Source organism: Mustela putorius, unplaced genomic scaffold (genome assembly GCF_011764305.1).
Source record: "Mustela putorius furo isolate JIRA1106 unplaced genomic scaffold, ASM1176430v1.1 tig00000196_pilon_pilon_pilon, whole genome shotgun sequence".
NCBI lineage: Eukaryota > Metazoa > Chordata > Mammalia > Carnivora > Mustelidae > Mustela > Mustela putorius.
In genome coordinates this window covers 11,373,123-11,479,670 of record NW_025421310.1, presented here as the reverse complement: position 1 = coordinate 11,479,670, position 106,548 = coordinate 11,373,123, and the positions used below count along the sequence as shown (strand labels likewise).

Sequence of the window (106,548 nt, the reverse complement as noted above, 5' to 3'; positions counted from 1 at the left end):
AGCAACAAAGCAGGGGGACGGCAGAGGGAAAGCTGGCTTCCCACCAAGCAGTGAATCCAACGTGGGGCTGGATCCCAGGACACTGGGATTACGACCTGAGCCAAAGGCAAACACCTAATAACTGAGTCACCCAGGCGCCCCTTTTATTTTATTTTTTAAAATATTTTCTTTATTTGAGAGAGAGAGCGGCAGAAGGAGAGGGAGTGGGAGAAGTAGGCTCTCCACATTCTCCTTCACAAGGAACCTAATGCGGATTCAATCCCTTGGTCCTTTGGTCCTTCAATCAAGGACCCTTGGATTGTGAGCTGAGCCAAAGGCAGACACTTAACTGAGCCACCCAGGTGCCCCTTGGAAATCTAATTTTAAATGGCAACCATTTTGTATTTATTCAACCAACCAAATTTTCTCTGGCACATACTAGAGAAATGACAGAAAACATTCTGGGAAGACTCCACCGAACTGTTGATGGTGATTCTCTCCATGGGTAGAGGGAGGCTTACAGAGGTCCTTATTTTCTACCTGGTCGTGACTGTTCGGACATTTTCTTTCCTTTCTTCCATTTTTTTTTTTTTTAAACAAAGTACATATAGGCCTTCTGTTATATAAAAGTAAGTCATAAGAACATTGGACTTTGTGGCCAAGTTCAAAGCCTCTAAGGGGTAAAGACATAGGTGAGCTGGGGTCAGAGGGGCAGAGAACAGGGAGGCGAGGCCATGGATTCTCAGGTACTGGGGTGGATGGAGTACATGGGCAGGAGGCCAGACTCCGGGCAGGACCTGGAGGGCCTTGGGACTGGGGGGCAGGGAGGGAGAGCTCTGGGAAGGACTGGAGGCAGGGAGGCTGAGGTGAGGCTGGGGGGAGGGAGGGAGAGGAGGCCTGAGGGCACAGGCAGGGGGAGGGCATGGGCTGGAGAGTCCCAGCACAGGACAGTGGGGCTGGATACTCACAAGCCTCCAGGAGAGAGAGGAGGGGAGGGGCAAGGTCTGGGGGTGACCCGGGGACCCATGGGGCCATCCCCGAGATGGCAACCAGGCAGGAGGGACGATTCTGGGGAGCCCCTCGGGTCCCGCCCCAGCTGGAGATGGGGTATGTCTGAGTCGCCTGGGAGGGGCCCAGAGGAGATGGTGGGGGCCCTCATGAGGGGCATCCTTCTGGGTAGAGGGGTTCCAGAAGCTCATGGAGAAGAAAGCTGGAGGCGCCATTAGGACCCCTTAGGGGCCTACACACAGTCAGGTCTAGACGTGTCGACCGGGTGAGGGTTATTTACCCCCATTTTTCGGATAGAGAAACTGAGGCTCAAGGGGGCACTGAGCAAGAAGCGCTGGGGATTTGCTGGCCCCTGGATGTGGGGGAGCAGAGAGGAGGGAGGCTCCCAGGTGCCCAGGTCAGGGGTGAGGCCCCCCCAGAGGTGGGAGCCCAGGAGGGGAGCCCGTTGAGCTCTGGAGGGAGAAACTGCAGAGCCCAGAGGCCAGGAGAGCGGGAGACGAGAAGGCTGAGAGGCGGATGCTGGGGCCTTCCTCCAGCTGGCCTGGGCAGCCTGGTGAGCGCCCTCAGCCCCAGAGCCCCAGAGCCCCTGCAGGCTTGTCTTGTCCACATCACACAGCCATCAGAAGTCAAGTCTCTGTGCCCTGGCTCCTGGCCGAGGGAGGGGCAGGCAGGGGAGGGGCCCAAAGGCTACAGCCTGGGCTGGCTGGAGGGGCCCAGAGGGCCAGTGCGGACACCCGCCTGGCAGAGGGGAAGATACTGGGGCAGCGAGGTCACCTAAGCGGCTGGCTGTGTGATCCTGGGCAGCCCGCCTGCCCTCTCTGAGCCTCCACTCGCTCATCTGGAAACGGAGCCTCCGGGAAGGGGTATCACCAAGGCTGCTGAGGACAAGAGGGACCGCAGACCTCGGGGGTCAGACCCATCGGGTTCGGATCCGCTTCAGGCTGCGTGACCCCGGTCACGCAGACACTTTCACTCTCAGCCTCAGTTTCCCCATCCGGAAAGCGGGTGTGATAAAAGCGTCTGACTCATCCCCGGGAACAAAGGGGTCCCGCTCAGGAGGTGGGGAGCACCGTGCCCTAATGTCTCCCATGAGGGCTGCCCGGGGGGGGGGGGCATCCTCCTGTCCTTTAAGCCCCCGGGGGGCCACACAGAGCCTCTGGTTTGGGGACTCAGCTGCGTCCCCACCCCTGCCCTCCCCTGCTCTCCCATCCTCTCCCGAGCCGAGCACGTGGTTCTAACACTGTCCCAGCCCTTAGAGCAGTGCCCGACAGGCCCGAGGCACCCAAGAAATATTTTCTGAATGAATAAATGAATGGATGAATGAATGAACTCTCTGAGAACTTGCACACGGAGACCCCGGGTAGGTGTGCCTGGGGCCGGGAACACAGAAGGTTCCAGTATGGAACTGGAGTGGCCTCCTGGACTCTGCCCCTGGTGGCTGGGGAGATTCCTGGGATGTGTCCATCAGCTCTCCTCCCTCCCCACCCTCGGAGAAGGGTGGCTCCCTCCCAGCCTCTCCCCGCTGTTGGAGGCGTGGGTAGCAGCTGGGAGAACCGGCTGGGTGCTGCCCCTCCCCTTGGGCGGGGAGGTAGGCTCCAGCCGGGCACCTCTGGTGGCAGACGCCACTGCTGCACATACCTGGTCCCCGTGCCGCCTGCTCCCGCGCGTCCTCCCCTCCCTTCCCTCACCGGCCTGCCATGGATGGGCCCTCCGAACCCCGGATCCCGGCCCTGTGGGACACGCATGAAAACAACATCTCCGAACTCAGGTGAGGCCCGGCCCTGGGCACCAGTGGGGAGATCCCCGCCCCCAACCCATTACCCGAACAAGAGCCATGGGCCTTGGCAAGGGGGCCCGGGGACCAGCCCCTGCTGCTTCAATCCTGGCCGAGACCCAGCTGGCTCGTCCCTGCTGGAAGGGAATGAGGCACAGGGCAGTGCTGAGTTACTTGGGGTTCCTGAGCTGTCCCGGACCATTGCGGGGACCTCAGGGTCGCTGTCTTCCAAAAGCCTCTTCCTGACACAGGGCTGATGGGGGCTGAAGTCTGGCTCTCAGTAATTTCTCAGGAAACCTTAGTGCCTATCGTCCCCTTTTCCTCCTGGACACCCAGAGCACCTTCGGATGGGGTTGCTTTCCCTCATGGGGGCTCAGATTGGGACACCTGCTCAGCTCGGGGGAGGATGTGAGAGCAGGGGAGGGCAGGGGTGGGGACGCAGCTGAGTCCCCAAACCAGAGGCTCTGTGTGGCCCCCCGGGGGCTTAAAGGACAGGAGGATGCCCACCCCCCCCCGGGCAGCCCTCATGGGAGACATTAGGGCACGGTGCTCCCCACCTCCTGAGCGGGACCCCTTTGTTCCCGGGGATGAGTCAGACGCTTTTATCACACCCGCTTTCCGGATGGGGAAACTGAGGCTGAGAGTGAAAGTGTCTGCGTGACCGGGGTCACGCAGCCTGAAGCGGATCCGAACCCGATGGGTCTGACCCCCGAGGTCTGCGGTCCCTCTTGTCCTCAGCAGCCTTGGTGATACCCCTTCCCCGAGGCTCCGTTTCCAGATGAGCGAGTGGAGGCTCAGAGAGGGCAGGCGGGCTGCCCAGGATCACACAGCCAGCCGCTTAGGTGACCTCGCTGCCCCAGTATCTTCCCCTCTGCCAGGCGGGTGTCCGCACTGGCCCTCTGGGCCCCTCCAGCCAGCCCAGGCTGTAGCCTTTGGGCCCCTCCCCTGCCTGCCCCTCCCTCGGCCAGGAGCCAGGGCACAGAGACTTGACTTCTGATGGCTGTGTGATGTGGACAAGACAAGCCTGCAGGGGCTCTGGGGCTCTGGGGCTGAGGGCGCTCACCAGGCTGCCCAGGCCAGCTGGAGGAAGGCCCCCAGCATCCGCCTCTCAGCCTTCTCGTCTCCCGCTCTCCTGGCCTCTGGGCTCTGCAGTTTCTCCCTCCAGAGCTCAACGGGCTCCCCTCTCCTGGGCTCCCACCTCTGGGGGGGCCTCACCCCTGACCTGGGCACCTGGGAGCCTCCCTCCTCTCTGCTCCCCCACATCCAGGGGCCAGCAAATCCCCAGCGCTTCTTGCTCAGTGCCCCCTTGAGCCTCAGTTTCTCTATCCGAAAAATGGGGGTAAATAACCCTCACCCGGTCGACACGTCTAGACCTGACTGTGTGTAGGCCCCTAAGGGGTCCTAATGGCGCCTCCAGCTTTCTTCTCCATGAGCTTCTGGAACCCCTCTACCCAGAAGGATGCCCCTCATGAGGGCCCCCACCATCTCCTCTGGGCCCCTCCCAGGCGACTCAGACATACCCCATCTCCAGCTGGGGCGGGACCCGAGGGGCTCCCCAGAATCGTCCCTCCTGCCCGGTTGCCATCTCGGGGATGGCCCCGTGGGTCCCCGGGTCACCCCCAGACCTTGCCCCTCCCCTCCTCTCTCTCCTGGAGGCTTGTGAGTATCCAGCCCCACTGTCCTGTGCTGGGACTCTCCAGCCCATGCCCTCCCCCTGCCTGTGCCCTCAGGCCTCCTCTCCCTCCCTCCCCCCAGCCTCACCTCAGCCTCCCTGCCTCCAGTCCTTCCCAGAGCTCTCCCTCCCTGCCCCCCAGTCCCAAGGCCCTCCAGGTCCTGCCTGGAGTCTGGCCTCCTGCCCATGTACTCCATCCATCCCAGCCCCTGAGATTCCCTGGCCTCACCTCCCTGTTCTCTGCCTCAGTGCCTTTGCATATTCACTTCCTCTGTGGGGATTCCCAGAGAAGTCTTTTTTCTAATCTCCTGAATCCACCTCTGGCCATGCCCAGCTCAAGTTTTTTCTGTGACTCCCTAGCACCCATAGCGATGGCTTCTGAAACCTTTTAAGACACAGATCTCTTTAGAGGAATCTTCTTCTGGAGCAGAAATACATCACAGAGTTCAAGAGGGAGCTGCTCTGGTTTAAAACGGAGGACTAGGGCTGAGGTCCTGCCCCTCACCCTGCTTCTTCTGTGGGAGCTCCTCTCTGTTCCCACAGTCCCCACCTTCCTCAATGCCTGCGCCCCACCTGCTTGCCTCCACTTCCACCCGGGCCTCGATCTCACACCTTTGGGATTTGCATCTGAACATTCCTTCACCTGGGATGACCTCTCTCCCTGTGTGGCAAACTCCCTTCTTACACGGAGTCAGATGCAGCTAGGTTCCCTGACCCCACTTCCAGCTTCAGACTCACCCCACGCATCACACTGTGGCCTGTTCACAGACAGGGTCAGAGCTGGGCCCCCTTGGGGGCCCTAGCAAGTCTCTGAGAATGATGTCAAGGAATGAATGGAGGTTAGGCAAGCCGGCTGGATGAGTCAGGGCCAGAAGGCAGGTGAGCAGGGGCAGGGCAGGGAGGGAGAAGGGAGAGGAGAGGCAGACTGTGAATCTGAGGGGACCAGTGGGACAGTGGAAAATTCCCATGGGGACTATTAGTACCCATAGTCGCGTGAATGGCTCTTAATGACACCACCTGCAACCCGATTCTATTTTTTACAACCCCCCTCTCCCCTGGAAAACCAGAAAAGCTCATATACTGCTTGGAGAACACAGGCACACGCGACAGAACTCCACCACGGAAGAGGATTTCATGGGGGTCGCAGTTGTGGGGAGAAGGAACCCAGAGACACCAGTGGGACCCGGGGCTCGGAACGTTCTCGTTCACAGCCTTTGCCATCAATCACGCTTTATAAGTTCTGTGTTGTTCCCTGCTGCCGGGTAGGGGTCCAGTTTGGGTAGGGGTCCAGTGTACAAAACGGGGATCCCAAGGGCAAAAATCAAAATTTGAAAAGAAAAACCTTGACAGCAGGAGGCAGACAGGACCCTGACTGTTGTGCTCTGCATCCCCTCTGGTCCTTTCTTTCTTATGGGCTTCCCAGCCACTGTCTGGGATTAACAAGCACCAATGACTAGCTCTTGTCTTACTATGGAGGCCCAGAGAGGTTGAATGAGTTGCCCGAGGTCACCCAGCTTGCCAGGTGGGATGTCGCCAGGGTCTGAAGTGAGGCTGCCTGGCCTCTTGCGTGCCGGCTGGCATGGGCGGGCGGGAAAGGAGTCTGGGGATGAGCGAGGGGAGGAGGGGGAGGCAGCTGCTGGCAGGCCCGATGGGAGGCTTGGCGGGCAGTCCCTGCTCTGGCCCGTTTCCTGGGGTGTCGGCATGCTGGGCTGCTCCATGACCAGCCCATTCTGGAGAGAGTCGAGGCCGGAGGAAGCCAAGCTCGCATTTGGACCTGCTGTCGCCACCCCTCCCTCCCTCCCTCTGATCTTGGAGAGCCTGCCGCAAGGCCCTTCCTGATCTCCGCCCGGTTTATGGCTGAGGTCTCTGGCCCTGGTTTTGAAAGTCCTGGCCCCCTCCTTTCCTGGGGAGGGCTGAGCCACTCAAAGATTTTATTGGCTCAATCCCTGCCAGTCACAGAACTGTTTCTCCCAAGGAGAGGGGGCCGCTAATAAAAAGGTTCTAAGCAGTAAACCAATAATAGGACATTGGACCTCGCCGCCTGGGTGGAATTTGGACAGGCCGAGAAGGGTGTGGACTCTGGGCCGCCGCTAGTAAATAGGGTGCTCTGGGAGATGTTCGCAGCCACCCAGCTGCCCGATGATGATGTGGGCTTGGGAGCAAAGGGCGGGATGTGTCTCCGTGTGTGCACGTGCTCTTTCGGGGCTGGGAACGTGGGAACATCGAGGAGCCAGGTGGAAAGGACTGAGCAGCTCGGGTGGCTGGAGGGCAGTGTCTATGGGAAGGAGAGTGGCCTCCCGGCGGCCCCTCTGGAGGCACCGAATGCCAAGGCAAGGAGGGAGATGCTGGTGTTGCTGGGGAAGCCTGGATCAGAGGCCCCGAGAGAGAGAGGTAGGAACCAGGGCTTTGCCACTGTAGACACGAATGCCAGAGCCGTGAAGTTCGTGAGCAGACAGCCCTGAGTTAAGATCCTGCCCAGGTCGCTCGCTGGCGGGGACCCTGGGGCAGACAGGGGCATTGGAGCTCTGCGTCTGTGAAATGGGTACAGTGGGTGATGCCTGGGGGGATGGGCCAGATCCAGCGCTCTCTGCTGAGTCAGGGTTTGAGAGTATTTTTTTTCCTTCCTCCTTCTCCAAACCCCGTGACCCCCTCCTGAGCCAGGAACTCAGGTGCCAGGAAGGGTGGGGCCAGGGTGAAGAATGGTGATAATTAGAACCTTCCTGAGCATTCAGCGTGTGCCAGGCTCCTGGAGGGCTTTGAGTGGATTGAGATCCTTGGGTCCAGGGCCTTGCTCCGAACCTCCCAGAGAAAGGGCTCAGACAGGAGTCCTCAGACTTTGGGAAAGGACTGTCCCTCGGCAGGCATCACCCCCATGAGGGGACCAGTGCCTCTGTGGTCTGTCCACCTGCCAGACTCACGCAGTCCCATAGACGCACAGCGTGAGCCCTCTGAGGCAAACATTTTCTCGCGGCCACATAAAAAAAAGAAAGAAAGAAAGAAGGAAAAAAGAGAGAAAGAAAACAAATGGCAAGAGACACAGGCAAAAATCATTTTAATTCTATATTTTATTTAACCAATATATCTGAAATGCTACCATTTCAACACAGAACCAAGAGAAAAAAATTATCAATGAAATCTTTTACATGCTCGGTACACAAAGCCTTTGGGACCAAGTGGCCTTTTGCTCCAATGAAAGGGCAGCCTTCCATCAGGAGGACATCTGCCTCTGGGCTCATGGCGTTACAGCTCAAGAAAGTCCTTCCCCGGGCCCGAGTCAAAACCAACCTGCCTGAAAAGCTTTCTGATCATTGGAATCAAGTGTCAGGGTGACGGTGAAATCAGTAAATAGCAAATACTGTTGAATGGGCCCCCCTTTTGCTCTGGCCTTGTTTCAAGGGCTCAGTGACCCACACAATATCCAGGGGGGGGAGGCGTGCAGAATTGAGTGTTTCCATCATTCTGGAAAGTTCTGTTGGCCGGCATGGCTCCAGGCTGTGAGTGACCCAAGGGCCAGGAAAGGTACCTAGTAGGAGCTTAATAAATGCATGTTGGAAGGGAAAGAGAGAGAGAGAGAGAGGAAGCATTAGAGAGAAAGGAAAGAAAGAAAAATCACAAAGAGCCTCAGGCTAAAGGCACACACTGAGCTCTGAGGCGTGGTGGAGCATAGAGTATGCAGGGAACTGGGAGAACTTGTGGTGGGAACAGAACAACACTGGCCATGCTGGAGTGGGGCCTCAGAGAGGTGGGGGCCGTGTGAGCCAATGGAGGCACAGTGAGTCTACTGGCCCTTGAGGGACAAAGCCCGGGCTGCAGTACAAAGAACTCTGAGAATTTGAAGAGAGTGATTAATTTCTTTAGCTAGATTTTTCTCCATTACTATTATCTTTAGGAAAGTGATACATCAAAGTGATACATCTCAAAAAAATTTTTTTAAGTTATTTAAAAGTTTGAGTGGATTTGAAATGTGCTAGAGGTGGAGGGAGAGGAAGAAACTGGAGAGGGGATTTTACCCCATCAGGACGAAACCTCATAGTTACAGTAATGCAAATAATATGACCCCCATCCAATGCCTGAGTAATTCCAACTCCTGGTTATTTGTCCAAGGAAATGAGAATGCAGGGCCACCCAAAGACCAGGATGGGGGCAGCACCTTTAATAACTTGATCTGGAAACAGCCTAGAACAGGGAAATGGATAGGCACCCTGTGATTTATTTACATAGTGGAATTCAACTCAGTCACAGAAAGGAAAAAAAACCTCTAATATACACACAAACACCCATGAATGTCAAGGATGTTACACTGAGCCAAAGCAGCCAGACGCTGGAGCACGTTCTGTAAGACGAAAGTTCCAGAACGGCCAAGACCAGACAACTCCATTTCTGAGGAAAACTTGGGACAGAGGTCACCTCTCAGGCAGAGGAGGGGGCAGATTCGGGGGAGGCAGCAGGAAACTTTCCAGGGCGCTGGGCTTTTCTACATCTTGCCAGGAGTTGGGAATCGCAGGAGGATATGCCTCTGTCAAAATTCACTGAAGAGTAATATATTCCTTCAAAAGGAAAATAATTTTAAAAAGGAGGGAAGTGGGATATCTCGCAGCTATTTTTAAACAAAACGAGACAGCTGTCGATTGACCTAAAAAAATAAGCAAGGTGCAGGGTAAGGTGTAAGGTCTGAAACCAATATTTTTTAGAAGGAAGAGAGGAAGAGGGGGAGAGGGGAGGAGGAGGGAGGGGAGAGGAGAAGAGGGAGTAGGACGGGGAGAGCAGGAGGAGGAGGAGGGAAAGAGGGAGAAGAACAGGGAGGAGGAGGAAGAGGAGGAAGAGGGAGGAGGAGGAGGAGGGGGAGGGGTGAAGGGGGAGAAAGAGGAGGGGGAGGGGTGAAGGGGGAGAAGGGGGAGGGGGTAGGGGAAGAGAAGGGAGGGTGAGGAGGAGGGGGAGAAGGAGGTGGAGAAGAAGGAGAGGGGAAGGGGGAGCGAGGGAGGGAATCCCAGCCCTCGCTGTGAATGTTTGCGTTTGCTTCTACGAGCGGTTAAGTTACTCACCAAACTGGTGTTGTGCCCAACTTTTTGCATCCGAGAGACCACCAAGGAGCCAACACCGATGCCATCACACGGGGGTTTATTCGACAAGCTTCAGCTTGGGCCTCAGTATACCCGACACAGCGGAGTAGGGACTTGGACCCCGAGTCTAGTTAAGGCAGGGGTATTTATGTGCGGTTATCAGAGGCTTGAGGTGGGGGGGGGGGGCAGAGAGGGAAGATTCCAGACTTTCCTGCAATGAGCTGATTAGCTGGAGCCGGGCTGTTTACAGGGTTAGGTATAGCGGTTTTTCTTGGAACGAAAGCAGGGTGGGGTTCCCTGGAACTGAAGTAGAGTAGGGGAAAGTTCAGCCCTTGGTCACAGGGGCCTGACTTGGCTGCGGAAGCTACGAGGTCTGTACTCATGCTGACGTTAAACTTGAGCTGGGATGGCCTTCCGTTTTCTCGGCCTCCACACTGGTAGTGCTGGGATCCCCTGAGGCCGGCAGTGGCATTGCCGGGAGAGACCATTAATAAATGCAGATGATCAAAAGCTATAGAGATATGATCCAAGAATTTGTTACTTTCCTAATTAGATTTTCTAAAGAGAGAAAGAAAAAGACGCATGCGCCCTTGGAAGAAAGTCTGGCAGAATTCAACAGCCTCCCACTCACGGTGCTTAAGGCGGTCGCAATTCATTGAGTGAGGGCTCCCATTGCGGCCACAAGTGTTTGGGGTCATGTGGCCACGTGTTTGGTGGGCCAGGGCTCTTCCACCTCTGACTCCCACATTAACCCCACCGCCCAGACGTCTCTGGGCCCACCTGCCACGGGCAAGGGGCCAGCACATAGCTGTCCTGGCCGCTGTGCTCACAGTTCAGAATTCAAGACATAGGGAAGTCATGAAATGGAAAATTCTAGTCTCACGACGACCCCAGACCCATCCCTGGAGTCATCACTGTTAATGCCTGCCTGTCAGAAATGAACCTTCACGCGTTTATCTCTTCTTATTCATTTCTTTTGAAAACAGAATCAAGATACTACTTCATACCATTTAGCCTTTTGTAGTATCTGGGACGTTTTAACAAATAAATACCACTTCCTTACCCCTCCGGTCTTTTAGTGTGAAAATATCCAAACATATTTAAAAAAAAAAAAAAAAAACCTTGTAAGAATTATCCACAAACTTCCTTATACCTCCCAATTTTTATTGGTATTATATGTCTTTTTATTGTATTTTATTTTTATTATATATTTTATTTTTTATATGTCTTGTTTTATTTTATTTTATATTTTATTATATTTGTCTTATATATATGTCTTATCACGTATCTGAGCATCCTTATTTGTGAACTTATTTGTGATACGTTTCTAAAGTAAGCTGTAGACATCAGAACATTGCCTTGTAAGCAATCCCATATTTGCTTATGGGATTTTCTTTTAATAGAGAATATCTAGGGGCGCCTGGGTGGCTCAGTTGGTTAAGCGTCTGCCTTCAGTTCAGGTCATGATCCCAGGGTCCTGGGATCAAGTTCCTCATCAGGCTCCCTGTTCAGAGGAAGAGAGAGAAGCAGACTCCGTTGTGCTTGTGCTTGTGCTCTCTTGCTCTCTCTCTCTCTTTAAAAAAGAGAGAGAAAGAGGATGTATACCTACAGCGTAGTGCACAAATTTGAAGTTTGCTGGGTTTTAAGAAATATACACAGGACCCCTCTCAAGAAATAAACTCCTCATTTTGAATGGCTGGATTCCAATTTTTGTCAGGCCCTGATGGATTTATCCAGCCCTGTGTTGTTTCAAGTCTTGCTCAATGATCTTGCAATGAACATCCTGGTATATATTTAACTGGGCACCCCCTCAAGGCCACCGATCTATTCCATAAATTTCCAGGGGTCACGTCCTTTTGCCCCTCCAACAGATATGATGGGGTAGTGCCCAGAATGTCAGATACTGGTTCTTGGAGGTGGGACACGGTAGGATAATTTCTCCTCCCTCCTAGAGAGCCTGGGAGTGGGGCCGGCTGATCTTAAGAAGTCACTAGCCAAAGAAATTAGTTACTAAGTGTTAAAACGGCTGCAAGCACATTCGCAGGGGGTGTCTCCTGCTTTAGCGGAGGTGGTCTGCATGCCTAAAATGTTGCCAACTGATCTCTCAAAGAGGTTAGTCTAATTGCTCTCCTGCCAATAGCAGGCAAGTGAAAAGAGCCTGTTTCTCTGTACTCTGGCCAAGGCATGAGTCATTCCACTGGGATGGAGGTGCCCAGAGGAGATGCTGATGCTTGCCCAGATGGGCTCCAGGCGGAATTTCAGGAGGTGAGGGAAAGGTACTCCTGCTACGGAGAACAGCCCAGCCTGGGGAACTGCACCGTGTGTCAGGGGAATGGGATGTGCTGAACCTGGCTCAGGCTTGGGGAGGCTTGGCAGTGTTCCCCAGAGAAAGGCAGGTTGACCACAGGTGGCTGCCATGAGTCAGCAGGACAGCTGGCGGGGCTGCTAAGAGATCCTGCGGGCTGGATTGCATTCCACATTCCCGCTGGAAGCGTGGGGCCACTCCCAGGAAGGGGAGCAGCTCCAGCCCCACGCAGAACCCAGAATCCCAGGCCCGGATCCTGTCATCTCCTTTGCACACATGGTCTGCGTCTCTTGATCCGGGGGTTGTGAGTTTGAGCCCTGTGTTGAGTGTAGAGATGACTTAAAAATAAAATCTTTTAAAAACACAGGGCGTACACACACATTAGAACATTTTTCGGTTCATTTTTGTCCATTCAAACACCAACTACAATTGGGTTTTTTGGTCATTTCGCTTCACTTTGGTACCTCCCAGCACAGGGTGCAGAGTAGGTGCTCGGTAAATATTTGTGGGCTGAATGAATCAATTTGCCCCACCTCTGGCAAAAAGGCCTAAAGCTCCAGGGTTGGGAAGCTCTCCTTGGGCATCAGGCTGGAATGTCCCAGGAAAAGAGGTCCCTGATCCCCCTGTCACTGCTCATTCTTTTTTTTTTTTTTTTAAAGATTTATTTATTTATTTATTTGACAAAGAGATACACAGTGAGAGAGGGAATACAAGCCGGAGGAGTGGGAGAGGGAAAAGCAGGTTTCCTGCTGAGCCAGGAGCCTGATGCAGGACCCTGGGATCACAACCGGAGCCAAAGGCAGTTGTTTAACAACTGAGCCACCCAGGCACCCTCCACTGCTCATTCTTCAGATGAGACCAGAGAGGGCTTGTGAGTGGCTTCAGGTCACACAGCAAATCTAAGGCAGGCCTGCAAATGGGCAGGCATTGCTTCTTGGCACATCCCTGGTATATCCAGGAGGGACATTGACCAGCAGGTTGTTCTGTTATCATAGTGGCTAATGGACGCTGAGCATGTATATGAACAAAAGCTCTTTAAAGAAAGTCATACAGAGCAAAGTTGATTTGTGTGTCTGTGTAGGGGGGAGCGTATTGTCCTATGAATTTTAGCACAATTTTAGCTAAGATCTGAGTGGCAGCAGGGCTGCATTCCTTCCAGAGGCTCTTGGGAGAATCTGGTTCTTCTGCGCCTTTCCAGCTTCTAGAACCTCCTAGAAGCCACCTGCATTCCGTGGCTCGTGGGTCCTTGGTCCGTCTCCAAAGCCAGCGGTTCGCTCATATGTGCCCAACTCTGTGCTCTGACCACAGCTTCTGCGATCACAGCTCCTCCCCTCCCTCTCTGAAGGACCCTCGTGATTAAATTTCGGGCCACCTGAGAATCTCCCCATCTCGAAATCCTGACCAGAATCGCAGCCGCGAGACCCCCTTTCCCCGCAGTGTGACTTAGTCACGGGCTCTGGGGATTGGGGTGCACACGTCCGTGGGGACCACCGTCCTCCGGGCGGACCGTACAGACGTGCCTTACTGAATCTGGCTTCCTTCACCCTCCTCGCGCCTTCGAGAGGCATCCACGCTGCTGTGGGTCGCGGCGGTCATCTCCTCTCATTGCCAAGGGCCGTCCCCTGGTGTGGACAGGACGCTGTTGACGTGCTTACCCGCTGGACGGTGTCTGTGTTGTTGCCAGTTTGGAGGGATCATGAACAAGGTGACTGTAAACACATGAATACAAATGTTTGTGTGGACATCAGCATTCGTTGCTCGTGGGTGAACACCCAGGAGGGGGAGAGACTCTGGTTTCAGATCTGCTTATAATAAGATAGTGCAGGGGCGCCTGTGAGACACAGTGCGGGGAGCGCAGCCCTCTTGGTGTCGGCTCAGGTCGGGATCTCCAAGCAGCGAGATCTAGCCCCACGTGGGGCTCCGCACTCTGCACCAAGTCTGCTTGGGATTCTCGCCCTCTCCCTCCGCCCCATCCCCCCTCCCACCACCTCGCTCTCAAATACATAAATAAATCTTTACAAAGTAAGCCGGTTTGGTGAGACTACCGTATATAATATAATATGATAATAATATTCCCCAGGAGTTAAATACTCTGGTAGCCAAGGGGAGGGAGATGGGAGTCCCACTCTGAGAGGTCACGTGAGTTCCCCGGGGGCAAACCTCTATCTCCTTGACTACTGCTCACACCCCTGCCCAGACAGGAGCACATCTGGGGAGCACTGAGCGCAGGGACCCAGAGACCTGCGGGCAACGGCTCCCAGCTGGTTAGGGGTCAAATCGTGGAGCCATGGTGCTTGGGTTACTATCCCGGCTCTGCCTCTCTGTGCTTCCAGCTCACATTTGCAAGGTGGGGAGGGGATGTCAAGGGAGTGCAGGAAGCCAGGCCCATCACATAGCAGGGACGTGCTACGTGCCAGCCATCGCTGTCGGTATTAATATCACTTCCTCAACAAATATCGACTGGAGGGCTGCTCTTGGCAATGAAGACAGACCCATAAATAAATAAATAAATAAAATAATCCCTGGTCTCACGGAGCTTACGTGCAAGCAGAGAAGGACGGCAATCAACAATCAGGGAGACACATAAACCGTGAGAGCGCCTGGGAAGATGCCCAGCGCACTGGTGGTGTGTAGACAAAGCAGGGTGAGGGGCTGGGGTGGGGCTCGAGTGCAAAGAGGGTGTCAGGTGAAGCCTCACCGACAAGGGGCAGCGGGGTGCTGTCTGTCGGAGCAAAGGCAGGAGGCGAGGGTGCCAAGCATGGCGGAAGGCAGAGAGGGCAGTCAGTGCAAAGGCCCTGAGGCAGGCCTCGGCCTGAAGGTTCAGAGGACCAGCAAGGAGATCAGTAAGCGAGGGGTGGAGGTGAAAATTAAGGCGGAAGGGTCAATATAGCTCCTGTGGGGCCTCGTGTTCACGGTCAGGGTGTTGCTTTTTCTTTGAGTTAAGGCGGGTGGGTTCGGAGCAGAGGAGAGACAAGAGCCTACTTAGTTTCTAACAGTGGGGAGAACTGTCGCTGGGGTGCAGGGGTAGAAGTAGGAGACCAGTAAGGCGGCCACTGAAGTCCAGTCGGAGGGAAGAAGCCTTCCTACTCTCCTCATCCTGAGGCCCAGAGAGGGTAAGTCATGTATTCAAGGTCACGGAGCTAGTTGGTAGCAGAGCTTGAGTTCAAATCCAAGTCTACCCACCCTCAACCCATCTTCCTTCCCCACTGCGGACGGGGCTGCCTCTGGAGATGGTGACAAGGCCCTCATCGCCCGGGGATCCTAAGCAGGGATGGATTTGTTTATTGCACACCTACTCTGTGCCAGACCCTGGGGATAAAACACTGACCTTGACCCACACACTGCTCTAGTGGCAGAGGAAGGGGTAGAGGTACACTGACAGGTACTTATTGAGACCACCTAGGAAGACTGCTGTGCGACCTGAGGGAAATATATTAACTTCTCTGGGCCTCCATGTCTTCCAGCAGAAAGTAGTGCTCACCATACCCACCTCATGGGGCTCTGGGAGAAGTCCAATAATGAATGTTTTTGACATGGATTTTCTCTCTGGGCGAATCCCATGTTCTTCCTCCCCTTCTGGGGCCAAAGGCAAGTCAGAACAGGGTCTTTCAGGTCGGAGGAGGCCAGAAGAATGGGCAGGCCTAGGTCACGGAGGACCTTGAGCTGCGGACTGAGGGGACTGCGGCCACATGCGGGGATGGACAGGTGGAAGGGGCTGGAGGCCAAGGGACTGAAGGGCCTGGCTGGAGAGCGAGAGGGCGAGGAGGAGACCGGAGTTGGACGGGCGCAGTGTGGACAGAGAGAAAGAGAGGGCCAGGGCTGGGGTGGGAGGCCGGAGTGTCGATGTGTCAGGCCATTCTTAGTCTCACGTTCTAGGGTCTCTGGAGCAGGGCACACCAGAACCGGCAGCCTCGAGAAGGCTAATAGGCAGGAGCTCAGCCAGCGGCCCATTATGTTGGCCGGCGTGCTCTCTGCTGTTTCTTCTGCGGCCAGACTGATCCAGCTCCATTGTCACCTTCATTCCTTTGCTCCAGTCGAGCGATAACTCCGTGCCAGGCCCCAGACGTGGTGTGGGAACAAAACAGGCTTGTCACCCAGGGAGAGTCAAGTCCCCCTGGGGCCAGATTTGATTTACAAGCTGGGGAGCGAAGGCACACAGCACCTGTCTGAGGACACACAGTGGGATTCAGCCAAGCAGGAAGGGGTGGGGGGCGTTCCCAGCCTGGAACCCTCAAACACAGACAAGGGTGAGGGCGGGCCCAGCATTCCTGGCCAGGGGAGCTGCAGGCACAAAGGCCCGGAGGTGGAAATAGTGCTCAGCGCAGGGAGTAGTTTCGGGGTACCCAGGGAAGGCGGGACTGGGACAGAAACTGCCTGCAGGGCCGAGGTTCAAATCCCAGCTCTGCCTGGAACTTGTCATGTGTGGCCTTGGTCAGATCACTCTCCCTTCCTTCCATTGTCCCGTCTATAGTATCGGCACATGTGAGGAGGCGGCATTTGGGCCTCGATTGTTTATTTAATGAGCAATTGGCTGTTCTGGGCTCTGAGAGCACACTGATAAGGTCTGCACACTGCTGGCCTGCAAGGGGGCCCAGCTGTGGGCATCTTGAAGGGGCCGGGCAGGGGGTTCTGAAGTGCAGGGGGCTGCAAAGGGCTGAGACAGGGGAAAGGACATCACAAAAGCTCTTTGACTTTCTATCACTTTTTTTTTTTTTTAAGATTTAATTCATTTATTTGACAGAGAGAGAGGGAACAGAAGCAGGGGGAGTGGGAGAGAGAGAAGCAGGCTTCCCGCCAAGCAGGGAGCCGGACTTGGGGTTCGATCCCAGGACCCTGGGATCATGAGCTGAGCCGAAGACAGACATTTAACAACTGAGCCACCCAGGGGCCCCATCTCTCTCACTTTCTTCTTGGTCAGTGCCTTTGTTCACTCCCGCGTGCACTGGGTGGGTCAGATACAGGAGAGAACCAGGGACGTGACCCCCTGGGGTGGAGCGAGGACCCTCCCTGCTGGGGGGTGGTGCATGAGGGAGATACCCTCGTATTGATTGATTCATGCCATCCATGAATATTTCAGGGACTCCTGAAGGGCACAGCATCTTTTCCCTGTCAGCATCTCCCTTTTCCTCTCCTGCCAACCGGGGAGGACATCTCTCCGAGAGGCTGTCTGATCAAAGACCCAAACAGTGCTGCCCACCAGAGGGAGTTTCAGCTTTCCCAGTGTTTACCAGGAGCCAGGCGCCTCCGAGATTATCCCTTTTATTTTCATTTTTTAAAGATTTTATTTATTTGACAGAGAGTGGGTGCACACATAAGGAGGGGGAGCAGCAGGCAGAGCGGGAAGCAGGCTCCCCGCTGAGCAGGGAGCCTGATGCGGGAACTCAATCCCAGGACGCTGGGATCATCATGACCCAAGCTGAAGGCAGACGCTCTCAACTGACAGAGCCCCTCAGGTGCCCCTATATTATCCCTTTTAATCCTCAGGTAGGATAAGAACCCTGAGGTAGAGATGAGTGTTATCCTCATGGGACAGATAAGGAAACCGAGGCTCAGGGAGGCGAGATCCGCTGGCCAAGGCACGGAGAGCGCCAAGAGCCAGGCACTGGGCCGCCAATCCGTCTAATGGGAACTGACCGCCTCCAAGCGCCCACTCCCTGGGCTAATCTGCCTAGCAACCAGTGACATCACTAATTCCATGCCCACACCCCCCCACACCCGGGAAGCTGACAGTCATCCGGGAACAGTGAGGTCACTACAACTTTGCCTCTTGGTGGAGCATGCGACTCTTGATCTCCCGGCAGTGAGTTCAAGTACTTTTTACGTGCTCACGACAGCCTTATGAAGTACCGATTATTACTACCCCCATTTTATGGATAAAAAAACAGGTGGCACAGAGAGGTCCATTGATTTACCCGAAGCCACACAGCGGGTGGGACACAGAATTCAAACCCCCATATTCTGGCTTCAGAGTTTAGGCCCTCCATCAAGACACTGCTACTTCTCCCGTCTCCCTTTTGTCGTTGGAGAAAGAGTGTTGAAGTGTTGGGCCTCAGCTCGGCTAGGAAGTGCCAAAGCCATGTCCAGCCCCAAGGCTGTGCTCTTCCTCAGGCCTGTACCACTATAGTTACCCAGGGCCACACCCCCTTCAACCTGTGAGGTGACCAACCCTCCCTCCTCATCTCCACGAGAACAACCCCCAGTCAGGGATAAAGGGCTTTTTGCCAACAGTCCGTAGCCCCTGACACCAGCTTCTCCTGCAGACCTTTCCAGGCCTACCTCGGGACAGGGACACTGTCCCTGGGAGGCCCCAGCCAGCTGAGCCTCCCCTGGGCTCCTAGAGCCCTCCAGCAACCCCAGGCAGAGTACACAGTTCTCAAGCTTCTCTTCTTCCCCTCCAAGCCTTACCCGGTGCCAGGCCTTGGAGAATCTCTCCATCCCTCAATCTCTAAAGCTGGTAAAGGCCTTCAGGAAGGATCCTGGGGGCCCCCTGAGCCAGTCATGGCCTTCAGGGGACCTCCATTAGCTCAACTGTCAATAAGCCAGCTGGGTTTTCAACCTCTTCAGGCCCCACAATCCACTTCCTTTTTACTAGAAATAGTTGTTTTAGTTGGAAGGTCTCCCCCCCCCCCCGCCCTTTAATTACTTATCCATTCATTCACTGAATATTTTGTTAAGGTAAAACTCACAAGAGTGCTGTACACGGGGCTTTGGTCAACAACTCAAGGAATTTTGCACAGTAGGCATGCTGTGTAACCAGCCCCCACATCACAGTCTCCCAAACCCCCAAGGATAACTGCTGTCCTGCCGTCTGGCACCTTCTGGCACCTTCTAGCACCTTCTAGCAACTTCTAGCACCTTCTAGCAACTTCTAGCACATTTCCTGTATTTGAACTTCCCGTAATTGTAATCATGGGGTCCGGACCCTCCTGCGGCCCGTCCTTCACTCAACACTGTGCTTCTGAGTTTCATTTTTGTGGTCCCCAACCCTCTTTATATATAACAGCATATTGGTAATAGCCTCTTTGCCATCCCGAAGTGAAATCCACAGACAACATAACCTACTTACACACATACTGGTTTGTTTTTTGTTTTTTTTTGTTTTTCCCAGTTCAGCGTTGTTCTCAGTGTACTCTAACGAGGCATGAATGGAAACGGCCCAGAGCGGCAGCTCAGGAAGGGCAGATCGGATTCTGCGGGGCTGGAAGTTTGGAAGGTGGCAAGGGGGCTCTCCTTAAGGGAAAGAACCAATGTGTGTGACTCTGGCCATAGGGAGAGGCGGGATGTTTATTTAGAGTAAGAAAGAGAATTAGAGCAACTTGCTTCATTTTGAAAGCTGACAAACCCTCCAAACATTCCAGAAAAATGACACAAACAAGCTTTTGGATTCATACACTTCAGACCTGCGCCTCCTCCTCCACCTCTTGCTTTCCGGGTCAGGTGCCCAAGGACAAGGGGTGCTGTGATGCGAATTCCTGCAGTCAGCGGCCTAGAGGGAATGCGGCCTTGCTAGGACAGGACAGGCATGACTGCAGATCCCAAAAATACCCTGGGGGGGCGAGCTCCCCTTCACCTTAGCGAGGGCCCCCAATACCCACCCCTCTCCCACACGCCAGGGGCAGGAGACCCCAGGGGAGGCTGTCACGGAAAGCTACAGCAGGTTGAATGGATTTTGCCCTTAGAACATCTCATTTTGCGGCTTTGTGGACCCATCATGGGGACTTTGGAAAGGCAGCTCAAGTGAGGGGCTTGAACTTTCGGACTGTTTCAGCTTCGGGGTGCCTGGTGGGCTTAGCCCGTAGAGCAAGAGACAACTCTCGATCTCAGGGTTGTAAGCTCGAGCCCCATGTTGGGTGTAGAGATTACTTTAAAATGTTAAAAGCCAAAAACAAAAACAGAAGTGTTTCAGCTTCATGGTGACCCCTGGGTTGGGTTTGAATGGTGGGCTCTGTGCTCCATAGCCTTGCAAGGAAGGAGCGGGCAGGGCGCATAGCTTCTGTGGCCTCGGTTTCCTTGTTGGTAAAATGGGGTGGTGAGTTAACCTCTTCCTCAAGGGTTGGGGCAAAAGGTGGGGGAGAGAAAAGCACTTAGCCCCGCTTTACAGTTGTGAAGGGCTCCGTGTCCCACCGGCTGTGTGGCTTTGGGAGTCACTCTACCTCTCAGTGCCTTGCTTTCTTCATTCATAAAAGGCAGCTAATAGCCCTCCTGACCTCAGAGTCTCGTTGTGGGGTTTGGGTAAACCATCCCCACCTTGCAGATGAAGAAATGAGGCTCCGGGAACATTTGCTGCCAGGGTTCCCGTGGGGATCCAAGCGCCCCTCACCTGTCTCTTGCTCTCCCTCCCTCCTGCCCTGAGAGTCCTCTGCCCACCACCCACCTCCAACCTCCAGAACTGACGCCTGTCCTCACCTCCTCCCTGCTCCCTGGTGCTCACGGTGTCTCCCCCACACTCCCACAGCCAGAAGTTGTCCGGCGAATATTTCCGGTACAAGGGCGTCCCCTTCCCCGTTGGCATCTACTCGCCGGAGAGCATCCGCATGGTAGAGAACGCAGACGTTAAGGATGACGACATCTTCATCATCACCTACCCCAAGTCAGGTACCTGCCAGGCGCGGGGGGCCGGGGTGGCAGGCGCGGGGGGCCGGGGTGGCGGCCACGGAGCCTGAGAAGGGCGCGCAGAGGGGCTGGGGGTCGGGTAGGGTGGGGTGGGGCTCTGGAACTGCTCCTTACAGGGTTGAACTTGGCCTTTGCCCTGATGAATCCCTCCACCCACCAGGTGTCCCTTCTTCCTCCTGCCAGGTGGGCTCTCGGTCCCCAGGGAAGCCTCCCCTGACCTCCCAGCTAAAGCAGGGTCTCCACCCTGTCCCTCTCCAGCCCCTTAACTAAATCTCCTTTCCTTCAGAGCGCCTGTCACCAGGAGGACCTATATTGTGCTTTTGTTTGTTGACTTATTCTCTGGTTTCCTCCCTGGAACAGGAGCTCTTTGAGGGCAGGTGGTTTAGTGGGTCTGGGCCACTGCTGTAGTCTTTGAGCCTAAAACAGTGCCCGGCACCTAATAAGGATTCGGTAAATATTGGCCGAAGAAAGGAGGCGGGAGGGAGGGAGGGGGAAGGGGATGCTCTTAATTTTCTCCATTCCGTCACTGAAAAGCTGCTTACTAATCATCTGCCCTGTGTGGCGACCCAGCTGTGGGTAGGGAAGACAGCTGTGAATTTGTTGGGAGAGACAGACTTTATTTCAATATGCAATCACCTCTATTACTATGTAATTAGGGTTGGAATGGGTGCCCTCAAGGAAAGGTGCAGGGAGCATTGAATGTAGGTAACAAGAGTTGCTCTGGGGGAGGGCGCCTGGGTGGCTCAGTGGGTTAAGCCTCTGCCTTTGGCTCAGGTCATGATCTCAGGGTCCTGGGATCGAGCCCCCATCGGGCTCTCTGCTCAGCAGGGAGCCCGTTTCCTCTTCTCTCTGCCTCTCTGCAGGCAGGGAGATTGTGATATCTCTGTCAAATAAATAAATAAAATCTTAAAGAGAGAGAGTGCCTGGATTGCTTGGTTGGTTAAGTGACTGCCTTCAGCTCAGGTCATGATCCTGGAGTCCCAGGATTGAGCCCCACATCAATCAGGCTCCCTGCTTGGTGGGAGTCTACTTCTCTCTCTGACCCTGCCCCTTCTCATGCTCACTCGATCTCTCTCTCTCTCTCTCAAATAAATAAAATAAAAAGAGATGGGGACGAGAGCAGCCTTCATGGGGGAGAAGACGTTCATGTCCAGATCTGGAAGCTGAAGAGGGGTTTGAGTGGGAAAGTGTGTCCTACACAGAGAGGAGCACATGCAAAGGCCCTGGGGTCAGAGGCAGCTTAATGAGACTGAAGGAACAAGGGAAGATCAGCAAGGCTGGGGAGAAGACTGGGGCACATGGGTTGATGAAGCATCCCTTTGGAACCAAGGAGAGGTTCTCCGGTGACTTTACTCAAAGTCCCTCGAGGAACTTTTAGTGAGAAAAGGGACAGACTTCAGCTTTTCCTTCTCTAGAACAATGGGAATTGACTCCTTTATTTCTTTTTCAAGACATTTTTGAGATGTCTTTTCAAAATATGACATTTCAAAATATGATATTCACCCTCTTCACCATGGAGTTCCATGAGGGGTATTTTTTGAGATATAATTCATACCTCCTACGATTTGTCCATTTTATTTATTTTCAAAGATTTTATTTGTTTGACAGAGAGAGAGATCACAAGTAGACAGAGAGACAGGTTGGCGGGGGAAGCCCGAAGTGGGGCTTGATCCCAGGACCCCAAGATCATGACCTGAGCTGAAGCAGAGGCTTAACCCACTGAGCCACCAAGGCGCCCCCAATTTGCCCATTTTAAAGTGTACTGTTCTCTGGTAGTAATGTATTCACAAAGCAGAGCAACCTTTATCACTATCCATTCTGGAACATTTTCACCATCCCAACAAGAAACCCTATACCCATTAGCCATCACCCCCAAAACCCCACATCCCCAACCCCAAGCTATGGCCACCATGAGTCAGCTTTCAGACTAGATGGATTTGCGCATTCTGGACATTATATATAAATGGAATCCTATCATGCAGGGTCTTTTATGTCTGGCTTCTTTCACTTAGCACAACGCTTTTGGGGTTCATCCATGCCATAGCACGTGTTAGTGTTTCTTCATTCCCTTTTATGGTGGAATGCCGTCCCATAGTATGCGTTCTATTTTCTGTTTATACATTCACTGGTTGGTAATTTATTGGGCTGTCTGCATGCTTTGTCTCGAGTAATGCTTCTAGAAACATGGGCATCCTGTCTGTGGACGCATGTTTTCATTTCCCTCAGAGTTCCCAGTTTTGAGAGACACATAGTCCTATAACCACCGTCACAACCAAGACACAGAACAGCCCCATCGCCCCCAAATCCCTTCACACTGTTGCGCAGCCAACTCCTCCCTCAGCCGCAGCCCCTGGCAACCACTGCCGTTTGTGGCCCCTAGAGTTTCGCCTTTTCCGGAATGTCACATAGATGGACTCCTACCATCTATGTGCAGCTTTGCACACAAGTGCATGGAAATATTTTTCTTGGGGAATACTCAGACGTGAGATTTCAGAGTCTACGGAAAGTAGGTTGGCTCGACTTTATAAGAAACTGCCAAGCTTTTTTTCCAAAGTGGCTTCATTTTGCGTTCTCACCAGCGACATTGGCGAGCTCGTCAACCAAGCGTCATTCCTTGCCAACACTTGATATTGTTGGGCTTTTCTGTCTGTTTGTTTGGTTTCTAAGCTATTGGAATAGGTGCATATTGCTATCACTGTTTTTTTTTTTTTTAAGATTTTATTTATTTGACAGACAGAGAGAGATCACAAGTAGGCAGAGAGGCAGGCAGAGAGAGAGGGGAAAGCAGGCTCCCTGCTGAGCAGAGAGCCCGATGGGGGGCTCTATCCCAGGACTCTGAGATCATGACCTGAGCCAAAGGCAGAGGCTTAACCCACTGAGCCACCCAGGCGCCCCAACTATCACTGTGGTTTTAATCTGCATATCCTTGGTGTTTAAGGATGTGGCTTACTGGCCAATCACATGTCTTTTTTTTTTTTTTTTTTAAGATTTTGACAGAGAGATCACAAGTAGGCAGAGAGGCAGGCAGAGTGGGAGGGGGAAATAGGCTGCCTGCTGAGCAGAGAGCCTGATGCGGGACTCTGTCCCAGGACCCTAGGATCATGACTTGAGCCGAAGGCAGAGGCTTAACCCACTGAGCCACCCAGGTGCCCCAATCACGTGTCTTCTTTGATAAAATGTCTGTTCAAGCCTTTCCCCCATTTTAAAAAAAGATTTTATTTATTTACTTGACAGAGAGAGACACAGTGAGACAGGGAACACAAGCAGAAGAAGTGGGAGTGGGAGAAGCAGGCTTCCCGCCCAGCAGGGGGCCCAATATGGGGCTCAATCCCAGGACCCTGAGACCATGACCTGAGCCGAAGGCAGACACTTAACGTCTGAGCCATCCAGGCGCCCCTGCTTTCCCCATTTTTTAAATCAAAACCGTTTGTTTTCTGATTATCAAGTTTCAAGAGAATTCTTTTTCTTTTTTAAGATTTTATTTATTTATTTGACAGAGATCATACGTAGGCAGAGAGGTAGAGAGAGAGAGGAGGAAGCAGGCTGCTTGCTGGGCAGAGAGCCGGATATAGGCAGATCCCAGGACCCTGACATCAGTACCTGAGCTGAAGGCAGAGGCTTAACCCACTGAGCCACCCAGGCACCCCCAGCTTCTTTTTTTAATTTGAAATGTATTGATTCTGTTCTTAAGAAGTAATGCATTCAAAAAAGAAGAAGAAGAAGAAGAAGTAGTAGTAGTAGTAGTAATGCAGTCATAGTTCAAAATTTCAAGAGGTACAAAGGGTTTGCCCCAAAAGATCTCTTTCCTTCTGCAATCACCAAGAGCCTCTGTGTATCCTTACAGAATTTGTACGTGCAAACAGAAAGGTGCCTAAATACATTGTCACTCCCCCTGCCCCCACGGTTCACACGCTATTGGTACCATTCTGTACTATGGTTTTGTTTATATTTTTGCTTTCTTTTTCCTTGTATTCGTTTAGGAGGGAGAGAGGCAGAGAGAGAGGGAAGGAATCTTAAGCCCCCAACATGGGGCTTTTTCTGATGTCCCCAAGATCATGACCTGAGCCAAAATCAAGAGTCAGGCGCTTAGCTGACTGAGCCACTCAGGCGCCCCTCTTTTTCCTCGTATCTTGACATCATCCCATCTGACATCTTAAGACTGTGGACCAAGAACTTCCTTGCTCATTTGTTTGTGTACGGTTCCATAGTATTGAGTAACGTTGGATGCACGGGAATTCTTGTTTAAACAGCTCCTGACTGATGAATATTGACTAAGTTTTCAGCCTTTTTGCCTTTATACACAATACACACTTTATAGCCAATGCTGCCTCCCACGCAAATAGCATTTGCACAACCTACGCATATATCTGTAGAAAAAGCTCCTAGATGCGGAATTCCCCGGAAAAGGGTCTGTGGATGTGTGATTCTGATGGCCATCGCCAAATTTCCCTTCCCTGAGCAGCCGGTTTCGACCAAAGCCGCTTTGAGCCGGATGGCGATGGTTTCACAACAATCTGAATCCATTTAACGCCACTGAGCTGGACACTTTAAAAAGGGTGAAATGCGTAAATTTTACGTTAGGCGTTATTTTACTGCACATCCGCAAAATAGAACATGTGAACTAGCGGGGGTGTTTTAAACCCATCAAGGGAATAAGGAGAACCCCAGGGGATACAGGAAGAGCCCAGGGAGGGCTCCGCCAGCCACTCCCCCTGGGCGGAAGCAGAGGGCCCAAGGAAGTCCGCTGGGGGCGCGGGGTCGGGTGGGCGGAAAGTGTCGCGGGGTGTTCAGGGCCCTGCAGGCCGCTCTCCATCACGGAGCCAGCTGGGAAGCGAGCCCCATCCTGCCGCAGGGTTCCTCCGGCGCCCTCTACTGGCAGAGGTTACCATTGCGCGGGTGCCGGAGACATGCTCAAGGGGTCCCGCTCCCATCTCCCGGGAAAGGGCACGGGAGAGTCGACTGGGGGCAAGAGGCAGGGCATCAAGAACCCGCGCTGGGTTAGTGCTAGAATCCAGGGCAATACCGGTGCGCCCGACGGGCTCAGCTGGTGAGCCGCTCGACTCTCCCCATCTCGGCGTCGTGGGTTCGAGCCCCACCTTCGTCGCAGAGACGACTTAAAAGCAGACAAAGGCGCCTGGCTGGCTCAGTCAGCTAAGCGTCCGCCTTGAGCTCAGGTCCGAGTCCCAGGGTGGTAGGATGGAGGCCGCCATCAGCTTCCAGCTCGGCAGGGTGCCCGTTTCTCCCTTTGCCTCTGTCTGTAGCTCCCCCTGCTTGTGCTCTTTCTGTCAAATAAAATCTTGAACAAAACAACAACAAAAACAGAGATCCAGGGTAATATAATACTAATAATAGGTGACTGTTAATATTATTTATTATTATTTCTCATCTTATTTGCCGATAGTCTCTCGGAATCCGGACAAGAGAAGCAGGTCATTGATGAGCTCCCTTTCTGCTATGTAACATTTGTGGGTCCCCCCAGAAATCAAGGGGTTACTCCCGAGAAGGGGTAGTGAAAGCAGCTGAGATTTTAATTTAAGCCCCGACGCCTGGATTGATTTAATTGCAGATTCCCCTATGTACTAGAGGAATGCTTCTGCCTCACATATAAGCCTCAGACTCCCAGCCACGGAACCTACTAGAAGCTTGTCATTCCTTTAAACTCCGCGCAGGGCAGAATGCGTGGAGGAAAGTGGGGGGGGACTCCATGCACCCTCGGCATTCTGGCTCTTTCCATCTCATGGCTGTGCCATCCCCGGGAGCCCCAGTTTCCAGGGGCGTCCCCACAACCAGCCGGCAGAGAGGGAAGGGGGAGGGGCCGTGTAGGAGGTGTTTATGGGCCAGGCCTGGAAAAGGCTGCTTGTCACTGCCACCTGCACTCACTTGGCCAGAACTCGGTCACATGGCCCCACACGCAGCTGCAGGGGAGGCGAGGGGAATGCGGTGCCGTCCTAGTCCTGGTGGGGAGATGAAATGGGGCTGGGTGGACAGCGAGCCAGTCTTTGCCCTGCGTGCCGCTTCCTGGCTTCGCCACCTTGGCCACCAGCGACTTTGTTTCTTTGAGCCTTGAGGTCCTGCTCTGAAAATCATAATAAGCAGCAGCCCCAGCTTCCCCGCTGGCTGGCCAGGAGGCATCTGAGAAATCCGATTCTGTTTCTTTCTGCCCCCCGCCCCCACCCCCCGCCACCCCATCTTCAATTAATTTGCCCGATATCTCCTGACAGGCACCAATTGGATGATTGAGATTCTCAGCTTAATCCTGAAGGATGGGGACCCATCCTGGATCCGCTCGGTGCCCATCTGGAAGCGGGCACCCTGGTGTGAGACCATCATGGGGGCCTTCAGCCTCTCGGACCAGCCCAGCCCCCGCCTCATGAGTTCCCACCTCCCCATCCAGCTCTTCACCAAAGCCTTCTTCAACTCCAAGGCCAAGGTGCGACAGCCGGGGGTGCGGGGTGCTGTTGGGGTGGGGTAGAACATAACTGACTGATGGATTCAGCACGTGTTTGTTGAACACCTCCTAGGTCCCTGGACCGGATCTAGAACCGTGGTCAATAAGCACACAGCCATGTAAGCCCGCATTCTAAGGAGTAACAGGCAGAGAATAGATAAGGAAGCTCTTTAAGATGCCAAGGTGATAAACTCACATCAGAATGGAGCAGGGTGTGGGGGCATCTGGGGGAAGAGCATTCCAGGCATAGGGGAGAGTAGGTGCAAAGGCCTGGGGGCCGGTGTGGCATGCCTGAGGCTCCAAGGAAGCCTGTGTGGCCAGAACCAACTGAATGAGGGGGAAAGGAGTAGGGATAAGGTCAGGGAGGTTACAGGGTCCCAACTGTGCAGGGCTGCCTGAGCTGTGGTGGCAACTTCGTTTGTCCTCTGAGGGACAAGAACCAGGGCAGGGTTCTGAGCTGCAGAATGGGAGCCCACTTGGGTTTTCACAGGCGCCCTCTGGAGGCAAGGTGGAGAACAGACCATGGGGGCGACTGCAGGGAGTCCAGGTCGGGGGCCTTGGTGACAGAGACCAGGGTGGTGGCCGAGGAGGTGAAGGAAGCGGGCTGGGTTTGGGGTGTATTTTGGAAGTGGAACCAGGAGTCGGATTTGCTGACAGATGGGGTGTGGGTGTCAGGCAGATGAGTCAAGGGTGACTCCGTGGTGTTTGGCTTAAGCAGCTGGGAGGATGAGGCTGTCGTCACCTGGGATGGAGGGCGGCGGGAGGGGAGACTCAGGGGAAGGTGGAAGCTCTGTCGTCGGCCCTGGGCGGCTGGGTGAGGGTTGCCAGTGGGCAAGGAGATAACTGAATCAGGATGTGATAGGACAGATCTAGGCTGGACACACGTATCTGTTATTTGCTGGTCCACACAGAGATGGATCGAGTAATTACACCCAGGAGACTGGTGGGATTACCAAGGAAGTGAGTGCCTGACTGTGGTCTCGGGGAAGGAGACAGTTGCCCGGGAAGGACATATCTGATGGGGCTGGAGGGAGCTTGGTTGTGGCATATGAAGCAGGTAAACAGAGTAAGGCCAGGTCATGGGGGCCTTAAATGCCAGGCTCAGGGGTTGGGACTCTTCCCTGGGGTGCTGGAGAGTCGAGGAGGGCAGGGTCAGCTCTGGGTATAGAAAGACCTTCTGGGGCCATGTAGAGGCTGGGAGGCTGGGAAAGAGGCTGAGGTCAGGGACCAGGCAAGAATGGATGAGCTAGGGCCTTGGCTATGGGAGTAGGAAGGAGGGTCAACACCTCTCACCCTGATCTCCCCCATCCTGAGCCCCATGGCTTCCTCCTCCAGTCTTGATTCCCTGAAGCCAAACTGTCACTCTGTCTGGTCCAGGAACGGTCCTTCTCTCCTCCTAGAATGTGGTTGCTGGGAACTCTCCCCATCCTCTGGGATGTGGCGAACTGATCTAATCTTAGCAGGACAATCCCCTGAGAAATCTACCCCAAGTCGTTCCAGCTGTAGGATAAGAAGAAGGAAGGCTTGGAGACATGCAGTCTTTGGGGCTGGGGTCCTGCCTGTGTCTGACAGCTTCTCATCTCTCCCCAACATCCACACCCAGGTGATCTACATGGGCCGGAACCCCCGGGACGTGGTGGTCTCCCTCTACCATTACTCCAAGATCGCTGGGCAATTGAAGGACCCTGGCACGCCGGACCAGTTCCTGCAGAACTTTCTCAAAGGCGAAGGTGAGGACTGGGGCAAAGTGAGGTGAGGGGGTGCCCCTCAGTCACCCGGACAGGAAGGGGGTGGAGAGGGGTATGAAGGAGAGGGAGGCAGAGATCCCAGGCGTTAGGGCGAAGGAGACAGGGGAACAGAGAGAAGGATATAGACAGACACATAGATACAGAGAGGAGAGAAACAAAGAGACAGAGATGCAGAAAAGGGACAGAAACAGAGAGATGGGGAGACAGGGGTTTTCAGGGGGCCAGATGTGGGGGGTTTGGGGGAGGCATCCAGCTCTGAGGCGCCATGTCTGGGGCCACGTGGGGCCAGCACACCCCCTGCCCCAGCCCCAAGCCCTGGTTGGTGTGGTCTTGCTGCCCAGCCCTGATCCACCCATCCCTCCGCCCGCAGTGCAGTTTGGCTCCTGGTTCGACCATATTAAGGGCTGGATTCGGATGCAGGGCAAAGAGAACTTCCTGTTTATCACCTACGAGGAGCTGCAGCAGGTGAGCCCCCCGCCCCACCCCAGCCCAGCACCCCCCACTCCTCCCCTCCTCGTGCCCACTTCCCTTCCCTTCCCTTTCGGCAAGGCCCACCCTTCCATGCGACGCACCAGGTACTGGGGGCACAATGGTGAACAGAACAGGGTCCTGAGCTCCTATGCCACAGAGAGGGCATGGATAAATAAGATAAATGGTAGCCAGAGAGCAGAGCGAAGGAGCAAAGGCAAGCCGAAAATGAGTAGGGGAAAAGGAATGTGTGGGGGCACAGTTTTTTGTTTTGTTTTGTTTTGTTTTGTTTTGTTTTGTTTTGTTTGGCTCAGTTTTAAATACGGTGGTCAGGGAGGCCTGTGCTGGGGACGGGGGCAGAGGGAAATGACACTTAAGCAAAGATCTGAAGGAGAAGAAGGAGCCCTGGAGCTATCTGGAGGGAAATTGTCTCAGGCAGAGGGAACCACACAGCAGTGCAAAGGCCCTGAGGTGAGAGAATGCTTGATGTGTTCCTAGGAGAGCAAAGAAGCCCATGTGGCCAGAGTGAGTTGGGATGGGGGGTGGGAAATGTGGGCAGAGGGGAGACAGGAGGCCCAGAGAGACCTTGGCTTGTCTCTGAATAGGTGGAAGCCAGTGGTCAGCCCTGAGAAGGGGAGGCCATGCAGAACTGGGGCATGTGGGAAGTGAGCTTCAGGGATGGCTGTGACCTGAAAGGCAGAGGGGACTGGTGGAAGGAAACAGCCTTTGGAGTTACATGGGAATCCTGTCTGGACTCCATCAAACACCCCTGGAGCAGGCACCTGGGAGAGGAGAATGCCTTCTGGCTGGAGCATTCAGGGAGAGCTTCCCAGAAGAAGGTGCCATGAAGAATGCCCACTGCTTTGCTGGGCTGCGAGGAGGATGCTGGGCTTCTACAGGAACAGTCCACAGTGAACACAGCCAACCATTCTAGATTCTTTTTTTTTTTTTTTTTTAAGATTGTATTTATTTGAGACAGAGCGAGCATGAGGTGGGGGCAGGGGCAGAGGGAGAAGCAGACTATCCACTGAGCAGGGAGCCCGATGCGGGGCTCGATCCCAGGACCCCGGGATCATGACCTGAGCCGAAGGCAGACACTTAATGATGGGGTCCCAGGTACCTCCAGGCGCCCCATTCTAGATTCTTGACAAAGATGTTCCCAGAGGGGCACCTGGGTGGCTCAGTTGGTTGGACGACTGCCTTCAGCTCAGGTCATGATCCTGGAGTCCTGGGATCGAGTCCCATATCGGGCTCCCAGCTCCATAGGGAGTCTGCTTCTCCCTCTGACCTCCTCGCTCATGTTCTCTCTCACTGTCTCTCTCTCAAATAAATAAATAAAATCTTAAAAAAAAAAAAAAAAAAAAGATGTTCCCAGAGGCTGGGTACCTGAGCAGCCCCCGTTACATGCCCCCTCACTAAGCTCCCGGGACAGGTTCCCTTCTTGCATGCGCATTTCAGGTGTGTGTTGTATTCTTTCTGTCAGTACTTTTTGGAGTGGGAAACACCTGCATTTTTTATGTCCAATAAAGCAGTTAAAATCCCCTAAAATGTTGGGGAGCCTGGGTGGCTCAGTTAGTCGGGCATCCAACTCTTGATCTCAGCTCAGGTCTTGATCTCAGGGTCATGAATTCGAGCCCTGCACTGGGCTCCATGCTGGGCATGGAGCTTACTTAAAAAACAAACAAACAAACAAACAAACTTAAATCCCTCAGATCCTAAGACATATCATCCTTAAAATGGGTGAGAAAGGGGGCGCCTGGGGGCCTCAGTCTGTTGGGCTTCTGCCTTCGGCTCAGGTCATGATGCAGCCCCTCCTTGGGCTCCCTGCCCTGTAGAGAGTCTGCTTCTCCTTCTCCTTCTGCCCCTCCCCCCTGCTCATATTCTCTCTCAAATAAATAAATAAATAAATACATGTTTTTTAAAAATTGGTGGGAAGAGGCGCCTGGGTGGCTCAGTGGGTTAGGCCACTGCCTTTGGCTCAGGTCATGATCTCAGGGTCCTGGGATTGAGACCCGTATCAGGCTCTCTCTGCTCAGCAGGGAGCCTGCTTCCCTTTCTCTCTCTCTGCCTGCCTGTCTACTTGTGATCGCTGTCAAATAAATAAATAAGATCTTTAAAAATTAAAAAAAAAAATGGTGGGAAGGGGTGCCTGGGTGGCTCAGGGGCCTAAATGTCTGCCTTCAGCTTGGGTCATGATTTCAGGGTGCTGGGATTGAGCCCTGCTGCATTAGGCTTTCTGCTCAGCAGGGAGCCTGCTTCTCCCTGTCCTTCCCACTTGTGCTCTCTGTCACTATCTCTGTGTCTCTCTCTCAAATAAGTAAATAAAATCTTTTTAAAAAATGGTGGGAAAATGCAGGCTCTCGGGGCTGCTGTGAGAACCACAGCGGTGGGCACTGGCATATTACTGCATAACAAGGTACTGCACGGTGTGAATATAGTTTGTAAAGTAAAAGAGCAAGGGTAGCGGCCAGTGTCCACTGAAGGTGACCGAGGCCACCGGTCAGATACCACGTGTGGTTTTATCACATTTAATCCTCGCCAAGTATGGACAGGTGAGTTATCTATTAGAGCAAACCACACAAAGTTGCCAATATTTGGCCACATTTTATATGGTTCCCCCCAATATTATTAATACCCCTGTTTTATAGAGGAGTAGCCTGGGGGTTTGGATACTAGAGAGAGTTGACAACTTACCTGAGTTTTTTTTTTTTCCCCACCCTGGTAAATCTCTTCACGTTGGAAGATCCAGAGAAGATTTCGGCATTACCAACCCCGCCCCCCACAACCACTTTTTTTCTCATCTAACTTTATTCTCCAAACCTAAAACTGGGCCATGCAGCCTGACAGAGCTTCTGGGCTGTGCCCCTGGGTGTGAGGAACTGCCAACATGTTAGAATTTCTGGGACACGCCAGTGGTTCAAGACAAGAAAGGGATGGAGGGTTATGAAACTAGGAATGACCTGGAAAATCAGAGCCATGGGGCTGGTGGAGCTGACCAGAAGGCTGGCTGCATTTCAGGGAAGGCAACAAGATAGAGGGGGGCAGGGAGGCAGCAGCTTTGGACCCTTAAATTTGAGCTTCTCCCTAGCTGTGTGACCTTGGACAAGTGTCTTCCCCTCTCTGAGCCTCCATTTACCAATTGGAGTAAGGACCGCTCTCTGCAGGGCTACTGGCACACTTGGCACAAATACACACGAGAGGCTTGGACCAGAGCTTGGTACCCAGGAGATGTTCAGTCCCCAGTGACTTGAGCTGTCAGGAGGGCGTGGATATTTGAGCTGGGTCTGGGTGGGGAGGTTTGCAGGGTGGAGGGGTGGTGGCACGGGGCATTCTTGGGAGTGCATTGCCGAGGCTGCAGGGAGCAAAGTGCAGGGAATGGTAAGGTCTGGAAAGAGAGGATGGGGGAGGACAGACCACTTCTGTCCTTGAAAGTCAGGCTTGGGGGGCTGGGACTCCTGTCCCAGGGCACTAGGGAGCCATAGGAGGGCTGGGAGCAGGGAAGAGGCTGGGGCAAGGAGTCCATAGGGAGAGGACCCCACCTGACCAGGGCTAGGGCTGAGGGCCCAGAGGAGGGGAGGGGCAGAGCTAGACTGCCAGGGGTGCGGGAGCAGGGGAGACAGAGGGATGGGAGGCTGGCCTGGGACTGGCTCAAGACCACTGTTCCAGGATGGGGACCTGGCAGGGAGTGCAAATATGGGGTACAGACAGGCTGACTCTCACTTCTAACTAAAGTGAAGGTGATTTGGCGTAAGGTGTCCGACTGACCTCTGCACCCTGCTGTGACCTCCATCCCACCCCCGCCCCTCCCTCCTGCCCACAGAACCCTCCAAAACCTTTTAACTGTGAAAACTCTCAGAAGCCAGAGCCCAGTCCCTCAGCTTGGAGATGGGGAAACTGAGGCAAAGCATCAGAGTCCCACAGACAGCTCTGGGTTGAGACTCAGATGCCCAGATTCAGAGTCTGATTGATGCCCTTCCTTGCCCTTCCTCCCACCTCCCTCCGCCCGGCCCCCCACCCCACCCCTCTCCCCTACCTGCAGGATCTCCACGGCTCCGTGCAGCGCATCTGCCAATTCCTGGGGCGGCCGCTGGGTGAGGAGGCGCTGGGCTCCGTGGTGGCACACTCAGCTTTCGGAGCGATGAAGGCCAACGCCATGTCCAACTTCACACTTCTGCCCCCCAGCCTGCTGGACCAGCGCCATGGTGCCTTCCTCCGGAAAGGTGCGGGGGCGAGGGGTTCTGGGGTGCCACTACCTGGCTGTGTGGCCTGGGCGAGTCACGTAACCTCTCTGGGCCTCAGTTTTCCCCGCTGAAACTTGGGGTTGCTCCAAACAGAATGACCTTCACAGCATCACTGTGGATGCAGGATTGACGCCACCCCGGCCCCAGGCTAAGCACTCACACTCTTTGAGGCTATCCAGAGTCTTTGTGAGTTCTGACTGGGAGCCTCTCACCTGGAGGCTAAATGGGGGCTCCCTAGATGACCCAGGATCCCCCCCCCCAACCTCCAGGTCTTTAACAATGACACCTGCAAACTTCCTTTTGCTATGCAAGGTCACATAGGCACGGGTTCCAAAGACTAGGACAGGTCAACATCTGGGGGGGTGATTATTCAGCTCCACAGTGAGCCCCCCTAGACCTCATGAGGGGCCTCGTGTAGTATGTGGGGTGTACACTTGCTAAGATTCAAAATACCACAATCCGAATGACATTGGCCCCTGGATTCCAGGTTAAAGCCCCATGACGAAGTGAGAAACGTGAGGGTCAGAGGGATCCCCGCACCTGTCTGGGCACATGGAAGGGGCAGAGTTCCCACCCCTTGCCTGCTCGGCTGTTGCGAGTGTTAAGGATTGAACCCCATGAACCCAGGGCAGCCCTTCAGCCGGTGCCCTGGCACCAAGTGTGGGAAAGCTTTCATTCCCACTGTCAGAGCCACAATGGAGGTAGCGTAGGGGTTGCAGGAGCCCTGGGGTGAGAAAGCCCTGTTCTAGACAGGGAGGTGAGGGATGGGTCATAGCCACACAGTCACACAGGTGACACTGGGGCAGGAATGCTGGGTGGGGAGGCAGATGATGTTCTGGGCGGAGAGCTTTAAGGGGTCAGGGAAAACAGGAAGGCAACAGGCCTACCGGAGGGACAAGTAGGATGGGAGGAGCTGAGGGAGGGAGGGCGCAAGAAGGGTGCCCAGGGGTCTGGCCAGGTGACTGGGGACTGAGGCGGCCACCGTAGGAGGTAACGGGGCAACGTGGAGATGAAGGGGGTGGGGAGGTGCTTCTGGCAAAGGCCCGGAGGTGGGGAAGGGGGTGCTGGCATGTCGGGGGCGGGGAAGGTTCCCACGTTCCTCACCTCGCCCTCCTTCCCTCCCCCACAACCTCCAGGGGTTTGCGGCGACTGGAAAAACCACTTCACGGTGGCGCAGAGCGAAGCCTTCGACCGTGTCTACCGCGAGCAGATGCGGGGACTGCCCACCTTCCCCTGGGACGTGCCCGACGACGCCAGCCCGGACCCCGATCCCAGCCCCAGCACCCCCGAAGCCTCCGAGCCCCCCAACCCGTGACTCTGAGAATAAACGCGGCGCTCCAGCCCCCGGCTCTCGCTGCGCTCTAGAGGGGACTTGCCGCGGTCGGCCGGCAGGGGGCGCGCGAGGGAGGCGGCGGCTGGGGGTGGGGACGCACCGTGCAGCTAGGGCCTCCGGGGAGGATGAGGTCTTCTCCCCGACCCCGCACGCCAGTGGGGTCGGTGACTCGGAAGCCCCTGCCGGAGGCAAAGGTGCTGCGGGGAGGCAAACGCTGGGCACCTGCCTCCCCCAAGGCCGGGGCGCTGCGGCGGGGACGCCTGGGGGGTGTGAGGGAGGAGGGGACCAGCACCGCATTCCTGGGTCTTCAGCTAGGCTGTGCAAATGCAACATTCTGTCATCACGCAGTTTTATTCTGAGCAGAGGGAAAGGGAGCCCCCAGCAACTCAGTCCTTAGCACCGGCAAAACAGCCCCAGGGCCCCTGGCCCTGGCCCATCCCCCGGCAGCTGTGTCCCCACCAATTTCCAGGCCGTCATTATTCAGCCCTGCTCCCTGGGTTGGATTCTGTCCTTTCCCCTGCCAAGCTGTTTACCCAGAGCTCCTGAGCACGGTTTGTGCCCGAAGCTCCCCTACTTTGTCCCAGGGGCTCCCCACCTTCACCCCACACAATTCAAAGCACGGGGTAGGGGGTGGGGGGAGGGGGTGTCACTCAGCCAGGCCCCTACCTCCATAGGGAAGTTCTGGCTGGGCCAAAGTGGGACATGCACTGTTCTAGGATCTTAGCTCCTCGAGACTTTCTGCCCATTTCCTAAACTGTGACACTGGCCTCTAGGGTGAGCACTGGGCTTGCCCAGGTTCTAGAACAAAGAGAAAAAAAAAAAAAATCCCTTCTGCTGCTTTCCGGACAGACACCCACGCCAGAAGCCTTGTCCCAGGCACCAACCGGAGGCAGGGGGCTTGGAGCTGCGGGTGGGGCTGACCCCATGTGGCTTTGGCTCTATCATGGTTGCCCCCTGAGTCCTGCCTGGGCAGCCCGAACTGGCTGCTGGCTGCCTTGGCGTTCCAGGAGTTTGGAGGCAGTATCCGCACCAAACCTCCTTCGGGTCGGCGACAGATAGCGGAGGCGTAGTGCAGGATGGAGGGGCAGGGTGCCACCCCAGGGCTGGGACTGGCTCAGAGGATGGGGCTCTGTCTCACCCCTGGGGGCCCCGCCAGTGCCCCGCTGCCTCATCAGGGCCTTGGCTGGGGTGTCCTTAGAGCCCCAGGACGTCTTGAACTGTGGAGGGAAAGAGAGGGAAGTGAGAGAAGGCTCCAGGGACTGAGTCCGTGTGTGTGTGTGTGTGTGTGTGTGTCTCTCTCTCTCTCTCTCTCTCTCTCGGCAGATGAGAAGGCGGGGAAGGGAAGTGAGCCAAGAGGCCAGGGGCTCCCAGACCCTCAGAGGGCCAGCTGCTGTGTTCCCCCTGCAGCTTCAGGGTGGGGAGGAACAGGAAGCTGCCAGCAGCTGCCCCCAGGAGAACAAATATTTGCCAAGGGAGGTGATGGTGGGGGAGGGCGCCTCAAGACCTGGTGGCAGCGAGGACCTTGCCCGGGCCCTGCCTATCCCCCTCCTCCCCTGGGCTGGAACAGAGGGAGGCAATTCCTGGGACATTTCTCCCTCACCCTTGGAAAAGGTCTTCACTATTTCCCACGTAGCAGATGGGGAAACTGAGCCCGAGAGGGGCACAGCTCCCAGAGCAACGGGACCACGGGTCTGTGGGTATCCAGGGCGAGGATGCCGCTTGTCCCTCATCACTCTGCTCTGACCCTCTCAACAGCCCACTGCACAGCCAAGGCCACCGAGGCTCTGCCCAGGGTCCCAGAGAATTAGGCAGGCTCGGTGGGAAGCCAGCTGAGAGGAGGGGCGCAGGGACCTGTCACCACATGCCGCCTCAGAGGGTCGTGGCAAAGATCCAATTCAGCCACCCCTGTGGCATGTGGCACGGTGCCCACGACAGATGATCATTTTGACCTTGGCCAAGTTACTTGACCCTTCTGAGTCTCAGCTTTCCCGTCTGTAACCAGGAGCATGAGAAGGGAATTACCTCACTGACCTGGGAAGAGGACCTCGTGAAAGAAATAACAAATAAATTCCACCATGGGGATGCATCGTAATGCTTAGTGTTCTCATTCGTCCTCCCCTCACTGACTCCTCCTTCCCACCAAACCGCGACTGGGGACAGTGGCTGCGCCCTTTGCCAGATGAGAACACAGAGGGTTCCGAGAAGGCAGATCTCTGCTCAGCTCCCCCCATTAGTGGGTCATGCCACGATTTGCACCTAGAGTGCCTCTCTCTTGGGGTCCCTGCCCGAAATCACCCAGCACTCCCCTACCCAGGGCGTAGTAGGGCCATAGGGAATGGTCGCCCGGATCAGGAACTCGGGTGGGTGTTGCCCTTCCCCCACCCCCAGCCCCGGCGTGGGGCCCGGCACATAGTAGACCCTCAGCTGCCCCATCCCCTTCCTCTTGTTTATCAGAGGCCCACCACCAGTTCTCACCTCGCTGTCCCCGTCGCTGGAGCTGGACAGCTGGGACAGGCGGCTCAGGTCCCACAGGGAACGGCTGGGCCGGGCTGGGGGGCCGCTGGGGGTCCGGGCGTGCTGGACACTCCTCAGGACATCGCTCAGCGCTGGCCCTGGGGCAGCTGGGGTCTCCTGCCTGTCCCCCTCAAACACCCGGCAGGCGGCCAAACGTTGGGCCAGCAGACCGTCGTGTGGCAGCGGTAACATGGGGGCCACAGAGCGGCGGTGGGCCACGCGGTGGGGGCTGTGAGCCAGCCGCAGCCCCCCCACGGTGCTGACAAAGGGGTGCTGGGTGGGCGCAGCCGGGAGCGGCGAGGAGGCCGCATACAGTGTCCGGAACTCTCGGCTGAAGGCATCAGCAATGTCGCCGGTCAGCAGGGTCACCAGGCCACGGTGCAGACGAGAGTCACTCCATGTGAAGCTGGGAGGCATGAAGTGAGGGGTCAGGATCTCCAGGTCACCCCCCGGGAGGCCCGGCCTGGACCCCATTACTGGTCCCCACCCAGTCCCGGGGCAGGCTGTGTGACCTTGGGCATGTGCTGCAACCTCTCTGGCTTCCACATCCCCCTCTGTAGAATGAGAACCCCCCAGGTACGAACCTAGAGGGCTGATGTGACAACAAGGGTTAAGATACCTTAATGATCATCTGGAAGCCAGCCTGAGCTTAAACGGGGACGCTGCCCCATCCCCAGCAAAGGAGACCATCAGTGCCTCAGTTTCCCTCTCTGAGAAGAGGTGGGATTAGTCTTCTGACTAAATGGCCGCAAGGCCCATCTTCAGACTCGGCTGCTTCTTACATAATGACAGCCACTATTAAACACTTGCCATAAGGCAGGCTCCGGAGGTGCGGGCTCCGTGCCTCAGTTTGCATCTGAGATACAGAGCGAAGATGTAGGAAGATTGGAAAGAAAGAACAAGGGGTTGAGCTGCCTGTCTGGCGCCTAGCCCATGCCCAGCTGGCTATGGTGGGCAGGTCCCCTACTGTCCCTGTGGTCACAGTGCTGGTATTTAAAGCACCTGGCTTTAAGGTCTGGGCACACAGCAGGTGCCTTTGGGAATTAAATGCACCTGGGCTCTAATCTTGCTTCCGGGGACCTTGGCCACATTCCCTTCATTTCCCAAGCTTTGGTTTGCGCATCAGAAAAATGGGCTCACCATAGGTCGTGTGCCCCAGTGGGCCCAGTGCCCGGAGAACGGATGTGTCAGTCACCGGGATGGCGAGGGTTGGTCCAAGCATCCTTACCTTGGCGGAGTGGCCGTGTCCTTGCTCCCTGGCAGGTCAGCAGGCCCATCTGCCTGCAGATTATGACACCCTTCCCCCCACCTGTGACCTCACCCCTGGAGGGGCCAGTGGGAGCCTGGAGGGGTCTGTGAGGTCACCCCATTCCGCTCCACAAAGAGTGCCGTCAGGTAGCAGCCGCTGGCTTGTCTCTGTCCCGGGGAATCTTCTGAGACCCAAGGACTCGTGAGCCGCAGTCACGACGGAGACCCTGAGAGGGACACAGAGCGCTGGGAAACGAGGACCCTCCGTGCGCTGACCCTGGGAGGCCCAGACCAGGGGCAAAAGTCTCGCAGGCCTCGGGAGCATCATCCAGCAGTTCCGGGAGGCCCAGGAAGCCCACGGCCTGGCTTGGGCACTGTCACCGCCGCCAGGGCACCATGGTCCTCGGCTGGCTGCTGCTTCTGGTAATGGCTCTGCCCCCGGGCACCACAGGCGCCAAGGACTGTGTGTTCTGTGAGCTGACTGACTCCAAGCAGTGTCCCGGCATCCACATGCGCTGTGGCGACGATGAGGAATGCTTCACAGGCATCGGGGTGGCCCCGGGCCTCGGCCCCATCATCAACAAAGGCTGCATAGTGTCCACGTCCTGCGGTCACGAGGAGCCGGTCACCTATATGGGCGTCACCTACACGCTCACCTCCACCTGCTGCTACGGCCACATGTGTAACAGGGCCCCCAATCCCGCAGGCGGCCGGACGGAAGGGGTCGCCGCCGGCCTGGCGCTGGGCGTGCTGCTGCTGCTCCCACATTTGCTTTGACCAACCCGAAGGGCAGGGCCTGGGACTGGTCTCCCGGCTCCGCTGCTCCCCGAGCCCCCCGCCTCCACCCCTTCCCCCCCATTAAATGGCCAGAGGCCCTGGACAACCTCGTGTGGCCCCGGCTTCATCCATTACCAGGGCTGTCCGCCCGGAGCCCGGGGCGAAGCATCCTCAGGCCACCGAACACGGCCCGAAGGGTTTGGCTGGACCCCTCTACTGTATTTCATGGGTTCTAAGACGTGTAGCTTTTCCCATGTCGATCGGGATGCTTCTTTTTGTCGGGGGCACCTTAGAGTCGATGAAATATGGTTCAAATGAACAACGACAATAAACAACCGCTAACGTTCACGGAGCGCTGCTTCTGTTACATGCCAGGGCACCTTGATCTCGCTTGAACCCCCGGACAAAGCCGGGAGGGAAGGCAGGTGCTTTCCGAGACGGCCCCAGTCGCCAGGGTAGCGGTTCCCCCGAGGGTGGTCCCCAGAGCGGCAGCACCGGGGTTGGGCAGGGATCTCGCGGGAAATGCCCATTCCCAGGGGGTAGGGCTGCAAAGGCGCCCCAGATCTGTGTTTTTAGGGGGGAGTCTGGGTGATCCCGACACAGGCAGGCCCAAGATTGAAAACCACCAGTGGAGAGCACTGGTCATCCGCTGGACACATCAGCACTCCCCGCAGGGGACAGCTGGCAATGTCTGGAGACACTTTTGGTGGTCTTAATAGGGGAGCAGGGTGCTCCCGACATCTACAGGGTGGAGGCTGGAAATTCATTGCAGACCCCCACGATGCCCAAGGACGTACCCCCAACACAGAATTATCTGGCCCCAAATGTGAGGGAACCCTGTTCTAGAGGGACTAACCGTATCATCCCGATCTATAGAAGGGGAAGGGAGGCACAGAGAGGTGAGGTCAGTTGCCCAAAATCACACAGCCAGGAGCTGGCAGAGCCCCAGTTTGAAGCCAGGCTACCCGACCTGAGGGTCCACGCACCCCGTTCCCTGCCACAAGACCACCCTATGGGGCAGTTGCTGTTATTAATTCACACTTTCCAGATGGGGAAATGGTACAGAGTAGGGGGAGGCACCGAGCCGGTCTGTCACAGAGCTAAGAAGGCAAGGAGCCAGGAGCTAGACCCTGAACACAGGGGAAGAGGGACACAAGCCAGGATGAGGGTCGGGTCCCTTGCTTACCAATTCTTATTTTTGTTACAGATGCTTAGAGAGATGGAGTTACCCCAAGGCAGAGCTAGAACTCCCATCCAGGTCGTCCTGGTTTTGAAACCCACACACAAACTATGGGCCCTGTTTTCCAGATGAGGAGACACAGTGTCGAAGAGATGACCCCCCCCCCCCGCTTCTCCCCAGCCCTGGCCCTGTCACTAAGCTGGCCAGCAGGAGGAGCCACAGCCAGACCCCCACCCCCTGCTACGCTGGGGCAGGTCTGTTTCGACCCCAAGTGGGTTCTGCCCCTTGGTATGCCCATCCTCTACCAGTGAGGGTGCTTAGACCCATTTCACAGACCAGGAAAGTGAGGCTGGTGGAAAGGGGCACCTACTACTCTGAGAGTTGGGGACAGGACACCACCAGGTGGTGGTTTTGGTTGGGGGGGCAGCCGCACCTGTAGGATCCGGAGATGACCCTGTGGCCGTCCAGCAGCACAAACTTCTCCCGCACATTGCCGCTCACCTGCCGTCGCCAGCGGCTCTGGAAACTGCAGCCCCACGCGACACGGATATCTAGGTTCTGGAGTAGAGGAAGTACACCCTCACTCAGGCCAACCCCGTACACCCCTACTCACTGCCTAGGGCTCAGGGCAGGGGGGGATCCCTCCAGGCTGGCTAGGACCTGGGTGGCCCATGGCTCTATAGAAAGGTCTGTCCCAGCTTTTCCAGAGTTACCAATATTGAGCTTCGGGGATCTCTTGGAGATACCCCTAACTCAGAGGGATCCCATGGGAAGACTCGCCTCTAATTCCCCCAGTGCCATGGGTGGGCATCGGAACTCTCAGCGGGCATCCATCTCGATGAGCAGGACGCCTTGGAAGGGTCTGCCTCCCCCCTTGGCTGGCCCTAGTGCCAGGAGAATGGGGACTCAGGTCTCTCCTGCCAGGCTCCTACCTCGGTGCCCCAGGGGTTCACCCCCAGCTGCTGGGCCAGTGTCAGGAAGGCAGGCAGCCGCTGGTGGTCCAGAAGCAGGTAGACAGGCACCCAGCGACGTGTGGCGGCGTCTACCAGGTCCAGAAGCAGGTCTGGGTCAGTGAAGATGTCCATGACCACAGCCACTAGCTGGGGAGTGGGGAGAGGGGCTGTGGATGGAGCCTGGAGCTCTGGGGATGTTCAGGGGGTGGGGGAGGACCCTGGGGACTGAGGCTTCCTGGGCATGGGAGTTTAAATGCCTGGCCTCGACAAGACGTTCAGGGGAGCTGTGGGAGAGACCCCCCACTGTGCATACAGCACCCACATGGGAATGAGGAAAAGACCGTCCTTCCCGAAAACCGAGGTCTCTACTTCTGGAAAATTCATCATAATCGTGTCTGCAGTGGCACACGGTGCCCCGTGTGCTGTAACACTGGATGGTGGCCCTGCTCCAGGTCTCAGTGGGCTGGGTCCTTGGGGGTGCCCTGAATGGGGAGGAGGGATAATCTGCTTGGCCACCCAGGGGATCTCTGGGGACCAGGGCAGGGGGCACTGAGGGCCTGGATCTTGCAGGCAGAAACATGTAGCAGAAATGACTCCTGACCCATGGGCCAGACAGCCTTGGTTCAAATCCCCACTTGGCCACTTACCGGTGAGAGACTTAACCTTCTGTGCCTCAGTTTCCCCATCTCTCCTCACTTGGGATAATAAGTCCCAACCTCCAGGACCCTCCTGGTGATTATAAATGTTAACCCACGTAAGGCACTTAGCGTGGGATCTGGCCGGCACAAGCTGTTAGATAAAGAAGAGGCTCTCCGGGGGGCTGTAGGGGAGACACCTAGGCCCTCTGTGGGAGGAAGGATGGACACCTATCCTAAGGGTGGGGCGGGGTGCAGTGGGGTAGGTGACTGAAACCAAGAGGTCATAATTAGGTCCAAGGGGCATGAATGCTCTGGGGGACCCAGGCCTTGGAGAGAGAGTAAGGAGGAGGTCTGGGGAATGTGGACACTTGGGTCCTGGGGGATGCAAGGCGTGGACTCATGAGTCCCAGGAGGGCAAGGGTGAGACGCCCAGGGCTCGAGGGGATGCGCCACTCCCAGGTCCGGGAGCTGGCATGTGAGGATGTCCGGGTCTGGGGAGTGGACACCAGGCCCTCTGAGACCCCCACCTTGCAGGCAGCCTGGATTTCCCGGCGCACCAGCTCCTTGAGGGGGGGGTGGCCCTCTTCGGGGGGCTGAGTGTACAGCTGAGCCCGGGTGATTCCCTTCCAGGCCAGATCCTCTGGCCAGCCCAGGCGCAGTGTGGGCACCAGCTCCTCTGAATGTCCTGGCCAGTAAGTCAGGCTGCCGGAGTCCCGATCGGTGGCAGGGGCTCCCTCTGCTGCCCTGCCGGGCGGCTGCTTGGATGCAGTCCAGTCCTCAGCTGCCGCCACCAGGCTCTGGAGCTCTTCCCCGCTCAGGAAGGGCCGTAGCCCCTCACGCTGCATGCAGGCCTCGAATGCCTCCACGCCCTTGCTCAGCAGAGCCTCCAGCGCCAGCCGCTGGCCCTCAGAATACAGGAAGCCGGGGCTGGCCTCCGTCAAGGGCAGTCCCCCGGCCCCTGACTCCTCTCCTTCCAGCGCCGCCAACTGGGAGGCTGCCATTGGGCTGCTCGTGAGGGACGACCGTGAGGCTGGCGTTATGTGGCTGGCTGAGGCTTCCAGGGTCGCTCCGTGAAGTCCCCTGTGTCCCCGGCTCCCCGTCCTGACAATCACACTGCCCAGGCCATGCGCTGCTCAGATCAGACCAGCTAGTCGCCTGCCTCCAGCCGCCACAGTGACAGGCTGGCCATCTGGACTTCCTACTAGCTGTCTTGGGGTCTAGCGGTCCCAACGGACCCGTTTGCTGGATCAGTCTCCGTCAGGCTGAAGGGCCAACTGGCCTGACCAGAGGTCCGGCTGACTAGACAACCATCTCCAGGCAACAGCCACAGGCTGCCCGCCTGTCTCTAGCACCCAACCATCCCTGACTGAAGGTGAAATGGGCTGCCTCTCTGCCCTTGACCGATAGATACCACATGTAACTGACCCTGTCCAGCTGGTCTTTTTGATTATTTGGCAAACATTGACTGCTTTCCACTAGTAGTGCTGGTACCTAGCCGCCTGGTGGAGCACCCTGCAGTGTCCAGAGGAATGTCTTTCCTGACGACAGGTGGCTGGCTCACTGGTTCTCACTGACTGACCATCCCAGGCACCTCCCCTTTGGACCTGCTCTCTCGGTTTGGGAGGAACGGGCTCTAGCCCTAAGTCTGGGCCCCCTTCACCAGAGGGGAAAGGAGGTCTTAGTCTCTGTCGCTTGGGGACTCTGCCCCTGAGGCATCACCCCTACTTGGGCTGCTCCGGTGGAGGATACACTCAATGGGGGCTTGCAGCACCAGGGGACCTGCCCATGACCTCAGCGGTCCTTCTAGCTGGAGGGCCTGACTTGCCACTGTTCCTTGGACTGGCCACCCCCCCCTCAGTCTCCCAGCCAGAATTGTCTTGGGTTGTCCCCTGATCTATGCTGATCCCTGGCCGAGCTGAGCTGTCTGGGTTTCTGCCTGAATCCCACAATCTCCTGCTGACCATCCACCTGTTCCTGGCCAAGGACCACCCTTGGAGGTTCCTGACCCAACCTCTGGCCTGTGGACCCGATCCCCTCAAACCGGCAGCCCCTCCTTCCAATCGCACACCCAGGCGGCTTCCTTCCTCCACACCACAGTGAAAAGGCCTACAAAGAGAAGAGGAATAAAAGCAGGACTCCCTCTCACCCCATCCAGCTCCAACATGTTCAGTCCCCCATCCCCTTTCCCTTGTCTTGCCTTTTCAGAGGTCGGAATGCGGGGGTCTGGAAACCTCTTGCTCTTATTTCTGTTGTTCTTCCTGCGTCTGGCCTCATTCATCAGGTTTTAGCCTGGGATCCGGGGAACCCAGCCCCTTGTGTAAACAGAGGAGGGCCCACACAGCAGGTCCCTGGGAAAGGCCTCCTGTGCGGGTACCGGAAGGCCCTAATGCAAGGAACACACTCGTCAGGTTACTGGCCCAGGGCCCAGTGGCCCGCCAGACTCAAGGGGGAAAAAGGGGAGCAACTCACCTGTTCCCATGTACCCCTCCCCCACCAGTCCCAACCCCTCTGTACTTCCCGGCCTATGCCCCACCCACCATCCCTTGCCCATAGCAGCAGGTGTGACTAATCCGGGCAAAGTAACATGTTCGGAAACACCTGTCACCTAGCTTATTAAGGGGGCGGGACTTTGGCCATAGGGAGGCCAGAGTGTCCAAAAGTGCAAGATCGACAAGCAGGCATCATAGCCACTAGAGGGCGTCTGCAGGGAGAGCAGGACTCTGCCCAGCAGATGGAAGGGCTTCTCCTTGGCTGGTTGGTCTCCATGGAGATGGGCACCCACTCGGTCCACCTCGAAGGCTCCAATTCACTCCAATCCCCTCCCGTCCCCCCCCCCCAGAAACACACAGAGGACCATCAGAATTCAAAATCTTTAATAACAACGCAGGATCTGGGGTTAATTTTTGTAGCCTCGGCTGGCCCTCCGGCCTCTGGCGCGCTCAAACTTCCGGCCCTTGGATCTCACGTAGGGTCTGTGGGGAGGGAAAAGAGGGTTAGAGTGTGGCCCCGCTGGGGTGGAATGCTGAGGAAGCCCTGAGCAGGGCGTGGCTCGCTCTCACAGAGCAGCACAGGGACATCAGAAGGGGCGGGGAAGGGACACTGAGTAGGTTGCTGGAAAAGCTGAGCAGGGCAAGAGGGAGGTGGGAGATGCAGCCTGGCAGCGATCTCAGCAACGGGGAGTAAACAGCTTGAGGACAAAGCGGGGAAATCGAGGTGGGGGAGTTCCAGGGAAGGCTGCGGCTGGACTAGAGTGCGAAACAGAAGGGACCGGAAGCATGGCAAGGCCCAGACAGCAGGACTGGGTGTACTCACTTGGTGTGGCTATGTGGGGTTCCGGGAGCCTTGCCAAAATGCCTGTACACCTCTCGGCCCTTGCGTGGCCCTAGGGAGGGAAAGATGGGATCAGCCAGGGACCCAATTCCAGTAAGTCGCCATGGGAGCCACTGAACATCACTCACCAGACAGCAAGACGGTGCCACAGCCCTTGGGGGAGTCCAGGGCCAACTGGTCAAAGGTGAGGATCTTGCCTCCAGCTTTGAGGATGCGGCTCCGGGCACGGCTGCTCACACGCAGCGCGCATACCTGGGGGACACATGGGACGGGCACGGTCAGAACCCCCACCCCGTAGAGCCACCCAGGGACTGCAGGGCCTTCCTCTCCTTGGCTCTGGCCCAGCAGAGGCATTTAGATGCTTGCAGAGCCCAGTAAGACTGCCACTAGGGAAAGCTTCCCTGAGTGCCAATAGCAGTTCTTAACAGTTTATGTCCAAAACCTCCCTTAAGACCACAACCTGAACTTATTACGGATAAGGAAACGGAGGAATTAAAAAAGACCCAGGACTCTGTCCACAGGCCACTGAGTGGCCAAGAAATCTAGATGTGAAGCCAGGCTGTAAGGCTCAAGAACCAGCAAGCACCGCCATTAGGGAGGGACCCAGAAGGCTCTTGCCTGGGGACACCCACCATGCCTAATGCCAAGGACAATCCCCCTTCCATCCTAAAAGCCACCCAGACCAGGAGGTGTGACACCTACCTCACCCAGAGAAGAGAGGGGACTGGGAAGGCATCACAAGCCTCATGGCACTGGTGACAGAGATCATCAGGAGAGCGAGGACACGAGCCAGGTCGGGGCGCCAGCCCACCCACCATGACCCTGTGCCCGCTCCATACATACTCACCTTCAGTTTGGGCACCTCCTGGACCCGCACGTCATCGGTTATGGTCCCTACAACCACAGCGGTTTTGTTTTCCCGGCCGGGCAGCTTCATCTTCCGGATCTTTGGTGGGGAGGACAAACGCACACTAAGGAAGCTCCTTCTGGCGTTTAAATCCAACCCCACTGGTCACGCATCCCCAGGACAGACTGTTGGGCCCTGAAGGGGATAAAGCCACCCACGCCTCGCCTCTCAGCCAGCAGAGGCCTGACCTCAAGTCCAGCCAGGGAAAAACCCTGGAGACACAATGCAAGCACAGAGCCTTCAACAGAGCTCTCCTTCGGGAGCACTTAGGACATGTAAGACTTGACCCACAAGACAAAGCCACCGCAGCCAACCCTCACGTCACAATGAGAGGAGTCCAAGCCACTCAAAAGACCCACCGCTGTTCAGCTACAACCCCAAGGGTGTGCCCACCACGGGGTGAAGTCAACCAGCTGATGGCCAGGCCCCCAGGCCCCCAAACCCCCCACCCCAGCTCTAAGACACAATTCGGTTGTTCCCCAAATCAGCCCCTCACCATCCGGGAGAGGGACAGAGGTGGCCGGTTGGTGCGACTCATGAACAACCTCTTCAACACGACTTGGTTAAAGGTAGAGTTGGTTCGTCTGGCCAGAAATCTGTACAACTGGAGGAGAGAGAAAAGAAGGATGGAAACCCAGGGTGGCTCACATACCCCCCAACCTTCAGCTGAAAGACAAAACAGCATGGCTTGGCCTGACGAGGTTTTTATGGCTTTCCTCCACCCCACTGAGCCCAAGGGAGCCCCCAAATCCCCTCCCCAGAGGCTGAAAACGCTGAACCCCAGAAGCCTTGGGCAGAACCATGGATGTGCGCCTGCCCCACAGGGCCCCGGAATGGCCTGGGGCCCAGAATGCCGGTTCTGGAAGCTGCAGTTTTGGACAGCCCGGCCTAAGGCTCTCAGGCCTCAGCCTCACCTTGACCAACAGCCTCAGGTAGATGTCCTGGCTCTTGGGCTCCTTGCGCCGAACCTTTCGGTCCTTGTTGTGCCGGATGTCGACTCCCTGCAGAGTTGAGGAGAGACTATGGACCCAAACCTGACCTAGCAGATCACTCACCCCCACAAAACGACTGCATTACCCATCCCCGAGGACGTGCTAGGGCCCCGGTCTCTGAAGAGACAACAAACAAGAATGCTACAAAGCCTTCAGCACAAGGCACACAGCACCCTGAAAAGCCTTAACAGAGCAGACGCGTCGACTCAGAAATTTTCACTTTTTAGAAGGGGTGTTTTCCGATTATATAGGCCAAGGACAGGCCCTCCCTAAAAATACAGCAAAGAGCCTTTATTTGCAACTTACTCCATGTAGAACTACGACCAGAACCTTCGCGCACAACCTGCCTGACTCCAGCAGCCTTATGAAGCCGTTTCCCACTTGAGCTGAGAAAACCGAAGGAAGCCACGGTTTCCCCCAGACCCCGGCTGCTGTCCTGAGGGTCTCTAACAGGCCGTGCCAGGAACTGTAAAGAACTACAGAATGATTCCTAGCTCCCTTTTCTCCAACACCTCATGCACGCAGTAACCTCTGATGCGTGCTTCCTACGACTTCCCAAACGCACATCGGTGACGCGGGACAGACCAAGTTACTGGGGTCACAGCCAAGAAAAGCAAGATCACAGACTTGGCAGGGACCACGGCTGCAAAACCGGGGCACTGGACGGTGGCGAGCTCCCCCCTCCCCGGCCCCCCGCCCAGAACCCAACGTTCCAGGCCAGGAGAGCGACAGGTCCGGGTGGAGAAGACAAAAAAGACAAGAGGGCAAGCATGGATGTGGGTCCTACGCCAGGGTCCGAATGTCGGCTCTGCCACTTCCTGGCATTGCGACCCCGGTCACATCACTTAACCTCCTTGCGCCTCCATTTGGTCATCTACTCAATTGGAGCTTTAATAATAAGTGAGGACGGAAGGGACTGGAGGCCGGTAAGTCTGACCCATCCCTGGTCTTCGAGCTCCCAAAATAACTCCCCCCCCCACACCGCGGGAGTCTTCCCCTTCGAACAGCCCTGACATCTCTGCACCCCTCCTGGACTCCCCCAGCCCAAGACCGCGACGGATGGCGGCGGATAGTCGAGCCGGGAGCATCTCAAAGCACACTCACCATGATGGCGCCTCCTGCTTAGCCAGGTCCGGAAAGAGAGAACACTGTCAGGGTGGGCGGGGAAAGCCTTCAGCAAGAGGCGCCTACGTGACGTCACAGACGCGACGCGGCGCTCTACTCGAGTCGGGCCTCTCTATGGCGAATCACAGAGCGACCGAATGGGCGATTCCGGAATAAGTGGAAGGACAACCCACCGGGAACAAGCGCTACGTCAAGGGCGGCGGGGCAGGGGAGGTTGGGGGAGGGGCCTCTCTGGCCCTACCCAACCCCTGCTCTCGATAGTCTTCCGGAAGAAAGGGTTCTGGGAGCTAGAGAGATGTCGCGCGGCGCTGGGAGGTCGCGTTTCACGGTGACGCTCTGGCCCGATGCGGACGGCCTCTCTGTGGCTCCTGGAGGACCCGGCCAGCCGCGTATTGGAGGTGAGGAGGCGGAGCTGGCGGGGCCTGTCAGGACCTCGGGAAACCTCTGACCCCACGCTTCAGGCATTTCCTTATCAGGCTCACCTCTCTTATCTCCTGCTGCGCTTCCGAGGCTCAGCCGCTGCTCGGGAAGTCCTACCTGAGATCTAACCCGAAATCTTCTTGCTGCATCCCAGTCTCGAGTATCTCCTATTTCCAAGTTTTATATTCGTCTTTTACCCCTGCCCCTTCTCTGACCCCTCCCCAGCCTCTACCACTTTGGGGCTGCTTTTCCCGGCCGGAGAGATTCGAGTGGTCCAACAGACTCTGTGTGAGGGTTTTGCACGGTATTGGAATGCGAAGGAGGCGCACTGAAGCCCCAGGCTTGGGGTGTGGGGTGGAGAGGGATTGGGTGAAATCCTGAAAGAAGGAGATAAAGATTCAGAGGGGAGGAGGATTGGAGGCCCTGAGGGGGATTGGACAGAGACTCAGAGTGAGGGAAATGGAGACTTGGGGGTTGACAGGGAGACCTAGAAAGTAAGGGAAGATGGAGATTTGGGGAGAAGCACTAACATAGACGGTGAGATGGGGTCTTGTCTGCTGTAACCAAATTCAAATTCTGGCCATGCTAAGTACTAACAATAGTGTGACCTTGGGCAAGTCACTTAACCTCTCTGTGCCTTACTTCTCTTATCCGCAAAAAGGGGATAATAGACTTGGCACATAGGGTATTTTCCAGCTTTACATAAGTTAGTATAAATGCTTAGGACAATGCTTTGCATGTAAGTGCTCAATACAAATTAGCCTCCACTCCTTATTGTTAGCCCTTCTTGGGTAGGACCAGATGGACTGGCTGGAGCAGTAGCGAGGCTGACCTGTCCCCTCTTTTTTTCTTTCCTCAGGGAAGCCCTGCCCCTTTGGCCTCCCAGCACATCCAGCCCAGCCCACAGTCTGCCCCTGATGCTCCTACTTATTCACCTGTCCTCCACAGAACCAAAGGCCAGGCCTGGACCGTGAGGCCTCACTCCTTGCCAATACCACCCTCCCATGGCCTGCCGCCCAGGACCAGGGTCTTCCTGATGTGGTAACACAGCAAGGGCCAGCAGATGAATGGAAACCTTGAAGCAGAGGAGCAGCGGGACCAGGTAAGGGGTCCCTCTGAAAGTTAAGATCACCACACCATGGGACACAATTTCCTCCTCATCTCTGTTCCTTTGCCTTAGTGACTTGGTCCCTGTCTTTGAGTCCCAGCCTCTTTGTCGGTCTGATGGTGTGCCTGCTTTTCTTTCTCCCAAACTAAGATGTGCGTTTCCCTGTCTCTCCTTCTTCCTGGGTTTCTGTCCCCATCCCACCCACCCCCGCCTTTCTGGGTATTTCTTTGGCATATATTATCAGGTACTGTTGCTACTCTGGGTTAAACAAGGTGTGTTGTTTGACAATAAAAGAAAGTCCTCCATTCATCACTTTCTAGCAAACTCTGTCCCTGTCTCTTTCTGCATGTGTCTTTCTACAATTCTGATTCTTGGTTTCCTGATACTATTCTCGCCTTGCTTTCTTTCCGCTTTCACTCTGTCTTTCCCTCTCTATGTCTTTCTGTCAACATTCTTGCTTTCTGTCTCCTAGGCTCCCTTCCTCTCAGGCTCTGGTCCTCCAGCATCGTCTTCCTCCCTCACTCCTAACCTAGAAGTCTCTCTCAGATATTCTTCCTCCCCATCTCTCTCCTTGTGTCTCTGTCTTGCCATGTTACTGGGTCATTCGCTGGGCAGAAGTCCATGTCATGCTGCCTCCACTCTGGTTTGAGTCCAAGGTAAAGAACTGGTGAATAATGAGCCTGTCCTCCCGGATTTTCATTCCAGGAGTATCAGTCTCCATCTCTCTGTCCATCATTTTCTGGGTTTTCTTGTGTCCTTAACTTTGCATAGTCTCAATTCTATTGTCTTTGTCTCTTTGTATAGATCTCTGACTTCCTGTAACTATCTAAAAAACAGGCAGCACTCTCTAAGTCTCTTAGTGCCTCTAAATCTGCTTTTCTGGGTCTCTTTTACTAACTCCATCTGCATAGCTCTGGGTCTTGGTTACCTGTGTTAGGGTCAGTCCGTAACTGCAGCTGAAGCTCTCCTCCCTCCTGCCTCTTTTCTTTCAAAAAACTCAATGGATGGGGCAAGGCTACCACTTGCCCTCTACAAAAATGGCGTCAGCGGCCCTGACTGTAGGATCGTGACGCCGCTTCTGCTGCGTGTGTGCCCTCACTTTCTATGGCAGCCGATCTCGCGAAGCGCGATACCCCGCCCAGTTCTCAAGCCGTCCCTCGGCTGGTCGCCTGCGCCAAGCTCGCGAGCTGGCCGGCCCCGCCCCTCGCGCGCCCTCACTGGCGCGGCTCAGGCCGGCCGCGCGCCCATTGGCTGAGCGGATGCACACCCTCCCCCCACCCCTGGGTCTGATGGGGGCGGTTGGTGCTGACTTGAGGGGCCGCCTGGAGGAGGACTCGGTGTGTGAGGAGGGTGTGGGGGTAGGGTCAGGGACCCGAGTCTGGGGGACCGCGGGACCAAGAGGAACCGAGACGCAGGCCGGGACTGGGGTACCAGGGGTGTGGGATGGAGATGGAGAACCAAAACCGGGACTGAGAGATCCAGGAATGGAAACCTAGGTCTGGGACTGGGTTCTGGAAATGGGCTGGGGATGCAGAACCCAGACCGGAGGAACCGGAAACAGAGACTCAGGATAATGGATTGGGGGTGGGGGGACCTTTGGATGGAGACCCAGGCCCAGGTCTGGGGGACCAGGGTGGGTAGAGAGAATGGAGACCAGGCCAGAGACTTGAGGACCTAGGGACAGGCTCAGGCCCAGTACTGGAGGAAATCTAGGACTCTATCTAAGCCTGATTTGAGCTCAGGGATGGGGGCGCTGTTCAGTGCAAATTTAGGGGCGGGGCTGAGGGAGCTGCCCGGGGCAGGGGGCAGAGGTGACTCCTGAGGGTGAGTCTACAGATCGGGTGCGTCTGGTGCAGTACTGGGCCGGGGAAGGTGAGGGACAGGACTGGCAGCTGGCTGGGTGGGCGGGGTGGTGGGGAACAAAGGTGAGCAGGAAGGAGGCAGAAGCTGGGCAGAGGGCAGGGGGAAGGCCTCCGGGGAGGGGACCTCAGGCCCAGCTCCCACCCTTTCCCTGGAGAGCAGGCGGCCAGACACCCAGGTCAGTGCTTGGGATCCAGCTCTTGGCCCCTGTCCCTTGCAGGTGCCTGCGTGTGACTCCTGTAACTCTATTTCCTCCATGTCACATCCCTTTCTTGATCTCTCCTGCTGTCTACACCCCTCCATCCTGCCCCTCCTATCTGCTCTTTCTGTCCTTTGTCTTTCTGACCCTCAGAGGACCTCCTGGAGTCCCTGAACTGTGACTCTCCTAAGTTTATCTCTCCTCATCCTGGGTTTCATCTCATCAAAGCTGGTTGTTCTCTTGGAGTTCCTCTGGCCCTTAGACTTCATCCCTCTGTCTGTGTCCGAATGTCTGTTTTGTGTAACTTTTTCCATCTGGAGATAACTGTATGTGTGTGTGTTGTGTACTCTGTCTCTGCATATCTCCACTATCCAGCTCTCTCTCCTCTGCCTTCTATTTCTCCAAAGCCTTTATTATCCAACACACTCTTTGACTGCTTTCTCTTTTCTGTCTTCCGGTGAGAATATGAACCCACAGAGGCAGGGATTTTTGTCTGCTTTGTTCCCTGCTGTGTTTGCTGGGCCTAGCACTGTGATTGGCACATAGAGGGTAGTGAGTAATTATTTGGGGGATAAATGAATGTACATTTGCATGCCTGGCTGTCCACCCTCCAGGATGCCAGCCTTCCTGTATAATGGGCTTCTGCCCTGTGTCCTCAGGGTCTCCCCGCACTTGTCTGAGCCTGTCTGTCTCTGATGCTCCCATCTTGCCTGTCCCCGCCCCTTGTTGTCTCCTGTCCACAGGCCCTCCCCCAGCTTCTCTCTACCTGCCACAGGGGTCTTGGACTCTGACTCCTGCCCTCCTCCCTCCCCACAGAGGCCAGACCAGGAGCTGACCTGGAGCTGGGGCCACAGGCCTAGAAGCGCCCTGGACAGGGCCGAGGCCATGGCCCCTCCACCGCCACTGCCATTGGCCGCAAGCACCCCGCTCCTGCATGGCGAGTTTGGCTCCTACCCGGCCCGGGGCTCCCGCCTGGCCCTCACTCTCACCCCACAGGCCCTGCACATACAGCGGCTGCGCCCGAAGCCCGAAGCCCGGCCCCGGGGTGGCCTGGTCCCCCTGGCCGAGGTGTCAGGCTGCTGCACCCTGCGGAGCCGCAGCCCCACAGACCAGGCGGCCTACTTCTGCGTCTACACCTACCCGCAGGGCCGGCACGGGGGCCGCCTCGGGGGCCAGCGGAGAGCCGCCCGCACCTTTCGGGCCGACGGGGCAGTCACCTACGAGGAGAACCGCGCTGAGGCCCAGCGCTGGGCCATTGCGCTCATGTGTCTGCTCCGTGGACTGCCACTGCCAGGGGACAGGGGTGAGGCACTATGCAGCCGCTCTCCCCTAGGGCCACCCTGGCATCTGTGTGGATTTCCCTGTGTGGACACCTCTGTCTCTTCTCTCCTGTGTGTCTGTCTGTGGCTTGTCTCTCTCAGTCCATATTGAAAGAGTGGTAGATGCACAGGGATGGGCTACAGAAGGAAGAGAAACCACAGGCAGAGAAGAATGATTGGTGTGGGCTGTTCTCCTAGATTTTTCACTCTGTCCCCTCCCCCGCTTCCATGGGCCCTGACCACACAGATGAGTCAGAGGCTCCCCGTCTGGTGAGAGCAGCCGACTGAGACACGATTAGTCACCACCCAGGGTGACAGGCCCCCACAGAAGTCCCCTAGGACGTCCCAGGAGCCCCGAGGCGGCATCTAATCCGGCCTGTGGTGCCGGGACAGGTAGTCAGAGAAGGCTCTTGCCGGAGGCCCCACCCAGGTTCCTCAGTTGGCCCAGGAAGGTAAAGGTTCAAGGGTCCACATCTGGGGAGGCTTCCTTGGTCTTCCAGGATCCCGCTGGCTGGGTGGAGGCCCCACTGGTGAGAGTGAGGGAGCCTTGCACAGGGGGTAACCTGATCCTGGGTTCCAGGTGTTTGAGGATAAAGAAAGTTGAACCCACAGCTTTCCTCCCTCCTGCCACCTGTGGGTTCAAAGGGCACTGGGATTAGCCTCCCAAGTCCTGCCTTTGTCTGGGCCCCTGGGAGAGGGGGGCGGGGCTGCACACTCGGAAGCCCAGTAGAAAAACAGTTCCCAGCAGGCAGTTCCCAGCAGGCGGCTGTGCCAGCCCTCCACTGGGGGCTGTTTGCATTTCCGCCTTCTGAGGTGAGGGGCCTGGGTCTGTGGCTTCTGTAGACTCCTTCGCCTCTCTTTGCAGAAATCACCCCTGAGCTGCTGCCTAAGCCACCCCGATTGCTCCTATTGGTCAATCCCTTTGGGGGGCGGGGTCTGGCCTGGCAGTGGTGTAAGAACCACGTGCTGCCCATGATTTCTGAAGCCGGGCTGTCCTTCAACCTCATCCGGACAGGTAAGGGCCATGGCAGGCTGGAAGTAGGGGCTCTGAGGGGGCTAGGGTCGTGGTGGGGGGGCGGAGTGGAACAGCCTGACTCACCTCCTGGTTCCCCACATCAGAACGGCAGAACCACGCCCGGGAGCTGGTGCAGGGACTGAGCCTGAGTGAGTGGGATGGCATCGTCACAGTCTCGGGAGACGGGCTGCTGTTCGAGGTAGGGCAGGGGTACCCTGCCTTAGCACTGGGGGACTCTGGAGCCTGGCCCTGGGACCAGGACCCAAGTGGCCGCTGTCCCACCCTGTAGGTGCTGAACGGACTCCTAGACCGCCCTGACTGGGAAGAAGCTGTGAAGACACCCGTGGGCATCCTCCCCTGTGGCTCGGGCAACGCCCTGGCTGGAGCTGTGAACCAGCATGGGGGGTAGGTGGGGTCCTGCCTCCGCCAGCCCAGCACTGCAAGGGGAGGGGTGAGCCCTCCTGCAACCTGGCACGTCTGTCCCTACATCTCCCCCAGGTGCTCTGTGGTCAGTCAGGTTGATCAGTCCTGGCTGGGATGCTCCCCATACTGCGCCCCTGCCCCAGACATGTCTGCCTGTCTGTTCCTGGCTGTGTCCCTTGTGCCCAGAACGGTGGCGGACACACACAGGGGCACTGAGCGAATGCTTAACAGATGAGAGAGCAGACAGGGATCCCAGCTCAGAAGAGTCCATCCAGAGGCAGCCACATGGTCCCCCTGCTGTTTGCGTGCCCACTTTCCGCGTCTTTCTCCTGCCACCCTGTGCTCTGGGTCTCTCATGCCACCCCCTTTACTCTTTTCCCCGCCGGTGTTCGCCCGTCTCTGGCTGTGAAGGTTTGAACCTGCCCTGGGTGTCGACCTGCTGCTCAACTGCTCACTGTTGCTGTGCCGGGGCGGCAGCCGCCCATTGGACCTGCTCTCTGTGACGCTGGCCTCAGGCTCCCGCTGTTTCTCCTTCCTGGCCGTTGCCTGGGGCTTCGTGTCCGACGTGGACATCCAGAGCGAGCGCTTCAGGGCCCTGGGAAGCGCACGCTTCACACTGGGCACGGTGCTGGGCCTTGCCACCCTGCACACCTACCGCGGACGCCTCTCCTACCTCCCCGCTGCTGTAGAGCCTGCCTCTCCCGCCCCTGCCCGAGGCCTACCCCGTGCCAAGTCAGAGTTGACCCTGGCCCCTGCCCCGGCCCCAGCGCCGGCACCGGCCCCGCCTGTGGCGCACTCACCCCTGCATCGCTCGGTGTCTGACCTGCCTCTGCCCCTGCCCCAGCCTGCACTGACCTCGCCAGGCTCACCTGAGCCCCTGCCCATCCTGTCCCTCAATGGCGGGGGCCCAGAGTTGGCTGGGGACTGGGGTGGGGCTGGAGATGCCCCACTGTCCCCAGACCCGCTGCTGCCCTCACCACCTAGCTCCCCTAAGGCTTTACTGTCACCCATCACCGAGGGGGTCCCAGAAACCACAGCCTCCTCTGGGCTCGCACCTCCCTCCCCTGATGTCCCGGGAGCTGCCCCGGGAGCTGCCCCAGGAGCCACCTCTGCCAGGGGCCCACCTGACCACCTGCTCCCTCCTCTGGGCACCCCACTGCCCCCGGGCTGGGTGACGCTGGAGGGCGACTTTGTGCTCATGTTGGCCATCTCACCCAGCCACCTGGGGGCTGACCTGGTGGCAGCCCCCCATGCGCGCTTTGACGATGGCCTGGTGCACCTGTGCTGGGTGCGTGCTGGCATCTCGCGCGCGGCGCTACTGCGCCTTTTTCTGGCCATGGAGCGGGGCAGCCACTTCAGCCTGGGCTGTCCGCAGCTGGGCTATGCTGCGGCCCGTGCCTTCCGCCTCGAGCCTCTCACGCCTCGCGGCGTGCTCACTGTGGACGGAGAGCAGGTGGAGTATGGGCCGCTGCAGGCGCAGGTGCACCCAGGCCTCGGTACGCTGCTCACCGGGCCTCCCGGCCACCGCCGCAGTCGGGAGTCCTGAACCTAATGAAGCTTGCAACCCGCCAGGGGCGGGGCCGACATTCCGAGGAGGTGGAGCCTGGTCTAGGGGCATGGCCTAGCTGCTAGAGGTAGGGTGCAGGCCCCATACGCAGGAATCCCTGCCCCGTCTCAGGATTGCGCGCCCCCGGGGGACTAGAGGTAATGTTGGACGGAGTGTGGCTCTAACTCCAGGGGGTCGGTGTCATCCCGGTCACCGACTAACGGGCAGGCCCCGAGGGTAGTGCCTGACCAATGAGGGCAGGGCGCGGTCCAGAGCCTCGCTTCCGGCTCGTGGGAGGCCAGGTCCGCTGAGGGCGGAGACTGTCTTATGCGTTGTCCAATGACGGGACCTGGCACGTATGGGCTGGGGAGGCCCGGGTCTCGCCCTATCCACTCCGGTGCCTCCACTTAACTGGCCAATCCGCCCAAGAGGGGCAGGTTCCCCGGGGCGGAGCTCGGATTTGCACTAATGTACCTCCCAGCGCCCCCCTCCCCCGCCGGTGGGGGCGGGGAAACTCCTTTCTCCAGTCTTCAGTCCTTGTGTGTCCCCTGACCCTCATCCTCAAAGCAATTGAAAAGGTCTATGCAATAAAGGCAGTCGCTTCATTCCTCTCAGACCGTCGCCCCTTCTGCATCCGGCAGCCCGTGGGGGGATCCAATTCTAGGCGCTTCCAGTAGCTCCTGCCTTCTATGGACCGAAGCCCAGACCTGCCCACAGACTGCGGCCAGTGTGACCCAATGGCCTTGAACTGGGGCCAGGAAGCTGCCTCCTCCCCCACAACAGCTGGCTCTGGGGTTCTCAAGATTTATTCAGGATGTGTTACCGGAGGTGGTGGGAGGATGGGGTCCCCGAAGTGGCAGGGGCACACACAGAGGACCCTCCCCGCCCCCGCGAGGGAGGGGGGGGGAGGCTCGCTTTTTCTTAAAAATATAAATGTATTTATCTGCATCATCACGTCCCTGGGCACCCAGCTGGCCGGCGGGTGGGCCACAGGGCGGGGAGAGAAGAGGACGTCAGGGCGCAAGTCTGAGCGAGGCCGCCGGGCAGGGGTGGGGGACAGCCTCACAGGGCTCCGTGCTGGGCCTGGTAGCGGGACAGCACGGCGCGGTAGTGGGACAGCTCCTGGCGCACAGCCACCACTTCCTGCCGCAGCAGGGCGTTCTCCTTCTCCAGGAAGGCCGCCCGTACTGATATCTGGTTCTCTTTGAGCCGCCGGGCGTCTCGGGACCTCTTGGCTGCCTCGTTATTCTTGTACCGCCGGCTCCAATACTTCTCATCCTGAGGGTGGGGTTTGAGAAGGCACTAAGGGCCAGGGGGAGCAGCTTTCCTTGTGCCTTCAAGGACCAGAAGACAGCTAAGAGACCCTCTGGGATGCTTCACGCCAGCAAGTGGGATGCAAAGGATAGCAGGGCTCTCCGAGGATGAGTACCCAAGGGTCTGGTTGCTAAGGGCAGCAGGCCCCTAGCAACAACTAAGGTGTGAGCTAGTTCTCCCCACTCCAAGCCACTGGGCTCCATGTTTCCACTGTGCGAAGCAGACCCCACCACTCGGCTTGACAAAGGCCCTACAGTTAGCCCCTGGTTGCTAAGGATGCTTGTTCCTTGGCAACGGGGCCTTCAGGGTCTGAGGGCTTCTTCCAGTAAAAAGCACTGCTTTATGTACCACCTTCTCAGATCCTGGTTGCTAAGGAAAGCCTAGGCTCCCTAGCAATGGGGTTTTGTGTCCCATAAATCCCAGAGCTGGAGCCTTTTGACCTCATTGTCAAGGCAACCCCATCCTTCCCCAGCAATCTGAGTGGTTCCAGTAACTGTGGCTGTCTCGGACCCTCTGGCCTTGGATAGAGGCCAGAGAGCTGCCTTCTTCCCCATGGGTCCCAACTGCTAGAAGAGCTGTCCCTCAGCAAAGAAGCCTCCCCACACCATTACACTTAGAGTTCTCCAGTCCTAGAATCTGGCTGCGGAGGAGGACCACTCCTTAGGAACGAGGACCACACAGAGGTCCACAAGATGCTCTCCTCCCACCCCCCATGTCATTAAAGCCTAGTTCCCACTTACTAGGGCAAATCCAGTCCAGGCCCTGTGACAGGTCTAGACCACTGGTCTAGACTGCGTTTACAGGTCAGTCCTCAGTGTTTCAGGTAGTTATGGTGAAGTCCAGTGAGAGGAGCCCAGGAACCCCTTACTGGCAAAGCAGCAAGAAAAAAAAAAAAAAAAAATTCACTGCCCAGATCAGAATGTGTCTCTGGCTGCTAATGGGAACTCAAGGCCTCTCATCAATGAGTAGCCAAGGCCCAGAAAACAAGGCCCAGGGCTGGCAAAGTCTGCATCCCAGGCAGATGGAAGCACCCTGCAGAATGCCCCAAAGCAGAGGTCAAAGGACCAGACCCAGCCCAGGTAGTGGCTCAGAAGAAACAGACTGATGCTACTGCTAAGAGATGCTGTCCTTAGCAACAGGGCCTGGTCAAAGCTCCAAGCCTGTAGGAGTGGTTCCAGCAGGGCTAGCTGAGTCTGCGTCCCACAATGATACCATCTTCGTAAATCTCAAGCTGAAACTTTGGTCTCCTTTGTGCCCCATGGCTGTGGACGACTGATGCTTGGCTGCAGGTTAAGAGAACCTGAGAGCTAACCGCAGTGAAAAGCCCAGGCCTGTCTGTGAGGAAAGGGCCATCCCTGGCTGTGGGACCTGTAGGGGCCATGCCTGCAGCCTACATCCGGCAGGGCTCACCTTCTGCTCCTCTGGCACCTGGATCTTCCGAGCCTTCTTCATGATGGGCTGGGGTTTCAGCTCCTCCTCTGAGAAGCGATGTCTCCGAGGGTCAAAGGTCTCATGGCCGGGAATGCTTGACAGGGCTAAATCAGCTGGGTCAGGTTCAAATGTCATCAGCACCTCCACCGTGTCTGGGTCCACCGGGCTGGGTGTGTCCCGGGAGGTCAGGCCTTGGGGAAACAGAATGTGCTTCCTGAGTGTGTATTTACTTGGGGGGGGAGGTTCAAAGTACCCCCTGCTCAGGTATATCTTTGACCACAAGGAAGGCCCTAATGAGATCCACCACAAGGCCCTCCAGAGATTAACCTCTCTAATGTAAAACAGGAAGGTTCCCGAAGCTACAAAGGTGCTTAGACATCATGGAACCAATTCCACTTTCACAAACAGGGAAACAGGCCCAATGACAACTGACACGCCCTAAGTAACACACGAGCCTGTTCTATTGCTTCTGAAACCCCAGGCCTTCAAATTTGCAGCGTTAGCTCCTTTCCCATTATCTAGCCTGAATCCTGCCTACTGAATCCCTGACCAAAGCCTAGACCCCAAGGCTGTTCAGAAGAAAGAAATCCAGTGCACTGAAAAGACTTCAGGTGCGCCGCTTAACAGCTAACTGGCCCAAACGGGTAAGGAAGAAAAGCAGAAATGAATGAGGTTTGGGGAAGGCTGGTTCAAGGGAGGGGGTACGGCCGGACTGTGCCTTTAAGAGCGAGCATGCCGGGGTCAGCTGAGGATACAGGCTCAGGGCCAGTCACGTGTGGGCGCCAGCTTTCCCGTCCCGCCCCCCCCCGGCCCCCCCGCCACGGGCGCCCTCTAGTTCCCCAGGCCCCGCCCCCCCCTCTGTGTGACCGCGCCTGCGCGAAGTGAGGAGCAGGGAGGAGGGAGGAGAGGACTCACGTGGCGCGGGAATGTGCGGCAGGGAAAGAGGGGGCCCCGGTTCTGCCTAGAGGTCCGGCCAGGGGCAGGTGTGTCCAGGAATTCCCAACCTGCAGTCTGCCCGTGGAGACCCCAAGTGCCCGAGGAAACACACTTTTCCTTTTGCCCCCTGGGGTCTCTCAGCTCAAACCTCTCAAGCTCCAAAGATCCAGGCCCTCCTGGTGTCTGGGGAACATGGGCACAAACGGAACCCTGGACCTTCTCCCTCGCCACTGGGATCACATGATTCTGGGATTCCCAAGCCCCTCCTCTCCCAGGAACATAGGAAGCTCTCGGTCCTCGCTGCAACAGAAGACCCAGAATGAAGATCTTTTTTCCCCTCTAGACGACTCCGGGACCCCGGGCCCTAGCTCCTCTCCACGGGAGGATCCAGCAGCTAGGGGTGCCAGTCTTTTATGTCCTGGTAAAATAGAAGTCTGTACCCAGACCTTGCTTTCTCTCCTATAGAGGGCCTAGGAGTAGCAGTCCTTCCCCAACTCCACTGACTCCGCGCCCAGATTCCAGAGTGCACTTCACTCCCCAGCAAATAATTCCGGTGTTCTGGGATCCCAATCCCGGCTCCTCGAGTATCCGGACCTTCTCTCACCACGTCCCAAAGAAAAGTCCTCACTACCGCCCCACAGGAAAGGCTTCCTAGAATTTGAGATCCCAAGTCCTTCATCTCCAATGGATCCAGGAGACCCAGTCTCTGATGCATTACGGGACAAAGAATCCGGCCTCCTCTCCCAACATCTCGCTACTGCGTGGACCCAGAATTTGGGCGCACAACCCCAGCCCCAAGGTCCCCGGCCAAGTGCGGCACAGCCCTGCCCCTGAAGCCCAAGCCCCGCCCCTCCAGGGTCCTGCCCCGCCCCCGCCGTCGCACCTGCGCGGTGGCCGCCCGCGGCCCCGAGGGCAGCCCGGGTGGGGGCGTGCCCCGGGGAGGAACGAGGGGAAGCTGAGCCGCAGGAACCCGGCCCCGGGGAGGGTGCGGGCGTGCGCACGGGGGAGGGCGTCGGTGAAGGGCCGCCGGGGGGCGGCGGGCTGGGCGGGAGCCCGTGCTCCAGCAAGAAGGCGTCCAGGTCCACGTACTCCACGTCGCCGAACGGCAGCGTCCGCTCCCACAGCAGCGGCGCCAACAAACCCGGGCCAGGTGCGGCCCCCGGGCGCCCCCGCGGGGACCCGCCGCCCAGCACTGCCCCAGCTGGGGCATCCGCCGGGCTCGCCGTCTCCAGGCCGGGCCCGGGGACCGTGGCTGCAGGCGGAGCCGCCTTGCGCTCCTTTTCCTTCAGGAGACCTGCAGGCCAGGGAATGAGCGGGCGAGAAGAAAGAGATGGACAAGAGACCCCAGGACAGAAATACACGAAGAAAGGGGAGATAGAGACCCACAGGGCGGAGATCCAAAGAGGGAACAGGCGGGGAAGAGGAACAGACAGGAGAGAAGGCAAGGACCCAAAGAGAAGAGACCCAGAGAGAGAAGGCACAGACGTGGGCGGCACAGACAGAGGGGGACAGAAACCGAGAGAGGGACAGAGACTCAGAAAGAGGGGAGGATAGGGACCCAGAGAGGGGTAGGACACAGACCAGGGAAGGGATAGATACACAGAAGGGGGACGGAAGTTCAGACAGAGGTAGATGGAGGGTTGGGCAGGTGAGAGGGGAAAAAAATGACAGTTCTGTAATTTCTCTGTAGCCTACCCCTGCTCACTGTGGCCTCTTCTCCCCACCCCCACACTATGTAAGGGGCAGGAAGGGGCTCTATTCCTGGGGCACATTCCTCATCCCTAGACTCCATGTGACCCCAGGAGGCCCCGCCCAAGCCCGTGTCACTACCGTGTGAGCATCAGACACACCCCCTCCCTCCTCCCTGGACCCCAGGGGTCCAGACGTTCAGGACCAAAGAATGCGGGGGGGGGGGGGGCTTAGGCCCAGACTCTCAGGTCCTCGGAGAGGAGGACTCTGGGGGACTCCTGGGTCCTCCTCTTGGACGGGCTTGAGCGCAGGTACTTTTGGATCCTGGGTGCTGAGAGATCTAGGGGCCTAAACACCTTAGTAACTGGGCAGATGACGGTTGGAAGATGGACTCTCGACACGTAAGAGGAGCCCCCCGTCCCAGCACTTGAATCCCTGAGGGAGTAGGGTGTCCGGGTTAGGATAGAGGGGGGCTAGAACTCACAGCTGGCTGGGTCTTTGGGTTTGCTGGTCCCCTGCAGAAGGCTCCGCAGCCCAAGCAGCGCTCCCCCGCCAGGGGGGGCCCCGGCTGGGCCGCCCAGCAGCAGGGGGGCCGGGGTCCTGTCGCTCACGGGCCGCGCCATCACCGGGCACCTGCCCGCAGGCTCAGGGGCTCATGGAGAGGCGAAGAGCCGGCCTGCCAGTTAGAGGCACACTCCAGTGGTTCGGGCGAGTGCCTGCCCAGGGGCGGGCGAGCGTAGCTTGCGAGCCTCCAGTATCCAGAACACTGCAAATCCTAGGAGTGACGGGGATTTGCAGTCCTCGGTGCAGAAACGTGCAACTCAAGAGGGTCCCTGGAGACCATGCAGTCTGAGTGAGGGGTTGATCAAATCAGGCAGCGGGTTCTTTGCAGTCCAGAGTTCAAGGGGACACAAGGCGCTCCTTCTACACGGTGGGCGAGCCTTGCTCTTGCAAAATCTGCAGCTCTCTCAGCGGAAGGCGCTCTGCAATCTGCACCAAGAGGTGTGCGCGGAGGGGCGGGGGAGGGGGCAAGAGGAGGCGGCCTCCTTGAGGCGTGGCCAACGCAAACTTCTTTCGCGGAAAAAAAAAAAAAAAAGCCAAACCAAAACACTCGACGCCACAGCGCGCACCCCTCCTATTAGCCCCCGCTAGCTGCTTGGGCCGAGGACCCCAGCCGCGTGCCGCCCTCCGGCTGAAAGAGCGGGCCAATCGCGTCTTGACCCCTCGAGACGCACGGCCAATGGGACCCCCGGATCCGCCGAGGCCCGGGAGGGCGCGTGAAGGGTTCCGTGCGAGAAGTTGCAGTGCCTTTAGGTGGGAGGCGGGACCCTGACCTACATTTGCCCAATGGGAGACGGCACTGGGGGCGGGACCGTGACCCATTTCGGGCCAATGAGGCAGGCGGGAGGGGGAAGCACATGGCTCTGCGCGTGCTGCCCGATGGGGAGGGTGAGTTGGGGGGGTAGTGAAAGAGCCGCGGCTTAAAGGAGCCGCCAGTCTAAATGACGGTTTTGGGAAACCGGAAGCAAAAAAAAAAAAAAAACAAAACCGAGCAGTGCGGTTTAGGAAGACGGAGATTGGTTTCTAGAAGGCTGCTGTTTTTCACGACCCAAATGTTTCCCCGCCGCGCCCAGAATCAGACCACTAAGAAACAGGAAGTATTCTGTCCCTTTAATAGCTTTGTTTTGGGGGTGACTCCCCTCCCCGTGTGGGGAGGCTTGGAAAGGACAGGCACAATCCTCGATGGGGAGTCTCAGCGACCATGGGGGGCACCATCCACTGTAAGACAGACGACAGCGGTGGGGGAGCATTAGTTTACGGCACGAGAGGTTGGATCCTGCAAGAGGGTTTGCAGGAGTCGGGGGCTGGGCCGCGGAGGGCTCTACCACGGAGGCTGCGAAAGGGGAAGCCGGGATGTACCAGGTCGAGAAACTGGGGGAAACGGTCAGATTCTGGACCGGCACTGGGTTTAACCAGCAGGAGGCAGCAGGAGGGTGGACTAGGAGGGTTGACGTCCAGCTTCAGCATCAGACTGAACTACACGAAGGTATTCATGGGGTGGGGGTAGGAGGGTCTGGGCCATACCACGTTGAGAAGCTAGCTGAGTGGCTGTAAGATCACAGGGTCGAAGCTCGGGGAGACAGTAGGAAGGGGAGGAGGCTGTACCATGTTGATTTTCAGGAAGGGGTGTGTGTCAGATTACGGAACAGCCTGAGATTTGTACCACACCGAAACAGGGAAGGGATCCGGGCTGTACCATTTTGGAAAGCCGTCGTAATAAAAAACCACGGCCCAGTGGGAAGCCAGGGAGCTCGGGTTATATATCAAGTTGCAAGTTTCAAGCAGTGGAGAGGAAAGACAAATCACGGACCAGCAATGGTCTCTGGCGTGGAAGTGGACTGTACCATGTTGACACATAGAAGGGAGAAAAGAGCGAGTGCGAGCTCAGGAGGCTGGACCGTACAGAAACGTCAAAGGGGTGGGTAGGACTATATCATGTTGAGAAAAGAAGGGGAGACACATAGGCGGGTTAGACCAAGACGTGCGGGGAGGGGTGCAGACCGGACCATACCATGCAGGCGGTAGTTGGGGCCTCGGCAGCGCCTCTCGGGGTGCCGGGGGTCCCTGTTGCCCCTCAAGGCCCTGTGGGCCAAGGGCTGCAGGGGCCGGCCGTTACCGCTGAGGCTCTGGAAGATCTGGGACGGAGGATTCTGGCTCAGGAGTCTCAGGGAGTGCATCTGCGGCGGAAGCGGGTGGGAAACTGTGAGTGAACGGTGAGCGGTCTTGGTGAAGGGCCACAGAGGAAAGCCCCGCCCCTGGGGCAGATGGGCGGGGTCTCACTCGGCCCAGGAGAAAAGTAAGGCGGAAGGAGGGTAGAAGAGGCCAAGAGCGATGCCCAGGCCACGGAACGGGTTAGCCAGGCTGGAGGGGGCAGACAGAAGTCACCTGGAGGGAGGTGATATTGAGGGCCCGGTCAATGAGGATCCAGGTGACAGTCTCTGAGCAGGGCGGGGTGCTGAGGGAGCCCTGATAAGTGATGAAGCCGAAGGATTCGGGGAACAGGAGCTCCAGGCTCAGGTCTTGAAGAAAGTAGGCATCATCTGCAGCAATACCGGGCTAGAGTGAGGAGCAGGACCCCTCTTGAACTCCCCTCCTGTGCACACACAGCTCCCCATCCCCTCCCCCCAATGCACCAAGGACTTACTCTTGTAGGAGATGCGGGTGATGGTGTCCCGGTTAAGGAGGCGGCTGAGGAAGGGGTTCGAGCTGCCAGCCACCTGTGTGGGGGTACAAGGTGAGGAGGTAGGAATCCAAAAGTCCCAAGTCTAAGCTCCCAATCCTCCCTCCCCCAGGACCCAGGAATCTGGGCCACCCAGACTCCCTCTTCCCCAGACCAGATTCCAGAATTCCCCTTCATCCTTTGGGATCTCGCCTGGGCTCACATTGATGAAGAGGCTGAGAATGGCCAGGCCATTGGGGCCCCGGGAGGCGGCGCTGAGGTTCCCGTAGAGTTCTTGGTTGAAATGGATGAGCTGCACCTGGGAGGGGAGCACAGAGTGGGGTTCCCCCAGTAGAAGGGGAGGAGAGAATGGGTGCAGCTCTGGGCCCTCAGGGTCCCAAGGCAGGTTAAAGATTAGTGCTTGGGTGGGGGGCAGTGGTTCTGGAAAGGAGGGTGGGGTGAGGCATTAAGAGAAAGGTGAGGTGGGAGGAATTGGGTCAGCTCTGGGTGAAGGTCAAGGGTCAGAGGTCAGTGGCCACCACCTCAGCAGAGAAGCCCTGGTGGTTGATCTGGTGTTCAGAGCCAGCTCCATCACGTGCTCCAAAGAGCAGTCGCAGTTCACTGAGTCGGTGGCTGTAGAGGAGGGGACCCCCAGACACATTGACCACGGGCCGTGGCGCAGGCAGGAAGGAGACATGGCGGCCAGTGTTGTACAACGTTCCCCGAAGCTGTAGGAGAGGAGGAAGCTGTCACAGGGACAAAGAGGGAAGGTCTTTTCCCTCCTGTGTTCCACTCCTACATTTCCTGCTTCCACCAAGCATTTAATCATTCAGCACAGCTGGAACATCAGTTACTTCCCAGGGTCTGTTCTAGCCCCATGATAGGTGCTCAATATCGGTGCATTTATTCAACTCACAGATATTTATTGAGCTGCTACTATGTGCCATGGATGCCAGGAAGAGAGCAAGGAACAAGTAGGCAAAAACCCTGGGCTCATGGAACTTGTGTCCTCATGGAGCCGAGGCAGACAATAAATAACAAATTACGTAAGTAACTGCTTAATTAATTACATCTTAAGCTTAAGCGGGGAAGAACTGAGAGCTCTGAGAAGGTAACATGGGAAACCCAGCCTAGACTGGGGTGGGGGGTGGGGAGATGAGGAAAGGCCTTCATGAGAAAGTGACATTTGAATGGAGACCCAAAAGATAAGTAGGAATTTGTTGCAAAGGAGAGAAGGGTATTCCTGGAAGAGGAAACAGCAAGTGCAAAGGCCCTGAGGTAGCCTCTTTCAGTGCTAGTGCAGGGGCTTGTGGGACTAGTGCCTGGTGAACGGAGAGGTGATAGGAGCCAGATGGTACAGGGCCTTGTGGACAATGATGGAATATTTTGTATTTTTATTTAAATAATTAAAAATAAATACATCTATATGTATATGTGTATATATAAATATATATTTTATATATATATATAAAATTTATATATATCTAAAATCTCACACCTGGCACAGTGCCTGGAACATGGTATTTGCTGTTTAAATCTGTTAGTATTACTTCTCCCGTTAGGAATATTTTGAGAGGAGAGTGGAATGCTCTGCTTTGTGTTTTTAAACATCCCTCTAGCTGTGGGATGGAGAATGGAGGGCAGAAGGCAGAGAACCAGGCTAGCTAGCACCCTGTGGCACTAGTCCAGGGGCAAGTTGATGGTGGGGGAGTTGGAGGAGACACACAGTGACAGGATCCAAATGATATTGAGCAGGGAGATGAAAAAGGACCCAGAATGGACAGGGGAATGAAGGCAAGAATGGGTTGGGAATAGCCCCGGGCTTCTGGCAGGGGCAGGTGAGTGAAGAGGGGTGCCAACTCTTACAAGAAATGGAATTGCAAAGTGTGCAAGAGCCTAGATGCTAGGACCACACTACCTGGGTCTGAATCCCAGTGCTGACCCTCTAGCTGTGTGACCTCAGACAAGTAACTCAATCTCTCTGTGCCTCAGTTTCTGCATCCTTAAAATGAGGAGAACAATAGCCTCTATCTCATGGGGTGGTTGGGAGGATTAGCAGGCTGATCAGGCTTTTTAAAACCATGCTTGGCCCAGGGAACAGTCTGTGTTAACATTGCTTTTACAGACACGGAAAACCTAGGGAGCCATGTTTGGATAAAGAAGAACAGGTGATTCATATTAGAGTGTAAGGAGCCTCCTTTCTACCCACTGTCTATGGCTCCTTAACCCAGGGGGGGCCTTCCACCTCCGCACCCCACCCCCACTCGTGCCCACCCCCAGGGGATTTGGTGAACCCTCCCACCAGGCCCCTTACCTTCTCTCCCCCAGTGCTGAGTCTCAGTGGGGGCAGAAAGGGGTCATAAAGGACCCTCTTCAGCTCCACATCCACAGGGCTCTGCCGCTTCCCCACAGCACACAGACTCCAGGCTGCATTCACTAAGCCCCAGAAGGGAGGCCCTGGAGGCAGGGGTGGGGCAGGGAGGAAAGGGAGTCAAAGATAGGACTGGATCCCAAAGCTGGGATCTGCTGAGAAGGCTGTGTTTTGGACTCCTGGATCCCAGGACAGGAAGGGTAGGGGATGGGGACTCCTGGGTCTGAGGGAGGAAGGGGCTGGGAATCCAGAATCTTGGGTCCTAGAAGAATCTTGGAGGAGTTTCCAAAGATCATCTAGCCGCCTCCTTAACCAAATCTACCTTCAATTAAGTCATTGGGGGAAGGAACTACAACTCCCAGCAGGCCTGAGTGCTGCCAGCCTACCATCCACGGCATGTCTGCCCCAGAGCCCATGGGAGTTGTAGTTCTTTCACTCTCCCTTGTCCCACAGCTGGATAATGAATGTACCGGGGGAGAGGAGTTGCAGGGGCTGGTCAAGGCAGGGGATGCGACCAATGAGCCTCTGGTTCCCAGCACAAGCCAGACCTACCTGCCTCTTTCCCTGCAACCCCCCCCCACTCTCTTTTGCACCCCCACACTCCTTCCTTCCACTCACTCCCACTCACTACTTGAAATGCGCATATATAATGTCCCGTGGTGAGCTGCTGGGGTTCAGAGGCTGGGGCCGACTCTAGAGGGAGGAAGGGAGGGAGAGGGAAGGAAGGGGCTGGGACTCCGGGGTCCTGCGAGGAGGACAGGGCTCCTGGGTCTGAGGAAGGAGGCACCCTGCAGCCCCGAGTCCTGGGTCCCCGCCCTGGCTCCACCTGGCACGAAGTTTCCCTGGAGATTATCCTTGTAGCTCCACCAGTCCTCGGGGTCAGGTGCAGGTCCAATGTGAGCTGGGGAAAGAGCAGCCTGAACCCCTCCCCTTGGTACCCCACCCCCACCTCTCCCTCAGGGGCTCCCGCCCCAACCCCCGGCCTTACCTGCCGCCCCCAGTGCGGCCCAGAGTACCAGCGCCCTAGGAACGCTCAGACGAGCAGCAACCCCCATCCCTGGGAGGCCTCTGAGCAACCCCCTCCCAGCGTCCTGGCCCCTCTCTCAGCTCCTCCTTCCCTGCTCTGTGGGACCCTGTCCCTCCAGGACTTCCAGCCTGCCTCTCCTCCCTACAGGGAGTCCAGTTCCCCAAACACCGAGGCAGCAGGGAACTGAGACCCCCCAAATACACTCCTCCCTGCTCTCCCAGCTCTCTGTGCCTCTCCTTCCTTTTCTCTTTTCCCCAACCCTCCAGCCTCCCTCTACCTCCCGACCTTCCTACCCCTTTCTCTGCCTCCTGCTTCTCCCCGGGGTTACCTCCTGGTTTCTAATCCACACCCCCTCTTTGCTCTCTTTTCTTCAGCTCCCCGGAGCCACCTAACCCCATGTCTCCATCCTGCTTCTCTCTCCTCCTCCCGGTCTCCCTCCTCTCCTGCTTCTTTCTCGCCCAGTCTCCCCACCTCCTCCTCTTCTGCCTCTCCTGTTTCGCCGTCTCTCTCTTCCCTCATCCTCGCTCCCTCCTCCCCCTCCCTCTCTGATCTCTCTCTGGGTGTTATTTAATTTTTTTGCCGTTGTTGTTGGCGGGGGGGGGGGGGGGGGGGGGGGGGGGGGGGGGGGGGCGAGTGATCTCACAGCAGCAAACAGTCCTGGGACTGGTGTGGGGAGAGACCAAGGGGCAGGATGGAGGGGTCATTGGGGGCTAATATCCAGCTTCCAGCTGTGCCGGGGGAGGGGGACGGAGGGGTGGGGGGGGTGGCCTGGACACCTGGGGCCCGGAGCTGGCAGTTCCCAGCCTCCGCAGAAGGGAGAAGGGGGGGCGCTTAAGGTGGAGCTGAGGGAGTCCTCCGAGGTCTCCGTGCTCCAGGCCGCTGGTGCCGGAGGATCCGGGGTACCCCGGCTGGTGCGGACCCGGGTTGGAGCCTTAGTGGCGCCTGCAGCCCCCGCCCAGTGCTCCAGTCGGCCTCGGCTGGGGGCCGCCTTAACGGGGCTGAGGGATCCCCTGGGAGACCGGGGTGCGGTGCGGGCAGCTGACCAGGAGGGGGAGGCAGAGACTTGGAGAGGGACCGAGCGCCGGGAGGAGGAGCCGGGAAGGCCGAGCGGAGGCAGCCGAGGGGAGGCAGCCGAGGTGAGGTCGAAGGACTGCAGAGGCTTAGGAGGGGAAGGGGAGCCCGAGGTAGATGCGGGGAGACATGGCGGAGGGAGACCTGCGTGCTGGAAATAGGGGAACGGGGAGGCGGGGGAGTGGGGGGGGGGGAGAGAGACAGAGACACACAGTCAGAGACAGAGTGTGAGAGAGAGAACGGGAGATACTGGTGGAGGCAGAGAGAGACGTACAGAGACACACATTGAGAGACAGAGTGAGAGAGAAGGAGAGAAGGGGAGATACTGGTGGAGGCAGAGAGAGACGTACAGAGACACACACTTGGCCATAGGAACAGAAACGCCCATCCCACCGGTCAGAGAAGGGAGAAGAAGCTGCCAGGCCAAGGGGGTGGGGGTGGGGAGAAACAGAAACTGAGAAGAGATTCAAAGACAGAGAGACAACAGCCAAACTCAAAGAGAGAGACACAGAAACATAGAGAAAGAGACACACACATACACAAACACACACACACACCCCTCTGAGTAGAGAGCCTCATGCAGAGAAAGAGCTCACCAGAGAGGAAGAGATGGCAGAGACCCAGAGAGAGGGAGAGAGACCCAGAAACAGACCAAGGGACATCAAAGGACAGCGTGGAGTCAGAAAGACAGGCATTCAGATAAAGAATTTGGAACAGACAGTCAAGGCACAGACAGCCAAAGAGAGTCAGAAATGGAGAGAAAAGAAAACGCAGGAAAGAAAGGTATGTATTGCTTATCCATGGCCGCATAAGGAATCACCCCCAAACTTGGTGGCTTCAACCAACAAGCATTTACTGTCCCACCGAGTCTGAGGGTTTGGAGTTTGGGAATGGCTTAACCGGGGCGGGGCGGGGGTCCACAAGGTCCAGTTAGGACCTTGACCAGGGTGCAGCCCCCTGGAGGTTCGACTGGGGCTGAACAGCACTTCCAAGTTCCTCATCACTGTGCCTCTCTTGAGGGCTATAGGGGTGCTGGTTTCCAGATCGACTGATGAGAGAGAGAGAGGAGAGAGCACAAGCAGGGGGAGCAGCAGAGGGAAAAGGAGAAACAGGCTCCCTGCTGAGCAGGGAGCCCTGATGCTGGGATGCTGGGATGCTGCGGGTGATGTGGTGATCGCAGGACCCCAGGATCATGACCTGAACAGAAGGCAGACACTTAACAACTGAGCCACCCAGGAGCTGTGTTGGCCCATTTTACAGATGGGGAAGCCAAGCATCAGAGGGTGCAGGTGACTTGCCCAGAGTTATACAAATAGGAAGCGGTGGAGCAGGGGAGGAAAATAGAGCAAAGGGGGACGAAGAAAACACGATGGAGGCATTGTGCCGAGAAGCGAGGAATCTGTCAGGAAGCTTGGCAGGGAGTTGGGGGTTGGAGAACCCAGGTCTGTTGGAGAAATAAATCAGGAAGAAATGGCAGCCATCCTGACCAGTTTCCTTGATGCTGGGCCGTGCCATGCTCTCTGTTGGCTTTGTTTTAACCCTCAAAGCAGCCCCAGGGAGTGGAGGGGTTAGGATTAGCCCCATTATACAGATAGAACACTGAGGCTGGTCTGAGAGGGAAGGGGCTCTCCCAAGATGGCATGGGTTGAATGGTACCCCCAAACCCACACACCAAAAAGTGCACCCAGAGTGGAACCTAATTTGCCAAAAAGGTCTTTGCTAATGTAACTAAGTCAGTGACCGTGCGACCGGATCATCCTGCATTATCTGGCTAGACTCAAAATCCAAGGGCAACTGTCCTTATGAGAGAAAGGCGGAGGGAGATTCGATACTACAATGTGCAGACAGAGGCAGAGGCTGGCGTGATTCTGCTGCAAGCCCGGGATCACATGGAATCCCCAGAAGCTGCGCGATGCAGGGACAGATCCTCTCCTGGAGGCTTTGGAGGGACTGTGGCCCTGCTGACACCTTGATTTGGGACCTGCTGCTTTCAGGGCTGTGAGAGAATAAATTGCTGTTGTTTTAAGCCATGCAGTTTGTGGTCATTGTTTACTGCAGCTGACCCCAGGGGTGTGGAGCAATAATGAGAAAGTCATGGAACTTTTCAGAGGCAGAGACAATGAAGGAACCAGAGATACATGGAGGGAGAGACAGACAAGGCTGATAGTGCAGAAGAGCAGCTTCTACCTACAAGTTTGGCTCTCCAAGTTGGCTTGTTGACTCTCCTCCTCCAGGAAGCCCTCCCTGACTGCCCCTCCTCCAACCGGAGTCAGTGCCTGCTGTGCACATTCCTAACACCCTGGGCTACCTCCATTAGAGCACCAATCCCATTAGGGGAGGAACTGTGTCCTCCCTCAAGGGCCCAGACCTGACCCATCTCTGGGTGTCCAACACTGGCCCCCAGAGGGCACACTGGGATCCTCAGGAGAGGAATCAAACACAATTGAATGAGACAATGCTCCTGATGTCTCTCCCCAGAGACTCTGGGCTCCTCCTGTCTGCTGAGAGACAACTGGATTTCCTGCAAGGCCCAGCGAGGGCCTCACCTCCCCTGGGAAGTCTTCTCTGATCTAAGAGGCAAGGTCCCCTGCTGCCTCCATGATTATCCACTGCACCAGATGTGACTGGACATAAGTCTGTCCCCTAGCACACCCTCCCAGATGGGGAGCCCCTGCAGGGCAAGTCCTGGGTCTGACTCAGATCTCCATTCCAGCATTTTCCAGGGAGACCTCAGGAGACAATGTTTTTTTGCGTTTACTTTCTTTTGTTTGTTTGTTTCTTTTTTTCTTTTCTTTTTTTTTAAAAGATTTATTTATTTATTTATTTGACAGACAGAGATCACAAGTAAGCAGAGAGGCAGGCAGAGAGAGAGGAGGAAGCAGGCTCCCCACTGAGCAGAGAGCCCAATCCCAGGACCCCAGGACCATGTCCTGAGCTAAAGGCAGGGGCTTTAACCCACTGAGCCACCCAGGCGCCCCAGGAGTATATGTTGAGTAAACAAAAAAGTGAGTGAATGAAGCCAAAATAGAAGGGGGCATTCAGAAATGGGTGGGGAAAAAATTTTGCACGGCGGTTAAGAGGAAGGCTTTCTGGGTGTAGGTGACATTTTCCTGACTCTTTTTCTGTCCCTGTAACCGGGGCCCCAGCTCAAAACTCATCCTTTCCTCGCCCCCCGGCCTTCCCCTCCCAGACTCTCCCTCCCCCTTCAGTGTACCCCTCAGAGATCCCAGAGTTCATCCTCCCTCTGCTCTAGCCACAGCGGTTCCATTGATGCCCAGCTCCCCTGGATGGAGTGCCGGCCCCTCGGCCTTTCTCTTGGGGACCAAATAAATCTTTTATCTGTCCTTCAAGACCTACCTTGAATGTCACTCTCTCTGAGGCGTTTCCTGATCTCCTGGCTCTCAGTGAACTTTTTTAAAAGTGTTTTATTTATTTAGGTAATCTCCGCACCCCATGTGGGACTCGAACTCATAACCCCAAGATCAAGGGTTGCATGCTCTTCGAACTTAGCCAGCCAGGCACCCCCATATCACTGATTTTTTTCTCACAGAGGACTGACCCTCCCCCTCCAGGGCTCAAAGACCTCCCATGGCTCCCTGGTGCCCTCCCCACCCCCAGGAGAAACACGCAGGCCCTCAGCCTGGCCTTAGAGGCCACCCAAGCCTTGGCTAGCATCAATCCCCAGCCTCATCTCTCTTCTCTATACCACACCAGGTCCTTGAGCTTCCAGACCTTTGGACAAGCTGTTTTCTCTAACTGGGGTTGCCTTTTCCCTCTCCTCCACCGGGCAAATTCTTACTCAGGAGTCTGCTTTTCCAGAAAGCCATCAGCAGTGGTGAGGTGGGCAGGAGCCTCGTTGGAGCTCTCGAAGCCACCTGTCCCTGAGTCCCCATTATAGCGCACAGACAGACTGGGCTCCATGCCCGGAGGCAGAGGGAAAGGCCAGGCCGGAGGTGGGTCCCAGATGTGGATTTCATGCCTATTTGTCTCGGTTGCTGGGAACAAAGTTTGGGTCATGGGGAACATATGGGGCTTGCCCTGTGCCTCACTTTCATCTCCTACCTCCCTGGCCCCTGGGTGGGAGGCAGGAGGGCCAAACCTCTCCAGGCCTGGGTGGTTCCCACAGCCCCTGTTCACCTTCTCACCTTGAGAACAGGGAGAGAGCTGCCCCCAACTTCCACTCCCTAGGGGAACCCAGCAAATTCTGCACATCGGTATTCTCGCCTTCTGGGCTCTGCTCTCCTGGGGGTGGGGTGGGGTGTGTGTGTGTAGCCACCAGACACTTAAATAATAACAAATTCAAAAGGCTCTTCCTCTGTGCCAGGCAGTTCTAAGCCCGTTAAACCACATAGTAACTCTTTTAATCCTCATAATATGCCCCGTGAGGCACCTGGCTGGCCCAACAGTGGAAAGGCTACTCTTGGTCTCGGGGTTGTGGGTTCGAGTCCCACACTGGGTGTAAAGATTGCTTAAAAATAAAATCTTAAAATAATAATAATAATAATAAGTCCCATGAGTTACTTCTTATCCTCCTCCTCATCATCCCAGTATTAGAGATGAGAGACCTGAGGGACACACAGAGATTTAAACCCAGGCATCCTGGCTTTGGAGTTTATGCCCTTCATGAAATGGTCTCTAAAGCAGTGCCATCCAAGAGAACTGTCCGCAATGATGGAAAATGCGGGAGCTCAATCCCAGGACCTGAGATCATGATCTGAGCTGAAGGAAGAGGCTTTAACCCACTGAGCCACCCAGGTGCCCCGAGAAGGATTTTTTTTTTTTTTTTTAATTTGCTGAATCTACTTAGACTGGTGTTTAATTTTAATGCATCACTACGTTTACCCAACCCAAAATGTCACGCCTCTATCATCTTTCCAAGTAAGAGAGCTTTGAAATGCTCTTTAAGATTCTCAGGTCCCTGGGTGGCTCGGTGAGTTAAAGCCTCTGCTTTTAGCTCCGGTCATGATCTCAGAGTCATGGTCCCAGGGTCCTTGTCCCTGGGTCCTGGGATCGGTCTGCATCAGGCTTTCTCCCCCTCTCTCTCTGCCTGCCTCCCTGCCTCCTTGTGATCTCTGTCTGTCAAATTTTAAAAAAGTAAAAAAAGATTCTCAAATTAGGGAGCACCTGGGTGGTTCCATCCGTTGTTTTTGCTTTCTGCTCAGGTCATGATCTCAGGATCCTGGGATCGAGCCCCACCTTGGACTCCCTGCTCAGCAGGGACTCTACTCCTCCCCCAACCCTCCTCCCTCTCATGCACTCTTGCTCTTTCTTTCAAATAAATAAATAAAATCTTAATTTAAAAAAAAAGGTTCTCAAGTTAAGGTGCACCTGGGTGTCTCAGACGTTAAGCATCTGCCTTGGGCTCAGGTCCTGATCTCAGGGTCCAGGGATGGAGTGAGCCTCGCATCTAAGCTCCCTGCTCAGGGGGAAGCCTGTTTCTCCTTCTCCCATTCTCCCTCTCTCACTGTCTCTCTCTCTCTCTCTGTGTCAAATAAATAAAATCCTAAAAAAAAAAAAATAATAAAATAAAAGCAGAGAACCTTTCCCAGCAGGAAGAGAAAAAGATGTAAGGACAGAAAAAGAGGCAGCAGAAATCTACAGTGTGAAAGGGACTCGACCTGCCTTTGAAGCTGGAAGAAGGGTCCCAGAGCCAAGGAATGGGGGTGGCCTGTATAAGCTGGGAATGAAAAGGAAACATTATCCCCTAGAGGATGCAGAAGGAATGCAGTCTGTCGACACCTCCATTTTAGCTTAGTAAAACCCATGTCAGGCTTTTGACATATAGAACTGTGAGATAATAGGGGCGCCTGGGTGGCTCAGTTGGTTAAGTGTCTAACTCTTGATTTGGGCTCAGGTCATGATCCGAGGCTTGTGGGACAGAGTCTGCTCATCCCTCCCTCTGCTCCTCCCCCGCACACTCTCTCTCTCATAAATAAATAAACTCTTGGGGCACCTGGGTGGCTCAGTGGGTTAAAGCCTCTGCCTTCAGCTCGGATCATGATCCCAGGGTCCTGGGATTGAGCCCTGCATCGGACTCTCTGTGCAGCAGGGAGTCTGCTTCCCCCTATCTCTCTCTGCCTGCCTCTCGGCCTACTTGTGATCTGTCTGTCAAATAAATAAATAAAATCTTAAAAAAAAAAAAAACTCTTTAAAAAACCCTGCAAGATAATACATTTGTATTGTTTCAGCTGCTGAGTTTATGGTAACTTGTTATGGCAGCAGTAGAAAACTAATACACTCATTTTTCTCTCTTTCCAGACACATAAGAGAATTCTGCTTCTCCAGCTTCATGCTATTAGGTGAAACCATATGAGTATCCTTTTATTTATTTATTTATTTATTTATTTATTTATTTATTTGACAAAGAGAGATCACAAGTAGGCAGAGAGGCAGGCAGAGAGAGAGGAGGAAGCAGGCTCCCTGCTGAGCAGAGCACCCAATGTGATCCCAGGACCCTGAGATCATGACCTGAGCCAAAGGCAGAGGCTTAACCCACTGAGCCACCCAGGTACCCCCCATGTGAGTATTCTTGACCAATGACTAGGAAGGGAAGTGCTGGAGTCGTTCCAGAGCCAACACCTTTATTTCTTGTGTGGGGACCATGCGGGTTCTCTCTCTGCCTGCTGCTGATCAAGATGCCATGGTTTGCGTTTGGTGCAGTGATAAGATGGTAGATGTCTCTCTGCCTGAGTCCTTGAATGACTCTGCGGAGAACCATCCCTTGGTGACTTGCATGGGACACATACACGGCCAAGAAATCAATTTTTACTGTATCATTCTAGCAGAGCTGGCAGAACCTGATCAATGAAGTGCAGGCACTAGCTTGCTGTTATGCAAGGAAGTGCATCCCAGGAGGAGAGAACAGCAAGTGCAAAGTCCTGGGGCAAGTACGCTTGACTTTTAAAGGAACAGGAAGGAGGTCAGTGTGGCTAAAGAGCTGTGAATGAGGGGACTTGTGAGGTCAATTATATGGTGGGAGTAGGTCATGCAGGGCCCTGTAGGGCAGGGCAAGGACTTTGGATTTTTTTTTTGGTGTGGTTTTTGTTGTTTTAATTTTTTATTTATTTTTATTTTTTATTAACATATAATATATTTCAATCCCCAGGGGTACAGGTCTGTGAATTGCCAGGTTTACACACTTCACAGCACTCACCATAGCAAGATTTTGGATTTTATTCTGAAAGAGATGGGAATCTACTCAAGAGTTGGATTTTGGGGGCACCTGAGTGGCTCAGTGGGTTGAGCCTCTGTCTTCGGCTCAGGTCATGATCTCGGGGTCCTGGGATGGAGCCCCGCATTGGGGTCTCTGCTCAGCAGAGCTTGCTTCCTCCTCTCTCTCTGCCTGCCTCTCTGCCTACTTGTGATCTCTGTCTGTCAAATACATAAATAAAATCTTTAAAAAAAAAAAAGAGTTGGATTTTGGCATAATAGGATCATGATCTGACTTGGGTTTTTTTGTTTGTTTGTTTTTTGTTTTTTTTAAAGATTTTATTTATTTATTTGACAGACAGAGATCACAAGTAGGCAGAGAGGCAGGCAGAGAGAGAGAGAGAGAGAGAGGGAAGCAGGCTTCCTGTGGAGCAGAGATCCCGATGCGGGGCTCAATCCCAGGACCCTGAGATCATGACCCGAGCCGAAGGCAGCAGCCCAAACCACTGAGCCACCCAGGCGCCCCTGACTTGGGTTTTAAAGCCATCTTCCTGGGGCACCTGGGTGGCTCAGTGGGTTAAAGCCTCTGCCTTTGGCTCAGGTCATGATCCCAGTGTCCTGGGATGGAGCCCTGCATCAGGCTCTCTGCTCAGCGGGGAGCCTGCTTCCTCCTTTCTCTCTGCCTGCCTCTTTACCTACTTGTGATCTGTCTGTCAAGTAAATAAATAAAATCTTTAAAAAAAAAAAAAAAGCCATCTTCCTGATTCTGTACAAAGAAAACTCTAAGGGGATAGAGGGAAAACCAGTATGGGTCACTGTAATAATCCAAGAGAACACTGGTGATGGCTTGGACAGAGTGGTATGAGGGGACATGTAAAAATGGCTGAGTTATGAACATACGTAGGCAGTGGATTATACAGGACTTGCTGATGAGACAAGACATGTGGGGGGCGGGGAGGTATAGGGCAAATGCCCCACGAAACTGGCATCAAGAAAGAATGGAGGGGCGCCTGAGTGGTTCAGTGGGTCAAGCCTCTGCCTTCAGCTCTGGTCATGATCTCAGGGTCCTGGGATCAAGCCCTGCTTCGGGCTCCCCGCTCAGCGGGGAGCCTGCTTCCCCCTCTCTCTCTGGCTGCCTCTCTGCCTACTTGTGATCGCTGTCTGTCAAATAAATAAATAAAATCTTGAAAAAAAAAAAAAAAGAAACAATGGGAAAAGACAAGATTAGGAGTATAGTTTTCCTGGAACAGAGAATGCTTCTTAGAAAATCCCTTAAAGAGGAGCGCCTGGGTGGCTCAGTTGGTTGAGCATCCCACTTTTGGTTTCAGCTCAGGTCATGATCCCAGGGTCAGAAGATCAAGCCCCACCTCCGGCTCCACACTCAGTGGGAGCCTGCTTGGAATTCTCTCCCTCTCCTTCCCCCTCTGTCTCTCCTCCGATACTCTCTCTGTCAATAAATAAAATCTTTATTAGAAAAAGAAAAAGAAAATCTCTTAGAGACTCCTAACTCCTGCTTCAGAGATGCCCCCACCATGAACCTGGCTGAAGCCAAAGACACGTTTCCCAGATATGAGATATTACTGGTGGCTTGAGGATTAAACAGTCACCTCCTGGAGTCTATTTCCTGCCTTTTTCAGTCCCATGAGGAGCACAGCAGAACCTTAAGGGGAGGATCTTTCCTTCTACCTAGTACCCTATGACATCATAACCCATCCTGACTCTCCATTGGCTGAGAGGTCCACTTTCCTCTCAGGGAATGAAATGGTTGTTCTCTAGGCTCAAAAGAACCCTAAGTCATATTTCTTCCTTTGAGGATCCCTCAGAGTACTCCCTCAGTGACTCTCCTGCAAAGAACACTCAAATTTGAAATGGTGTTTTCCATTGTGGCTGCAGTGGGCAGAGGTCAGGATGGCAAGGAAGGTCCTAGGCCATGACAACCTTCACTGCCATAGTATTTACTGCTTCTAGGGTTTTGTTGTTGTTGTTATTGTTGTTGTTGTTGTTGTTTTAGCTCCACCCCTCCGGCCTGGAGGTACCCAGCTGTGGGGTGGGAGTAGAATTCCGATCAGCACCAAGTAATGCCATGCCATTTTGTGGCTCCCAATGGGCTCTTTTCTCAGGAAAGGGTTTAGGCTGTACCTCAAGACCAGATGAACCTCAGTAAGAACCCTCTTTGGCTATTCACCCCAATTCCCTTTATTCCTTTCTTGGAGACTGCCCTAGGACCCATCAGGAACACAAAAGTGCTGAAGTGTGGAAATTTCTGGAAGTCTGGAACCGCTGTCCTTTCTTTCAGCGCATTTCCCGCCTTTTCTATCCACCCTCCCCCTCCAACTGGCTTCAGGCCCATCATCAAGCAACACAGATCTATCTGACCAGCACGCAGAGACGGTGTACCAACCCCTTGCTTGGATCAGGCATTGCGTCGGGGAGCACAGCCGTCCTTCAGCTGCTTAGTTTCCTTCATTTGCCCCCCTTCCCACCGTCCCAACACATATCAGGTGCTGTAGCCAAAATTGCCCCCAAGATTTAAGACTTTATTTAGGGGAGTGGCCGCACAGGTCACAGGCCAAACGTCCTGGCCAGATACCCCAAAAGTCTTGCTGGCGTTTTGCCGTCTTTGGTGGTGGGGGGCAGGGGAGCGGGTCCTGGCCCCGCCCCCACCCCCACGCACTTTAGCGGGCGCGTGCCAGTGACGTCAGGGGCTCCACAGCTTCTGATTGTCTCGCCAAGGGACGCGCCATCGAAGTGGAAGGCTTGGCTCACCGTCGCTTCCAAGTTCCTCAGTGGGCTGTGGAGGCACCCAGCTCTGGCTCTGAGGTTCGGGGTTCGGGGCCTGGGCTTGGGGTGGGGGGCCGCAGGCCGCGGCAGCCCCCGGCGCGCTCCTCCAGCTGCAGCCGCCGCAGTGGCCGAGCCCAGAGTGGCCTCCAGGGCAGCGCGAGGCCGTGGCGGTCGAGGACCAGGCGCGCGGGGTCAGGGCCGCCGGCTGCGCTGCCCAGCAGCAGGTAGTCGGTGTTGGGTCGTAGCCGCAAGCAGCCGCAGACCAGATCGGCGCGGGGCACCCAGGCGTCCTGGCTGCCGCGGGACACGGGCCGCGCCCGCTGCTTGTACACGGCCAGCACGCGCACGGCCAGCCGCTGCCACGCCGGGCCCGCGGCCTCCGACGCCAGCACCTGCGCGCGGAGAACTGCGGGGAGGGTTGCCATAAGGCCCAGGCTGGAGAGGAGTGCTCTGGGGTCGCAAGGGGCCTGACCCGGTGGGGAGAGGGGACAGGACCCCGGGGGTGGGTTCCCAGGAAGCCCCAAGGGAGGAGAGAGACCTTGAACATTGGAGGGTGAGAGCTCTGGGGGTATGGCCCTGTGTCCTGAATGGTGGACCCTGCTGGACGAGACATGGTCAAGGCAAGGAGGGCAGGGCTCTATGGAGTGTGAGATGGGGTGCCAGAATTGTGATAGGAGAGTGGGGCGATGGAGGGCTCCTCCTGTGGAGGGGAGGCCAAACGGAGGAGCCTGGGAACATGGGACATGCCATGTGGGATGCTTTGGTTGGGGTTCATCCTGGGAGCAGCAGATGCCCGAATGATCTGAGGTGTGGGGAGGGATGACTGGGGGGCCCACAGTGGGTGTGGGTGGAACAAGGCAGAAGAGGCAGGTCGGGGGTCTCAAATGTGGCAGAGTCAAAAGACGTCAGAAGCAGAGCCCTTGGAAAAAGGCTTGGGAGAGGCTCTGGGATGAATTTGGGGGCCAGAAGGAGTTCAGAACCTAGAACCTGAGGGTTGAGGTCAGACTGGTGGTGATTCAGAAACGTGATCTCAGAAGGGCTAAGGTGAGATGTGCTGTGGGCAGGACTCTGGCTCACAAGCTAAGTCTGTGGGGCGGAAGATCCCTGTGGGAGGCAGAACAAGAAGTTTCTATTGTCCAAGTCCTAGAACACCACTGGCCAGATGATGATTCTCAGGGAGGAGAGGCCTGGGGTCTAACACCATTGAGGGAAGTCACAGGTTGGTCTGGATTCAAGGGCTGGGCTGAACTCCTGAGTATCTAAGAGATCTGAGATACCCCAGGTCATAGGCCCTGAGGTCATGGGTTAGGGAACTTTGGGGGTGAGCTTCTGTGGGAGTGGGCCTACGGTTCAGAATCTGGGACCCTGACGGGTGATGCAAAGTATCTAAGATAGGCAGGACCCTCCATTCAATGGGCACCCCCTTCTCCTTTCATCCCCAGAAGGTCCCCTTTCTCCCTCAAAGATGTCCAGCTGAAGGGGGCCAAGAACATGGGGAAGGAGGAGACCTAAAAAAATAAGGAACACCCCCACTCTGCTGCCCCTGCCCCCCTTTGTCTTCTGCCCCATTAGGTCCGAGATCAGGAAGAGTCCTTTAGAGACCTCCTTCCCGTTTAAGATGAGAAAGCTGAAAGTGGAGAAGGAGGCATTCAACAGAACACCTGAGTAGCCGCCGGCCATTTTTCTCCCCGGCACTCACCGTAGTCTTGCTGACAGTACCTCCGGAGGCTCATGTGTACCCTGGTGTCCGAGACATTGCAGTAGTTTTGACACTGGGGGTCTGGGGAGGGTCAGGCCATCTGCAGTGGGCTCCCGGGGCCTGGACTGCAGCGCCCCATCCTGCCCATTCCCACGCTCCATCTTGATGGACAACTGGGGTGCCCCACCCCTTGGGATTGGGCTCAGTGAGCCACCCTTGTATCCCCATCTGGGGGCCCAAGCAGCCCATCCCTGATCGCCCTTGATCTCCGGGTTCTCCACACCAACCGGTCTTACCAGAGCTGTAAGCACTAGGGGTAGTAGCCAGGGAGGTGGTTGCCTCTGGAATTCCTGTGAGAAACCAAAGGAGAAATTTACCCTTAATGCCCCCTCCCATGCGTCCCCACCCCAACAGGTATCCAGGCATCCAGATCCCATGTCTATTCCCTTAAAACCCAGGAGTGCGCGCTCCCTTTGCCCTCCTCCTCCTAGGACCTGGAGTTGGTCCCTAGTCCCTTCTTCCTTCAGATCCCCCACCCCCTCCTCCCTCAGATCCAGGAGTCCAGGCTCCTAGCCTCCTCCTTCCCAAGACTAAGGAGACTGGAATTTGAGTCCCCATCTCCCCCAAGGGTCCAGAGTCTGACCTCCAGCCTCTAGCTTCCATCTACCAAGGACCTGGCCATCAGCATCCTTGCCCATTATAGAACCAGGATGTCCCCTTCCTGTCCCACTTAGGACTTGCAACCCTGCCCCTCGTGACTCACGCTGGCAGGGCATCCGGGGAGAGCGGCTCTGCTGGTAGCCGGGACCACAGCGGTTGCATGTGAGGCCGGTGACCCCTAACTTGCAGGGGCACTGCCCACTGGTCTGGTTGCAGATGCCTCCCGTGGCCCCGATCGGGTGACACTGGCAGGCTGCATGAGGAGAGGAACTTGGGACCCAGGCTGTCAGGGCCCCAGACGCTCCTACCTAGTCCCCCAGCCCCAGGAGTCTGGCACCACCACCTCCTTTCCCTCTAGGCCGGGCTCCAGGCCGCACTCACCCCTGCAGACCTTGCGGCTGGTGATAGGCTGGCTGGGGTCCCTCCAGAACCCCGGCCGGCAGTAGTGGCAGTGCCGCCCCGCCGTGTGGTGGCGGCACCTCTCACAAACGCCCCCACTCCGGCCACCGGACAGCCGGAAGAGCTCCGAGTTGAACCTGCAGCGTCGGGCATGCTGGTTGCAGGAGCAGGCTAAAGACAGGTCGTGACATGTGCCTCAGGCTCCCGCCTTCTGTCGCCTTCTGTCCCGGTCCCCAGCTTCCCGCCCCCACCCCCACCCTCAGGAGAGGAAATAACGCATCCCTGCAATGAGGAGGTTGTCTGGGTCCCAGACCCGCCTCATTCTCATCTTTAAGGGGGGCACACTGGACTGGAGTGGGTGAGCCTGAGGGCCCAAAGTCTGTGTGAGACTGGGAGCTTAGGGAGGAGCAGCCACTCTGCTCCCGGGGGCTCGGGCTGTGGGGTCAGCCCCGCTGCATGTCTGCTCCCCACCGTGCTCCTTGCGCAAGTGACTTCTTTCTACAGCTCGGCCTCCTTCGCTGTTACAGCGTCCCTTCTGCAAGGTTTAAAGGAAACCAAAAGGATATAAAAGGCTTGCCCCAGGGCCTGTGACACAGAGCATGCGCATCTGTTCTCAGCATGTTTCATTCTCAGAGCAGCTCTGTGAGGCCCGTGCTGTCATCAACCCCAACTTACTGATACAAAAGCAGAGGCACAGAGAGGCAAAGTCATCTGCCCAAAGTAACATGGCTGGGGGCGGTCAGAGGCAGGCTCAGAACCCAGAGCTCTTGGCAACCGTGCTCCAGTGTGGCCCACCATGGCATGAGGATTGTGTGTGTGTGTGTGTGTGTGTGTGTGTGTGTGTATGTGTGTGTGTGTGTTCCTGGGGAGCGCTGATCAGTGAGGCCTTGGCTCTCAAACCTTCCTACTTCTTAGAGTTACCAGGAAATGTTAAGAAGAAACCACACATCTTCCAGGGCACACCCCAGACCTTCAGCTGCGCCCAGGGATCTGTATTTCTAGCCAGCGTTTCTGAGTGAGGGGCCACAGGAGGGGGTTCATGGACCGCTCTTGGGAGAGGTGTAAGGAGTTTTTAACCCCTGTGGGGTTTGGGAGGCCTGGACTGGCAGGTGCCCATAACATAGGGGGACAGCTGCAGGAAAGAAATGACTCGCCTCCCTAAACCTTGGTTTCCTCATGCAGTGGGGATTTTAGCTCCTCTCTCCCTGGGTTGCTGTGGGCCGCAGTACTCTTCGGGTTATCAGTGGGAAGAATCAGGCTTTGGGTTCTTTCTGACCTGAGGGTGAAGACTTCAACTCAATTCCATCCGGAAGATTCACATGGCTGGAAGGGGTTTAGAGCACTGGGCCCCATAAAGCTGGCAGCTCGGCCACAGGACTTAGTCCCACCCTGTCCGCCCAGACTCTGCTTCGTCACCACACTGTTGGCTTCTTACCCAGGTGCAGCAGCTGGGGCCATGCTCAGCCTGGGGCAACATGGTGATCCTCAGAGGGACGGCCTCCCCAGCTCCCAGGCCCTTTCGGGGCCCAGGATGAACCAAATCCTACCCCCAGGCAATGTAAGTCTCCCCTCCTTCCCCCTCCCCAAACCCCCACCCCGCAGGGGTCTCAGATCTGGCTGGTGGGAGTGGGCCAAGGGTGGTGGGAGCAGAGGGTCCAGCAAGACCCCGATGGGAAGGAGGACAGAGTGGGGAGCCAAGGACGATGGGGCGCGCTGGAAGTTACTCTACGCAACATGGCGGGAAGAAAGAGAGCAGGGATGGGCAAAGAATCGGAGGGTGGAGAGAGGAGGGGGGTGTGTCTGTCTGTCTGTCTGTCTGTCGAGTAGATGTACTTCCCAAGGCCTCATAACTTATTCAGACCCTCTAGCCAGGCCCGCAGGCTGGCAGTGCAAGAAGGAGGGCGGTTTCTGAGGAGGGGTTGCTGGAGCAATGGGGAAGGGCCAGGCTCCAGAAGCTCGGGGTCTGGAAACACTGTGGAGGGGAGAGGGAGTGGAGCGTGGAGCAGGCCTCAGGAGCTCTGATCTACCTGCGTGGTGTAGGGGGTTGCTCGCTATGGAGGAAGTTCTGTCTCCCTGAGTCTAGACCCAGCACTGCCCCTTGCTGGCACAGAGCCTGAGGGCAAGAGATGCCTCCCCTCTGGGGGTCCCCCTTCTTCATCTGGGGATCGGTAACATTGGCAGGTACGCAGCAAGCTCTTCTTCGGTACCAGGTGCCATACCCAGCTTTATTCTAAGGACTTTATACATATCGACCCATTGGATTTGCACTACAGCCTATGAAAGAAATGCTGTCACCGTCCCTACGTTACAGTCGAGAAGGAAGTGTAGGCCCAGAGAGGTCAAGTCACTTGCCTGTGGTCGCACAGCCTGGAAGCAGAGGAGCTGGGATTTGAGCCCAGGCTGGCTGGCTCGCTGCCAAGCCCATGGGCCTGTCTGTCGCTCCAGAGAACCTAGCAAGGTTGCCCCTGACAGGAGCTTGGCAGGGACAAGCCAAGACCCCCGAGCTCTGAGCTCGGGTTTGGACCTGCCACTTCCTAGCTGTGTGTCCTTGTGCGAGGGACTTCTCCCCACCTAAACTCAGTCTCCTGGTCTGTAAAATGGACGTGATGAGAAACCCCGCCTGGTACACAGCAGGTGGTGCCTCAGTATGGACTTAACTGCTGTGGTGGGTCTGAGGAATCAGGAAAGGTCCAACCGTGCTGTACCTGCACTTGCTCAGGAAATGCTTTTCATAGCAGCAGCAGCTTCGCAATGGCAAGTGGGCAAGAGGCTGGAGCCTCTTATGGGGCAGCTGGAAGTCGGGGCGGCAAGGACCAGGACAGGCAGGGGGAGCGAAGGTGGGAGGCTGTAGGGCAGGGGAGGAGGGGGCGGGCTCAGGATCAGCAGGGGTGAAGCGAAGAGCCAGGAGCTTTCTGGAGGGAGACAAAACACTGCCCTGCTGGTAGGGACCAGGGACCAGCCCCTGCAGGGTGGGGGCAGGGTGGGAGTGGGTGAGGGCAGGAAGAGGGGGCCCCAGGACTCACGCAGGCAAGGGTGGGGGTGCCAGGGCGTGGCAGGCCGCCAGGGCCAGTCTCGATGGGACGGGCGGCAGCTCTCGCACCCGGGGCCGGCGGTGTGGTGGCGGCAGCGACAGCGGGGGGGCCGGGCACGGGCGGCGCAGCGGGCTGCGTGGCCATGGCATTGGCAGCGCCCCCGAACTCCAGCCGCCACCAGCCCCGCCCGGCCCCCGAACTCCACGCGGAGGTGACTGACCAGGACGCTGGATTTAGGGCCTGGCAAGGCTCGGAAGGTCACCTTCTCGGGGCCTCCCAAGGCCCCGGGCCAGGCGGGTCTGCGCCACAGCGATCTCCAGGGACCTCCTGCAGCCCAGGCAGCAGACAAGACCAGGGCCGGGGATCCTGGGGTGCAGAAGCGCAGGCTGACAGACGTCAGGAGGAAGGGGCCACCCAGGGCCAGGGTTAGACTGCCATTGCAGGTGGCCCGGGGGCTGAGGTCCGGCCCCAGGGAGAGAGCACAGGCCTGGGGACAGGAGGTCGCTATGCCAGTCAGCCGGGTCACTGGTGGGAGGCAGAAGCGCGGACGGCCACCAGGATGGTAACATGGGTCTGCGGTGGCTGCCTGGCCCAGGAGGAGCAAGAGTGCAAAGGTCATGGACATGGTCCTAGCAGAGCACGTACCTGGAGAGGAGAAGAGGGACCAGGCTGAGGGCCTCAGGCTGCCCTCATGGGTCAGTCTCCACCCCGCTCCCCCGCCCCAGGCTCTCTGAGGAACCCCCTGCATTCCACCCCCTGCCCTGCCTGAGCCCCCTCCCCGGCTGCTGCTAAGCGAGGAAAATAGTTCCATCTGGGGAGAATTACTGTTTACATAACCCAAAGGGAAAAGAACGCAAGCAAAATTGAGAATTTTGCCTGAACTAATCCGTAGCTTAACACCCCAGAGCTATCGTCAGTGTCGAGGGGTGGGGGCCCTGGGGACACGGCAGGGGTGGGGACAGATGGGGAAACCTAGAGAGACCACAAGCGGGGGAGGGGGACTTGGATACTGATGAAGCTTAGAAACGAAGAAATAGAGAAAGAGACAGAGGCACAGACAGCAAAGACAGAGAGGAAGGGAATCCAAGTCTAAGGGAAGGGCCAGGTGCAGAGAAGGAAGCGTGAGGATAGAGGACCGGATATAAGGGGAGGCCGGAAGGTCCAGATGGGTTGCGGCTGGACTCCCAGATCCACAGAGAATGGGGGGTACAGAGTCTCAGAGAGGCCGGGGCCAGGACAGACAGGCAGACCTGGGGGCTCGGAGACACACCCAAGGAGCTGGAGGAGAATGGAGGGCCTCCCTAGCTTGGCCGGTAGGGAGGTGGGGAAGCGGGGGAGGGGCTCGGCGGGGCATCAAAAGCTGGAGGCCAGGCCCCTGGCCCACGAGGATCAGAGCAGAGGCCCTTTCCCATGTGGGGCCCTAACCTTGTTCTCCACACCCAGGGCACGGAGGGGGATTATCGCCAAACAACCCCAGCCGCCTCCTCCTCACTGCCACCCACCCCTAGCCTCCACCCGGCCTTAACCCTTTCCCACCCAGTTGCAAAGCCCAGAGAACTGTGTGCTAAGGAACCAGAGAGGGTCACGCAGGGGACTCGAAGACTGGATCACTCAGGAGCTGAAGAAGGGGGGGTTAGGAAAGCAGATGTCTGAGTCCTCCTTAGAATTCAGAGTAGGAGGACCCTATCCTTGGATTTCAGAGGACTTTCTGATAATCTCAGCCCTCCCCATTCCCGCCTATCATCCTCATCCTAGGCCTCAGGGTCAGGAGAGTGGAGCCCCCACATTCTCTACCCACCCTAAGGTCCCCAGATTAGAAGGTCTAACAGAGTGGAGGTGGCAGGTGCTGGCGGGGGTGGGGGCAGAAAGAGAGGCAAGGCCAGGTGGCAGAGTGTCTGAGGGGTGCCTGAAGTCCAGACCCTGGGATGGCAGGGGCTAGGGAGGGCTTAGTGTGGAAAGCACCCCCTCCCTAGTTTTCCCCTTCTGGGACCAGCAGACCCTAATGACGAACTGCCTTAGGTTTGGGGACTTTGGAGCATTTCTGGGCCCCAGTGTCCGTGCCCCTGGCTTGCTCCCGGGAGTCTCTGAGGCATCTGGGGTTGCGGCTGGGGTCACAAACGCCCTGGGCCTGATTTCACAGCCCCCAGTATCCCCACCGTGGTTGCCAGAGACTGCCACCCCCCCACCCCTGGGCCCCGGATAATGGGCCTCACCCTCCGCCGCCCCTCCCGATGAGCCTGGCGCCATTTTGCACCCATGCGGCCCTGGCATTCGCCCTGTCCCTTAGCGCCAGCCTCGTTAAGGATCGAGCCCCCATCTCCTACCTCTCCTTTCTTGCCTGGGTGGTTCACGGGGTACCGTTTTTGGCCCTTAGCACCTCAGCCAGCCAGGCCACAAGTCCCCCCGGCATCCCCGGGGGATCCGGAAGCCAGCCCTTGCCCATCTGGGGACCCAGATGTCCAGCCCCCAGGCGCCTACCCCTCTGGGAGCCAAAGCCCACTCCCATCCCCCCTTTAAGGAGCACAGTCTAGCTGTGCTCCCACCAGACCCATCATTAGGCCCCCATGCCTAGGCAGTGAAGGGTCCATCTGGGGCCCAGGCTCCTTTTCCCTGGCTTTTTTGCACGCACCCTGCCCTTTGTACCTGACATTGGCCAAACCTGCACCCAAGAAGAGAGTGTCCCCTGTAGTTAGCTTCTCACGTGGTGTTCTTCCCTCCTGCAGGAGCTTGGCGGTTGCGGCGTGGGCTCTCAGGAGTGAGTGCCGAGTGGCTGTTGTCAGGCCCCAGGCTAGTGGGGGTTCTGGGCGGGAGCTCTGAGCAGAGCCCGCAGAATCCAACACCACCACCACTCCCCCCCACCCCCGCCCCAGTCCCTTTGCCAACCGCAGCCACACTCTCCCCACAGGGACCCCATCCAGCCACACCACCCAGGACTGTGTGGGACGTGAGGGATGTCACCCCAGGGGGGCCTGAAACCAGGCAGCCCAGAGCACGCTGGCCCAGGAGGCTCAAGACAGGTAGGATGGGACAGTGGCTCCATGGGCTTCCCGGGTCCGGGTCGGGGTCCCCACCGCCGTCACACTCAGACTCTGTCCCACCTACTCCCCACCGCTCCCAGCTACTGGAGGCTGGGCTCAGCTCGCCACATGGTGGGTGGTTCAGTCCATCCCTCCCATCGGGAGGGGTAGGGGCTGATCTGCCAGGCGGTGGGACCCCCAGCCAGCCCCTCCTCCCCTCTGGATCCTCTGTCTGCTGTGGGTAAACTGAGCTTTAAGGTGAGTCGCTTTCCTTTTGGCAAGATCTGGGCGGCCATAGGAAAACCCAAAGAACTGGGCCACTTTCTAAGACATTGGGGAAGGAAGTGAGGAGGTGAGACTCCTCTGGTGTTGGAGGAAGAGAGCAGGGACCTTGAGGGGGACAGGGACAGAGCTCAAAGACGGCCTCCCCATGGCCTTAACACTTCAGTCATGAGATTTTCGTGCAAATGTGTCAACCATTACAGACCCACTGGTTTTGACTAGAAAAATAAAGCTTTCCACTCCTTCCCTCTGAGAGAAGCCCTCGGGAGCTTAGACCCAGATATGTGCTGCCGTGGCTTTGTGTATGTTTACTGGTATGTTTACTGGTTTATTGTGGTGCAGTGTGGACCCAACCCTGAGAGGAATTTGGGACCCCCCCTCCTTCTGTCAGGAGCCTGTTCTGGGGTCCGGCGCAGCCAGGACGGTCTGTGACTCTGGTTCCTGGGGACCCCCTTGCACCACCGTGGAGGGACAAGCCTGGGCAGGCGCTGGGACAGAGGCATCAGTTTTGAAATTAGGCTGTGGGGAGCAGTTGGCTGCAAGAGGGGGCATACGGGTGCCTGGGGACAGGCGGAGACAGGCACTGTGAGCCCAAGGAGCAAGGGAAGAGCAAGGCTCCCTCCCTCCTATGTACCCGCACCCCAGCAATCCCGTCCTTGTCAGGTTTACAATCTAGAGGAGAGATCGCTATGGAAAAGCAGTAAGTAATTCTGTTCTAGAGAATGGCCGAAGGTGACAGGCACTTCGGAGCAAAAGCGGGCAGGAAAGTGCGGGCAGGGCAGGGTTCTGGAGGGGACTTTTGGGCTGAGGCCTGAAAGTGGGGAGGGGAAGGCACCCAGGCATCCTCAAGATAGGAGCGACCCTATCTTGGCCAGAGAAAAGTCCAGAAGGTTTGGGTCTCCCTTTATTTTCCTCCCCTCCTGGGGACAAGAAGTTTCTTAAGCTAATGTGACCTGGAGGGAGGCTTCTTCCTCACTCTTGTTTTTTTCTGCAGCCTGAGCTGCTTGAGGCAATTACCCCCAAAGGTACCTTGGGAGATGCTGTGGGGGGAAGGGCAGAAGCAGCTGGCAGGGGCAGGAGCTGAGCAGAAAGAATTCTCCAAATTGGGAAAGAAACTTTTTTTGCGGGGGGGGGGGGGGGGCGCTCCTCCAGGATTGGGCACCTTCCCCCTCACAGCACCCCAGAGAGAAGGAAGCAGGATCTCCCTGGGGCACAGTTCCGTGGTGGCTCAGCCAGGTGGGACCCACAGCTCTGGGCTTTCAGAGGTCTTTCATCCCTACCTCAGTGGCCCAGAAATAAGAGGTTCCAGGAGGCAGGGCAGGTCATGCTCTGCGTATAACTGGACAGAGAGCGTGCATCTGAGAGCTCTCCCTCCGGAAGACTTGAAAAATCGAGGACAGCAACGGAGAGCACAGATTTCTGAGGTTCAGATCCATTGCTCCCTCTTTCCTAGCTGTGTGACTTCCGGCAGGTTTCTTAACCTCTCTGTGCCTCAGCGTTCTCATCTGTCAAATAACTCTAACAATGCGCCTTCCCCAGGGGAGACCATGAGGTCTAGATGAGTGAAGACAGGCCCGCAGACTCATACCTGAAACTTTTGGACCAGACAGGGTTCAGAAACTCGCCATCGGCCCCATGGCGGGGTGCGGGGTCTGGGCAGCATCCCATAATTGAACGTTAACAGTTTGTGCAGCAGAACACACGGGCATCACATTAAGTCTAGTCCACAAGGAGCCGCAGGTCGCTTCAGGCCCCATTTTGTCCCCACAGGAGTTCAGTTCAGATGGGGGTTGGCCACCAGTCTTCAGGAAGGTGGCGGGTAAGGAATCACTGCCTGGGGTCCGGGTCCGCAGCCCAGATGTACTGGTTTTCTGGGACTTTTCTGACAAGAAGCCAGGAGAGGGCACTCTTGAGACTCAAGGACAGAAGGTGACAGCCTAACGAACTAGCAGCCGGATTTGCAGAGCCTAGCTGGGAGTGAAAACATGGGATTCCTTATTTGGATGTACTGATAATTTCTACCTAGTGAGAGCAGAGTATTAAACCAAGTGCAGGCCCCCATTTTTTTTTTTTAAAGTAAACTCTACCCTCAGCATGTGGCTCAAACTTGCAACCCCGAGATCAGAAGCCGCCTGTTCAGTTGACAGCCAGCCGGGTGAAGCGTAGGTCCTCGTGAGTGCAGGCCTTGGACAGCTGCCCAGTTGCGTACCAGGGAGGCCCTGGGCAGTGGGTACATTGGTCCTGAGTCGCTGCTTCTTCTCCAGTGGCCCAGGCTCCAGTCCCTGCTCAGCTCACCTGCTCTGGCTTTGGGACCTGGACAGCCTTGAAAGCTGGCCCCCAGCGGGACCTGAGCTGAGCAGACAGCGTGATGAGGATTGGGACAGAGCAGTCACCAGCCCAGAGAGAAGAGGGGCTCGTTTTTTGGCAACAAAAGCAGCGGGCAGGGCATTTATGGTACCCTGCCAGGGAAGGGCAGGTGATGTCCTACTTTAGCCCTCCTGTGGAAGAGCCAGCCGACCTCGCCGGGGACCCACATTAAACAAGGGACATTTGAGGAGGGCCCATAAGTGTTCAGATTTCCCAAAGGGTCAGATTACTAAAGTCAGGAGCCCTGGAATATTGGAGCAGGAAGAGGAGAGCTGAGGCAAGGCCCACAGAAACCTGCCATTTAATGAGGCTGGCCGGAGGGAGTAGTGGGGCTCCTGGAGAGGGGTGGGGCAGAAGGCAGAGCAGGAAGAGTGGGGGTCCTGCCACCCAGTGCTTCCTTCTGCCCGGGCCCACAAGACCCCCAAGCTGCAGCCATGGGGAAACCACAGGTAAAGGGAGGAGCAGAAAGCGGGTCAGGACATACTGGACGCCCCTGGACTTGCTTGGAGGAGTTGAGCACAGGAAGGTATGATTTGGGGGTGAACAGGACTCGGGTGGCCCTAGCTGTCGCTCCTGACCACTTCCTGTTTCCCCTTTGCTCCCTTCCCCTACCCCAGCCATCCTGGGATTCCGGGCCACCTGCCCTTCTGTCTCCACGATCTACTTCCTCTTCATCCTCTTGGTGGTGTCCACCATCTTCCACTGCCACCGCCGCCTGGCCCTGGTGCCCGCCCCCTGGGCCTCAGGCCACGTGGTCCTGCTCCCTGGACCCCTGCCCCCAGGGGGCATGTTCACCATCACGGCCAAAGGCCGCCTGGGGAACCAGATGGGCGAGTACGCCACCCTGTACGCCCTGGCCAAGATGAACGGGCGGCCGGCCTTCATCCCGGCCGAGATGCACAGCACGCTGGCCCCCATCTTCCGGATCAGCCTCCCGGTCCTGCACGGCAGCACGGCCGGCCGCATCCCCTGGCAGAACTACCACCTGAACGACTGGATGGAGGAGCGCTACCGCCACATCCCCGGGGAGTACGTGCGCCTCACCGGCTACCCCTGCTCCTGGACCTTCTACCACCACCTGCGAGACGAGATCCTGCAGGAGTTCACCTTGCACGACCACGTGCGGGAGGACGCCCAGAAGTTTCTAAGGGGCCTGCAAGCCAAGGGGGCCCGGCGGGTGACCTTCGTGGGCGTCCACGTGCGCCGAGGGGACTACGTGCGCATCATGCCGCAGGTGTGGAAGGGTGTGGTCGCCGACCGGGACTACCTGCGCCAGGCCCTGGCCTGGTTCCGGGCCCGCCACCGCTCCCCGGTCTTCGTGGTCACCAGCGATGACATGGCCTGGTGTCGGCAAAACATTGACGCCTCCCGGGGGGATGTGGTGTTCGCAGGCAATGGCCTTCAGGGCTCCCCCGCCAGGGACTTCGCGCTGCTCACTCAGTGTAACCACAGCGTTATCACCGTGGGCACGTTCGGGATCTGGGCTGCCTACCTAGTGGGCGGGGACACCGTCTACCTGGCCAATTTTACCCTGCCCGGCTCCCCCTTTCGCTGGTTCTTCAAGCCCCAAGCAGCCTTCCTGCCAGAGTGGGTGGGCATCGCCGCTGACCTGGGTGGGGCCAAAGAGAACTCCAGGCCCTGAGGCCTCCCAGCTGGGCGACCTGGAACTAGTAACTTAACCTCTCTGGGCCTTGCCGAGCGGACCTAATCCAGAACTTCCCTCCGAGGCTCTTGCCACAAGTTCATTTAGTGTCGTGGGAAGGCCCCGGAAGTGCCCGCCACACACAGGAGTGTGGGTTGGTGCACCCCGAACTTTCCAGAGGGTTTAACGTGGAAACCTATTTTTCGCCCTCTCCTTGTCCCTGGCTTTGGGAGTTAAGTCCAATGCCCCTGCCTCCTGGGAGGGTTCAGTGAAGCCTTTCCTCCCCTCCAGTCAAGGAGAGCCAGCCAAGTGTCAGGTTTGGGGTTTCATAGGGGCCTTAATGTAGAAGGGAGGAACCCACAATTTGAGAGGATGAATCTCGGGGAGGTGCCCTTGGTGGGGAGGTGAGGTCCCTGGAAATGGGGGTGCACGTGGGACTCAGGAAGGACTCCACACCACTCTGCCCAAGGCAGCAAAGACTCCCAGAGTGTAAGGTCCTAGGAGTGGCTGGTGGAACCCAGGGGTCCCAAAAGACAAAAGTCCGGTCATGTCAGCAGCCAGCTGCAGGCAGATGGCCTCACCCCTTGGCACTGCCTAGGCCCCCAGGGCACAGAGTCCCTCTAAGAAACCCCTGTGTGGATGAGAGTTGGACCAGGGGATCACGATTCGGGCTTTCCTGTGTTCAGTGCATTTGGCTTTATGGATATACCGGTATCTTTCTTGTAATACTCCTTTTTGGATATTTAAAAAAAAAAAACTTCTTTGTTTTTAAAGATTTTATTTATTTGTCAGAATGAGAGAGCACAAGGAGGGAGAGTGGCACGGGAGGCGGTTGGGGAGAAGCAGGCTCCCCGCTGAGCAGGGACCCCCCCCCCCCAACGCAGGACTCAATCCCAGAACCCTGGGACTATGACCTGAGCCGAAGGCAGACCTTATACCGGCTGAGCCAGCTAAGCGCACGCCCCTCCAAAATCTTAGCATACAGTCATTTACGCTCATGGAAAATTGTCACTGAGCATAAGCAAGCACTCTCGTTTCGAGAACATTTCTGACCCATCCCTTTCCAGTCTTACACGCTTTCCAAGTGTCTTCCTTATGCCCATTTCCTGGCATGCTTCTGAGGTCCAGCACCTTTGTTTCCACGTATCAGTAATGTTCTTTCTCCCCAAAGTCATTTTTTTTTTTAAGTTTTTACCTATTTACTTGACAGAGAGAGATCACAAGTAGGCAGAGAGGCAGGCAGAGAGAGAGAGGAGGAAGCAGGCTCCCTGCCGAGCAGAAAGCCCGATGTGGGACTCGATCCCAGGACCCTGAGATCATGACCCGAGCCGAAGGCACCGGCTTAACCCACTGAGCCACCCAGGCACCCCTCCCCAAAGTCATTTTGACCCCCGTTTACTTCCTGAAGTCCTGATGGAGTCAGCATGGTCTGGGGCTGAGGGTAGGGGGGATCCTGGAGAAAGCACCAGAAGGGTCTGGAAGGAAAGGGAGGGGAGCTGGGAGGAAGGTTCTGTTTAGCTGGATGGTCCGGTCCCCGTGACATGGGGCAGCGTAAGCCTTCTGACAGTGGCTGGATGCCTCCCGAGCGAGAAATCCAAGAGACACATGGTCACGTCTGTCATATCCTATACATCACCCAGAACAGCCCTGGTTCGCCGTGGGAGGGAACACACCAGGGCATGCACACAGGGAAGTGCACAGGGTCAGGGCGGGGGGAGGGGCCCAGGGGCCACAAAAACAAGGTACCACCGATGGAGGGCTTAAACCACAGACATTGATTGCCTGATGCCTCTGGGGGCTGGAAATCAGAATCATAGTTGGGAGTGTTGGTCCCTTCTGAGGGGGTAAGGGAGACTCTGTTCCCATGCCCTCTCCTGGCTTGCGATGACCATTGTTTCCCCTGAGAGGGGGAATGCCCCAATTTCCTCCTCTTTATAGGACACCAGTCATTCAGGATTCTGGTCCCCACTTAACGCCCTCATTTTAATGTCATTGTCTCCCTAAAGATCCTGTCTCCAAATAAGGTCACATCCTGGGGGGCTGGGGGTTAGGACCTCCACATCGGCATTTTTGTGGGGGGCACAAGCCTAGAATCAGACTGGCTTTACTTCCCTTCTACTTCTCCTCCCTCCTCTCAAGGCCGAGTCCCTCTTCCACTGGGTGTGGAGGCCAAGAAAAATTAAGGCCATCCCACCTCAGGTTTAGCCTTAGCCTAAGTACAGCCATCTTAGCTTCGGCAGCCATCTCAGGCCCCTGTGACCAAGGGCTGAGCTTTCCCCTACTTCACTTTAGTTCCAGAAACCCTCACCCTGCTTTAGTAACAGGAATCCCCACCCTGCTTTAGTAATAGGAACCCATAAATACCCCTGCCTTGACTAAGCTCGGGGTCCAAGTCCCTACTCCGCTGCGTCGGGTATACTTGGGCCCAAGCTTAAGCTTGTTAAATAAACCCTCGTGTGATTGCATCAGTGTTGGCTCCTTGGTGGTTTCTTGGACGTGAAAACTCGGGCATAACATTTGGAGGTTCCACCGAGATCTGAGAGACCCCAGAACTCCGACCCGAAGGGTCCTACACCAGCTGGTGAGTGCACTTGTTTGTTTGTTTTTATATCTATTTGCATACTTTGGGAGCTCCACTCTGCATTTTTTTTTACCTGTAGGAATTCCAATCTGAGTATCTGGAGTTGATATTGGCTCAAGAGGACATTTGGCGGGCCGTCAACTGGGGTGTCTTGGGAGACGTCTCTTTGCCCCCATCTGGAGGCTCGGCTGCTGTTGCGGACGGCCCGTGTCTGGAGGCTCAGCTGCTGGTGCGGTCAGGCCCGAAGGACGAGGTCCTCATCTGTGAAGAGAGCCGGCTGCTGTTACGGCCGGATTCTCCCTTAACATCCTTCCAGTTTTGTCTTCGCAGCCGCGCTGGATCGTTTGTCTTTGTGAGTGCGTTCTTGTTAATTGTCGTAAGTGTATTTGTCTTGTTGTGGGCTGAGGACGTGATGGGACAGACACCCGTCTGTCTCTGATGATTGACCACTTCTCAGACATTAGGGAAAGAGCTCATAACCTGAGCACCGACATATGAAAGGGAAAGTTTCGGACTTTCTGCATATCTGAATGGCCATCCTTTAATGTTGGGTGACCCCAGGAGGGCTGCTGGGTCTGTGGTTGTCTTTGTCCTGTCATTTTGTTGTCTGTTGCGCTGTTGTTGTGGTTGGAGAAATGAGACAAGCAGAGAGTGAGGGGACTCTGACTCGTCTCCCCATTCCTCCTAATAGAGGTGGGCTTCTCCCTCACTCATTTCGTGTGTTTAGGGCTATAACTGCAGCCAACTGGGGTTAGTCTAAGAGACAGAGACTTTAAGGAATATTCCCAAGCAGCGGCTGAAACTACCTTTGTTTGGGGGAAGTTCCTTGCGGTCTCTGGCAGGACCGAGACTGCCTAGCCCCTCCCCCTTGCTGGCGGGAAAGCAGGGCCTCTAAAGTGGAGTGGGCCCAGGTGGAACGTGGAATCTATGAGCAAAGAGATAATTAAACTGATGGTTAATTGTCTGTCTCAAAGTTTTAATGGGTAATTGTTAAAGTAGCTTTCAAGGTCATTGGTAACCTGAAAGGTTAAAGTTTTGCTTGTGATGAGGGAGCAGGAGGCTGGCTGAGAACAGAGCAGGGGCTGGCACCTTGCACCCCCTCTCCACCCACTCCCCTTGGTAATATGTGTGACATTTCACAGGCACCCCTGACTGCCCTAAAAGAAGAGCAAATGGTTATCTTGCAGAGATCACAGTCCTGCAAGGCAGGAGTCTCTCTTGGTTTACAAATGTCCTTGAGATTTACAACAAAGAAGTTGCCTTATCAATAGCCCAATTTCCAAAGATACATAACTCAGTTCCTCAAGCCCTAATGTCACCCTCCCCTCCATAAAAAAACCAAAGGAGACGGAGGTAGAAGGAAAAGTAAATAAAGTTAAATTTCTTTTAAGACCTAAATCTCACTAACAAGGACGTTTGATAGCAGGAATGTAACATTCCACCAGGAGACTCCCAATTGTCTTTATGTTAGTGCCTCATCAGAGGGAAAGTGGCCTTGGCTTGATAGTAACCAGGCCTTCCATATCCTGACAGTCTTCTTTATCCCAATAGCCCTTCTGAACACCCCTTTGTCCTCACCTACCCAACTCCTGTGTATATAACCAGCCACTCCTCACAACCCGGGGCAGCAGCTCTTCCTGCCCACGGGTCCTGTCCCCGTGCTTTAATAAACCACCATTTTGCACCAAAGATGTCTTAAGAATTCTTTCTTTAGTCGTCAGTTCCGAACCTCACCCCACCGAACCTGACTTAGGTTCTGGAACTTCATCACTTGGATGACAACTGGAATTAAATTTCTTAGACATCTAGGTATTTTCCAGATAGGATAAAGTGCTAAAGCATTGAGTACTGAATGTAGGTTTGTGTTTTTGACTTCTTACAGCAAAGAAAATAAGACTATTTAAGTCTGGGGGCGCCTGGGTGGCTCAGTGGGTTAAAGCCTCTGCCTTTGGCTCAGGTCATGATCCCGGGGTCCTGGGATCGAGCCCCACATCAGGCTCTCTGCTCCGCAGGGAGTCTGCTTCCTCCTCTCTCCGCCAGCCTCTCTGCTGACTTGTGGTCTCAGTCTGTCAAATAAATAAACAAAATCTTAAAAAAAAAAAAAAGAATATTTAAGTCTGCTGGTAAACATGTTTTGTGCTTAACTGATTCATAAATTGGCATCTAAAGAATTCTGTTGTAACCGTTCACAATTGGTTAATAACTGACTAGAGGTTAAGTTGTTTCTAAAAGTATAAAATTCCACTAACTGTAAGACTGATGGAAAGAAATAAAGGAAGCAACTATGTATGTAGGAAAGTAGGAGATATGTAAGAAAGATTTAAGGAATGGGAATATATTTTGTTGAAGGGAAGGGAAGGTAATTTTGTCCTAAATGAGATGGTTGTTTGGAAGGAAATGGCTTGGGACAAAACCTGGATGCAAAAGAAAGTTGTAGAAGGTTTGCAAAGGGAAATCTTTGGAATGGAATTTAAGATGGTCAGGACGGAGTAAGATTGAAATGAATGGGTTTTAAAGGTCCATTGGTATAAGACTGAAATTCTCTCTATTTAAAAGGACAAAGTTTTCTTAGATTAATTGATCTGCTGTTAAGAAAATGTAAATGGTTTTCTCTTTGCCCACCCAAAATTGTAAATGAGATCTCTTTGACTCATAAGGTTTTTCCTTGATATGCTAAGTTACTCAGGGAGTACTGCTAAACCAATGATAAACCTTGGATTACATTTGGGTAAATTCTGTAACTACTCTAGAGATTCTATGCATTTCCTAAAGTTTTAATGATTTGATAGATCATCACTTGATATTGTAATTATAGAAGTGTTATGTGTCACAGAAATAACCCATTTCCTTGCCAGCTAAATTGTAAACTCTGGTCTCATCAGCTCTAACCATATCCATTCAGAGTTTTTGTCATTTATAATTGTTTTAATTCTCTTGTAAAATAAGTTTTATCTTAAAGGAGAGTCATAAAAAGGACTTTCAGGACAGCACAGGTATTCAATATCTTTAAGATCAGAACTGAAATGGGTAAGAATTTCCAAAACTAACTAAAGCTGCATTCAAACTAAACTAGAATTAGTAACATGGGACTAAATAAACTAAAAGTTATAGTGTTGTGTCTCTCTCTATTTTTTTTTTAAGATTTTGTTTATTTATTTGACAGAGAGAGATCACAAGCAGGCAGAGAGGCAGGCAGAGAGAGAGGAGGAAGCAGGCTCCACGCTGAGCAGAGAGCCCAACTTGGGGCTTGATCCCAGGACCCTGGGATCATGACTTGAGCTGAAGGCAGAGGCTTTAACCCACTGAGCCACCCAGGTGCCCCTAGTGTCGTGTCTCTTAATGTTTGTCTTATTTTAAACATTGCTGGTTCTCTAATGTTTGCTCTTCCGGACTAGGGAAATTTTTTTCTTAAGATGTCTGTGACTTAGAGAAATGTGAAAATATACATTTGTAAACAAATCAAAGCATCATTCAACTTTTCTATCTGAACCCCCTGAAATCAAAAGGTCTCAGCCAAGTGTTCTTCCGTGGCAATCAGTCATTTGCATAATTTCAATAAGAATCTGTTCTCCTTGTAACAGGACACCATTGGAAACACTGGTTATTCTACTAAGGCTTTGACTGGAATGTCATATTTGAAAAGACTCAGGTATGACCAGACAGCTTAAAGGAACTAAGGTTGACTTTATAAAACCTGGAGCCATAAAACCCTTTGGAACTGTTGGCCTGATACCTTGCTTACAGAGTTCCCAGCAGCCTCACCAGGTGAGTAAAGGATGTCATTCTCTGGCAGGTGGGAGACTCAGGATACTTTGGGAACCTGAGGAAGAAGAGGAATTCGCCCAAATCGACAGGTATTACAGGCATGTCTGAACTACATGGCTTGGCTTCTGGCCTGGAGAAGCTACTAAAAGTTCAACCTAGAGATTCCTTTTGAGAAGTTCCTGCAAAACATGGGGCGCCTGGGTGGCTCAGTGGGTTAAGCCGCTGCCTTCAGTTCAGGTCATGATCTCAGGGTCCTGGGATTGAGCCCCACATCGGGCTTTCTGCTCAGCCGGTAGCCTGCTTCCCTTCCTCTCTTTCTGCCCGCCTCTCTGCCTACTTGTGATCTCTCACTGTCAAATAAATAAATAAAATATTTTAATTAAAAAAAAAAAAGAAGTTCCTGCAAAACAGATTCTAGAAGATCTATAAGATCACTCACTGTTCTTGCTGAGCTTCTGTAAGTATTTAGGCCAAGTTTGTTAAAACTGGACTTGTTCTTCAAATGAATTAGTCCTGATTTGGCTATCTCTGGAAATGAGGGTTATTTTTTTTTAATATTTTATTTATTTATTTGACAGAGAGAGAGAGAGAGAGAGAGATCACAAGTAGGCAGAGAGGCAGGCAGAGAGAGAGGAGGAAGGCTCCCCACCGAGCAGAGAGCCCGATGCGGGGCTCAATCCCAGGACCCCAAGATCATGACCCGAGCCGATGGCAGAGGCTCAACCCACTGAGCCACCCAGGCATCCTGAAATGAGGGTTATTTTAGAGAAAAATTATGTTTTAATAACACACCTGTATGGGTGTTAAATTCTAAAGTTGATTATTTTTAAATGTTTGTTTGCCTAAGCTAGACAACTTGAGGTAAACTTCAGAGAAGTTAGACGATCTTGCTTTTGCCAGTCAGTCAGCCCCAGATATAAGGAGCATTTCGGGAATTACAGACAGCCTTGCTGAGTGCCCCAGCACTGGCCATCCCAGATGTTACCAAGCCCTTCCACTTGTATGTGGATAAAGAAGCAGGCGTGGCCAAAGGAGTTGTGACTCAGTCTCTGGGGCCTTGACAAAGACCAGAAGCCTATTTTAGCAGGAAACTCGGTCCAGTAGCGGCTGGGTTTCCCCTTGCCTCCGCGTAATTGCTGCCACGGCCTTCCTGGTCAAGGATGCAAGCAAATTGACTTTGGGTCAACATCTCATCTTGACCACCACCCACGCTATGGAGGGCCTTCTCCGACTCCACCGGACCGGTGGGTGACAAACGCTGGAGTGACGGGGTATCAGGCCCTCCTCCTCAATGATGACTGATCGGTCTGTACTCCAGTCACTGCGGCATTACAGTCTGTCTAGCCCACGCAGGGATCCTAACTGCCCACACTTGAGACGGAGACGGAGCTGGAACCACATCCTTACCAACCTGGGGACTTGGTTTGGATGCGTTGCCGCCAAGTGGAAAACTTGGAGCCTCGCTGGAAGGGACCCTACAGCGTGATCCTGACCACTCCCACTGCTCTCAAGGTCGACGGGATGACTCCCTGGGTCCTCTACACCCGTGTCCGGCCAGCTGACCCGCGCGCCGTTCTCAAGGACTTCGTCCCAGAATGGAAAAGTCAGCCCAACAAGGACAATCCCCTAAAGCGAAGATGGCACCGTTTTCACCCCACTAATGTTGCTTACTTTTGTCAAAGACAGAGTCAGTACAGTTTAGCTCATGGTGCTCAGACAGCAATACCAACCACCGGACCTTGTTGCTGAGACCAGCCTGGACCCATGATTGGGTCCTTCCTTAGGTTCCTCTGAGAGGGGGAAATGTGGAGGCCCAGAAAAATTGAGGCCATCCCACCTCAGGCTTAGCCTTAGCCTAAGTACAGCCATCTTAGCTTCGGCAGCCATCTCCGGCCCCTAGGACCAAGGGCTGAGCTTTCCCCTACTTCACTTTAGTTCCAGAAGCCCTCACCCTGCTTTAGTAACAGGAATCCCCACCCTGCTTTAGTAATAGGAACCCATAAATACTCCTGCCTTGACTAAGCTCGGGGTCCAAGTCCCTACTCCGTTGTGTTGGGTATACTCGGACCCAAGCTTAAGCTTGTTAAATAAACCCTCGTGTGATGGCATCAGTGTTGGCTCCTTGGTGGTCTCTGGGATGCCAAAACACGGGCATAACAAGGGTAATTTACCTGAGTCAGGATCTTTTCCCAAATTGTCCCTTTCAGAGAGACTCAAGCCGGAAGGGTAGAGGAACCTGAGCCATGACCTCTGGCCCTCTGCCAATTGCAACAGTATCAAAGCACAGAAGGAAAGGGCAACTGTATCTCACGTTTCAACAAAATACTCCCGTGCCAGATCTCTCCCCAGGCCCTGCCTCCCTGACCCCGCCCCCCTCCTCCCCATCTCTCCAACTTCCTCCACCCTGCTCTGGCCTCTGGGAGCCTGGCAGGAGAAGACTCGGAGGATCCATCCTCCCAGACGCTCTCCTGCATTACCTTCCGGGGAGGTGCCCACCAGGAACCTGCCCTTCAGGTGCACAGAGCAGGTGCCACTGGCTTCCGGGAGCGGGGGGGGGTAGAGCAATAAGACCATAGTTCATTCTGTTTAATCTCAAGGCAAAAAGGAACCCAACTCTGTTCCTGGTGTTTAAAGGGCCTTGTTTGGAAGAGGAAGTGAATGACTCCTTTATTTCATGAAGGCCAAAGCAGAAATTGGCCTGCTGTCAATCATAAACTGAGCTAACCATAGACCACGCTAAATCAGTCACAAATATTTACTGAGCTCTGCCCTGAGCTCAAAGACCTCCTCCTTGTCCTCGCCACAGGGGACAGAAGGAAGCCCGGGACAGGAATGCCTTCGCCCTGTATTCCAGACCATAATGGAGCACACCATGTGTGTCTGTTACTGGTGGAGTTGTGTCCCCCAGAAAGACGGGTGGAAATCCTAATGCCCCGGGACTGCGGCATGTGTCCTTGTTTGGACATTAGAGTCTTGGCAGGTGAATTGTTATGATGAGGTCACGGTGGGGTAGGGTGGGCCTCGCCTCCCACGTGGCAGGTGACATGGATCCTCCAGGGGCATGCGCCCTGGGATGACGGGTGGAGACCGGCTTCCAGCGGAGACCAGGCTGGGAGGGATCATTTCTTTAGTACTGCTTGAAGGCTCGCAGTTTGCATCATTGTTACAGCAGACTCGGAGCACTGATACAGTTTCATGTCCGTTGAATGGCTTGGCCAAGTGCTGAGCTCCTGCCAAGCCTCTCACTTAGCACACCAGCAGATTAGAGACACAGGCTGCTGTGTTCCTGGTCAGATAGGGAACCCAGTGGCCAGCAAAGGGGAAAACACTAGGTGTGAATCTGGGAAGCCGTGGAAGCTATCGGGGCACACCCCACAGGTGACCCAGCAGCCCCATCCACCCCGCTTGTGGTTAATAAGTCTCCCCAAACTCTCAGAGGCCAGAGAGATCTTTCCAGAAGAAACTCAGTCTCATCAACCAAATGCCTCTCCCCGAATTGAGCCAACCGAGCTGGGGATCTAGGCACCTTGGGTCATGACCAGGCATTAAGCCCAACTAGAAACAGACTCCCCGGCCATATGCCCTGTGGCCGCCTTGGACTGGAAGGCAAAGAGCCAGGGAGGTGGTGTTTACTGAGTAAGGTTTGTTTCTCAGCTCAGGGGATGTCTCTTAAGGGATGTCCCTAAGCCCAACACAGAACACGCGTTGCACAGTGGCTCAGAGAAGACCCAAAGCTCCGTGACTAAGTGCGCACGTTGGCCCCAGGCTGAGGCTGGCAGGCTCCCCCTTTGCTCCTGCTGTGTGACTCTGGGGAAATGACTTCCCCTCTCTGAGGATTAAAACAGGACCGACCCAGCTGATGAACCACACACTGTCCGAAACATCCAGAAAAGGCAGAGCCACAGGGATGGAAGAAAGCAGACTGGTGGGCGCCTAGCTAGTGAGCACTTATGGGTTCCAGCTTGCTTTTTTAGGGTGGGGGAAGATGATGATGTTCCTCAATGTGGAGATGAGTGCCCACCTCTGTAGCTACTCTGGTTTATAAGACACAGATCAGCAGGCCACCATCCACCTCCCAATTGAATACTTCAAGCGATTCATACACTTGACATTTTATAGTAAGTGACACTTGACATTTTATAGTAAGTGAATTCTATCTCCACCAACTATTATAAAAAATAAACCATGCCCAACACATGGACACACTGTCAGCAGCATTAGCTATTATCACACGCAAAGCAAAGGGCGCTGTTATGCATGGGCACTGGGGAGGGGCCCCATGGATTTATTTCCACTTTTGCTTGAGGGTATGCTGCTGGAGGTTGAAAGGAAAAAAAAGGGGGGGGCGGTTTTGAGACCATCAGGGAAATCATTTGATTGGGTTTTATATGTTGTTCAGAGACTATTTAATTTTTTTTAATTTTTAAAAAAGATTTTATTTATTTATTTGACAGAGATCACAAGCAGGCAGAGAGGCAGGCACAGAGAGAGAGGAGGAAGCAGGCTCCCTGATGAGCAGAGAGCCTGATGCGGGGCTCGATCCCAGGACCCTGGGATCATGACCTGAGCCGAAGGCAGAGGCTTTGACCCACTGAGCCACCCAGGCGTCCCTATTTTTATTTATTTATTATTTTTTTAAGATTTTATTTATTTATTTGACAGACAGAGATTACAAGTAGGCAGAGAGGCAGGCAGAGAGAGAGGAGGAAGCAGGCTTGCCACTGAGCAGAGAGCCCGATGTGGGGCTTGATCTGAGGATCCTGGGATCATGACCTGAGCCGAAGGCAGAGGCTTTAACCCACTGAGCCACCCAGGCGCCCCTCCCTATTGTTTTTTTAATTAAAAAAAATTTTTTTTAATTTTTAACGTTTTTTAAAAAGATTTTAATTATTTATTTGAGATTCCAAGAGAGAAAGAGAGAGAAAGTACAAGTGGAGGGGCAAGGATCAGAGAGAGGAGGAAGCAGGACCCCCACTGAGCAGGGACACCCCCCCCACCATGTAGGACTCGATTCCAGGACCCTGAGATCATGACCTAAGCCAAAGGCAGACGCTTCACAGACTGAGCCACCCACACGTCCCGAGATGATTTAATTTTAGGGCTAGTGACAACGTGGGGTTTGCTATACATTTTTAAATATTCTTCTTTTTTTAAAGATTTTATTTATTTATTTATTTGACACACACACACACAGAGAACACAAGCAAGGGGAACAGCAGGCAGGGGCAGAGGGAGAACCAGACCCCCCCATTGATCAGCGAGCCCAATGCGGGACTCGATTCTTCTGAGAACTTGCGACATGGCCTGAACGGAAGCCATGCAGGCGCCCCCATTTTTCAGTATTCTTATTGGTCAGAGGAACACACTGAAATGTGTCCAGATTGAGTGAGAAGGCAAAGGACAGAGCAAGCCGGACTGGCAACAAGTTGAAAATCGAGCGATGGGTGTATGGGGCTTTGTTGTACCAGTCTGTCTACTTCTGAGCAAGCTGCTGAATTCAAATTCCATAGTACATTTTAAGGAAATTCACCAACGCCCTTTTTTGTGCCCAGGGACAAGCTTAGGGGTGGCCCGGCCCTGGTTTCCACCCCAGAGGGCTCCCAGTCTGATGGCAGAAGCCATAGGTAACCTTCATGGTTATGTCCATTCCTCCCCCCCTCCCTTCTTTCCTTCCTTCCCTCCTTCTTTCCAGAGCACTGCCCTCTGCCAGGAAACATTCTAGACAGTGGAGACCCAGTAATGAGCAAAAAAATGGACATGCTTCTGGCTCTCAGGGACCCGTCACCTTAATGGGAAGTGTTTCAGATAGCTAATGCTATGTAACAAGCCATCCCCAAATATCATGGCTCTAAGTGCAGAATTGATGATTTCTCCCAATTATGGGGATTGACTTGGTGGTTCCTGTCTCTGTGCGGGGTGGGAGGTCTCTAATGCATGGGGCTCAGCATGGGGCTTGGCTGGGATGGTCAGGCATACTCCCTGTGGGTTCTCTACCGCAGACAGGCTGCACTTCCTCTAGGCACACTGGCTGGACTCCGAGAGGACATGGACCAGTGTTCATGGAGATGGAGCGAGGCTTGAGTGGGACCTTGTACTGGGTTTCATTTTTGACTCTTGGCAGATACAGCAATTTTTCTTTTCTTTTCTTTCTTTCTTTCTTTCTTTCTTTTTTTTTTTTTTTTTTTGCAAATTGAAGATTTGTGGCAACCCTGTGTCAAGCAAATTTCTAGGCATCATTTTTCCAACAGCATTTGCTCACTTGCTGTCTCAGTGTCTCATTTTGGTAACTCTAGAGATATTTCAAACTTTCTCATTACTACTATATTTCTGTTGGTGATCTGCGATCAGTGATTACAACTCACTAAGAGCTCAGATGGTGGCCAGCCTTTTCTGGCCTTAAAGTATTTTCTTTTAAAGATTTTATTTATTTAACAGAGAGAGAGAGAGAGAGATCACAAGCAGGCAGAGGGGCAGGCAGAGAGAGGGGTTGAAGCAGGCTCCCCACTGAGCAGAGAGCCAGATGCAGGGCTCGATCCCAGGACCCTGAGATCATGACCTGTGCCGAAGGCAGAGGCCTAACCCACTGAGCCACCCAGGCGCCCCCATAAAGCATTTTTTAATTAAGGTGAGTAACTTTTTGTATATATTAAGATTTTATTTATTTATTTGAGAGAGAGAGAGAGCATGTGAAAGAGAATGAGAAGGGGAGAGGGATGGCGGAGAGGGAGAAGTAGAATCCCCACTGAGGCTTGATCCCAGAATCCCAGGATCATGACCTGAGCCAAAGGCAGCCGCTTGACCAGCTGAGCCCCCCAGGCACCCACGATATTTACTTTACAGTGGTTGTCCAGAACCTGACCCCCAGTATGTTGGAGGTGTGCCCACGCTCCAATCAGAAACACCGAAGATGAATGGGCAGGAGGAAGACGGGGTGGGGGTGTGTGATCTTTACACTGTGGAAATTGGCAAACACTACTTAGCAGGGATTCCCACCACCCCCACGCCCGCCAGCCCAGAGCTGGTTGCTAAGCATTTACCAGCTGCTGGTCCTGCTGACGGGGTACAAGGCTATCCTCTTGGGGAGTACTGTCCTGGGGGCATTCTGGGCATCTAGGAGGAATTTATAGTTGTCACAGTGGTTGTCTGATGTTACTGCAGCACTTAGTGACTGAGGATCAACACTGCTAAAGATGACATAGAACAGACATGTCCTGCACCCTGGTGGACTTTCGGATATCTGGTCAGACATCCATATAGGTTAAAAAAAAATCCATTTATACATTTCTGAGCCCAAGATCTGCTCTGCATATATTATAAGGCTCCCCTTGCTTCTTCATCTTTTTCTTTTTCTCCAAAGTCAGGGAAACCAGGTCACGTGGTCCTGTAGACAGTCCCACACTCTGGATTTGGCTCCTGATGCCCTCATGGTGTCCATTCACGGGGCAACTCTATCCTCCTGTTTTCTGGAAGCTGGCGCTCACCCCGGAGACTTGATCAGATTCCGATTCTTATTTTGCAGCGAAGGGGTGGACTGTGAGATTTACAGCGGGTGCAGCAAGCCTCCTGTCGCCTCACTGAGGGACCAGGAGGGGCTGCTCCACCCTGTTTCAATGTTAGGATTGTTGGGGGGGGGCGCTCTGGAGGTGCCTGCCTCATTCCCTCCCCGGAAAAGTTCCTCCTTGATCTTGGCATTTGATTTTGGCAGCGGTAGACCAGCATAGCCTGGCCGGCTGATGTACGATAACGGGATTCTGAGTTCCTGAGAATCCTCTCTGAAAGCAGGGAAAGTGAGAAGAGTTGGTATTTGCCAGGTGTTTTCCAAAATTCTGGCCTGCCTGGTTTGGAATTCTGGCTTCTCTGACTTCCTAGCTGTGCTACTTTGAGCAAGTTACTTCCCCTGTCTGTGCCTCGG

At 55.5% G+C, this 106,548-nt stretch overlaps 8 protein-coding genes and 2 long non-coding RNA genes across 19 annotated transcripts; 5 read left to right on the top strand and 5 right to left on the bottom strand.

Moving 5' to 3' along the window:
• Positions 1-2,508: 2,508 nt before the first annotated feature.
• On the top strand, positions 2,509-34,656 carry SULT2B1 (sulfotransferase family 2B member 1). Its single transcript, XM_004767429.3, has 7 exons — positions 2,509-2,755; positions 20,254-20,393; positions 26,633-26,841; positions 28,463-28,589; positions 28,978-29,072; positions 33,115-33,295; positions 34,453-34,656. Exons 1-7 carry the CDS (start codon positions 2,685-2,687, stop codon positions 34,629-34,631), a joined length of 1,002 nt encoding a protein of 333 aa, XP_004767486.1. The 5' UTR covers positions 2,509-2,684; the 3' UTR covers positions 34,632-34,656.
• On the bottom strand, positions 7,481-9,869 carry LOC106007319. Its single transcript, XR_001182016.2, has 2 exons — positions 9,476-9,869; positions 7,481-8,980 (listed from the first exon to the last, which is right to left on the bottom strand). It is a non-coding gene; the product is annotated as an uncharacterized LOC106007319 (long non-coding RNA).
• A 325-nt stretch (positions 34,657-34,981) lies between the features above and the next one.
• On the bottom strand, positions 34,982-44,064 carry FAM83E (family with sequence similarity 83 member E). The gene is made up of 5 exons (XM_004767428.3): positions 42,487-44,064; positions 41,301-41,468; positions 40,802-40,926; positions 37,125-37,569; positions 34,982-35,866 (listed from the first exon to the last, which is right to left on the bottom strand). Exons 1-5 carry the CDS (start codon positions 42,958-42,960, stop codon positions 35,591-35,593), a joined length of 1,488 nt encoding a protein of 495 aa, XP_004767485.1. The 5' UTR covers positions 42,961-44,064; the 3' UTR covers positions 34,982-35,590.
• SPACA4 (sperm acrosome associated 4) lies at positions 38,523-39,533 on the top strand. Its single transcript, XM_045077084.1, has one exon. The coding sequence runs from the start codon at positions 38,808-38,810 to the stop codon at positions 39,186-39,188; it is 381 nt and encodes a 126-aa protein (XP_044933019.1). The 5' UTR covers positions 38,523-38,807; the 3' UTR covers positions 39,189-39,533.
• Positions 44,065-44,815: 751 nt separating the features above from the next.
• Positions 44,816-48,435, bottom strand: RPL18 (ribosomal protein L18). The gene is made up of 7 exons (XM_004767426.2): positions 48,293-48,435; positions 47,111-47,197; positions 46,693-46,800; positions 46,137-46,235; positions 45,418-45,541; positions 45,272-45,341; positions 44,816-44,931 (listed from the first exon to the last, which is right to left on the bottom strand). Exons 1-7 carry the CDS (start codon positions 48,293-48,295, stop codon positions 44,856-44,858), a joined length of 567 nt encoding a protein of 188 aa, XP_004767483.1. The 5' UTR covers positions 48,296-48,435; the 3' UTR covers positions 44,816-44,855.
• A 117-nt stretch (positions 48,436-48,552) lies between these two features.
• SPHK2 (sphingosine kinase 2) lies at positions 48,553-56,817 on the top strand. Of its 10 annotated transcripts, none has more exons than XM_004767417.3 (7): positions 48,553-48,711; positions 49,682-49,835; positions 52,717-53,203; positions 54,085-54,234; positions 54,339-54,433; positions 54,524-54,639; positions 55,069-56,817. In XM_004767417.3, exons 2-7 carry the CDS (start codon positions 49,797-49,799, stop codon positions 56,201-56,203), a joined length of 2,022 nt encoding a protein of 673 aa, XP_004767474.1. In that variant the 5' UTR covers positions 48,553-48,711; positions 49,682-49,796; the 3' UTR covers positions 56,204-56,817. The 10 variants fall into 10 exon arrangements, with proteins under 10 accessions (XP_004767474.1, XP_004767472.1, XP_044933018.1 ...); XM_004767415.3 differs by having other exon boundaries at positions 49,593-49,835; XM_004767416.3 differs by lacking the exon at positions 48,553-48,711 and adding an exon at positions 48,721-48,893.
• Positions 56,818-56,993: 176 nt separating this feature from the next.
• On the bottom strand, positions 56,994-62,911 carry LOC101675367 (D-box binding PAR bZIP transcription factor). The gene is made up of 4 exons (XM_004767425.3): positions 62,058-62,911; positions 60,768-61,178; positions 58,928-59,139; positions 56,994-57,481 (listed from the first exon to the last, which is right to left on the bottom strand). Exons 1-4 carry the CDS (start codon positions 62,194-62,196, stop codon positions 57,266-57,268), a joined length of 978 nt encoding a protein of 325 aa, XP_004767482.1. The 5' UTR covers positions 62,197-62,911; the 3' UTR covers positions 56,994-57,265.
• Positions 62,912-63,223: 312 nt separating this feature from the next.
• Positions 63,224-68,689, bottom strand: CA11 (carbonic anhydrase 11). Its single transcript, XM_004767411.3, has 9 exons — positions 68,153-68,689; positions 67,991-68,065; positions 67,108-67,250; positions 65,336-65,521; positions 65,017-65,112; positions 64,779-64,851; positions 64,520-64,674; positions 64,146-64,311; positions 63,224-63,352 (listed from the first exon to the last, which is right to left on the bottom strand). The coding sequence occupies exons 1-9, from the start codon at positions 68,217-68,219 to the stop codon at positions 63,327-63,329; spliced, it is 987 nt and encodes a 328-aa protein (XP_004767468.1). The 5' UTR covers positions 68,220-68,689; the 3' UTR covers positions 63,224-63,326.
• LOC106007318 lies at positions 64,219-66,220 on the top strand. Its single transcript, XR_001182013.2, has 3 exons — positions 64,219-64,336; positions 64,787-64,868; positions 65,712-66,220. It is a non-coding gene; the product is annotated as an uncharacterized LOC106007318 (long non-coding RNA).
• Positions 68,690-79,143: 10,454 nt separating the features above from the next.
• On the top strand, positions 79,144-92,998 carry LOC101671981 (galactoside 2-alpha-L-fucosyltransferase SEC1-like). Its single transcript, XM_004767409.3, has 4 exons — positions 79,144-79,231; positions 83,390-83,508; positions 87,888-87,999; positions 91,266-92,998. The coding sequence occupies exons 2-4, from the start codon at positions 83,407-83,409 to the stop codon at positions 92,288-92,290; spliced, it is 1,239 nt and encodes a 412-aa protein (XP_004767466.3). The 5' UTR covers positions 79,144-79,231; positions 83,390-83,406; the 3' UTR covers positions 92,291-92,998.
• Positions 92,999-106,548: the final 13,550 nt, after the last annotated feature.

Coding starts and splice junctions, on each gene's coding strand:
- LOC101671981 (XM_004767409.3), top strand. CDS start 83,407: ATGCTCAGCCTGGGGCAACATGGTGATCCTCAGAGGGACGGCCTCCCC. Junction 83,509..87,887: donor AAATCCTACCCCCAGGCAAT/GTAAGTCTCCCC, acceptor CTCTCCCCACAG/GGACCCCATCCAGCCACACC. Junction 88,000..91,265: donor GCCCAGGAGGCTCAAGACAG/GTAGGATGGGAC, acceptor CCCCTACCCCAG/CCATCCTGGGATTCCGGGCC.
- LOC101675367 (XM_004767425.3), bottom strand. CDS start 62,196: ATGGCGCGGCCCGTGAGCGACAGGACCCCGGCCCCCCTGCTGCTGGGC. Junction 61,179..62,057: donor ACCCAAAGACCCAGCCAGCT/GTGAGTTCTAGC, acceptor CCTGGCCTGCAG/GTCTCCTGAAGGAAAAGGAG. Junction 59,140..60,767: donor CGCGGGCGGCCACCGCGCAG/GTGCGACGGCGG, acceptor TGTTTCCCCAAG/GCCTGACCTCCCGGGACACA.
- FAM83E (XM_004767428.3), bottom strand. CDS start 42,960: ATGGCAGCCTCCCAGTTGGCGGCGCTGGAAGGAGAGGAGTCAGGGGCC. Junction 41,469..42,486: donor AAATCCAGGCTGCCTGCAAG/GTGGGGGTCTCA, acceptor CCCACTCCCCAG/CTAGTGGCTGTGGTCATGGA. Junction 40,927..41,300: donor TGAACCCCTGGGGCACCGAG/GTAGGAGCCTGG, acceptor CCTCTACTCCAG/AACCTAGATATCCGTGTCGC.
- SPACA4 (XM_045077084.1), top strand. CDS start 38,808: ATGGTCCTCGGCTGGCTGCTGCTTCTGGTAATGGCTCTGCCCCCGGGC.
- SULT2B1 (XM_004767429.3), top strand. CDS start 2,685: ATGGATGGGCCCTCCGAACCCCGGATCCCGGCCCTGTGGGACACGCAT. Junction 2,756..20,253: donor AACAACATCTCCGAACTCAG/GTGAGGCCCGGC, acceptor ACACTCCCACAG/CCAGAAGTTGTCCGGCGAAT. Junction 20,394..26,632: donor CATCACCTACCCCAAGTCAG/GTACCTGCCAGG, acceptor ATCTCCTGACAG/GCACCAATTGGATGATTGAG.
- CA11 (XM_004767411.3), bottom strand. CDS start 68,219: ATGGGGGTTGCTGCTCGTCTGAGCGTTCCTAGGGCGCTGGTACTCTGG. Junction 67,251..67,990: donor CCAGGGAAACTTCGTGCCAG/GTGGAGCCAGGG, acceptor CCCTGCCTCCAG/GGCCTCCCTTCTGGGGCTTA. Junction 64,675..64,778: donor CACCCGCATCTCCTACAAGA/GTAAGTCCTTGG, acceptor GTATTGCTGCAG/ATGATGCCTACTTTCTTCAA.
- SPHK2 (XM_004767412.3), top strand. CDS start 51,101: ATGCACACCCTCCCCCCACCCCTGGGTCTGATGGGGGCGGTTGGTGCT. Junction 54,235..54,338: donor CTTCAACCTCATCCGGACAG/GTAAGGGCCATG, acceptor TCCCCACATCAG/AACGGCAGAACCACGCCCGG. Junction 54,434..54,523: donor GAGACGGGCTGCTGTTCGAG/GTAGGGCAGGGG, acceptor CCCACCCTGTAG/GTGCTGAACGGACTCCTAGA.
- RPL18 (XM_004767426.2), bottom strand. Junction 45,542..46,136: donor AGGAGGTGCCCAAACTGAAG/GTGAGTATGTAT, acceptor TGTGTCCCCCAG/GTATGCGCGCTGCGTGTGAG. Junction 44,932..45,271: donor ACCCCACATAGCCACACCAA/GTGAGTACACCC, acceptor CCCTCCCCACAG/ACCCTACGTGAGATCCAAGG.